At 38.1% G+C, this 132,384-nt stretch overlaps 5 protein-coding genes across 8 annotated transcripts in view; all 5 read left to right on the top strand.

Moving 5' to 3' along the window:
- The first annotated feature begins 9,619 nt into the window (after nt 1–9,619).
- Nucleotides 9,620–35,636, top strand: LOC139119160 (gamma-butyrobetaine dioxygenase-like). Its single transcript, XM_070682825.1, has 14 exons — nt 9,620–9,977; nt 14,860–14,960; nt 15,663–15,793; nt 18,466–18,605; nt 23,068–23,129; nt 23,892–23,967; nt 25,223–25,267; nt 26,096–26,220; nt 30,684–30,824; nt 31,796–31,856; nt 32,678–32,731; nt 33,146–33,214; nt 33,560–33,664; nt 34,598–35,636. Exons 1-14 carry the CDS (start codon nt 9,765–9,767, stop codon nt 34,703–34,705), a joined length of 1,431 nt encoding a protein of 476 aa, XP_070538926.1. The 5' UTR covers nt 9,620–9,764; the 3' UTR covers nt 34,706–35,636.
- Nucleotides 35,637–42,790: 7,154 nt separating this feature from the next.
- LOC139119159 (beta-galactoside alpha-2,6-sialyltransferase 1-like) lies at nt 42,791–81,397 on the top strand. Of its 2 annotated transcripts, none has more exons than XM_070682824.1 (5): nt 42,791–42,992; nt 71,290–72,506; nt 74,140–74,339; nt 75,148–75,325; nt 77,044–81,397. In XM_070682824.1, exons 2-5 carry the CDS (start codon nt 71,669–71,671, stop codon nt 77,268–77,270), a joined length of 1,443 nt encoding a protein of 480 aa, XP_070538925.1. In that variant the 5' UTR covers nt 42,791–42,992; nt 71,290–71,668; the 3' UTR covers nt 77,271–81,397. The 2 variants fall into 2 exon arrangements, with proteins under 2 accessions (XP_070538925.1, XP_070538924.1); XM_070682823.1 differs by lacking the exon at nt 42,791–42,992 and adding an exon at nt 51,980–52,197.
- Nucleotides 81,398–86,804: 5,407 nt separating this feature from the next.
- On the top strand, nt 86,805–100,719 carry LOC139119158 (beta-galactoside alpha-2,6-sialyltransferase 1-like). The gene is made up of 6 exons (XM_070682821.1): nt 86,805–86,969; nt 87,334–87,441; nt 90,625–91,526; nt 92,188–92,381; nt 95,927–96,104; nt 98,993–100,719. The coding sequence occupies exons 3-6, from the start codon at nt 90,677–90,679 to the stop codon at nt 99,217–99,219; spliced, it is 1,449 nt and encodes a 482-aa protein (XP_070538922.1). The 5' UTR covers nt 86,805–86,969; nt 87,334–87,441; nt 90,625–90,676; the 3' UTR covers nt 99,220–100,719.
- Nucleotides 100,720–102,450: 1,731 nt separating this feature from the next.
- On the top strand, nt 102,451–116,293 carry LOC139119156 (beta-galactoside alpha-2,6-sialyltransferase 2-like). 3 transcript variants are annotated; one of them, XM_070682819.1, is made up of 5 exons: nt 102,451–102,659; nt 107,446–108,547; nt 109,935–110,134; nt 110,642–110,819; nt 112,643–116,293. In XM_070682819.1, exons 2-5 carry the CDS (start codon nt 107,746–107,748, stop codon nt 112,810–112,812), a joined length of 1,350 nt encoding a protein of 449 aa, XP_070538920.1. In that variant the 5' UTR covers nt 102,451–102,659; nt 107,446–107,745; the 3' UTR covers nt 112,813–116,293. The 3 variants fall into 3 exon arrangements, with proteins under 3 accessions (XP_070538920.1, XP_070538919.1, XP_070538921.1); XM_070682818.1 differs by having other exon boundaries at nt 102,462–102,535; XM_070682820.1 differs by having other exon boundaries at nt 102,469–102,621.
- A 12,547-nt stretch (nt 116,294–128,840) lies between these two features.
- The window catches only part of LOC139119155 (beta-galactoside alpha-2,6-sialyltransferase 1-like), a 13,451-nt gene continuing 9,907 nt past the window's right edge, over nt 128,841–132,384 (top strand). Inside the window, exon 1 of the mRNA XM_070682817.1 lies at nt 128,841–128,977. Coding sequence (XP_070538918.1) covers nt 128,903–128,977 — 75 coding nt within the window. The 5' untranslated portion in view covers nt 128,841–128,902. The remainder of the gene's footprint in view (nt 128,978–132,384) is intronic.

Genomic DNA, 132,384 nt, shown 5'->3' with positions numbered 1-132,384 from the left:
AGCTTATATGATGAGTCTAAGTCTGTATATTTGTGGGTATGTGCGGATGTATGTCCGTCACACACAAAGGCTCCCATACCGCCAAAGCTACCGTCTCAGTATTTGGTGTTCAGGTAGATGTAGGGGTTGAGATGTGAATTTGTTCAAATGAACACATCAGTGTCAAAAATGTGCAAATGAGCTAAGAAAAAGCGAATTCTGAAACAGGCTTGCAACAAGCTTACTCCACTGACTTGAGTCATTTCCTGTCAATTGTCATTGAACTGTACATATTAACAGACCTGCTCAAACCATAGACAGTAGAGGGGAGGAAGACCGTCTATGGTCAAACTAAGGCAGTAGGGGGCTAGCTGCCTTTCGCTATGCATGTTGCTAAAGTTGACCTCCAGTACCTAAAGTTTCAGACCTTAATTACTTTTGTCATTCTTGTTTTTCTGGTTTAAATATTTCGTGTTGTTTTTCTGGTTGTACTGTGCAGAAATCATTGTCATAACAACAACGTAGAATTTTCCTGCACTGAACAGATAGAAACAACATTTATTGTTGATCTTTGGTACCCATACTGGTATGTACCAATTCTGATCAAATTTGAGCGACACCGTATAATTGCGGTATTTTTTAACATAACCTCACTTGTTTGGTATCATTAGAAAGGGAATTTATTCCTCTTTAAAATGACATATTGTACTATGCAATATCTTCTACAGTTTTTGTAAATATGACCAAAACTTACCCCATACGCCAAAATTTAACATTGCAAATTACACTAAATCTCAAAATCTACCAATGTTTTAGCTTGGCATAATAAAAAATGCAATGCTTTGAATGAAATCTGTTTTATTTGATACAGGGACATGTCAGAAATATGAAATAGACTTTTAGCAGAAAAAATATTGGGACTCTTGAGCTGTAACAGTCATATTTTGAAGGGTACCGCAAAACCACAGTATTGCAGATTTGCATGCATTTTTGTTATATCTGTCTTTTTATAAGTCATCTGCTGAGCTTGTTTTTGAATATAATAATCGCAATCATACCAATCTATACTCCGAATACATTAGGTCAGAATTGGTAAGACAATAGTTGTAAACATAGACACAAAACAGCACTAAACAGACAGTAAATAGATGGTACATAAACAAAGTCATATTCATGAAAGAAATATATATGGACCTCTGGCCAGAAGACCAAGAAGTGATGTCAGGTGTTTCGAAAATAGTAAGCGCATCCTGCCCCACATGTGGCACCCGCCATATATCAATCTGTAAGTCAGATAGGTAGTGGTCACTAACTAAGGCCCAATGTCACCGATGCCATCAGCAATCATTTGTCGAAGAGAGATATTGTATTTATCTACCAGCTTGCGATACCTGCCAAAAAAGCGTTTGAATGTAGAGACAAGTCTTGCTCTGGTGTAACCTTGAGGGGGGGGGGGGGGGGTTGTAAGAGAGATGGCCATGTCTCTCTACAAAATCACCATATGAACTGCATGCTCTAGCATATCGAATAAGCTGGGAAATGTATACCCCATAAGCTGGTGAGAGTGGAATATTACTTATGAGGTGTGGAAAATTGATTATACTAAAGTTGAAATCATCTCTCTTGTCATATAGCCTAGTAGAAAGGTGACCATTAGAGTCAAATTCAAGTAAAATGTCCAGATATGAAGCAGAAAAGGCCGTTTCTGTAGTTTCTTTAATCTCCAATTCTGGAGGATAAATCATAGCGAGATATTTACTGAATTCAGACTTATTCATTGAAATAACATCGTCTATGTATCTATATGTTAGGTTGAAAGTTCTAGCTACAGAGACCTTTTTCTGTTTGATTAGGTTCAGGATAAATTCTGCCTCGTATGAGAACAGAAATAAGTCGGCAAGCAAGGGAGCACAGTTAGTGCCCATAGGAATTCCTATACACTGTTGGAAAATGTGTCCTCCAAATTCTACAAATATGTTGTCAATGAGGAAATCAAGCATACTGATAATGTCTTTCTCGGTATAAAACACTTTAGCGTTAGTAACATTTTAAACAAAATATGTAGAATTATACCCTAATACTACATATTTGTAACGGCGTGAACCGTTTTTTGTAGAAAATGCTTGGTTTCTGTACAAGTGAGGTTATGTTAAAAAATAAGCTCAGCACATGACTTACAAGAAGACAGATTTGACGAAAATGCATTTGGGTTGGAAAATGGTGATTTTACGGTACCCTTCAAAACATGACCATAACAGCAATTGCATCCCTATATTTTTTCTGTTAAAATTCCATTTCGTATTCTAGGGACCCCATGCTTCTGAAAAATACAGGTTTGTTATCCTGTGGGGGTGGGGGGGTGCACGTAGACCCCCTCTAGCCCACGGCCTATGTGTCAAGTTCTGCAAATTTGTTCTAGCATTTAAAAATGCTGCCGTGAAAAACTGAAAGTACAGAGCAAAATGTCGTCATTGTTCGCAATCTACCAGTCTTATTCCTTTAGCCACGGTTTCTCCACCATGCTGATGGTCGTTCCTGAGAGTCGTTCTGCAGAAAAAAATGTGGATCACACCGCTATTTCAGCATGTTAAAACTGGCTCAAATTAATAATGGAACCGTTCTAATCCGGACATCACATGCAACATGCTACACATGATTATACCAGGTGTAACCGATTGTCTGACACAAAACTTTGAAGGTAATTGGCTTAGGGATGGGCCATCAACTTTCTAGGGGGCACGCTCAACATTAGTATAAGCATATTAGGGTCTATGTAGACATTGTTCAAGCCTGTGATTTGTGAATGTTTTTGTGGGGTGAACGCGATGATTTGTGTTCTATTTTCATTGTGAAACGCATGAGAAGGGTGAACGCTATACAGCGGAATAAGAATCCGGCAGAACTAACTCACTACTGCGCAGACTCAAAGCTAACGGTTTCAGTCGCCAGCAAAACCTGGCCTGGGTTGCCAAATTCCGAATAGGTTTGTACACGGTAGTGTAACTTGGTTTGTATGAAATAGGAGAGATACAAGAGAAAGTGTTACAAATGATTTAACTTTTAAAATTCACCGACTTGAACCAAGTCTAGGGTCTATGGCATATTGCAAATTTCTCGCTTCAGAAGTTTGACAATGAAGAGCTTTAAAGTACACCATTACCGAGGATACCAGAATCAGTCTAGCCACGTCCGCCATTAACTACTAATCCTTAAACCGTTGAGTTGACAATCATCTGTAATCTACTTCCGGCTGCAGTCCGAACGCCATATATAGCAACAAGCCTATTTCGAGAAACTAACAAAAGAGTTTTTTCAGTGTTTAAGTGTAAATATGACGCTTAATAGAATTTAAAGCAAATAAAGTAAAATTTAGACAGAAAATCTGTTCGCAATTGATATCCCATCACGTTTTGAAAAATTTCCCCCTAATCCCAAAAATCCCCCTCCCCTCCCCCCTACCAAAACTCGCAAGTGCCCTTCTTCATATTACAAGAATTTCCAAGTGCCCCGAGCTCTTCCCATAGCAAAACGTTGCCCACTGCCTTCTCCTCAACAGGTGATTTTATCGTTCCCACTAAAGTGTGTTACCTTTCAGGTTTGTATATCGATTGGACTTTTTCAACTTCGGACCGGAAAAATCTTGCGCACAAACTTTTGACTGGCGAAGTATTTTTTATGAGTTCAGCTTTTATGAGTTCAGTTTTGCTTGCTTATGGCACTAGAGGGGAGGTCTACACATGATATTTGTCAATTGCTCGTTTTATAGTTGCCAACAGTGAAAATAAAAGACAATGACAGGTAACGTATTTTTTAAGTTTCAAGGTGAGACATTTTTTTTAAGTTTATCAAGTTGATGAAGTGATATTTATCTTAGACGTACCCGCATCCGATGATGTCGGCCAGAATTCGTCTTACAAGTTAAGTTGTCCACTGTGAAAATAAAAGAAAAACATTTTTTTCCGCCCACTGATTCCCTCTTCCCCGCCCGGGGATAGAAATAAATAAACGCCCTCCTGCCAAAAAAAACTCATGCGAACACCTTTTCATAAGAACAGCTCCATTGGCTGTCCCTCAGGCTGAAATAGCATAGCATCTCCTGTGTGTGTTCTGTACTGCAAAGTGCAATAAGCTGCCACTACAGTGAACTTGTCAGGTTGAGTGAAAAAATATGAGCTTCCGCTATAGCTTCCTATGCACAGTATGTTGTTGTATTTTCACGGCCACCATAGCAAGAAGATATTGGTCCAAAAGCATTCCGTTAGCACTATTACAGCCATCTCGTTTAACATTTTGTCGTTAGTTTGGTAATCGAATGATTTTGAACATAAACACAAACGTAATGAAAGTACTTGAACTGATGATACTATGTGCAAAATTTTAGCTTTAAATGCTTTTGGTTCTCGTGGAGAAGAATCTTAAATATCATCTCATGGCTATTGTAGGTTTTTTTTGTGAAAACCAATATGGCCGCCAAATCACGTGACCGATCCAAATTAAGCTTTGCACACTTGAAAGTACTTACATCAGTGATGACATGCGTAAAATTTCAGTTGAAATGGCATGTTGGTTCTGGAGTTTAAGATTTATAAAGATTAAATAGGTAGTTTTTTGGAAATCCAATATGGCAGCCAAACCACGTGACCCATCCATATGCCTTTCGCAAACTTGAAAGTATCCACACTAAGGATGATACCGCCAAACTTTCAGTTAAGGATCATGGGTACAAGCGGAATTTCAAATAGCTTTTGAGCAGAGGTTCGTAACTTTTAATTGCTTTCACATGTGCACGTGACCGAAAACATATTTTCATAAAACAGTTTGCAACGTTTGAGTATTACTGCAAAGGGTCAAGTCAAGATCTTTAAGGGAGGGGGTTTACCAAAAAGATAAAAACAGACACGCTCGGGAAAGTATAATTTCAAAACAGCGTTTAGGACATGCTGCTTTTCATATCATATAATTTTATAAAATATTACATCATTCTTATGGCTTGAAAGCAAAAAAAGTAGACTAATGAAAACGCGTAATTCACTCACTATGTTCACTAAAAATATCAACTCTTGCAAGATAAAGTATTTTCACGCCCTCACTGTGAGTGCCTACTCCCACAAAGTCACATCCCATCATCTTTCAGAAGGTGAAGTTTATGAAAATGTCTTTGCCACGTGAGCTTATGATTGCCGTCTGTTTGAAACGCCTGGACCAAAGTACATCATAGCCGAGGCATAATCAATTTCCCTGATATCAGCGAGTTTTTTCAGCCGAAAAGATAAAGTACTTTCCGATAAATCTTGTGGTAGAATGTTTAATTTTCATCGATCAAAATGTCGACTAAGCAAGTTCAAGCAAATTGCAACGCGACACTACGATGTTCATACGAATAGGTCATCAGTGTCAAAAAGTACAGCATAGTTGTCGTTTCTGATGCTATTCTTTTCAATCTCATGTCATTTCGAGAAGTTCACTGGCCACTCAGTCAGTAAAACCAAAGAATTCTAAGACATCATCATTGTTGACTTCACGAATGTGTTTTTGAAATCCGTGTTATACCCTGACGACATTTCGACGATGCGTGGGCATTTGAGGACCGTTGATGATCAGAATGGGGCCGTGGCAAGCAATTTAAACACCGCATTCCCCCCAGCCTGCTGCCCCTCGCCTGGTCGAAAATTTGGAAGCTGTAAAACATACACCCTTTTAGTCCCATACAGTGCGAAAATCCACAGACGATAATGGGATTTGAACCTCCTCCAACACCATAGATAAATAGCTTTTTATAAACGGAAACTACTGAAAGGTTTTCTATCTTCACGAATTACAAAACAATATCTAGATAGGGATTGAGATCATGCATATACACAGCTGACTGGGCGCTGGCGTAAACATCTGCATGGAATATTAAAAGTGAAAACTTGTGCACCGTATATCGAAGTACATCTTCGCTTGCCAAGGTCTCTTGTCCGGGCAGCTTGATGCTCCCCGAAATCAGTGCGACCACTCCTTTTAAGGTAGAACGCACCTCGGGGACAGACATTCGGACTCTCAAACTTTTACCATTCTCTTCTGATATACGACATGTGGGGGTTCATTTTAAAGCTCTTAGTGAAAGAAAACTTTTTACCGGCTTAGTTTTTCGAAATTCGAAAATTTTTATTTTTCTCCATAGAGTTAACACAGGTGTCATAATCTTCCAAATTGGCGCACAGAATAGTAAGATTTCACGCTCACAATACATTAGCGTTCTGGGACGCAAGTGATCAAGCTGACGTTTCTTTGTTTGGACTCTAACAATGCTGGCGCCACGAAATACCAGCACAGTATCGACGACATGATCTCACTCATCACTCATTTACACATTTACAAGAATTACCCAGTAACTTATTTTTCTCATGGAGGTATTCTGCGTACTACCCCCATGTTCTATTGTGTTTCAACCAATCGTAATATTGAGCCGTTGTTATCATTTTAATTTATTCATAGCGTGGGTTTGAAACAAAAGAATTGTAGCAAGCCACGCACGGGCAAGTGATAATTTCTACTTTTGTAATCTTTTCTAATGTCGGTAAATCAAAGCATTTTCTTATTATATTCTTTATGGCGTCGGCATCCGACATAGCCAAGATATTGTATAAATAGACACACTAACTCAGAGGAAAAAAAGGAAGAACAACAAGGACCGATAACCACGGTCACTCTCTTGTGGAGTGACCGAGACAGGACATTCACTCAGAAACTAGAACTTTGACCGAAACTAGGAACTGGGACTCAGACAGACTCATGTATCAGCGGCTGGGCCGTTAGGCGTAGTCATGATTCCGTACTCAGACAGACTCATGTATCAGCGGCTGGGCCGTTAGGCGTAGTCATGATTCCGTATTCAATAAATAAGTTCCAGTTACATCAACACTCGTCGTCAGATCCAGCTTCTTTCCCTTACGATATGACACAGGATGGCGACCATTTTGAATTTCTAATATCTGTAAATCTTGGGTAATTTGTTTCTCTAGTACCAAAATTTGCACGGTGACCCCCAATTTTTATTTTTGATTTTGAAAGAGAATGATTGAAAGATTCCTTGAGGAAAGTTAGAGCAAAAGTTTAAGTCTTTCACTTTCGAGGTGCATACTACCTTAATGTGAAACGCAACGGGTATCAATAGCACACCAATCTCTACAAATACTTTGTGATTACGTCAGGAAGTCTGTGCAAGGTTGGTTACAGTCGATTTCAATGCCGACTTCGATGTGTTCCCAAAATTCGTCACAAAAATGTGAGTACATAAAGCAAAAGCCTGATAACACGTGAAGATCGGTTAATATCGAGTCGTAATCTTGTGATTTGACCTTGATAAAGTACGGCCACTTCAGAAAATCGTACGACTTTCGTGTCAAAAACCTCAGAGTAGGGCAAACTGAATTATGTATATCACAACGTATCGCTGACATCCACTCTCCTCCATGGAGGTTGACACGTATCTCGACGAAGACATTTCCAATTTGATTGTTACAGCCGTGATAAACTTACAAATAAACGTAGATGTCACCAGTTTGAAGAACGCTTTGCAAATTTGCATAAATGTTTGCGTTTTTTGTAAATGGGGACAAGTATTTGCACTGTACTTGACTATTTCACCCTAGTCTGTTCTATTTGCTTGGCTGTCACACACCCACAGAAGCTAAAGATTTCAGGCTTGATTGCATAGATAGTGTTAAGAAGGTGCCTGCTTGAAGCTAGAGATCCCAGTGAAATTTCCACCCCATTCAGGAGAAATAGTTGCTTGCTCGATACTTAAAACATTTCCTGCTCGTTCGCAGAGACAACACTTATACGAACTGTTTTACACAAATGGCGTTGATAATTGCCACCAGGAACCTTATCAAGTTCGATGTCCCTGGGACTTGGTACAATTGCGTAGTCGAATTTAAACAATCGCGATAATCAACCTGAGGCCAACAAAAATAAAAAGTTTGTTTCTCATCCTCGCGTGCGTCAATTCAGACCCGCCGCGTCAACCGCTTTTTCTGTTCATGAGGAAATAAAATGAAAAAAAAAAACTCACAAAAATACGCGACGATAGTGCATAACACAGTGCTGTATAAAACAGAACTGTAAACAAAATAACTGATATTGACATTCCATTCAGAACTGTACGCATATGTCACTGTCATAACTGTGCATTGCTGCACTGAAGGTCAAACTACAGAACCGTTGCTATACAATAAAAATACGAAAGCAACACTGCTGTGCATTTATCTCTGCGTGCATTCTTATGTTGTTTTCATGTTTTTTTGCGAGTTCTTGTTGGTTAAATAATGGAAAAAAAATAATGAAAGAGAAAAAAACTGCGTCACCGCATGATTTCTGGAATATGTCTACGATGAGAAACAAACTTTTTATTTTTCGTGGCCGTACCCATTGCGTTCACTGCCACATGTGCAGATCTCACACTTTTAGGGAGCTTTCATTTATGACGACGGGGTGGGCTGGAGGAAATCAGAACATATCCATACTTCCCCATTCTTTTTTCTCGATTATCACCCTCCCCCTTAGGCCTTTACCAAACTTGTCGAATATGACCCTCCCCTATCCTCGATTTTCTTGTGGCCTGTAAAAATCTGTCGATCTTGATACAGAAATGTCGTGCATGCAATTTGTCAGGCACTGGGTAATTCACAAGACACTGTTATTTAGATGGATTTTGTGTGTGCAGGAGACATCAAATAATCAAACTTCCTACATCGTTTAATAATGGTACCGGAATTTCTAAGTTCTATTGACTTGGAAAATATATATTATTTCAGTTCCGGTGTCACTATCATTGTCACTGTTGTAAGAGTCAATAGTGTCTATATTGCTGTCACCGCCTAGAATATTTCATCATCATCATCATCATCATCATCATCATCATCATCGTCATTATCATCATCATCATCAGCAGCAGCAGCATCAGCATCAGCAGCAGTTACATCATCATCCTCATGGCACACATCGTTATCACTCTTCAGCTCCAATATTGCTGTCGTTTCCTTTGGTATGTACAATCTCTGTAGTGTTAGCCGTCCAACACTTCGTCATAAATTTGACTCTGCAAGTAAGTTCCACTTTGCAATGCCATGATACTGACAAACCCGTGCTTCTGCTAGTATATGTCAAGCACATGGACTGCCTTCATTTGGCCATTCCTGTACATGCTTGCCCAGTAAATGTCATTATATGCGCTTTCTCGAGGTATGTTTTGTTTATACTCTGTCTCTTGTCTTCCGTGTAAACTGAGAACTTGTTGCTAAGCAAACTGATGAAGCAAGGGATGAAACATTGAGTGATGAGAGCCAGGATACTACATTTAAAGAAGCCCAGTCAAGTACCGATTCCTCAGACTGACATTGTCACATATTCAAACGCTCATAAAACTTCCTCGGTGTCATGCTGGTGTTGATATTGAGCTGTTGAACTTTGCTAGTACATAGGGATTCTAATCCTTTCCAGCTATTACCTAAAAGTTTCATGGATAATTTTCTCATGGAAGGATCTTTTGTTACTTTCCAAAATCTCAGGATAGTCGGGTTTACATCATTCACGCACAACAATAATCACAGTGTTGGCGGTCCCCAGTCATCACAACTGGACTGGCCCTCAACATCGGACGATGCGCCAAGGTCTTTCAATTGCCTTTGTTTTTTTGCCGTGCACTGCCCAAATTTGAATATCAAACATGCTCGGCTGTTGAAGGTATTGAAGGTACTCATTTGTCAAGCTGTGTGTTCTGTCGACGTACCACCACTGTCATGTTCTCGTCCGCCGCGAAAGTTCTACATCTGTTCGGCTGTCGAGGAGCTCGTTCTACATCGAGTCGGTTTCGCGCTGCGAGAGTTGATGCAATTCAAGTTCCGACCAGCGACTTCCACGAGCGTACGAGCTCCCTGGTTATCCGAGGAGATGACGAGAACAGACCGGTCGTCAGAAACTTCTCGGCTTCAGCCCGTGCAAGTCAGCACACGGTAAGTGAACTGTGTCACGGCCACTCCACAAAAATGAGTTTCATCTACATGTACGAAATAGTAAACCACAAGACACTGTGGGGGAAAACGTTTATTTCCATTTTACCACAGTCCCCTGTGATCTATTCCGCTCTTGGACTATGCGCTCCATAGAATATAGAAGTGTGTACATATGCCTCTCGCTCATGCACACACGTCTGTGGGGCGAATAGTGCCAGAGCTGAATAGCTCACGAGTGACTGTGATTTTACAAATATATTTGAAGATCCGGTATAGTTTTCAGTTGACGTACACCATCGTCGTAAACCACGCGCCTCTTTACGGCAACAGCTCAGCGATCCCCGTCAAGATTTTTGCGTAGGTCAGCGGAGCGGAAATTATTGCTCTGGCTTGCGAGAATGACGTACACAGTTGCTGTAGCAAACAGCCATTTCAGGCCTGGGTATAGCCTGCGTACGATGCTGTGTGTTCCGCTACAGCTAATAGCCCCGCTCACCACAGCCCTGCAAAGACCCGTACGTAGAGTTGGTGACTTCAAATCCATTTTTGGACTTGACGTAAAAAGCCAAATTACTGCCGAAATTCAGCGTTCTTGGGCCCAAGTCGTATCCCTGCCTACCTCAGCTACTCGTTTGCTTCCAAAAATGCCAGTCTTTTATTCTTTTTTCGTAAATAACCGTCGATGTCGGCAACTCTCTCGCTAGCCCTGCGTACGTACGCAGTGTACGCTGTGCATTCCATGTGCGTTCCTAACACAGCGTACAGGGCTAGCGAGAGAGTTGCCGACATCGACGGTTATTTACGAAAAAAGAATAAAAGGCTGGCATTTTTGGAAGCGATCGAGTAGCTGAGGTAGGCAGGGATACGACTTGGGCCCAAGAACGCTGAATTTCGGCAGTAATTTGGCTTTTTACGTCAAGTCCAAAAATGGATTTGAAGTCACCAACTCTACGTACGGGTCTTTGCAGGGCTGTGGTGAGCGGGGCTATTAGCTGTAGCGGAACACACAGCATCGTACGCAGGGCTAGCCTGGTATGGCGACGGTCAGTCCAACAACAGATGTAAAGCGGGTCGGAGTGCACCTTATCCGAGCTGCAATAATTGTAGCCCACAGACTGTGCGCCGGCTTTTTCTGTCGTGGTCAAGTGCATGTTGGCTGTGTAGCGCAGGCCCGTAGCCTACGAGCCGGAAACAACCAACACGAGAGAAAAGGCCGGCGGCGCACGACCCTTTGGCTACTATCATTGCAGCTAACCCTATCCTTGATATATATACCTGGAAAACATGACATCCGGAACAAGACGAACCATATTAGGCTGCGTTGCAATTGACGAAAAAAGGGGGGGGGGGGGGGGCTGGAGGAATTTGTGGAAGAATCGAAAATTTTAGGAGTAATAGAGGGGGACTTGGAAGTTTTGCTCTACCTATAGGAGGACCTGGAAAGTTTTTGATTTCCTTTTACTTTTTACATTTTCTGATTCCAAGGTTTGGTAGGTAGGCCTAATTCAATGAAAATTGAATAACGTTTTAAAGTCATCCAATATTAAACAAATTCTAGAACAATTTTGTCACATTTCATGACTTTTATCGCGAATAAATCTAAACATCTATGATTTTTTCGTATAAAAAACGCATGAGCCTAGAAAGGTGCAGAAGCTGCAACTGTTGATGATATTTTTCAATATTTCCGATGCAGTATGTCAAATGCAGTTTCTTGCTGTCTCCTTACAGCATGCTGAAACATAATATTCAGTTTGTCAACAAAGCCTATGTATATAAATATGTATTCGGTGATAACTGAATTAGAGTCCAAACTGAAAGTTATTTAATTGTCAATGATTCAAATGTACGGTACACATACACAGGCTGTGATAGCAAGCTGAATACTGGACAGTTCAACATGCTGTAGAAAGTAGAACAAGACTGCAGTTATATAAACCGAACAAAAATATGGTCAAAGTTATCAAAATTAATACAGCTGCCATGACTGCAGTGTCATTGTCACTGTATATCGGCAGTGACAGAGATAGCTCTGACTGTGATATAGTTGAAGAAAAGTTTGGGTTAAATGACGCTCATGACAGTGAAATATTCTTGAACACAAGATCAGGCCAGACAGCTACACATGATATGGAAGACCAGGTGACTTAAAAGTATCAGGAATGTTTGAATTCTGGCATGTGAGAATAATCAAATATGAAGGAAAAAAGTGGTCACCATGTTTGATTTTCTAAATGTTCACATCATCGTAAAATGACAGAAAAATAAAACTACAGTAAAGATAAACTTAAATGAAAAAATGTGCGACTAAATGGAATTATTTTTTAAATCAAATTTGCCATTATTACACCGAAAATTTCTGAGATTAAAACCTTTATTTTATGGAATATTTAACCTTTCGGTATTGTCAATTTTGAGCAGCATCTAAGTCATATATGTCTTGTACTTTTGAAAAAACTATTTTTGGTAGGTCACTGTGATCAGTTTTTCATAATTTGGCAAAGTTTAGCCAGGAATTCACAATTCTCTCATGAATGCCATTTTGCGTGCTCGTCAACAGGTGCCATTGAGCTGGCCAGAATTGGATTTACTCTGATCGACTGGAACTGATAAATTCAAACAGTTGACTGTTGCGTTTAAAATTGATTTCGGAATACGCCTCTACAAACTGCTAATAACAGGTAGTGACGAACATATTCGGGCAGAACTGCCCAATACATGTTAATTTTTACTTTGCGTGCATTCCTTGAATATGCAGCTATATGATAATGGGCAGGTTGAAAAATTTTGATCATATAGACTGGGGGGGACTTGAAATATTTTAGGGTAATGAGCTGGGATCTGAAACAAATTGGATTTCAATCGCGATTCCTCCGCGCCCGCCCCCCCCCCCCCCCCGCGCCGTTATTTGTGAACGCAGCCTTATTACATCATATAAGTGATCGACAGAAACCGCAAACAAACCGAGTGTTTGTGTGTCGACACTCATTACATGTGACCATGGAAGTCACGAACTCCACGATCAAATTTACATACGGTCACGGCTATTAAATAGTATCAATTGAAATCGGTTATTATCTGCATTCCCTTTGCAACACGTACAGAAGTTTATTTAATCCCATTGTTGCTTATCATATCGTTGCACATACCCCGGCCCCAGCAGCTACAAAGTTTTAATTTTACATAGAGCAATGTCTCATTATAGAAAATCCACACTAAATGTAACAGAGACATCATTCGTGCATCTTACAAAGGCAAGTAAAGGACGCAACTATTTAATTTTAACGCATGTGCCCCATTGTCATGCCGACAAGATTTACATGCCGACGCGTTACCATATTCATGATATTTCTGCAGTCGGTCCAGCAGACAAGGGCTACATGTCGGCATGTTGTATGCATTCATGCATTTCAACTATGCAGTGGTATTCGAAATATTTACCCGTCTATGCCAATCCCAGCCGACCGTACACGACATGCGACAACTGCGATCGTGTTTCGATGACATAACAGTCAGCTTGTGTGTCATCGCAGACCGAAACATATGGCATAGATGATTTTGCACAGTAAATCAAAGGCCTTTAATACGGGTCTTATATTAATTTTAGGAAAGTCCCCCCCCCCCCCCCCCCCCCCCCCCCCCCCCCCCCCCCCCCCCGCACACCATGGTTGCGAATCTAAAGATACACGTGTGTTCACCTCTAGATACTATAACGTTTCTAATCGCAACGGAAAGTAGACCAGTGCATACGTGCACTACGTACATGCATGCATGCAATGCATGCATGCATATATACATCTGTGCATATGTGCTCCCCCACGCACACGCACTGACATACTAACGGGCCGTGCCAGTAGCTGTAACTTTGGATAATATTTCCGCCTTGAGATACACAGTATTCAACTCGTCGACTCAGCCTGTACATGTGTAGACTGCATTGTTATTGTTGACAAGTGAATACTGGTCCAGGCCAGAATTCAGATGTAAACCTATATGTCTTTTTATCATACATTCATTTCACGTACATTTTCATGATTGGCCATCGACTTTAAGTTCACGGACGACATAGCGAGAGTTATTAGAAATGTATGCACTGCCTATACCTCCGCCGTTATCTAATATGGTCCGATATGGACACATGCACCTAGTGTCGCTCAATTTCAATTTGACCGTGTCCATGTTCCCTTTCACAACATCTATTGTTTGCTAACCAGCCGTTAAACAAATTAACGGTCGGATATTGTAGTTGAGACAATTGAAGAGTTCCTGTATGCGCTCATGAGGTAGCACCATCTACGTCAATGGTTTACGTGACACGAAAACTCAGAGAAAACCTCGTTTGTTATTTCTACAAGTTTAAAGCTGTAGTCCCGGTTCACTCCTGGTTCTCGAATTAGTGCTTGCCATGGGTGGTTCTCCTTGTAGAGTTGTGTCCAGTTAATCGATTTGTTCCGTAGTTAAAACCTTGCAGTTTTGAGTTTGGAACGAGAACTGAAAACCATAACTTACTCCAAATTGGAAAATAGAATGAACAAAAACTTGACCTCAGAGTTTCAAATAGAAACAACCTCCAGAGAAAGATGCCAAATTCCCACTTGCAACGATAGGTTTTAACTGCCAAGACACCAAGCGCTAGAGTTGTACATGATTTATAACAATGTTCACCCAGTTTATTGGTAATAGGCCTCCACCTTTTGAGGCGGCCTGCGACGTTATCCGTGTCTCGTCCGTTCCTTTTATGTTGCTTCTTTAATCTATGGCTGTGTGCACAGGCGTGATGTTTTCTGGGTAGTTTCTATAAGTCCGCCCAGCGTTTGCTCCTTAAGTTGTCGCTTTCCGATTCCGCTGACAATCTGTCGATTTTTTCTCCTCTCCTTTGTAGGTTCTACAGCTGGACGGCACACAGTCTCAAAATGCCACGATCGAAGTACAAGACGATGGACGTATTCTGGAAGTAACCTGGCGCGACAACACACATAGCAGGTAATTTCTATAGCATTGATCACTCTTCCTTCACTGATACGTTGACAGATGCGACATAGTAATTTATCAACTACTCTATTCGAGCATGCGGCGTGCAGAGTTTGTGATTCTTGGTTGGACGGAGTTATTTTTACTCTTTATCTACCATGGTGAAGAAACCCGACTGGCTCATCCACAAAACAAAAACCAAAGAAATAAATTTGATAACCCCCCTGCAGGCAGATAAAATATGAGCGCCGGACTCCATTACAAAAAATTTATAATAAAATAAATGTAAATAATTCCTTATTTGTCATCATTTCATCATTTACCAAAACATTTACAGCAACCAGAAACTGCTTGAGATTCTCAGAAACTTTCAGGATGTTTATGAATTGTATTTCTCTCACTTATTGAAATAATCTAAAGAATCTATCATATTTCATTATATATATATATATATATATATATATATATAATATATATATATATATATATATATATATATATATATATATATTTTACAACAAATATAAACCGACAGTGTACATATAAATTCACAAAACGTTCAGTTTTAGAAGATATACATCATCTCCCATATGCAGTGCATTCGTTGTTTTTGTCACTAATGAGCAGATATACTGGAAATTTTACAATATTTAGCGAGGAGGAGACACATTGCCCACAGTAGTTTTCTTGATTGTTATCCATCTAATTTTCCAGATATCACGGAATATGGTTACGTCACAACTGTCAGTGTTCCGATTGCAAACAAGCCTTCAGCGGTCAAAGTTTGATTGAGGTGTCCGAAATTGATCCCAGTCAACTGAAGATATCCAACGCCAAACTGATTGGTAAGGCCGCATTCAAAAAAATGATGGGGGGGGGGGGGGGGGGGGGGGGGGGGGGGCTGGAGGAATCGCGATTGAAATCCTATTTTTTTCAGATCCCCCCTCAATACCCTCAAAAATTTTCAAGTCCCCCCCTCAATACCCTCAAAAATTTTCAAGTCCCCCCCAAATTACCATATAGCCGCATATTTATTAGGAATGCACGCAGAGTAAAAAAAACATGTAATGTGTCGTTCTGCACGCAGATGTTCAACACTACCTCTTATCAGCAGGTTGTAGAGCCATATACCTAGGGCAAGTTCTTAAATTGATTCATTTTTAAATGCATCAGTGAACTTTTTGGATTTCTCAGTCTAAGCCCACTTGAGTTTATCCAACTCTGGCCAGTTCAATGGCACCAGCTGAAAAGCACACAAAATGACAATCATGAGAGAGTATGAAAATTGTGTATTCCTAGCTACGTTTAACCAAATTGTGAAAAAATGAGCACAGTGACCTACCAAATTTTTTTTCAAAAGTACAAGACATATGCAAGTAACAACTTAGATGCCACTTATAAAATGTTTTACAAAATTGACAATACTGGATTTGAAGGTTAAAATATTCCATGAAATTAATGTTTTAATCTCAGAAATTTTGGGTGTAATAATGACAAATTTGATAAAAAATAAAAGATTCCATTTAGTCACACATTTTTCCATTTAAATTAGAGTCTTTACTATTCAAAGTTTTACTTTTGTGTTATTGGTACAATGAGATGTGAAAATTTCATTCACTGCATAAACTTGAAATGAATGGTTTTATATATTGATTTTAAGTGATTTTAGAAAAACTGACTTTTCATCGTATATTTGTGTAAGATCAATTATGGTGACCCCATCTTTTTTCTCTAATATTTTATTGTTCTCATATGCCAGAATTCAAAAATCCATGGTAACTGTTAGTTCCCTAGTCTTCATTGTGTTGCTCTCTGGCTGGATCTTGTGTACAAGTAGATGTATGTTTCACTGTCAATTGAGTGTCCTATGACCGAAACTCTTTTTAAACTACATCAGAGTCAGAGCTACATGTATCACTGTCACTGCCAGTATGTAGTAGCAGGGCAGTAGTTGTATTAACTTTTTATTTTGACAATATTTTTGTTCAGTTTATACAATTGTGTTCTTGTTCTATTCCCTACAGAATGTTGAGCTATCCAGTATTCAGCTTGCCAACACAGCCTACGTGTACCGTGCATTTGCATCATTCAATTTTATCACCAATATTTAGACAAACGGGCTTTGTTGACAAACTGAATATTGTGTTTTTCAGCATGCTGTAGAGAGACACCAAGAAACTGTTTGATACATTGCATAGAAATATTGAAAAATTATAAACACTGAGTTGTAGCTCCTGCCCCATTACAAGGCAAACTTGTTCTACGAAAATTTAATGGCATTCATACATTTTTAGACTTTTTCGAGATTAAAGACATAAAATATGACAAAACGGTTCTAGATTTTGTTTAATTATTACTAACATTAAAACCATTGGACGATATCAAAATGTTGGGAGTCACAATATTTTCAGGTCCCCCCCCTATAGGCAGAGCAAAACTTTCAAGTCCCCCCCCCTCGACTACCCCAAAAATTTTCGAATCCCCCCTGAATTCCTCCAGCCCCCCCTCACCACTTTTTTTGAACGCGGCCTAAACTTATCATAAGAAAGACACAAGTCTTGACTCACTAGAACCTTATATTTCATGTAGATGTTTATACGCGTCTCGAAAGTGAAAGACTTAAACTTTTGCTCAAACCTTCCTCAAGGAACTTTCGACAATTCTCTTTCAAAATCAAGAATGAAAATCGGGGATCACCGTGCAAGTTTTGGTACTGGAGAAACACATCACCCAAGATTTACTGACATTTGAAATTCAAAATGGCCGCCATCCCTGTGTTAAGTCTATGGAGAAAAAGAAAATTGTCGATTTTGGAAAAACTAAGACGATAAAAAGTTGTCTTACACCAAGAGCTTTAAAATGAACCCTCGCAAGTGGTAGATCAGAAAAGAATTGTAAAAGTTTGAGGGTCCAAATATCTGTCCCCGAGGTGAGAACGCACCTCAGGGACAGATATTCTGACTCTCAAACTTTTACAATTCTTTTCTGATATACCACATGTGGGGGTTAATTTTAAAGCTCTCGGTGAAAGAAAACTTTTCACCGGCTTAGTTTTTCGAAATTCGAATTTTTCATTTTTCTTCATAGAGTTAACACAGGGATGGTGGCCATTTTGAATTTCTAATATCGGTAAATCTTGAGTAATTTGTTTCTCTAGTACCAAAATTTGCACGGTGACCCCCTATTTTTATTCTTGATTTTGAAAGAGAATGATTGAAAGATTCCTTAAGGAAAGTTTGAGCAAAAGTTTAAGTCTTTCACTTTCGAGGTGCATATTACCTTAAATTGAGTAGATTGCACCGGGAATCAGACGCGATGTCGTTTGAACTATCTTGAAACTGAGTGCTCTTCAAGGGCATTGCACTCACACAGTGCAGTGGAGTATTTGAACATGGTTTATAGATTTTGTTCTATAGGGGCCTAATGCTTCGGTTGTCGAGAAATATAAAAGAGGTACCGCTTGAAACTTTTGTAACGTCTTTGGTCTGTCTCTGTCTATATATACTTGCGACTCTAGACGACATGCTTGAAGTGGAATGGGATGAAGGACAGACTGTTCACCACGGTAAAGTTCCAATCCATCTCTTGCATGAGAATTGCTATTCAGAAGAGGCAAGGAGAAGACGAAAAGATGAATCGAGAATCAAACAACTGCACGTAAGTGCTTTTTACTAATGCTAGTAAATAGGATTGATGACAGGCTCACGTACAGACAGGCAAATTTATTCATGGCAAGGCTCTCTGGAGAATATATATATATATATATATATATATATATATATATATATATATATATATATATATATATATATATATATATATATATATATATATATATAATTATACAGATGTACTCATTGGAAATAACAGTGCTCGATCTAAAAGCAGAGCGTTAAGAAATAACACAAATTTCTTCAAGTATAAAGTCATAATATCTAGCAAGTTTTATGCATCCAGCAATCATCAGACAGAACTGTTCTGTTTCATGATTGTAGGATGCTTGAAACTTTGTGATTGAAATAATTTGTGTTAAATACACACACACCTAATGATATGATGAGGATTGTCGGTGTTAAACTTGTAAAGGCGTTGAAAAGAATTATTGCACAACAAATTTTTCCTATCGAATGTCGATCGCTGTTCATGCATTCATGCCGCAGCCGATAGGATATCAGACTCATGATGGGAGGATGTAATGATGAATTCGAGATTTAAATATTAAACTTTGACCATGTGCAAAGCACCCCGGGAAAGCACCGTATTTCTCAGTGCTTCGCTGATGCAGGTGACGTACAATGTACCTCATTCTGTGATTGAGCCTTCGCTTGTTCGATATTGGACGAAATTATAACAAAACAAGAACTAAATTCATTTTCACTTCGACACTTCAACAAGCACTTGTGCGTAATCAGTATGGGATTGCACAATTACACCCAGCAGCACATGATTGTTCACAACTAATCTGTTATGTAACTGACTATCAGTATTGACCAACTTGCAACTCGTAAAGTGGCGGAACCAAAGATTTTTTCACGCCAAACTGTTCTTAAGCTTTGACATTTGTTCCAAGGAGAATGATATTTCTCAGTTGTCTTTGTCCGGATGACCACTCAAACTCGATTAAAGTAACTCCACGCCCCAGACAGGGTGGAGAGGGTGGGGAGGGGGGCAGTTGCCAGAGCTGACGACATCTGTAAACTAGAGAAGGACATCAGTACATGGTAAAAGGTCATCAATGGTGATTACAGCGGTATGCATGTGACGAGATGCCTGTGACAACACCCTTAGCATAATTTGCACGCAATCTGTCTTCAATCCGTCTTTAGGCCGAACAAAAAATTGTGCTGTTTCGATAACCCGACCTACCCTACCTGCCGACCTTAAACTTTTTAGAGCTACGTAAACACGGAAGTAAACAAAAGAAAGAAAGAAAAAACAGCAAAATCATGCGTTCGCTACTTGACATTTGATTTTTGCTTGAACGAGGATGTCTTTTCTGTTTTTTTCCCCTTTTATACGTATGATACATTTTTCTGGAAATGTTGTTGCCAGTGTTTGACCGCCCTGAACCCCTGAAAATGCATATTTAAAAAATAAAAATATTTTGGGAAAAAAATCTTGCCGACCTACCTACCCTATTTTTAAAACCATATTATCGGAACAGCACAATTTATTTTTTTTGCATTACCCAAAGGGTTACTATCCGTAAAAGAGGAGATTTGTCGAAAATATGCACAGTTTTTAGCTCCCATAGCCATATGTATATATGGCAATGGAAGCTATTCTTATAGGCTAGGGAAATGTCTGTATGTATGTATGTCTGTATGTCTGTATGTCTGTATGTCTGTACGTCTGTATGTCTGTATGTCTGTATGTCTGTATGTCTGTCCGTCAACATCAAAAACTCCAAAACCGCTGTACTTTCATCTTGATATTTGGTGTGTACATGGATGATGGGCTGTAGATGAGATTTTGTTCAATGAAGTTGTCATTGCCAAAAATATGCAAATTAAGTGAAAAAATGTAAAAACAGTCGAAATTGAAAAAACTCAATAACCACTGAGCAGATTACATGAAAAATTAGCATGTAAGTACTTTGGGCTGACATGAAATGATTGTGCACATCTTGGGTCAGTATCTTGGACTTGCTATTTTCATGAATTTTTTTGTAATTTTCTCCCATTTTTGGTCAAAAAATCTCCTGCTCTGAAACCACAAGTCCGATTGATTTGAAACTTGGTATGGAAGTGCATAGAAGTGACCTTTCCCAAATTTGGGCAAATCGTGGTGAAATTTGCATATTTTTAGTTTACACGTCCATAGACTCCCATGTATAAGGCAGATCTCCATAGACTCCCATGTATAAGGCCACGAAAAAAAAAAATTTAGTTTCTCATCGTATTCATATTGCAAAAAGGATGCAGTGACACAATTTTTAGTCCCCACGGATGAAGTCCAGTGAGCTTATAGATTGGGTCATGTCCGTCTGTTCGTCCATCCGTGAGTCCATCCGTTCACGCAGATATCTCGGATATTTTGACAAAATGTCATGTGACCTTGATGACCTTTGATCTCAAATATACATATTTGTCCATAACTCAGTAACCACAAGTGCTACCACCCTTCATATATGGTATGATGGGACAGCTTATGACGCCACATATTGTACCTCATTAATTATGCACATATCTAATTTGAGCGAGCCAATAGAGCAGAGGTCTGATTTTTGGTATATAGGGATAACTTAGCAAAACAATTTTTTTGACAAAATGTCACGTGACCTCGGTGACCTTTGACCTCAAATATACATATTTGTCCATAACTCAGTAACCACAAGTGCTACAGCCTTCATGTATGGTATGATGGAACACCTTATGACGCCACATATTGTATCTCATTAATTATGCGCATATCTAATTTTGAGCGAGCCAATAGAGCTAGAGGTCTGATTTTTGGTATATAGGGATAACTTAGCAAAATGTCACGTGACCTCGGTGACCTTTGACCTCAAATATACATATTTGTCCATAACTCGGTAACCACAAGTGCTACACCCTTCATGTTTGGTATGATTGGACACCTTATGACGCCACATATTGTACCTCAATAATTATGCACATATCTCATTCTGAGCGAGCCAATAGAGCTGGATGTCTGATTTTTCGTATATAGGGATAACTATAGGAGAGAAATTTTTTGACCAAATGTCATGTGACCTCGATGACCTTTACCTAAAATATATGTTTATGTCAATAAATAAGTAACCACAAGTGCTATGTTCTTTGTATTTAGTAGGATGGGAGACCTTATGACAACACACGCTTTACCTCATTAATTATGTACACATCTAATTCTGGGCAAGCGAATAGAGCTAGAGATCTGATTTTTGGCATATAGGGATTAATTAGCAATATAATTTTTTTTTCAAAATGTCATGTGACCTCGATGACCTTTGACCTTGATTATACATATATATGCATATTTCAGTAACCACAAGTTCTATACCCTCCAATTTTGATAGGATATTAGACCTTAAGATGTCACATCTTGTACCTCATTTTAAATGCGCATATGTATTTCTTGGCTGGCCAATACTGCTAGAGGTCTGATCTTTTTTCCCGATTTAGAACCATAACTTAGACATGCCTCATGTGTTTCAAATTGGGAACAACGACATAGACCTATGTGCCCATAGATCTCAACATATACACTCCAGTGATACTTCTTAATGACCACATTTTCCTGCCCCATCAAGACTAATACTCCTATTACAAGTGGGGACTATGTCATTGTAAATGACTTGTTGAGTTCATGGTTGTATCACAGTATTCGATATATCTAATTCTGTATTTTTTTCCATTTTATATTCTGAATAATTACATTAAACATATTTCACTGTCTCCAGTACATTTCATTTAAGTATTTTCACTTCATGCACTTTATCCCTTTCACACATGTTCAAATATCTGACCAGAGAACAAACACTAAATAGTCCAGGATGGGAGCTACAGTGTCATTGACGCTATGCACAGTTTTTTGAAAAACGTGTAGATCAAATTGTTTTCCAGAAGTTCAATTTGATGCGATGTCATATTTTCAACGTTCTCGAATGGTGTGAATTTGGCAGTCGTTTTGAGCTTGAATTGCTCTTATCTTTGGCTTTGTTAAAAAAAAGATATAGTTCTTTGTGTGGAGCGACTGACTGTCGGACCATAGGTCTTCTTCCGGTTGATTTCCTGAGATGGAGCTCATTACATGCAAGACTCTCCTACCATCACTGAACAAGTGACAGATTTATGCAGATGAATGGCCAAAGAAAATCAACAGAATACGACCACTTAAAATTCCACTTTTTTAATACAAGAATGATATTTAAGAAATGAGAAATCCGGTCCCAGCGCTTTCCTGTCACTCTGCAAAAACACGTTGTAGAAAAGGGGGGATGGGGGTGGGGGGTGGAGGTGGGGTGCGAAAACCCTACGGTCAGGTGTTACCGTTCACTAAAACCTATGTTTATTAAAGTGAATCATCAGATAGGCACCGTATTTATAGTTCAGAGGACTGGTTTTCAGCTTTTTTCAATGTCAAACAAAGTGTTTCTATTTTCTTTGAATCGCAGGGTGGCGTTATTCCCCGTCATTGCTACCATGACATAGTAAAATCGGACACGGCAATGCTCAGGTAACTACGGCTTGATTGCGCATGTGTGTTATTTTCGGGTGAGGGAAATTCAAGTTGATTTGCATGCGTCACGCATGGTCTGTGTTTGGCGTGTATGCCTGTGCATTTTGCAGACAAATGTTTTGTGACTGTGGTCCTCACCAACAGAGATAGTGTCCATATTCTGCTTGACAGCAAATATGTCAAAAGGGTTAGGGTTATTCTTGAAAACAGTGACTGTAAAAGTTAACTTTCATTTTGAATTTCCAATAGTATCATGCAAAACTCAATAACACCCAGAGTTCAGTGGTTCAGTACACGTTCTCGAACGTCGGTTGAAAAAGGTCGTGACGACAATTCTTTTCATTTCAAACGTGCAGTAAACTGCCTATTCTTTGATATTAGCCAAAGATATGATTTTATCAGTAGCATTCAAATAGTTTCAAACTCGCAATCTGTCGTACCTATTCGCTACGCTCCTGCCATATGAGTAACAACCTTTTCACGTCAATACTAGAACACAGATCATATATGTCGTGCAGTTAGAATGCCAGCCATCATGAAAATTTTATCGTGCCTTATAGAATGAACTTCCACTGTTTGTTTTTAACTGTGAGATCGGTAATCTTCGGTTTTGATAAATTATTTTACATGTGTACTAAGATCAAGATTTTAACTTTTTCTCACCTTTAAGTTTTCATCACAAACTCAAATAACTTTTTCAAACAGTCATCTGGTAAATGTTATTATTATCTATAATGAGTGTTTTCATTAATTTTACAGCTGGTTACAAAGCATCAACGATTACGGACTTGCCGTAGTGACTGATATACCTTTACATGAAGGTGCCGTTGTTGAGGTGAGACTTGGTCCCCGGTAGAGGGCGCAATCGCGTAACCTGAAGTTCTATTAGCTGTGGTTTTTAGCTCACATTAGGTGTGCCAATGTGAGGTTATCGTATAAGCTGAATCAGTCATTTGCATCTGATTTGCATGTCTGTATGTCTGTATATTTGTGGGTATGTGCGGATGTATGTCCGTCACACACAAAGGCTCCCATACCGCCAAAGCTACCATCTCAGTATTTGGTGTACAGGTAGATGCAGGGGTTGAGATGTGAATTTGTTCAAATGAACACATCAGTGTCAAAAATGTGCAAATGAGGTAAGAAAAAGTGAAATCCTGCAAATGTGCAGGAGGCATGGCAGTGAGAAACAGGCAAACTCCACTGATCTTGACTCATTTCCTGTCATTGTTTATGAACTGTTACATATTAACAGACCAGCTGCAACCATAGACAGTAGATGGGGAAGACCGTTTATACTAAACTAAGAGGGGCTTGTTTCTGCTATGCATGTTGCTAAAGTTGACCTCCAGTACCTAAAGTTAGACCTTAATTACTTTTGTCATTCTTGTTTTTCTGGTTTGAATACTTCTTGTTGTTTTTCTGGTTGTACTGTGCAGAAATCATTGCCATAACATCAACGTAGAATTTTCCTCCACTGAACAGATAGAAACAACACTTATTGTTGATCATTGGTAACCCATACTGGTATATACCAATTCTGATCAAATTTGAGCGACACCGTATAATTGCGGTATTTTTTGATGTATTTCATAGTGTTTTGATATGATCTACTCTCAAAGTCGTGTCAAAATGCCAAGTGTTCAAAATTCAACATAGCCTGTACGTGTGCAATGTCAATTGTTACACGTAGTATCGACAACTCGAGTTTACTCCTAAATTCATATGTCAATATTCGCATGTTGCACACGATAGCATCGTGTTTGTAAGCTTACTGTTATACTTTTATGTTTCAGCATACCTAGTGGAAGATAAACAAAATATGCTTGTTATATAGAAACCAGAGAGATGGAACAGTAATGAAAAGTTACTGGTAGCTTTAATTATGGCCGTTTTCCCAAATATATCTGTCCCCTGCATCAGTCAGTTGCCATATCAGTTTTTTCATCAGAATTATTTTAAGACGCTATTTAATATCAGTTTTATTACAAATTGGTACTGATTGGTAATTAACCGTCGTCGAAAAATTGCTACTTTTTTGTTTCTTCCTAAATATGTCGTTCTATTATTTTTTTGTTTGAAATTTGCAGTTTGCTGAATTAGTTTCCCCTGTACAATTTGGGATCTACGGAAAGGTACGTGCACTGTGTCACTCAGACAAACTGATATAACGTATGTTGACAGCCTGCATCTGGTATGGTTGCACGACTCGAGTTGAGAATACTGGACACACCCTTTGGATACGAATTAAAACGAGTTTTCTAGGGAGTTCTAGCTTTCTACTCTATTTTCAACTCTAACCCTTTGACTCCCTAGGGTTACAGCGATTAATGCGACACACTGCCTGTGACCACTGCTTCCCGGTACGTAAATTCACCAATAGGTGGACATCTGGATTCTTTTATTTGAAAACTGAAAGCGAGAGGGCGTGCTTGTCTACCACCAGTCCTTATTGATTAAGGGGCATTTTATCGAAAAATCTTTTCTGTTGTTATTTCTCTTTACTCTAAAGTTAATCAATTTATGATTTTTTGCTAAATCGATAACGTTTTACAGGGCCAGCAGCTATTACTTGTGTTTTAGTGTCAACTACAGTTTCTTGATCTACTCTCCAAATCATGTTGAGATACTATAGCTAATCCACAGTATTCAGCTTAGTATGTGTAAATGGCATTGTTATTGTTGACAAGTGAATTCTGGTCCGGACTAGAATTCAAACGTAAACAATAACAGTGGATTTTACACGTATATATGCATGTTTTACAAGAAACTAGTTCGTGTTATAAATGTTTTAGGGCTTGAGCAGAGTAAAAAATTCTGAATAATCATTCAAAGTTACAGCTGCTGGCCCTTTAATATCCCACAGGCACTCAGTAATTTTCGCTATCGCATGACGAAAAAACTCTGCATTCTCTACAAGAAAAAGGAATGTTGTTACTCAGACTGAACGGATTTTCTTCCAGACTTACGACATCAAGTACAACCCAGAGCCGATAAATATCGCGTATTCGTCTGTGCCGCTCGGCTTCCATACTGATTACATTTACCTTGAAGCTCCCCTTGGCGTTCATCTCTTACATTGCTTGAGGTAACAGAACAATAGAGCTAGATTCCCTGATAACGTTTATTGTCTTGTATCTTTACTCTCCTGCCTTACTTACCACACATTAGGTAACTTAGTGATTTTGTTGACCCTAGCATATCTTGTTGCCCGATATGACGAATAACAAAAGAACAATGAAGTGTTATTGACCTATTGCGATACATTCCAAAGTTTCAGATGGAAAGCTTCTTTCAACTGTAAGGGGCAGTGGACCACAGAAAATGACACTGACAGAACGCTGTTCCTTCGTTTTTATGCAAATTTCCAAGAACGAAATTGACTCAGGTAGTACGCGCGTTTAAAATGAAAGACAAACTTTTTGCGTAAACTATCCTTTTTTGCGAAAACTTTCACCCATTCTGCAAAAATCAAGAAAAAATTAGGTCACATCACAAATGTTGATACCACAGGAAAAAATACCTTATATTTACCGATGTTTGAAATTTCCAATGGCCACCATACCTGTGTTCACTCTATGGGGAATAATTAAGTTTACGATTGTCACAAAAATAGGACAGTGAAAACTTCATTCACTCCACGAGTTCCAAACTGAGCCCCAGCAAGTGGTAGATCATAACAGTATTTTAAAACTTTGAGAGTCAGAATGTCTGTCCCCGAGGCGCATTTTAACTTAACTGATGAGTTTATTCTTCTTCTTGTTGCCATTTAGATGCATGCCTACAAGCGTAAACCAAGGACATTTCGTTTCGCTTTCAGCTTTCTCATGATCGATAAACCCAAAGGAAATGTTCAAGTTGGCGGGCGCCTGCTCATGGACAGTTTTCCGGGCCCCTAAACGTTTTACAGTGTTTCATCTGGTCTGCTGCTCGCATAGATTCATTCGTAGCCTCGTTCAAGGTCTTATTTTTGTTAAAATCGAAATTCTCCTCTTTTTTACTCCATGGAGTTCGCAGGAATCTTTACATGGTGATATGTGATTCTCAATCTTGACTGTGAGGGCGGGAGAACAGTAAAAGTGTCGCTTAGCTTAGTATGGGGTTTGAACGTTTTGAGGCGCATATTACCTTATGTGGACATTAGCAGTACCGATTAATGACATTTTCATCAAGTTTTTGTGATACAAAACATTTGGTTCTTTTTTTTCTCCCTACCATACATTGAAATGCAAAGTACTAACCATGTGTGAAAATATAATGTTATTATTGATAAAGTAATTCTAGTCTGAAATGAAATTCACTCACCGACTGTGATATTAGACATTGGAAACATACAAGCTGTGCTGACAACACAACTCATGATTTTGGGAGTAAAACGAGCAATTGCATCTTACAAACAGAATGAAATCGGAAAATACATCGAAATTTACAGCTAATGAAGTCTTACTGCCAATAGAAGTACGCTATTCGGTTACAAAAAAAAAATACCTTGGGGGGAATAGTTAGGCCTAAAAAAAAAAAATTGTGTGTTTCCGGTAACCCGACCTACCCTAGTTCAAACCCCCCGACCCTAAACTTTTTTTGGACCTTGAAAACAAATCCCGCGAGATTGGCTGGGAAAAGTTTTAAATCACGCGTGATTTCATGACGTCATTAAACAACAATAGCGACTGCTTGTGCAAGCGTGTTTTCCGTAACATGTGAGAAATGCGATCACGTTCAAGAAAAAATGTAAAAAGTGTGAGAGGCTCCCCACCTAACTATCCAAAATGTTTTTGTGTCGAGTTTGTGTTTAATTCGTTCCAAAATGTGTTCCTATATTCTTATCCGATTTTTTGTGTTAATGAAAATGTTTGTTTCACCTCGGATATTTGTAGGGAAGTTTGGATTAGTGTGTACGGTAATGTTTTGTTTGTGTGGGGAAAGCTTATGGCGATTGTAAAAAGTGTGAAAGAGGCTCCCCACCTAACTATCCAAATGTTTTTGTGTCGAGTTTTGTTTTCGTTTCAAAAATGTGTTCCTACATTCTTATCCGATTGTTTGTGTTAATGAAATGTTTGTTTCGCCTCGGATATTTGTAGGGAAGTTTGGATTAGTGTGTACGGTAATGTTTTGTTTGTGTGGGGAAAGCTTATGGCGAGACGCAGCCGGACCTATGGTGTTACAAAGTTGATGAGTGGCCCTTTGACGCTTGCGTTTCGAAACCCGAGTGTGGTTTCTCATCAGTCGCAATGTAGATTCTTTCGTTAGTTTGTGTTTGTGAAAATTTATTTAATGTATTTTAGTGGTCTTGCTCTTCGAATAGCGAGGCAAGAATATCAATGTTTGGGTCTCGTTGTGAGTCCGTTTGGTGGTCTGGTTTGTTTGGTTTTTGTTTCTTTACTTCTGTAAATTTTGTTTTGACTAGTGTGTCTTTTAGGTTTTTGTTTCTCTTGTAAGCAATGATTGGTGATTCTGGGAATAGATTCCTTAGTGTTGAGTCCTTCTCCAGTTCAGCCAAATGTTTCAAAAGACTTCCCTTAAGATCTTTTGTTTTTATGTAAGGGCTGTATGTTGTACTGAAGATGAGTTTGTTTGTTGCTTCTGTACGTGTACTTGTACAGTTTGTTAGTGTATTACGAATACTGTGGTTTATTTTTTCTGTTATATTCGTGATTTCATTGTTTTTGTATTCTCTGTCGAGTAGTTTGTTTCTAAAGAAAGCGACTTTTTTAGTAAAGTCGTCATTGTTGTTTCAAGTGCGAGCGTATCTAAGGATTTCACCTTTGATAAAGCCATTAAATGTTGCTGTCGGGTGACAAGATTCTCTATGTAGAAATTGGAATGTGTCTGTTGGTTTAGTATGTGTTTTGATGTCGAGGATATTTTCTTTGTGGTATCTTGCACCTTTGAAAACTACTACATCTAGGAATGTAATTTCTTGTGTTGAGTTTTCGTATGAAAACTTAAACGTTGGGGGCATTGTGTGGATTTTTTGAATGAAGTTAGTGAGTTCGGTTGTGTTCCCAGAAAGATTGCAAAGACATCATCTCTGAATCTTTTCCAGAAGTGAATGTTGTTGTGGTTGTTTACGATTATTTTCTTTTCAAGTTCATGAAAAGCAATGTCTGCTATCTCTGGCGAGGCATTCGATCCCATGCTGCAGCCGCGGGTTTGGCGGAAATATTGCTTGTTAAATTCAAAACTGTTGTGTTTTAGAATTAGTGAAATCATTTCTATTAAGTCTTCCGTGTGGTTTTTTGATGCCGTAATTTGTTTGAAGCGAGGTTTGTGAGTTTAATGTTTCACTGACTAGCCGAATCGCTTCGTCGTGAATTGTGTTTGTGTCCATCGACACCACGTCGAGTGTTACAAGAAATGCATGTTGGGGAAATTTGTTTTTTCTATTTCTTGTATGAAGTTGTTGTGTCTTTTATATTTGACGGTTGTTGCGGACCAGTGGTTTTATGAAGTAATCCAGCAATTCTGAAATTCTGTTAGTGGGACTGGAGCAGCCACTAAATATTGGTCTCCCTGCAAACGTTGAGTTTTCAAGCGGCGGTTTGTGAATTTTAGGCAATAAGTACCACTGCGGGGTACGGATTTTTATGTTTTTTGGATCGAGATACTTATAAGTATCATGGTCGATGTGTTTGTTCTCGTACATTTTGTTTAATAGTTCGTGTACTTTGTTTACTGTTTGTTCTGTGTCGCACTGTCTAGTTGTGTATAATACTGAGTGTTGCGTAATTGTCTTTTGCATTCGTGTATGTAATCTTTTGTGTTGACAATGACGATGCCTTGACCCTTGTCGAAAGGTATTGAAATTTTCACATTTTCTTTTTTGCTGAGAAAAAAAAATTACCAAAAAAAAATTTTTTTCCGACCTACCTACCCTATTTCTGAAGAGCATGTTACAGGAAACACACAATTTTTTTTTTTTGGCCTTACAATGCCATCACGCAGTTCTTTCACTTTTGCTAGACTATTTTGACCTTGACAAACAACGGAATTTACTATTGTCATGATGTGATTGCATTTAGCATTTCAATGTGTGGGCGATATTTTGAATCGAACAAGTTAATTGGTGCATTAATATTAATGAATCCATATAATTCATTGAAGTTGGCGCTGTCATCGCTGATTTAACTACTTGAAGAGCTCGACCGCTTATTTATACAGGACAACAAAACGACTGTCAAATTCGGACAATCGCGACCAAGAGTATTTCCTTAACTAATTTTTCCAACTGAAAAACTGGCTACCTAGGCCTGAAAGTCTCCAGTCCATATGTTGTACAAGCATTTCCAAGTTAACCTAATTACAATAGCTCACTTCCTTTTGAAAAACCGAAGCATAGACTAACACTTAGCGTATTCCGTTAGCACATGAAAAGATTCGTAGGTAGCTGAAATGATATTTCCGGCCGGTAATCTGCATTTAGCTACAAGATCGGATATCAAAAATATAATTCCGTGTAACAAAAATAATCGTTGTGAACAATAGCTTTCAGCGTAAATTAAGGAAACTTCTGATGTTTTTTTCCGCTTGTCATTTTTTTTGCATGCTCAGATTTGATCCAGAGGTCAAAGGTGGCGAAAGCATTTTCGTCGACGCCTTTTTGGTCGCGGAGGAGCTCCGAGAAAAACACCCGGACCATTTCGAAACCTTGGTCAGGGTGCCAGCTACTTTCCAGAAAATACACGTTGACAGGTAATGCCTGCTTCACTGTACGTTTCTTTCTGACAAACTTAAAATGTCCGTGCAGAATTCGCAAACATGAGGGGGCGATAAGACACCAGTGACGACACAATATGAACGGAGTTTTACATTACAGCCCTAAGAGACGACACACTATAGACAGTAGAGATGGACACACCCACGACCACCGTCAGCTTTATCGTTTATCAACATTGCCAGATATCATTTAAATTTCACAATAATGCCAGTGTTTACTTTAACTCATCGAATAACTGCTGTTTGTGGGGAACGTGTACATTGCGCTTGGAAACATGCGTTTGTATTTATTCGAAATTGTGTACGGAGAAGAGGAAGGCTTTTTCACGTGACGGTGATAAAAGTTTGCATATTAAACATGAGAGAAATACATGTAAAATTGTCATTGTATTGAAACTTTCTCAAAGACTTGCTAAGAGAAGTTATCTTGACAAACACATTCCATATAAACTGCTGACACCGAGCTAGATTTCAAGATAGCCAGATCAAATTACTTCTTGCTGTACAATAAATCCTGTAAATACACACAAATCAGTCTTTATCCTTGTTCAGATGAAACTATTTGGGCCATTTTATGGTCAGCGATCCGCTTTGTACTTCAATAAGTTGAAAAATCGGTCACAAAAGGGGGTTTTGTAATCAACAGGAAATGTCAATGAGTCAACGTTGGTCAGCTACCTCTTCTTTGAAGGCTGAAAATTGTCATTAGGCAATATGAGCTGCGTAAAATAAAAAGGGTAGCATATGTGTCCGTATGATTAATCTCGAAAATGTGAGTAGGAACAGTGATCTCTCTCATATTTCTTGCCTGCCCACTGCTACCCACAAGATATGCTATTCCAAAGAAAATTGCAATATCTGGCTGACTCGCTTAAGCAAGAGAATCAGGTTTTGATTTACATTCAGTTGGTTTTAAAACTTGAGTTTTTTTCTGTTATATTCCGCAGAGACTTTCCAGTTTACATGAAGTTTCAAACGCCGACAATTACAGTGAATCACGAGAAAGAAGTAAGAGTTTTTACCTATGTTAGTCTTTCTCTGTCGCAACTCTCTCATTAGTCTCACTGCCTTTTCGTTTGGGGAATGCGCAAACCCGATTTTTCCTGCCAACGGTAGTCTGCCCTCAACGGTCGTCGGAGGTACCTCGGACCAGTCACACTCAGGCTCGTGTAATCAGAGACAAGCATGCCAGGCAGTGTCATTTTCCGGCCATTCACGATTCACTACCTGGCCGTAAACAATTTCAGAATATTACATCATTTGTGTGACCAATATATCTCATGTACTGAATGCTGATTGAAAGACAATCACCTTTTCAAATCTCGGTTTGGTATTGATTTTTGTGACTTGTGATTTTAAGATGTGTGGACTTCGTTCCACGTGCCGTGCCTAATTTAACATAAGAGCGAAACGATTTTGCCCCTGGAATAAAATAAATTACAAACTAGTTAACTGACGGATTGACTACCTGACTAACTGCCAATGTACACTAACCAACCGATTGATCGATTGAGTGAGCGTAGTTGATTGATTGATTGGTTGATTGAGTAAGTGAGTGAGTGTACACTAGCCAACCGCGCGATTGATCGATTGAGTGAGTGTGGTTGATTGATTGATTGATTGATTGATTGATTGGTTGGTTGAGTGAGTGAGCGAGCGAGCGAGTGCGTGAGTGAATAAATGGGTGGATGGATGGTTGAATGATATCCTCCACAGATGAATTTGCCTGTTAAGCGAATTTTTGTAACGGTCGATAATACACAATCATGGAACAACAGTACTACGCTCTCTGTATGCTCTTCAAAAGTCGACCTTAATTCTTGTTTCAGATTGTCGCTGTGCGGTGGGGACCTTACTTTGAAGCTCCACTCCAGGTTGCAGAGGTTAGATTATAAAACATTTCGATTAAGAACTTTTAAATTTCCCCCGAAGTAGCTAGGTCAGTTGCCATGGCTATTCGATGGTGAAGATCCGAGGGTGTTAAAAACAGTAAACAAGCTTATAACCTCCATTGTTACGGACGACACATTTTCTTCCCAGATAAATTTATAAATACTGACCTGTTCAAAGGCCCACCATCAAATATGATTCACAAAGTCTGAAGTTTGGGACAGATAAATTGCACCTAAAATTGACAATCTTGTTGCATCTGGGATAATACTGAAAAGCGTGAAACAAAAGAATATTATCGAAACCAAAAAACTTACTTTTCATGATAGATTATCGAGTATTGAAATCCGAACCGCTACGCAATAGAGGGATTTTTTTACTCAATGGCATTTCTACCTCTCACACAGGAAGATGTACTGCCGTATTATCAAGCACAGCACGTCTTCGGCAAATTGCTTCAACAATCAGAAACGAGGGTAAGTCTCCGCTGCCGATACTGCTGCCTCAATGATTGTTGTTGTTTCTTTACTCTTATTCAAAAAGCACACATCAACAATCGATATTCCAGCGCTCAAATCATGTCACAGTAGTTCTATATATCTTCACTCGGTTATCTGGCAAATCTCCATTTTATAGTTTCCATTGTTTCCAAATTTCTGTCTCCATTCTGAATGCACATCACCACATGTCACGTGCAGTCTAGAAAGATATTTTTTTATCTGATTTCCCATCTCATGTTGTTTCTTATTTTTCCTGACCAGATAATGACATATGTTCTTATAACACCTATTTAAAAGGTTGTCACCTTGTCTTTTAAACAGCTGAAATATCGTCTGCAGCCGGGCGAATGTGTGACGTTTAACAACCGCCGGTTATTACACGGCCGGGAAGGGTTTACTTTAAATGGCGGAATGAGATTCTTTAAGGTAGGTGGTGACATCGATCCCATAAGAATTTGAATTGACGACTATACAAACGGCATTGTGTGCACAAAGCGCATAGAAATGCGCGTATTTCCAAACCCTCAATTGCACATATGGGACACCGCTCGTCCTTTCAATGCCGGAGTAGAACCAGCTTACCACGAGACTGGCAGCCGTCATGTAAGCTTCAAAGTAGATATTGCATACAATTGTGACGTCAATGGTTTAAAAAGTGGAATTCGAATTGACGACGATACAAATTGGAACCATATGCACAAAAGCGCATAGAAATGTGCGATATATGGCCTGCATTTAAGCAGTATATCGTGACACAGAAATCACAATTGTGTTTTTTATTCGTTTCTTCATAATATGCTGAAATATTATACACCATGCGTTTTTTACAGTCTGCCCGGTTATTATGATGAATGACTTCTGGCCAGACTAAATTTCAACATAATACTCACAAGTTGACTACTAGTTGACATTGTCATTTCGCCATGATTTTAGGAGTAGAACAAATAATGATATTTTCCAGAGAAACTAAATATTTTCAAAAATGTACAAAATGTGAAAGGGAGGGGGTCGTAGGAACTGTGCTGAAAGGTGGTGTAGGACGCTGAAAACCAATGTATAGGCACTGTTTCCAAGGTACATTGGCGAAAGTAAAAAACATGTTTGTTATAACGTACATCGCAAAATGTAAATGTTGCTGCTATGTTGACGTGGTGCATCCAGATATCGTGTTTGAAATACATTGTTCGTAAACAAGAAAGTCACAAAGGCGCAACTTCGACGACTCACCCATGGTGCTTCAACGGATAGATCGATGAATGGACTGATTCTGTACACCTGCCACTAGACTGGATATTTTGTCGTAGGGTTTGCAGAAATTCAGACTTTACACGCAAAATTTCGTGTGCTTTCAAATTTCAGGGTTGTTACCTGAATATCGACGAAGTCAAGAGTAAAACCCAACTGTTGATGATCACTGAAGGTACCGGTAAACTTGCCAAAAGGGTTGGCAACCATTGCTTCCTGTAGGTCACGGTTGGCAGGACAGCCATTGCGCCGAACTGTACTTGACGTCTGAGGGCGCCACATTCAAGTACCTCATCTCATCACCAATCGAAGTCCACAATAAAACATTTACGGGGATGGAATAATTGCTGACCAGGCGTATATACAAATGAGTCTTTCGAATTACCAGTGACAATGTCTCAAAACGACAAAAATTGCCAAAGGAGTAGAGATTATCCTGTAATATATTCTGAAAGGCGGGACACAACTCACCTTACAACTTGCATACCTCATTACGGAATTACAAAACAAAGACAAGAAACTGAGATAAGTTTTCCTCAGTGTTCTCAATTGTCGATTGCTGTACATGGGTCACCAATAGACATAGTCCGTTTAAAGTGGGAGAAAAAGTTAAACGCCCCTCTTTTGAGTGAAAGAGACGGCGATTAATAATAAGATGTAGCATCCATAGTCTTCAATTGTAAAGCTAAGAAAATGCATAATGTAATAATGTAAATCTCAACTTGAAATTCGTCTTATGAGCTGGATGGGCGACAGGCGATTTAAATGTTAAGACGTGGCCCTCTTGTAGACGCAGCCACAGTGTGACAGTACAGTCACATGTGCTTTACGAATAAATAAATTTGGGATAATTGGATCTTTTTATTGTTCAAATTTATCAAAAGTGATAGGAGCCATATAGCTGAAAATAGAGATATTACAAATTACTCATAAAAACAAGTGAATTGCAAAAAGTGAAATTCGATGAGCTTCCATTTGCTAATTAAACTGACATCACTACGATATCCAATTATCTTACGTCAGTTCCAATCGTGTTATAACCATACACCAGTTAACTGCTTGCCAATTGCATTTACCTAATTGTGTTTTTATTCAAGAAAATGTAAAATGCCAAACAGGTTTTTGTAAAGTAAATATCACTAACTAATTCGAATGTTGCACGTGGTATGCGTTTTGTTTTGCCAGCGCCAAAGCTGATGTGAAACCGCCAATGTTATACTCACTTCCCACGAGGTCAGATAAAAATATTAGTGTGGTTTCGATTACACCCTTTTCAAATAGGGTACATGTACGTGTAGATCGGGATTCGTTTTTATTTTACCATTTTCTATTTCTTGTTATTTGAGTTTTCAGAACAACGAAGCGTCACCGCTTCATTGTTCTGAAGGCTTTAATAACAAGATATATTATTGACAGAAATGGCCAGACTTCAGTTTGTCAACATGGCATTCTATGTATAAAATAGACACATAGGTCTATACCAGTATCATTCAAGGTAAATAAATTACCAATATATACATTTTTTCTGGACTGAAAATTCACTGTTTAGCTCGTGTGTTCACACACGTGAGCTAATGTCATAGCGATGTCAGTCTGTCTGCCTGTCGGTCCGTGTGTTCCTTTGTAACGAGTTTCCAGCTGGCAGATTTGGTAGTGTTGCCATTTCACAACACAAGAACCTATTGTGTTTGAAGGGACTCGATACAATTCTTCTACAAAATAACTGAACGGATAATCGTTGACCAAAGTCCAGATTTTAGTAGATGAAATAATGATTCTCTAGTTTTAGCTTGATCACATGTAATATGGACCCTTGATATTCTCATCAACCACGGCTGAAAACAAACAAACAAACAAAGCTGTCAACAATTACAGGTTCAAGTGCTTCCTCATCCTCGGTCTCATGACGAAATTATTTTATTTTTGAAAATACAAGCATATTACTCTAAAGCATTTTGAACAAAATTACAATTCTGCTGGGTGGATTACGAAGCTATTCGGAACTACCCTTTCGAAAAAAATCAACGTACCGACCCTGACGTGAAAAAAACACCCCGAAACACCAAAAAAAACAAAAAATAGTAATTCCGGTAATTCCGTTACACAGCAAGATAACGACCATCTGTCACATTCCAGTACCAGATACGCTACGTACTTGCAATTCAATAGTCATAAATATTTTGCTGTTCGAGGCACATGCGTATGTTTATTTTTTACTTGAATGTTTATTATTTTAGGAGGGCGAACGTGGGAAAAAATACAATGGCGTGCATGACTTTTCTAGATAAACGCACGCGAGGATGAGACAAATAAAACGACATGGTTGATGAGGTCAAAATAAATAAAATTTTTTTGCTTCCGTACATGTGCGTATATTTGTCGAGTTGTTCATAAACTAAGAACACACATACACACAAACAAATACTGCTCACAGAATGTTGAGTCATTGGCGATATTATATAGCAAACCCAATCCAAATCGGGGCTTTTACATGGAGACCAAGGCGCTTCAGTGCGGCGATCATTGAACCATGTGGTGATATTAACAGGTACCCGCTAGAAGCTGATAGGTAAGGGAATGTGAGTTTCGTGAGAAAAAACTGTCAAATAAAAGGCAAACTGACTTTGTGTCGGCGTTTTTGTAACCCACCTACCGTTCTGAATTTTGAGTGGACACAAAACAAAATTTGAACCTGAGAATTTTTGTCAATACAGCTCCATATGGAAGCAAAACAAGTTCTCTGACCGTAATTTTGTGAGCCATGCACAAAATGATAAATTCGTTGTACCTGTTCTGATGCCGATAAGTAGAGTACGTACTTGATGTCTATTATACTATACCCATTGTAGTTGCTGAGAGGCAGGACTAAATAGATCAAAGTCATTGGAAAATATTGGGAAAAACATGGTTATTATAAAAAAGAAACCAAACTTCTAGTCCTTGTAGTTGCTGAGATACATGAAAGTAGATCAAAGGTCATCCGAGGCCATCCCACTCATTGAAGAAAAAAATGGGGATCCATATCGGTCACTATCCAACACAAACCAAATCTGTACTCCTTCTGGTCACTGAAATTTTGGAAAGTAGGTCAAGATCATCTTAAGTCATCCCAAAGTTTTCAGGAATATTTTTGTTGCATTTTGGTCAATATACAAAAAACAATGTCCTAGCCCTTGTAGCTTCCGAGATATGAGAAAGTGGGTCAAAGGTCATTTTCGGTTGTCCAATGTTTTGCTTAAAAACTATTTTCATATTGGTCAATATCCAAAAACATTAAACCTCCAGGTGTTTGTAGTTGCAAGCACTAGGTTGTTGGTCGACGTCCATCGTAGGTCATCCTAAAGATACGGAAAAACCATGTTTGTATCCTGTTTGCATCCTCCTCAATATACAAAATACTCCCAGCCCTTCTAGTTGCTGACATACAAGAAAGTACGTCCAAGGTCATTTAAGGTCATCCCAAAGTTAGGGAAAATGTTTGGTCTCATATTGGTCAATATTCAACAAATATCAAACCTCTAGCCCCTGTAGGTGTTGAGATGTGTGAAGGTAGGTCGTCTAGGTCTTCCCAAAGTTTTGGGAAAAATCTTAGACACACACTAGTATATAAAAGAAGCTGAAAACTCATAGTTGCTGAGATGTAAGAAAGTAGGTCAAAGTTCATTCCAAATTTTGGGAAAAAAATGGACGCCATACTTGTCCATGTCGGCCAAAATGTTCAGCCGGTTTCAGCGATTAAGATTAGTTGATATTATTTTTATGGTTATCTAAGTTTATCGTAATAACCAACATGACCGCCAAACCACGTTACTGATTGAAATGCCTTTGGCAAACTTGTAAGCGATTCCGCTAACTAGTAGTTCATTGGCTCTGGAAAAGAAGATTTTTATAGATTAAATCTGAAAGTTTTTCAAAAATCCAATATGGCGGTCAAGGTCACGTGACTGCTCGCGATTTTATTTGCAAATTTTAGTTGACAGCGAGGAAGCATTCTATAGAAGAAATTTGAATGAATTTGCCCTGCAATTTTTGAGAAAACTGACTTTGCGGATTTGCAGAAAATCCACCATGGCCCCCATTGTCATGTGATCAGTTGAAGGTCCAAGTTTTAAATGGACTTGTCCTCCCTACCCACTCACCCCCCCCCCAAAAAAAAAACCCCAAAAAAACATAGTGTGAAGTTTCGTAGTGGTGGAAGCAATAGTTTAGAAGTTTAAGAGCGCCAAAAATACGGAAGAAGAATTGAAGGAAAATATAAGAAGTAGAATTCGAACGAAACCAATAAAGGCCAAGGTCCTATTGGCATGGGCCCCTAAAATTACTTGATGCATTTGTACTATAAAAGAGAACGCTAGTAACACCTGGGGCACGTGTTACCAACGAAAGTATTTGATTAAAAGTGTATATGTAACTTGAACAAATACATCATGATGGAATTCGCTTGCTAAATCCCGTATATACATTAGAGATTAAGTTAGTCACGGCTAATCAGTGGAACAGCAATTTAATTCTTGAATTGCTTTGGGCTGTGTCACTCGATCTAAAGCTTTGAAAAATTACGTTTAATGTGTGTCTATTGATCGTCCTTTGTTTTACGAAGAGCGTGTGAAAACAGACCGACCAAACGGAACCACGGGCGGTGATTTCTGATGATCAGGATCCCTTCGCCCATATCTGCAGATTTACTCGAGTTTGAACGGTACGCAGGGTACCTCTTGTCCTCTGAACACAAAGCCGATAAAAAGGTGTTTATGACGCTGAATACATCCAAAGTCCGGTTACTGTATATTCTTACATTTTTGTTTCGCCATCCTAGGAGTTCATCCCGGTAATTGATGTAGTTGACGTGTATTTTAGCGAAAAACCGTGCTGTAGAAGTCGTTTGTATACGTCTGACTGATCAATCTGGTCCACGTAATACGTTGTATCCCTCGCTACATTGAAACCTCTCGATAGACCATGATTAATTGATTAATATGGCCATAAAGGCCTCTTTGGCTTATCAATAGACTGAGTTAATTATTAACTTTTTATCAGTGAATTGAAAAGGCAAATCTCTTCTAAAGAAAAATGCACGGTGCTCCAAAGTGTCACTGACGTTGGCAAAATTTAACCGTTGCTGAAATCATAGACCCTCGTTTTTCTCGAGGGTCTATGCTGAAATGTTGTTTTTTAATGGACACAAAAGCGTCAACCTTTGCATGATAGGTGCGGTCGCTTTATTACCAACGGCTGTAGGGCAAATAAAAAATTGGTAACGATGATGAAATAATGGCACTTCACAAGAACCGAACAATTCTAAATATTGTATACCTGCCGAGACACGCTGAAGCTCAGCGTGTCTCGGCAGGCATGCTGAGCTTTAAGTCGAACGACCGATGAAATCACTTAACTTGAACAATTCACTAATAATCAATATTGAATTGAATAATAATACTTTTCATGGCGGTGTATAATTGCTCAATCTTGTAAAGGCAAATAATTTCCAGGAGATTATATTTGCTTATATTGATTGTATAGAGGTGGAAAGAGTTGTTGGGAGCTCATGTTGTTACAGCCATCAATAACGGCGCAAATACCAGCATATCTTCACACATTTCAGAGGTCAAGCGTCGCTCAGCGAGCCTCCGGGCCAGCGACTGAGATGTACTGTTTCCCGCAATTCTCATGACAAATTCTTGGATAATTGAAACCTGTGTATGGCAAACGATACCTCGTTAGTTTTTATTCTAAACCATCTCGCCCTCCCATGAACGAGACATTTTGGAAGCGCCACAATGACAAAGTGATGATTAGAACTGCGCCAAAACATGATGAATTGTCGCAATAGATTGCTTGAAGCTTACATCCGTGATAAAATTTTGGAACAACAATATTTCAAATGTGCATTGTCACAATAATTCACTTCACATTTTCATTTCTAGATTTAGTAAATAAACAGTGATATTACGAGATATTCGGTATTTTGCCATGTCAACGATAAACTTCTCTAGGATTCTAAATGCAGCCTTCAAATTCTTTTTTTATTATTAAAAATTGTTTAAAATGCACTACACGTACGTCTCAGTGCATTGTACATAGCTGGATAAAATAATTTAAAAAGTACAACCACACATAAAAAATTAAAACAGAAAATTACACATATAACTGAGTAAAAAGATGGGTTTTCAAATTGCGCTTAAAACTGTCTACACTTCTGGCAGTCTTACTTTCAAATGGCAAATCATTCCATAGTAAGGGTGCACATACTGAAAACGCTCTCTGTCCATATGTCTTGTTAAAGTTGCCACGGGGCTGGATTAAACAAATTAAGCTTTTCGTTCGAATTCCATGAGAGAGAGAGAGAGAGAGAGAGAGAGAGAGAGAGAGAGAGAGAGAGAGAGAGAAGACAGAGAGAGAAGACCTTTACCAGGCACAACCAGGTTAAAAGAGTTTTGGTCCACAATATAAAGGATGCTGACTGCATCACACAAAGAAAATTCAAACACAAAATAAAGCTGGACGAGAAATGAACGCAATACGTTAGGCAAACCGGCAGCAGCCAATATCACGGTCGTGCATGTGATGCTGGTCACGGTTTTAAGAAGAGAAGTTGCTACACAAGAAGATTTCTGAAGAAGACAACTTTAGATATCTTTGTTTTTAGACTCTAGGACCTATTCAACTAAGATGAATCCATACGGAGTAGTTTTAAGTGTTGTAAAACTTGGTGCATAGAAAATTGTGTCGGTTTGGCTCACTAGGATTTCCTAATTGTTGTGTTCCTAATTGTTGTGTTCCAGGGCCAGTGACGAGCATATGTCTTGTGTGCGATGGCAAACTGCCGGCCCTTTGATCTGTAGTTACCGTCAGACAGATAAATAATCGCAATCACACCAATCCATAATCCGATAACACTAGATCAAAATTCGTAATATAAACACAAAACAGCACAGAACAGACAGTAAATCACTGGTACACACAACAAAGTCAAATTCATGAAAGAAAGATATATTGACCTCTGGCCTAAAGACCAAGGTTTTACTTGGTCCTGTGCAAACACCGAAGCTGCAGACCGCTTGGAAGGACTAGGGCAAACTGACATTAGTTTTGAAAGTAAATAAGCTGGAATTTGTAGTTGTATTTCTTGACCCTTGACCCTTGATTCTTGTACTCGATTCCGCAGTGAAAGTGTGTAAGAGCTGGAGCAGTGTTGTTTTTTCGTTTGTTTGGTCGGCACATGAAAAAGAAAAAAACGTTCGGACTCTCACATTTTTAAAATCCATTTGTGGTCTACGTCTTGTTGTAGAGTTAACAGATGAATGGCGGCCATTTTGAATGCCAAATGTTGGTTAAAGCCTCACATATTTTGTTATCGTAGTAATTGTCGATACAGTGACCATACATTTAGTCGAGAATTCCGATATAGTTCGCGTGAATACAGTGCCATTAATCACCGACTCTAACCATATGTTTTTCCCTGCGATACTCTTGCAATATAATTACTTAGACCAGCTATGTTTATTACCATAATCGCTTTGTTTATCTATAGTTGTATAGGTGTATGTAAAGGAATTACATGATAATTTCTGAAGAGCTTTTATCTACAAAGAAGTCGATAATGTCGGTAATATTTTGCCGTCACTTTGGTCGTCGGGCGAAACACTTTTTTTTTCTATTTCGACAAGGTGCTTAATTTTTGCGTCGCACTTTAACGCAATAAGATATCAACATGAAGTTGACATCAACTAACAACAAACCGCATATCTTCAATTTCGACAATCCTCTAATGGGATCTAAAGACGGATTTCTAAATCGTGATTTCACAGCCCATTTGTATTTGTTACTATGACACTTATCAGGGAAAGGGGTCAGAGGTCACGATATGACTTTCTTTTTTTAAGCTCATAATGGTAAACATTGTGATTGCGTAATGCAGCGAGGGCTTTTTCCTTTCATCTGGCAGGCCCAAGCTGTGTTTTCCAAACGATCTCATCATATTTCTTTTGAATAAGATTACTGTCGTTTTTTCACGTTATTGTTTTACTTGAGTGTCTCTTAACTGCAGTGGAATTTGTTAGTTCGTGTATTACCCATGCATTAGAGGTTTCATCGACTTTTCGTAACAGCTTTGAAATTTTACTTTTAAGTTATACCAACGGTCAATGCTTGACCTTGAATTATGCGCGGATCTCGCGACATCGATTAAAATAGTGCTGGTGAGAAGTTTGCTTTTTTATGGGCCAATGGACTTTGTGTTCCGAAGAGCGATCGTACGTCACTGATACTCTTTGATTATTAGCTGGGTAATATTGACACGATCTAAACACAGTGAGCATATCGCGTGACAAAATCAAGTTGCGTGCTCATCGTCTCTGTGGACTAACTAGAGTAATATCAATGAACGATGACGTTCCTTTGGAGAACATCTGGTTAAAATCAGACTCGGCTGTGACACGTCGGATTCCGAAGATTGCGCCACGAAATCATCCCCTTTCCTTAATATAGCACGGTCCACCCATGATTTCAGGTAAAATAATATATATTATAGTCCAAACAAAGGGCAAATAATGCGCATGATGGCAGGTAACCATTTGCCTGACGCAGGGAGGGCAGACGGTCTCCTGCCTCAAGGATATATAGCCTAGTCCCTTGTTTCGGCTTTTGTAAGTTGTTTCATGTGTCTCTCTTACTATACCTTTCGCTCAAATTTTTATTTTGTTTTATTTGCAAATGACAGTCATATGTCTTATTTCCATATAAGACGAAAATACCTTAAAAATACCTTAATCATCGAACGGCGTATTAATATAGTTACTGCTATACTGTATATCGATTTCTCGTGCATAATTTTCGAAAACAGATTTCCTAGCCGAACTTAAATTCGCTTATTTTGAATCCAGAAGTTGTCAATTTGAAATAGTTCCGAGTCACAATCAAGTTACCATTGCATCTTTATGGTCTATATAGATGTTTATTTTTTCTGCGCTCACATCCTTTACTGATATACGGGCTTGTGATAGTTCGGGGTGGACTTGAAATATTGTGACCATATAGATGGGGGGGGGGCGGGGAGGGAGATTTGAAATTTTTTTAGGATATTGAGGGGGATCTGAAAAAATTAAGATTTCAATCACGATTCCTCCAGCCTCCCCAAATCGTTATTTGTGAACGCAGCCTTAGGATTAACATGAAGGTGACATCAACTAACAACAAACCACATATGTTCAATTTTCACACACACACACACACACACACACACACACACACACACACACACACACAACATTATATATATATATTATATATATATATTATATTATATATATATATATATATATATATATATATATATATATATATATATATATGTATATGTATGTATGTATGTATGTATGTATGTATGTATGTATGTATGTATGTAATATGTATGTTATAAAGACTGTTTGAATGAAAAATAACGTATGTAAAAGGAGGTGTTAGAATGACGGAAAAGAGGTAACAAGATTTAGTCATTCAGCATTTAGGGATGTACCTTTGTAACTCCCACCAAGAAGCACTTTGCTGACAAGGGAGTACATTCTCCTCAAGCGGATCATATCATGATGTAAACATAGCATCGTTATGAGAGTAGTAAACGTTTTATCCGGGACTTTGTGTACAGAGGTTACCAGCTGTAAATACAGCCTATGTTCACATCCTGTTCCGTCCTCATGTTTTTTTTTTGCACAGAGTAAATTTATTGATACTGATAGAGAAGACACAATCTACTCGAAGGGACAACGTCGCAGAAATACTCTGTACAAAATCAACCATGCGGTAAATTCATCAAATAAATGCAGTACACCGTACGGTTTTCGCAAAAGATAGTATTTGTTCACTCAGGAACGTATGGTTCTGAAACAGGTAATATGAGATATTAATCTCATATAATTAATATTCTCTGCACTCTATGTACCTTAGTTGGCCGGATTAAAATATTATAACAAGCAATCACAATCTTATATATATATTAATATATATATACATTATCACTGATATGTATATAAATGATGACGCTTACTCCAAGTACAAAGTAATAATACCTGTAACTGATATTATATTACATAATTTGTCATCATGCAAAAGTTACAATTTTGATGACATTTTAGTTGATTTTGTTAATGAACAAAAGTGCGCATTCTGCTTCGCCTTATTATGTTTTAGGAATTAAGTGTAATTTACCCTTTACTTACAATAAATTGTGCACAATATACCATGATATCGCTGAAGAGGGAAAATGTATGATGTTCCGAATTAGAATTGAATGGTTCACAATAACAATAGACGTTATACCATCTGGAGGCTACCTTGCCGAGCTGAACAAGAATTTTTTAATGAATTGGAACTTGAAGCAGGACAAGGGATTGTGTATTAAAAGGAGTAACAAAAAAACAGGAAAATTTATTATAATTGCGGCTAATGGAGTGTTTTAATTAGAAAGACGTTTCAACGTTGCTGAACCGTAACCAATGAAGCAGATTAAAATGGTAATCAACAGATGTGGCGAATACTGTTCCGGGCAGCTGTGAGGGCGTACAGTCTAGGCTTGACAAAAATGTTATCCAAATGTTAATCCTTGTAATTTTTATGATATTTATTTTTTATATTTCTTTTGCAAGTTCACTGCCATAGCATTTTCAAGATACTGAAAACAACGTTTATCTCACGTTAGACAACATTATCAAATGTTGTGTCAAAAAACAACCACTTTTACCATTGAATATCGCATAGAAATCAATGCGAACTTTGACCCCCCACCAAACTGCGCGTGACCCAATTGGCATATTAAATCTACCGTCAAATAGAGCATTGGTGATTGTTGCTGAAAATGATTAAAATCACGCAATAAACTTGGAAATTAAACTCATGCTTTCGACAATATTACAAGTCTTCTCAGAATTTCTCAATTTTGATTCAACTTCTACTCGGCAAAAAGCAGCAAATAGATAAAAACAAATCCAAGTTTCAAAGAAAAGGAACACCACTATTTATTTTCTGTCTGTATTTGAACAAAGATGGTTAGACCTCAGGAAGATTATTATATCAGCAATGAGCCAGAAACTCCTATTTGCTTATTTTTTTCAGGAAATTAGTCCTGTAACGATTATTAATGTTTCGAGACAGCGGAAATATCCTACCTCCTATGAAACCTAATCAATATGTATAACAATAGTACTGTCCCGGTGATGTTGTGCAATGTCAGATGATAGACCCTCCAGGAGGGTCTATGGTTAGGTCGTTAATAAATGCAGTCTCTTCTTGTTCCGCCCGCACGGTCGTTCTATTAAAATAGCGTGGTTGCCACCTCCGCTGATGACGAAACAGATTCCTATTTCAGTTATCTCCCAGCAGATTTTTCCAAACTGCGTAAAATAGAATGCCCCGCTCTGTGGATATGATAATAATATTATTAGACTACAAGCAGTCGTATGCATAGTGTGTACACCCTTTGAACCCGGCTCGGACAGAAATGTCCGATGACGTAATAGAGTACCAGGGGGTCAGGGTGCAAAGGGTTAATGAAGAAAGAAGTCGGGAAGATCTACAGACACACACACAGACACACACAAAGGTGTATATATATATATATATATATATATATATATATATATATATATATATATATATATATATATAATAACAAAAAATTAATTCAAGTACAATGTAATGGTATATATTACTTAAGTTTCATGCATCCTGCAATCATCAGACACACTTTATCTGTCTGATGATTGCAGGATGCATGAAACTTAAAGCGCAGTGGTCGTCGCGCTGCGCGTGCGTGATTTTTTTTGTTGATAAACATAAATTTTTGTAAACATAAGTCTTCTCAACTTCAATAGGAGCATAGGCGGCCCATACATATTGATAAGCTTATTATTGAGTTTTTCTCAGTTTTCTCTGTCACTGTCAGCCCCTCTCCTTTTCTTCATTCTCTGACTGATCGTAGTAAATAAAATAAATGAATATATAGCCTAACCTATAGCCTCTTGACTCTTTATTCATTTTACACTCCATTACAACATAGACAGTGGAGGGGGGCCCTCCACTGTCTATGATTACAAGGACGTATATCTCTCATACACACATGCTGTAATTGATTAGTCAACACAACTAATTATGCTAATCCGTGGACTTATCAGAGGTTGGTCAACATCGGAAAGATAGTGATGTTAATGAAAAAGCGTTTTAGTAACCATTCCTATCTTTCGCGATGTTGACCAACCCGTAAAATCCCTGATAAGTCCACGGATTAGCATAATTAGTTGTGTTGACTAATTAATTACAGCATGTGTGTATGAGAGATATACGTCCTTGTAATGGAGTGTAAAATAAATAAAGAGTCACAGAGGCTAGGTTAGGTTATATAAACCATTTATTTTATTTATTCCGATCATTCAGAGCATGAAGAAAGAAGAGAAAATGATAGAGAAAACACTGAAAAACTCAGTAGTACTTTTTGGGTCGCCTGTGATAGGAGTGAGATTGGAGCAGTCCCCCACTTTGTTAAGGCCTTTGTAAGACTCAACATCATGCAATAGTAAAATATTAAGATCGGAAACGAACTTCATTTGTGTATTTCTATCTATAAACTCGTGTAGAGCTACGAACATTGGGACACTACACTCAGCACATTATGTCGCTGAGTTTACAGCACGCAGACACAGTGAACAAATGGGTTTGATCGCGCGCGGTCACGCTTGTTGTACACAATGCTATGGACAGTACAGTAAAAATACATAACTAAAATGATCAACATTGCCTATATATATAGACCAGCAACAAGCACAATGCCTAACACAAAAATTACACTCAAGACCATGATCGGCAAGCCAGAGCAGGACACGTGAAATGTTGTTGGGAGACGGTCACCGCGTTGACGTACACGGATATAGAGAATCCGGTCCCACAACGTACCGGCCCGCTACAACTTGGCCCACAACCAACTGTTGATCACCATGTCTTACTTCTCCTAGTATTACGTGGTAAGAAATAGTAAAATGACAGGAAACAATAAACAAAACGAGCGGGTTTTCGCGGCATTTGGCAGGGAAATTGCACAGCTACACCGTGCATAGACGTATCGAGAGATCCCGTGCCCAGGTCCTGTGCACGGTCATGGCAGTGATCCAACCGCTAGCTGGTGTAGGCCTACAGGTGCTGGGCAAACTTTGTTGTTGTACCTCCTGATTGCCGGGTAGGTCTGAATCCTCTTTCAAGTGAGATAACCCCCACATAACAAGAAGACCTCTGAAAGGTCCTTCGCTTGACTTGATACCTGTTCTCGGAATTCTCGTTTGTACCCCCAAACGGGGTAAACATTGTGTTGAGTTGGATTCTCCACAGCCGAGTGTAGCGCGTCATATACCCGGTTTGACACGGACGTTCATACAGACCACGGAACGTAACAGATACAGAGATGCTTCTTGCTGCAGCGGGCATTGCTCTGCGAGCTGTAGATTTCTGTAGTTTGGGTTGTTGTCTTTGTACTCCTGTCGGGCCTCTTGAAATGAAAGCTCCCGTCCTTGCTAGCGATGTCGAAAACTAGAGCCCGGTCGTTGATAGTCTGTTGGCGTATACATGCGTACGTCTAGCTCTATGGCTCGAGCGATAACAGTAGTCGAGCCCCATTCAACTGATTCAAGAAAATCATGAGCAAATGTGATCTCAATCCAGCGTGCAATCATTGTTCAATATTCAGCAGATATTTAACTTACATAAATTGACCTTTTATTGCGTGTTACATTTGGATAGTTGGTATGCTTGTGACAGATCAGCCGCCATTTTAACAAACGGCAATATCGCAAACATTACAATCAACCCGTAACATGTGCGGCGTTCTTGGATTTGTTTACAACAGAGGGGGACCCCCTCAGGAGGATGCGCAGCGCGACGACCACTGCGCTTTAAGTAACAGATACCATTACTTTGTACTTGAAGTAATTTTGTGTTATTATTTATAATGTTCTGCTTTAGCATCGAGGACTGTAATTTCCCACGAGGACATCTGTATACTTCGAGATATATATATATATATATATATATATATATTATATATATATATATATATATATATATATAGCTAGATAGATAGATATATAGATATATCAAATAACACAAAATACTTGAAGCACAAAGTAATAATTTATGTTAATATATAAATCTATATACATGTATAAATATAATGTATATAAATCTCTCTCTCTCTCTCTCTCTCTCTCTCTCTCTATATATATATATATATATATATATATATATATATATATATAGAGAGAGAGAGAGAGAGAGAGAGAGATTTATATACATTATATATATACATGTATATATAAATCTATATACATGTATATATATAATGTATATAAATATCTCTATCTCTCTCTCTCTCTATATATATATGTATATATATACATATATATATATATATATATATATATATATATATATATATAATATATATATATATATATATATATATATATATATATATATATATATATATACATACATACATACATATATCCAGACTCAGATGCATTTGAGCTTCTCAAAACACATTTGGAGCCGGTCAATAAAATATGGCTTTAATCTGCAGTAAATAATGCTATAACGTAATCACTGGGTGTCCGCCCAGAAAATAAATGCCAACGAGATGACTTTTCTTTAAAACGTTAATCCTCAGTGAAGGGTTCTCGTAGCATTTGTCAACCTTATGTGAGTTCCATGGTTTATTTGGAGGGGGATAATCGCTGCGACCAAAAACATTTGAAGGTCAGCAACTAATGTCATTTCAACGAGGTTCTCCCGATAAGTGACCAGAATACATTTTTGTAACTTTCTGCTCGGATCAAACCTCCTCCTACCTCCTTCGATTTTTTATACAGTCATTCTTCAAATCCACTTCATTCAAATCTCATCATGCCTAAAGTAAATACTCACAATTCCTTTTCAGCAGCAGGAGCTCCCGCCCTAACTTTATTAAAATCCTTTGAGTGCTGTACTTTTTCCCACCAAAATTTTAGTGCAACATTTTAACATTTTTTATGAATTTTTCTGTAACTCTTTTTATTATTTTGGACCAAATGGACATCACATTCCATTTGCTAGTCTCGCAGAGACCCTGCGATTCGCTTTCTCCCCTGTTGGAACACGCGCGCCCTTCAGAGACGCGACGCAAATCCTAAGGGTCTGGACTTTCTTGCAAGCGACCGGTCGGATTTCTGCCTGATCCAGGTACTTTATAGAACTCCATACACCCGTTAATCAAAACAAAAATGACAAGTAGCATAGCAAAATAAAATGAAAAATGAAAAATAAAAACATACCACGTATATAGGTCTACCGGCTACTAGTATATATTCTCTCCGCCCAGTTAGATAGGTGTTTCTTTTGAGGTCACTGCCCTTATGAATATTCATACCCTTGCAAAAACGGACAGTCGCTGTGTCTGGCAGCGCGTGCTCACAGCTGCACAGCGTAGTCTTCGAATGCAGGCCCATCGTGGGCGCTCACAAAACAAGGCACAGCGACTGTGGAGAGTCTATTCATTGCTACAGGTTTTAATCAAAATTTTGGCGAATATCTTTAAAAAATTTGACTGAGGAACATTTTATAAAGGCGACAAAAATTGACTTTGGCCGCGCTCAAAGGGTTAAATAGACCATGAATCTCTCAGTCTGAAACAAAATTAAAGAGGCAGGAATTCCAAAGGCCAAACTATTCTAGATATGCCTAGGCTAAGCCAAACAAACATATCACATGTTATTTACAGGTTATAAATGGCAAGAGTGTATTTGTTTGCGGATGTAAAATTAGCATATTTTGGGCGAAATAATCACCTCTCTTCGCATGGTGATTATTTCCCGCCAAATATAATAATTTGCACCCCAGAGGTCTTATATCCGCAACCAAATACCCAAGAACACCGTTTATAACCTCATTATATAATGATAATGTTAAATACAAGCGTGCAATGTCGATATTCTGGACGCGAAGTTGAGACGAGGGTTCAGGAGCGTAACCTCAACACAAACTCTAAGGGGAAAACCATTTGATTTCAGGGGGCGGGAAAAATTGTCGGCAGTGAAAGAAAAAAATGATCCAGTAATGTTTTGTGAAAACAATCGACCATAGCAGACCAAAGAAAAAAATTGCACCAAAGGAAAAAATAATAGCCACAAAATTTGGGAAATCTGACTCTATCATTCTCTCAATCTCGGGAGTTGCCCACCTTCGGCTGCGCAAACATTTTCAAAATACAATAGGAAGTCCGATGTCTACAATGTTGCATTGTTGACTGTTATTACTGAAACAGATATCATGCAAAAATATAATAAAAACATGTCAGTGTCCTATGTCATTTTCAAACAGTCTTACTTGGTGCAAAACAAATCGGAACACCTCCGAGATTGCACCATTGTGCACTTCAATTTCTCAAATTTTTCGAGGGGGACACCCCTCTCGCGCTCTCCCCTGGGGTGTCCAAAGTAATTTTCCAATAGTTTTGTCCACTGCAAGCAAATTGAAAGCGCATCTCAGATTGCGCCAGATTGAACCATTGCACACCTCAATTTCTCATTTTTTTTCATGCGAGACGGGGATACCCCTCTCTCGCGCTCTTTTTATTCAACCTTTTGTGTTATCTTTGTCGCGGGGAGGGGGTCACCCTGTTTTCGAAAGTTGGAATGGGATGGTTAGTCACTTTTTGACCACAGGTCGAAGAAACAAACCGGTCCCTTATTCACTATATGTTGTAGTGAACTCACAGTGAGAAGTGTCTGAAAGTATATGAAGCGTGGCACGACACCATGTATAGGCCTATTGCATTTTCAAGGTAACGCGTCCTTCAGACTTGTTTATGCACGCGATGATCTACCTAGCAACAAGTTAACAAAAGGTCATTACGAACACAATATTTAATTAGCTGAAATAAATAGAAATGCATATGTGTATATAGTGGGGGATGAGGTCACTGCACTCTGTCACGAGAGGACTTTGCTGTGCATTTTTCAGGCTTTTTCGTTTATCAGGGTGCTCTTATAGAAAGCATTCGAAAAAACCAAAGCATTGGTCGATAACAAAACATTTACGAAAACCTTCACATACAGCAGAATAAAGGTGAAAATTCCCTAAATTTGCCAAGCAAATCCCTAGAAACGGGTCATATTTTTGGAATATATATGGGTAGATGTTTTCAACTTTGGCGGCACACTCTTGAACGAACATATCGTGAGTACCCCCTCACCCGGGTGTATTTCCCAGATGTTTAACGAGAGGGAGTATCCGATCTTTCGTCATTTCCCTGATGATAGCAATTATTGTAATGAAACCAGTTGGAATGAAATATTACATTGTCTCGTGTCTGCTTTACATCAGTGAACATGATTTGAATGACAATAACATGTAAAATACCGTATGTTACACGCTCGTCACAAAACATGACCTTAACTTGCGTTTCCATGCAACTGCGCGCGTGCGCACATGGCTTATATTCGATGATACAGCCTGCAGTTCGCCCCGCTCATTGTGTACCGAGCGCGAATGATAGGCTGCGGTGCAGTGTATCAGAATTGACTTGTAGAGGGCACTCACATGAAGCGTTATCACATTGGACTTTGTGTTTCGTCGACCCGGTACCATAACCTGTTTTCAGAAGATTCTACATCGTGGTGTGAGAATTTGCGCCTTGAACCTACGTAAGTGAACGAACCTTGAACATGACCTCCTCACAATTTACCGGTTACACTCAGGGTCTCATTTTGAGGCTAGATCGCTCCTATAAATTATTAGGCTAGACGTGTGATTATAGGGAGAGAGTGTACGTTGGGAGAGAGTTGCATTGGCTCAAATAATGATAGTGTCCTTGTAGTGTTTCTTATAACATCTACATTACGTTTGAAACAACAACAGCACAATATTTATGTTCGTTGAATTACATTGGTCAACAACAACAAAACAAACAGCAACACTAACAACCACATTTCTGGGTTTCCTGAGTGATTAAATCAGCCAACTGCATACACGCGGCAGCTGCGGCTGTTGCCGGCCATGTATATCTCGACACAGCGCTTGCTATGCATGTTAAAGTGTCTCTTGTAGTTCTATTTATATCTGCATATCTGCTCATCCACTTATTAATCGCACTGTGGTATATTATATACATACTATAGTGACCGTAGTGTCGGGCGAACACGTTGATGTCGAACCTAGAAACCTCCGTAAAGAGATTTTAAGTCTGATTGGCTGACTAGCAGGCTTGCTTGGCTTCGGTTTTGTCCGGCATTGCTACTCAGTGGAAACATGACTCTGCCGACGCAAGGCCGGTCGAAGTTCGTGCCAGGAAACAGTTTATGGGCAGCAAAGGCTTCTTGACGTCCTTACTGAGTTATAAGGAAACAGGAAGTCTATTTTTCACCATTGACGTCAGCCATAAAAACCAGCAGAGATATAGAGATGTCCTGAGGACCAGGTTATGTGTTTATTCGGCAAATACTCCAAGTGATGTACGCCTATAGGCTTGGAGACTGATACCATTCAAATCTCCATGGCCCAGAGGCTTAGGTGAAAGCAAGTGCGGTGTGCATGTTTTATCACGTATATCGCGGTCAGCTCGCGCCCCGAACAAAGGTTACGAGTAATTTGGTTACAGCCCGGCAAGTTCTCGTCATACTGCCGGCAAGTTCTCGTCATACTCGGAGTCAGTGCGTACGCAGTTCACTTCATTTCGCTGCACTGGAGAATGTATGAAGTGGGGGCTATGGGGCGTCGGAGAGGCAAGCCTGGAATGCTCGGCGTTAAAGGGTCCGTATGCACTGCCACGGACGTCAGAGCTAACTGACTAATCATCATGTGATGCCGTATGCGTTGTAGCTGCATAGAAATACTTAGTTTTTTTAATGCGATATTCAACCACCGGATTTAACGTGGGATTAGTAAATGTTATGGGGCCAAAAACTAACTAACGGATCCGGATATCCATAACTTTTTGTAGCAATAAAAACGTTATTCATAACTGTTTAAATTTCCAGGCATAACAACAACAACAACAACAACAACAACAACAACAACAATAATAATAATAATAATAATAATAATAATAATAATAATAACATAAAATATGTACGGTGCCGGTTTCCAGTAGGGAGTTTAATTTTGTTGAGAAAGCTGTTTCTTTGTTTTGTCTATCTCCGTTTCAAGCGGTGTTTTTTTAGGACAGGTGACGTCCCAACAAATGTTTGTGTAGGATGACTGTACCGTGTTGAGCTAGCAAAATCGAGCGGACTGGATTATGGGTGTTGTAGATATAGGCCCAGTGTTGTTGTTGTTGTTGTTGTTGTTGTTGTTGTTGTTAAGGGCGAGAAACAGTACATGTTATCGGAATTTCAAAGCTGTTTTACTGTGATACCCTAAACTGTATCAATATTAGTTTAAGGGACAGCAGAAACGTCACCGGGGTTTCAAAACCATTCACCAATTTTCCCCAACCTGTAGCAAATACACCTACATCACAGTTGTCACAGTCGCAAACCATAGGGACCTGTACCAAAATCAGGATATTCATGTGTTTATATTTGTTATATATCCAAAGAAGAACTGTCTCTCTGTAATCAAACCTTTAATTTGACCCGATCACTTGACCACACACAGCTGTTTGTCCGTCGTAGTGAGTTACCATGTTGAACTTGTCAGGGGGATGCAATAAGTAGGTCAACATTTCACATCTGTAGTATATCGGCGATATGTTGAACGACAGACCATAACCAGTCCCCTGATTAGGTCAGCACGGTAGCTCATCATGCAGTGTTTACAGACCAACAGCAATGTGTGGTAAGAAGTGACCAGAGGCTGCAGTTAAGTTGTCAAGCACGGTCCCTCCACAGAGTGTCAAGAAAGGGAAGTGAGACCGTTTATACTAGAGGAAATTCAGTTCATTATCGGAAATATCACAGATATCATCAAAAAATTGTGTGGAATTCGTGCTTCACTCCGTGTCGCAGCCTTCGTAGATTTGCTTCACTACTAAGCTATGGCCCAGCTGTTACTCGCATAAATTATGTAATGAGGCCGAGGGGGAATGTCCAACTTCAAAAATCACTGCGAGCCGTGCATGCCTGTGAAAATCGTCGATTTTCCTAGATGACCAGAATTCAGGTCTTGCCCAATCATATTTGAAAAATGCACACTGTATTTGTATCGATTCAACAGGACAACGTACAAAACACATCCCCGCCGTAAATGTGATTTTATAATCAATAATCGTGTTTCACAAATATTGATTTCGTCACGGATTTGCTATGGCGTTTCTCAAAAGACCATACACGCACAAACGAGCTTTAAAGTGGACGCGTGTCCGAGGCCGTTAATCAGATTTCATAGCATCCTCAATTTGGATGCCGTCGCGTCATTCAACTGTTCTATGTTGCAATACACAGAACACAGAAGGTATGTCAAAGACCTTTTTATCCCATTTATTTTACTTTCAAGCAAAAATAGTTTAATGTAAATGTACATATCGTAGGATGTGTGTACTATTTATAGCAACGGACAGGAATTTCATTGGTACTTAACGTCAAGAATTAATAATAAATTGGTTTTGTCTGTGAATTCGACCGCTTCCACACAAACTAGCAAAATACTATATGAACGGTGGCTTTAAAATGATATCGTCCGGTCCGCATTGTTTTGGCTTGGTTGGCATATTTACCTAAACATGTTTTTAGGGTTCCTCCCCCTACAATACGTATACCGTTTGACAAAGGAGATGGTCAACATGGGCTAATGATCATGGGTTATGTTGGTGCTGAAAGCAAGTGTTACTGTGATAGCGTTCACGCATGCTCTAATTATGACCTTCATGTTTCATAGCCATGAATTGAATATTCATGTTACTAAATGATTATTTGGAAATTTGAAAAACAGTGAAAATTCTCAAATTTATAATGGCACATATTGTCGTAAATGAATTAAATGCCCATTAGATGAAATAGATTTAAATAACGATCTGGTATTATTATTGCGTCAGCTTGCAAAGAGATACATGTGTACCATATTAGTCTTTGAGTGCCACGGGGAATAATTTCAGATTATTGCTCCAGCTACAGTCCTGCCAAAACTGAGAACTATGATATCATATTATCATGAGAATATCATTATCAGACATTTTGTTTGATAAAACTTTAAAATTATATTTAGTGTGTAGACACGGCACAGCAATCAAATAAAACACCATTTATGTATCATCTTAGTGTGTACTTACATACCATACACTGGAAAAAAACAAACTAAAATAAAATAAATATCGATTGATAGATGTGAAAATTGTGAGTAAAATAATGTTTTGCGCACACTGAAAAATTATTTAAATTTCTTGTAATTTCGTTTGAGACACACGGCTTTGATGGAATGCTCTTAAAACATCCAGTAACCTTGGAAATGAGTGATCAATGCTACTTAAGACCTTTCCAGCCTCATTCAATGTCGATATTAATATCATGGTCGTGTCCATGGCACTGTGTAGATGCCGTCCCTCGAGGTTATCTTACTCGAAGTAGTGAACACAATGTGAGTGAAGTCACTTTTAAGGGACGAAGTCAGTTTCTTTGGATGTTTTTACTATTAAGAAAACTTGGGATACTGGCATGAAGTCAGTCAGGCTACAAAATGATGACGGTTCATGACAAATTGTCCCTTTGCTGAATGCAAATAGATGATTTTGTTTTTGACTTGGAGACAAAATGTATTTTCCTTTTCCGACTTGCTTTCCTGTGACAAGTGAACATTGTCACAATGTAACGGTAAGTGGCACTCCCCCCACGCAACCAGCCAGGGAGTGGCAGGGCTACGGAACCGCAGCAATCCTTTTATAACTATATGAAAGGTACCGCCAATTCAGATTTTATTATAAAAGATTACATGAGGTCCAGGCTTTTGTAACAGTGGGTGTTCAGCTCTTCATTGTCAGAATTGTGCTTGGAACTTAGACTTTTCAGTTCACTGTCGGTAAACTGTTTCACTAAATGTTCAGTCTTGTCTGGCTGCTAGTATATAGAGTTTAAGTTGTGTACATTTGACAGCGACTCAGCGTGTTTCTAGAAGTCAAACAACACAAAGCACTTTACATGTCAAACAAAATTCATTAAAAACAACGAAAATGAGCGACTTCGTCCCTTTAAATACTGCGGAGCCTGGCAATGTGTGATCAATATTCTTTGAGACCACCTCCAATGTACGTAGTAATAGCCAATTCTAAGTATGTTGTGACCGTTACCGATGAGTAAACAAGACCAAAGGCGAATTTGGGGCCTGATTGTCAAATTCAATTTCCAATTGTAAGATATGTAAATAACAATAATGATAATAAAAGTGATCCAGTTAATCTAAACGCGGCGGTCATGAAGTTGGCGTGATGGGTATACATGGGTAATGATATCCTATGTATAGTAGAGAGTTTATTAGTCCCACAGGATTGAATGGACCGCCGCCGTCAAAGGTGAAGGTCAAAGAGGTTAAGTACAATCCGGTATTTTTAGCCACACCTCAGTTGCATGTCTGAGTAGGATGCTTCTGGCGAGTCAACGCTGTTCTCCCACTTACAACCCTGCATGGTTCAAAGTCTTCTCGGCCTAAAGTCAACTCAACCGAAGTCAAATCTCACAATACCAATATCACAATATCAGTACCAAAAAGGTAATTTTAATGGGCTTCCGGCTCCTGTTTCCAGTTGTTCGCTATGTGAGAAACTTAAGGAGCGTTCAGTTATTTAGTGTATTGAAGCAACACGTTTTTATGAGATTAATGTTATTAGCGACGCACAAACTTGTGTTCCATGCAGAAAGTGTCTTGGGGAACTGAAATCAGCTGCACTGATTTTCATAAGCCTAAAGAGACTCTGTGATAAGGAGAAAAATATACACCAGGATATTCATATGTGATGTGCATAGGATAGTCTGTAAGTTACAATGACACCAGTTTTGTCCTTTTATGGTGTCGATATTACAAATACAGTTATAAGTTGTCTAAATAAGACTTGTACATGGACCAGTGCAGGTAGCGCGGTCTCAATCTTGAACACGGCGTACCGATCGTAAATTGTAATTTACAACCCTTGGTATACTATAGATGTGCTTTTGCCTTCGTACAAACATAATTCCTGTCTGCATCAAGTGGGGTTAATGAACAGTTTAGTGGCCACAGGTGATAGCCAAACCCTAGCATGTCCCGGTGTCGTACTGCCCAGTTCCAATGAATGGAAGTGGTATTTGTTTCCATATCTGGAACACAGGGTGCCAAATATTAGCTCTCGTTAACAACCCTTGGCAGGGTCTGTTTAGCCCATATAGAAGCAGAATTTCTGACAGCATGTGAAGTAGGCTTAATCAACAGGAGTATTTGTAAATTGTGAATTAATTTTCCTTCTTAAGTGCACTGACTGGGCCAAACTTATTGAGAAACCGAATATCGTGTATCATGTGTTGGCTGTGATAGAATGTGTTGTACATTTTGTATACAGTTTTGGGCCTTGACAGAATTAATAAGGGAGGGGATATACTTTCCAAAAGCTTGATGCATGAAAAATACTTTTCCTGACTAACCCTCCCCTCATCCTGCAAAATGGTAGAAAACAAGTGACCTTCCCTTATGTCAATATTTCGAGGCCAAATCCCCAGCCAACTTGTACAGACCGTAGCTGACATGTTTGTGTAACTTGCCTGTCAACATATTTTGCTTCGGCAGGTTTTTTAACTTGCAGGTTCGTACAAGTATTGTTTCATGTTATAGATATTAAAAATTTAAATGAAATGTGCGATATTAGCATTTTTGGAATAGTGAATTGTTATTTAGAGTACCGTACTGCCCTAACATGTATATGCCTAAAAAGATGTTCAAACCTTACCTCCAAAAATTATCCAAGTTCTGTTAAAAATACTGACCAGTCTGATCGTGAGTTTCTTAATATAATCACTGTTCATATTAATAGCTGGAGATTGTGCTAAAACATTAAGCCCAGTGTCATTGACATTATTTTTGAAATTTGTTTAAATATAATCCTTTTATTTTCCTTTGTTTTCTATCTCATTACATTATTGACGAATGGTTAAAACCAAAACGACTGTTTTATTGCTCTCTCGTGTTTTTAATCCCATGTGTATCCCAATTTTCTGGTTTTTATCATGCAGTTGCTGTCTGTATGTATACGTATGTATGTATGCATGCATGCATGCATGCATGCATATATGTATGTATGTATGTATGTATGTATGTATGTATGTATGTATGTTTTATAGCTTGAGAGTGTCAATAAAAATTCTTGTTCTACTCACAAAAGCGTGTCAAAACGTGCTATTTAGTATGTTCTCATAGCGCCTAGACGTGCAAAATGCAATACTTTTGAATTCTAGTCTTGATCAGAATCCACTTGTCAGCAATAACTAGGTTAACTGCAGTCAACACATTTATTGGCTGAGTTGACGAGCTGAATTATGTGTATCTCGACAAGCTGATAGGAGTAAAACAAGAAACTGTAATGGTAAATTTCTGAAAACAAAAATAGCGAAAAAGGTCATCACCAGTTAGCGAGCCTTCATAATTTCCGTTACCGCCCAGCCTTCACACATACTGTATTTTTAGCTCCCATAGCCATATGTATATATGGCAATGGAAGCTATTCTTATAGGCTAGGGAAATGTCTGTATGTATGTATGTCTGTATGTCTGTATGTCTGTGTGTCTGTATGTCTATATGTCTGTATGTCTGTATGTCTGTCCGTCAACATCAAAAACTCCAAATCCGCTGTACATTTCATCTTGATATTTGGTGTGTACATGGATGATGGGCTGTAGATGAGATTTTGTTCAAATGAAGTTGTCATTGCCAAAAATATGCAAATTAAGTGAAAAAATGTAAAAACAGTCAAAATTGAAAAAACTCAATAACCACTGAGCAGACTACATGAAAAATTGGCATGTAAGTACTTTGGGCTGACATGAAATGATTGTGCACATCTTGGGTCAGTATCTTGGACTTGCTATTTTTCATGAATTTTTTTGTAATTTTCTCCCATTTTTGGTCAAAATTCTTCTTCTCTGAAACCACAAGTCCGATTGATTTGAAACTTGGTATGGAAGTGCATAGGAATGACCTTTCCCAAATTTGGGCAAATCGTGGTGAAATTTGCATATTTTTAGTTTACACGTCCATAGACTCCCATGTATTAGGCAGATCTCCATAGACTACCATGTATAAGGCCACGAAAAATAAAAATTTAGTTTCTCATCGTATTCATATTGCAAAAAGGATGCAGTGACACAATTTTTAGTCCCCATGGATGAAGTCCAGTGGGCTTATAAATTGGGTCATGTCCGTCTGTTCGTCCATCCGTGAGTCCATCCGTTCACGCAGACATCTCGGATATTTTGACAAAATGTCATGTGACCTTGATGACCTTTGATCTCAAATATACATATTTGTCCATAACTCAGTAACCACGAGTGCTACCACCCTTCATATATGGTATGATGGGACACCTTTATGATGCCACATATTGTACCTCATTAATTATGCACATATCTAATTTTGAGCGAGCCAATAGAGCTAGAGGTCTGATTTTTGGTATATAGGGATAACTTAGCAAAACAATTTTTTTGACAAAATGTCATGTGACCTCGGTGACCTTTGACCTCAGATATACATATTTGTCCATAAGTCAGTAACCACAAGTGCTACACCCTTCATGTATGGTATGATGGGACACCTTATGACGCCACATATTGTACTTCATTTATTATGCGCATATCTAATTTTGAGCGAGCCAAGAGAGCTAGAGGTCTGATTTTTGGTATATAGGGATAACTTAGCAATACAATTTTTTTGACAAAATGTCACGTGACCTCGGTGACCTTTGACCTCAAATATACATGTTTGTCCATAACTCAGTAACCACAAGTGCTACAGCCTTCATGTATGGTATGATGGGACACCTTATGACGCCACATATTGTACCTCATTAATTATGCGCATATCTAATTTTGAGCGAGCCAATAGAGCTAGAGGTCTGATTTTTGGTATATAGGGATAACTTAGCAATACAATTTTTTTGACAAAATGTCACGTGACCTCGGTGACCTTTGACCTCAAATATACATATTTGTCCATAACTCAGTAACCACAAGTGCTACAGCCTTCATGTATGGTATGATGGGACACCTTATGACGCCACATATTGTACTTCATTTATTATGCGCATATCTAATTTTGAGCGAGCCAACAGAGCTAGCGGTCTGATTTTTGGTATATAGGGATAACTTAGCAATACAATTTTTTTGACAAAATGTCACATGACCTTGGTGACCTTTGACCTCAGATATACATGTTTGTCCATAAGTCAGTAACCACAAGTGCTACACCCTTCATGTATGGTATGATGGGACACCTTATGACGCCACATATTGTACTTCATTTATTATGCGCATATCTAATTTTGAGTGAGCCAAGAGAGCTAGAGGTCTGATTTTTGGTATATAGGGATAACTTAGCAATACAATTTTTTTGACAAAATGTCACGTGACCTCGGTGACCTTTGACCTCAAATATACATATTTGTCCATAACTCAGTAACCACAAGTGCTACACCCTTCATATTTGGTATGATTGGACACCGTATGACACCACATACTGTACCTCAACAATTATGCACATATCTCATTCTGAGCAAGCCAATAGAGCTGGATGTCTGATTTTTGGTATATAGGGATAACTATAGGAGAGAAATTTTTTGACCAAATGTCATGTGACCTCGATGACCTTTTACCTAAAATATATGTTTATGTCAATAAATAAGTAACCACAGGTGCTATGTCCTTTGTATTTAGTAGGATTGGAGACCTTATGACAACACACGCTTTACCTCATTAATTATGTACACATCTAATTCTGGGCAAGCGAATAGAGCTAGAGATCTGATTTTTGGCATATAGGGATAAATTAGCAATATAATTTTTTTTTCAAAATGTCATGTGACCTCGATGACCTTTGACCTTGATTATACATATATATGCATATCTCAGTAACCACAAGTTCTATACCCTCCAATTTTGATAGGATATTAGACCTTAAGATGTCACATCTTGTACGTCATTTATAATGCGCATATGTATTTCTTGGCTGGCCAATACTGCTAGAGGTCTGATCTTTTTTCCCGATTTAGAACCATAACTTAGACATGCCTCATGTGTTTCAAATTGGGAACAACGACATAGACCTATGTGTCCATAGATCTCAACATATACACTCCAGTGATACTCCTTAATGACCACATTTTCCTGCCCCATCAAGACTAATACTCCTATTACAAGTGGGGACTATGTCATTGTAAATGACTTGTTGAGTTAATGGTTGTATCACAGTATTCGATATATCTAATTCTGTATTTTTTCTATTTTATATTCTGAATAAATACATTAAACATATTTCACTGTCTCCAGTACATTACATTTAAGTATTTTCACTTCATGCACTTTATCCCTGTCACACATGTTCAAATATCTGACCAGAGAACAAACACTAAATAGTCCAGGATGGGAGCTACAGTGTCATTGACGCTATTTTTTAGCTGTGCTATCTTTGTCGCAGAGCTTATATAATAGGTCGATGTGTGGCGTCATCTGGCGTCCGTTAACGTAATACAATCCAAGCTTCTTCTTCGAAAGAGCAAGTCCGATTCCTTAATTATTTGGAGTACAGGTCCCCCGGGATGACCTTTATAAGATTTTTCAAATTGTGATGAAATATGCAAATTTGTATTTTTGAGGCTAATTTTGCTATTTTCGGGCAAAAATCTTCTTCTCATTAACGTCCGGTCAGACAGCTTTAATTTTTGGTATACAGGTCCCTTGGGATGACTTTACTGAGATTTGTTCAAATTGTGATGAAATATGCAAATTTGTATTTTTAAGGCAATTTTTGTCATTTACGGTCAAAAAATCTTCAAACATCTTCCACTTCAAAACTGCTGGTCAGACAGCCGTGATATTAGAGATATAGGTCCCTAGGGTGGACATTTTCCAGATTTGTCAAAATTGTGCAAACGTTTGCAAATTTGTATGTTTGAGGCGATTTGTGTCATTTTTGGTCAAAACTTTATCGACATAACTGCTCATTTCATAGGTTTGATATTTGGTATAAAGGTTAATAGGGATGATCAAAATATGATATATTCAAATCATGATGAAATCTACAATTTTGTATTTTGGGGGTAATTTTTGCCAGTTTTGGTCAAAAAAATGGTTTCTGCAAAACTACCCATCTTATTGCATTGATATTTGATATACATGTTCCAACGGATTAACTAAATGTAAAATAATGAAATTATGATGAAATCTGCAATTTTGTGTTTTTGAGGCAATTTGTGTCATTTTAGGGCCTGATCGTCAAATTAAATTTCCAATTCTAAAATATGAAAATAACAACAATTATAAAATTGACGCAGTTAGTCTAAAAGCGGCGGCAATGATACTGGTGTGATGGGCGTTCATAATGCTATCCTATAGGTTTGTTAAGTTGGCCCCAGGATGTTGAATGGACCGCCGCCGTCAAAGGTGAAGGTCGAAGAGGTTAAGACACTCCAGTATTTTTTAACCACGCCTGGCATGTCTGAGTAGGACATCCGGCAAGTCAACGCTGTTCTGCACAACATTGCAAACGCTTGTCACGTGACTATTATGCAAATAATGACTGTGTACAGTGCACGGTCGGATTTCTCAATGGCTTTCAGAAAATATTTTTTATTGGAGTTTGGGACTTCTATAACTGAGAAAAACATAAAAATCTAAAAGGGTCTATACGGTAATGGAAGTGGTATCTTGTGTCTCAATCTTGAACACAGTATGCCAATCAATAGCTCTCATTTACAACCCTTGGCAGGGTCTGTTTTGCAGAATTTTTGACTGCGTCAAGTAGGCTTAATCAACAGGTAAGTGGCCACAGGTGTATTTGTAACTTGTGACTCGATGTTCCTTCTTAACTGCACTGACTAGGCCAAACTTCTTTAGACATCGAATGTGTTCCCTATGATAGTATGTATGTTTTTCTAAACCTTGATGCAATAAACATATTTACCTCTCTCTGACTTACTCTTCCCTTCTCCTTCCTGCAAAATGATAGAAAACAAGTGACCCTCCGTTATGTCAATATTTCGAGGCCAAACCCCCGGCCAACTTGTGACAGACCGTAGCTGACATGTTTGTGTAACTTCCCTGTCACGAGACATTGCTTGGCAAGAACGAGGGACTGGGGTAAGCTGATGGACCTGTTGAGAAATCCGTTTGCCTTCGTCCTGACCATTGCATTTCAGTTTTGTGACTATGCTTGCTTAACAAATTATTTCTTTCGTCTAAAATATTCAAGTTGGTTCCAGGTAGTTTTGGGTACAGTTTTTCGCCGAGCCGGCATTTAGTCCAGTGTGATTTGGAGTGCGAAGTGTTGTTACTTATGGCGCTTAGTATGATGATAAGGTTTTAAACATCATGGAGTGTCTTAACCTCTTTGACCTTCACCTTTGACGGCGGCCGTCCATTCAACATCCTGGGGCCAACAAACCTCTCTAATAGACATAGGGTAGCATTACGAATGCAAACAGTATATACTCCGTCAAAATTACTCTGTGTTCCGAGATATTGTTTCTGTGGATGTACAGTCTGACTTCCAAGGCTCATACTTGACTCGTACCTCCTGCAAAACCTTGAGCGCTAAAGGTAACAACACTTCGCACTCCAAATCTCCCCGGACTAAATGCCGGCTCGGCGAAAAACTATACCCAAAACTATCTGGACCGGACGTGAATATTTTAGACGAAAGAAATAATTTTTTAAGCAAGCATAGCCACAAAACTGAAATAATAGCGTCAAAAACTACAAAAGTAAAGATATACAAGTATACTAGCGAAATATGAATTAGACTGAAGAAGACAAAGTCAAGATAGAATAACCACATTATATTGAAATAAGGGGAAAATGACTATTAAAATCGTGATAAAATAATTAAATGTAAATATGATGATAATGTTTTAAACAACATGATAAAAAGTTGACATACAAAGGGCAAATTGGAAATAATCGGTCAATAATAATAATAATAATAATAATAATAAAACAACAACAAAACCTGGCGGTAATATCACTCTAAACAAACCAACTCGATTTAAAACATCTTTTGATCGTGAAACCCACAGTGTGTACGCGTTTTATTCTTCGCGATAAAACTCAAGAGAGATATGTTTCAGTTTCTTCCATATTTGATTTTAGGTGCCATGGACTGGCTTAGTTTACAATAATCTTGTTGTTTCCAGCTGCTTACCGTCGCCCCTTCGGGACTCATAGCTGGCGAGAGGACGTCGTGATACAAAAACAGAGTTGTGGCTCTAAGTCTTCAAAATTAACACCTTTTTATTTCTCATACATCTGTACAGTAATATTATATATTTCCTGGTGTTGTCCCTTCTTCCTTCTCCCCTTTGCAACACACCTCCCATATACAATCTGTATACAGTGGTTATTTACGTACAGTTGAAATGTACTAAACTCATATCATCCTCTGTAATTACGTGTGGATATCTTGCCCGATTAGACCCTCTCACGCTCAGTGCTGCTCAATATCATTATCATTCTCTGGTTTTGTGTACGAGTTCTTGACTTGTTGGTCACAAGGTAAAAGTTATAGTGCCCATGACAAGTAGGTATTACGTAATAATAGCAAAGTTGACGTCCAAGTGAAGGACATCTGTAACATATACTTTTATAATTACAGCCACATCATAACATCTGGGTCATGAAAGTCTTTGCTCATCGCTCTTGCATGCATGCATGCATGCATGCATGCATGTATGCATGTATGTATGTATGTATGTATGTATGTATGTATGTATGTATGTATGTATGTATGTATGTTTTATAGCTTGAGAGTTTCAATAAAAATTCTTGTTCTACTCACAAAAGCGTGTCAGAACGTGCTATTTAGTATGTTCACATAGCGCCTAGACGTGCAAAATGCAATACTTTTGAATTCTAGTCTTGATCAGAATCCACTTGTAAGCAATAACAAGGTTAACTGCAGTCAACACATTTATTGGCTGAGTTGACGAGCTGAATTATGTGTATCTCAACAAGCTGTTGGGAGTTAAACAAGAAACTGTAGTGGGAAATTTCTGAAAACAAAAATAGCGAAAAACGTCATCACAAGTTAGCGAGCCTTTATTATTTTCGTTACCGCCCAGCTTTGAGACATACTGTTTTTTTAGCTCTGCTATCTTTGTCGCGGAGCTTGTATGATAGGGCTCGACATAAGCGCTAGCCCACTAGCCCGAGGCTAGTAAATTTTCAAGAGGACTAGTAAAAATGTCTTCGGAGGTAGTCCTGCGGACTAGTGCAATTTTCAAGTTCCGTAGCTGTCCAGGAAGTTTTATCGCTACAAAACTAATGGGACGCCGGGCCACTCATTCGATAAGAATGAACCAAGCCTCGATCATTTATATAAAAATAAACTAACTTTTACCCAAACAAATTGGACAGTGAAACAGTGAAGCAAACTTTATTGATCACCAACTTAAAATGAAACAGTTTACCTGCTACGGAGAATCAAATTGTACTGTACATGCCAGTAACATGGCCCCGGGAAACATGGCTCAATGCAACGCTGAGCATCAAACGGAATTGTCTGCACGTCGTGTATTTTGGTTTGCTTGAAGCTCATCACTTCACCTAAAAACATGAGCAACCCCACAATTTCGTTCAAACACTGTATCCTTGCCTTTCAAAGAAGATTTTTCTCAAGATTTCTTCAGGGGCATTCCCAAAAACACCTCCGATAGTTCGTAGCCAGCTTGACCCTGCTTTAGAATGCCTCCACATGCTGACCTCCATATATAGTCAAGACCCCCTAGCTTAATTGAAGCTGATCTTAAAAAGAGCCATCTAGCTTGCCAAAACAGTGCTATGGCAAGTTGCTACTGCTTGTACAGGTGAGGGAATTCCTCACAGATAATAACTTGATGCTAGCAACTTATTGTTTTGCCATTTTAGTGGAAAAGTGTAAATTATTGGGGCAATAATAGTGAAGTGACCCTTAAAACAGTAGTGAATAAACAACGTATGAAATGGGTGTATCAAACTGTTGTATCCAATCACTTCTGGGAGTCATTGGTTATTTTTGTGCTAATCACATTTTGTAACCAGTAACTGGCAAAAACTCATAAAGACACAAGCACATGAAATGGTAAAATGCATCATTTTTACTATTAAAAACAAAATTTTTCACAAACCATTATTACAAATGAGAGGTCCTCCCCACAAGCTGGTCAATTTTAAAATGTGATATATGTCAAAAATATGAAGGCACTCCACAGGAACATTTGTGAATGGCTGTATGAATTTCAGTTCTGGAGAAACAAATCTGTCCCCAGCATGAACAAACATGTTCTTTGCAAATTAATGGCGCACTACCTGAGCTATGAAGGATTTTCCAACAAATTCATCCCTACCTCTGATTTATTCTTGATGGCAATAGGGAATAGGCTATTTCATGACCTCTCCTCCTACACAGGACATTTCATTCAGGTTATTTTTGTGGTTTATATATGATTTCAAAGTTAAACATTTTGCAGTAAGCAAATGTGCTAGTCTTGCATGAAAGTTAGTTATTGGTTTAAAAACCTTTGCGACAAAAAATATGAGAATGGTCATATATACACCTCTTTACAACATGAGAGCAACATTTGGCTTTGCTTGAGCAGGACTAGTAGATTTCATTTAGGACTACTAAAAATGAACTGCTACTAGTCCTTCGGGCTAGTGATGATTTGACCTTACGTCGAGCCTTGTATGATAGGTCGATGTTTGGCGTCATCCGGCGTCCATCAACTTATTACATTCCAAGCTTCTTCTTCGAAACAGCAAGTCTGATTCCTTTAATATTTGGAGTACAGGTCCCCAGGGATGACCTTAATAAGATTTTTCAAATTGTGATGAAATATGCAAATTTGTATTTTTGAGGCTAATTTTGCTATTTTTAGGCATAAAATCTTCTTCTCATTAACGTCCGGTCAGACAGCTATAATTTTCGGTATAACAGGTCCCTAGGGATGACCTTACTGAGATTTGTTCAAATTGTGATGAAATATGCAAATTTGTATCTTTAAAGCAATTTTTGGCATTCATGGTCAAAAAATCTTCAAAAATCTTCTGCTTCAAAACTGCTGGTCGGACATATTTCAGATTTGTTAAAATTGAGCAAAAATTTGCAAGTTTGTATGTTTGAAGCGATTTTTGTCATTTTTGGTCAAAAATTTATCGACATAACTGCTCATTTCATAGGTTTGATATTTGGTATAAAGGTTAACAGGGATGATTAAAATATGATATAATCATATCATGATGAAATCAACAATTTTGTATTTTAGGGCAACTTTTGCCAGTTTTGGTCAAAAAGTTTGTTCCTGGAAAGCTACTCATCTTATAGCATTGATATTTGATATACATGTCCCTACGGATTAACTAAATGTAAAATAATGAAATTATGATGAAATCTGCAATTTTGTGCTTTTGAGGCAATTTGTGTCATTTTGGTCAAAAAATTTGTTCCTCAACAACTACTGGCATGGTACCTTTGATATTTGGTGTTCAGGTTCCTAGGGATTATCTTAATGTGATATATTGACATTATGGTGAAATCTCCAATTTTGTATTTTTAGGGCAGTCTTCGCGATTTTTTTGTCAAAATATCTGTTTCTAAAAAACTACTCATCTGATAGCTTTGATATTTGGTAGACATGTTCTTAAGGATGATCTTAATGTGACATTGTGTATTTTTGCAGCTATTTTTGCCATTTTTGGTCAGGCCATCCTGAAATGAGCTATCAAAAATTTCTACCTTCATCAACACGTGTCACAAAAAAGTTATTCTGTACATAACACAGCAGGGTTTTATCGACCATAAGGTCGCATGTCTTTGTCTGTGGGTAAGCATACCGGTAGTCTATGTCTGCCCCCTCGTCCTGCTCTTCTGTTATATTTCGGGGTATTTACATATGAATGCCGCAAGTGAACATGTGCGACGGAACTACTTTGTTTTGTATCACCATCGGTAGAAGAAGGCGTAGACAGATGCGGGCTTTTAATAATCTTTTTAGCTGTTGGTTTGCTATTTTATGTGAGTAGGCGATCTAGATAAATGGAAAATCTGATCGGCGGCAAGACTTGAACAGCCCGAGTTACATGTTCTGACAATATTGATAGAAGACAGTGTCGTTCCGTGCACGAAGCACAGCTGCACTTAGGTTGAACTCGATGTACTCATACTGACTGTTTACTGATGAAGGAGGATCCGTCGCTTGGTTCGTTAACCCATTAGCCTATGAATAGTATGACCACGACCCCTCTGTAACTAATATTAGTCTGGACGATCGGATTTGCATGCAGACATGAATGCATTGACATACGTGAAGCCATTATAAATCATCAAACACGAGTTAGTGTTAATCTATCAAGATGAGTTCACGAACCGAAATTCATCGTTTGTTTACGCATGGATTAAGCTTAGGGATGGACCATTAGACCTTGGGAGGGGGGTGGTCACAATGCAATTGTGAATTTTTTTTATTATTGTAAATTTCTGAATTTTTTTTCCAATTGAGATAAGCTGTGCAAATTTTTTTTCAGAGTAAATTTTCAGATTTATAATTTTTTTAGTTCGTCGCTGTCTGAAGATAAAGAGGGCAAAGATGGGGTGCAAAGCACCACGAGCGGCCGTACAAGCGGTCACGGGGGGGGGGAGGTCAGGAGGGGGTGTCCCCCTCCTGCTGTTGGAGCTTTTGAAAAATAGAGATTAAAATGGTGTTATTTGGTGGCACTTGGGGGGCATTTTTTTCACATTACACATATTCCTCTGAAACATGGTCTTCTTGCTCCTCAGTAGCTTCCTATAGTTTTGACAATTGACTATTTTAGTTTCCTGGCTTCCCTTTCTACTGCTTGGTGAAATGCCTACATTCACCCCACCAAACATCATGCATATCTCATGATTTACAATTGATCTTGACAAGCTAAGAAGCTGTTTGCAAAATACAGTGAAATTTGCATATTTGTGTTTTTAGAGCAATTGTTGCCCTTTTTTGATCAAAACATCTATTTCTCTGTAGCAGCACGTCCAAATTGATTGGATGTGTATAGATGTGGTGAAATTTCAATATTTGTCTTTTTAGGGCAATTTATGCCATTCATGGTCAAAAATCTGTATTCTCTGAAAGGGCTTGTCCAATTTCTTTGAAATTTGCTACATAAGTCCCTTAAGATTTGTTTAAATCATGCTCTTTTTTGTGGTGGAAAAATTCTTCAGATAATTGTCATTCAGCATTTGCTACACACAAACAATTATTCATGCAGATTTATTCAGTATTTGCTATCGAGAAACTTTCAAAGTTCAACCCTTTTTGTGTGTTTTGTGTTGGGATTTGTTGGATAGATGGCATTCTACGTAGTGTATTGTTGAATGCTAAAAAATGTGTTGCTGTTGTTTTTTGAGGCTGTTTTTTGAGAAAAAAGAATTGAAAATGCCCTTTTAAAAAAATAATACATAATGACTTGATATGTTGTTTTGTCATTATTGACATGTTTCTACTTGTTCACCCATTCTTGTATCCATCATTGCAATAAAATGCTGAGAAAAAAATGAACCTGATGTGGCCTGCATGTGTTTACCATGATCTTAAAAGGCAAATACAACTTTCTGTCTTGACAACGATACCATAGTTTCAATGTTTTACCTAGTGTACCTGCTTGGTTTGTACGCAGGAAACAAGTAGAAAACAGGCTCTATAATTTTATAATTTTCAAGTGATCAGAATACAAAAGTCCTGAAAAGATAAGATAATCACAACTTCCAGTATAAGGGATACAGTCACTCTAAATATATAAATTAAAATTGAAAATGTGCCAGGAGGATGTACTAAAAAATACAGAAAGTTGCTTCCTGTCGGTAAAATCTAAAAAAAAATCAAGATTTTAAAGACTTTTGCAAATTTTTTTTACGCATTTGTCTTCTTGTTTTTTTATTTTGCAAACTAGTTTGAAGACTTTTTTTTCCTAACTTTCTACTCTGAATTTTGTTTTTCTGTTTTTGACCACCCCTCCCAAGATCTAATGGTCCGTCCCTTAGACAGTGTTTACGGTTAAAGTAAAGTAAAGTAAAGTAAAGTAAAGTAAAGTAGAGTAAAGTTAAGTCCCGGACACAAGTAGACTTGCTCGAATGCACAGAATTTGAGTGGGACTTTGATACGACTTAACTTTAGCCTCATATATATATTAGCCTCTACATGTATATGTTCCTCTTTAGCTAATAGAGAAAGCACTAACACTTTCGCTTTCTTTCTCGCTCATTGTATGGAATTAGGTAGTTTTACTTCAAAGGTCATTACGGGGTCAGTAACTGTAGCGCAGTGCCCTAATCGGTGTCCTCTTCTGTTTTAAACGCTGCATAATGACGCATGACGTGGCAACTCCGGTATTCAGTGTGTGTGCCACGGTGGCAAACTACGATCCAGTGCAACAGTAGTATCCAACAACACCAGACGAGAGATAATTCATAAGCCCTCTTTCTGCCAAAGGCAATAAATAGCACATGTGAACATATTTGTCTCCAGCCTGCCATTATTGGCCACGTATTTGGGGTCAGCGGATGTCTCCGGAACTACTCTGTTCCTGCATGTATGTAAAGTTAACCCAGTTCATCTCATTTTTTTGTTTCAGATGTGACAGTCAAGATGCCTGGGCTCAGCGAAGGAAACTTGGTAGTCTTCAGTTTGAATCTTGGTGGCATCAGGCCTCAAGCTTATCACATCAAACAGTTAACGAGATCTAGCGCAGTGCCAGCGTGAAGACTGGGGTCTGAACCGGCGATCTAACATATCCAAAATACCGTTCTCCTGTATATATAGGCCAGTTTCGTATATGATTTAAAGGGTCTAGTTTTAGCAATCAAGACACCCTATGATGAATTTTTTATCAAAGGAAGGTGCACTCGTCAAACAACTATGCGAAGGGAAGTTCCACGTGGCCGGTCACTGTGTCCCATTAAGTTTCTGACCGTTCCTGTTCGTTTCTGTTGAGGTTTAAGTTTACAGTTACGATGGCCGTAAGACGGCTCAAGATCAGCGTCTTGGTGTTGTGTGGCGTAACACTTTTGACTTGTGTCATCATGACTCAACGGATGGGCCAGTATCCGATCCAACGTCGAGAAGGTACTCCGTCGACGACGACAGAACCTGATGGCGTTTTCACCTACGACCTACGTTCGAACTTGTCAATTCTTGAAATCGAGGCTGCCGTCAGGTCTGGCCACCTTCCACTTAAAAAGGCATTGCCTTTAATAGACGGCATCAGGGACCTTTTGTCGCGCTTGGAAAAATACATCGAGTCGAATAATACTGTTCGCGGTGATAGCGCGATGTGCTCGCCCGTCAATGTGTCGTCTGGCGGCACTGTTTCGTCGGCGTGCTCTGAAATTGTCCCGTCCATGATAAACAGGACAGTTCTGTCGAACAAGACCACAGTTGAACTGTTCAGCAACAGTCTCACTTTAGTTCCGAACAGCAGTTCTGTGATGGAAATCTCAAAGATCAGAATTACGCTACCGGACCCAAAGAACCCAACCGTCAAAAAAATATTCCAATCGTATGACAAGAGGTTTAATAATCGTTTGATGACGAAAGTTAACCCAGAAGGAATCCGGTACAGTGGTCCAAACATAAAATTCAGAGGGTCTCCGACCATGACCGATGTCATGTGCAGGATGAAAAAAGCAAATGTTGTGAAAACCCTAACAAGGACGACGTCGCCGTTTGATGAAGTCAACATTTCCGATAATTTTCCAAACAAAACATATACTGAAATGTACAACTTCAGTAGATGTGCTGTGGTCGGGAGTTCTTTTCATCTCAATCAGAGCAGACTCGGTGAAGCCATAGGTAAGCAATACATGACCAACTGGGTTGTCTGTTCAACCAAATGTTATAGTGGGCAATAATATTTTTATTACGTGCTTCTCTCACATAATTTCCACGCAAAAGTTTTGAAATAAGATGCAAATGACAACAGGATGGTTGATTTCCATAAAACAGACGAAAATCATACTAAAACGGAATGATACTCATCGATCGACACATGAATTCATTGCAAGTATTGTTTTATACGATGTTTCACGCTTATTTTATAAAAACCGGCTTTCTATGTAAAACATGTAATTTAACAATATTTCAATCCCGAAGTTTTCAAGTTATAAATTGTTCCGGGTCACTCTCAAGTCAAATGATGACTGTGCGACTTGCTACGTCATCAACTGAACAATTTATCATTAGCCCTCATGGGCCGCGCGACGTGCCATATAATTATGTAGCATGTAAGGCCAAAAAAAAAAAATGATTTGTTTCTGGTCAGCGCGCGCATCACTTCAAAGTGTGCGCGTCAACTCTTTTTTTCCCTGTTTTTCATTTGCCCCTATGGAAAAAAAGGGGAAACTGTATCAAATTCCACCCAAAATAAAAAAAAAATGAAAAAAAAAATCGCGTCACCGCATCATTTTTGCCACATGTCAATGACCAGAAACAAACCTATTATTTTTTTTTGGCCTAATAAAAGGCGTACATGTTCAGGAAATTCAATTGTATGGTTAGAGTGAACGGATTGACAGCGATGTTTCGTGCAGTTTTGGTACGATTGATGACACTTGACCTATATGGAACGGCCCATTAGATCTTGAGGGGGTTGTCAAAACTTGACAAAAGCAAACCTGCAAAGCAAAAATCAAATGTTGGCTTATGGTGTCCACTAAAACTCGAGTGAGCCACTTCATAAATGCAGGTCCTATAAAATCCCAATCGTCTATAGTAAATTTTTGTCAGCCTATCATTTGACACATCACAGAAATTATTGCTACGCGTCGCTTAGAACCGGCATTTTAGAATGTGCTCGAAAATTTACTTGACATTATTACTTTCCAATTATCAGCGACTTCAGAAGCTTATCCGAGATTGGCAACGTCATGAAAACTTAGGCCCTGCATTGTTCATTAATTGTATACAAAGTCCTGCATCAGAAGGTATCATCAGATCAAGCTCACATTCAATAAAGCACAATTGATAAACAGTTTATGTGAGCCCTGTTTTTTGTCATGACAGCTGCCACCCTCAGTCAAGCTGGAAGTCAATGATAATTATGACTATTTCAGGTAAACTTTCCTTTCATCTGACCGGCAAGCTGCGACATAATTTCTATACTATCTTAGGCGTAGAAAACCTTGTGTGTTTCCATTAACGTGCCTCAAGAAAAGGCCAAGGGTCGGTCGAGAACCTTTTTTTGTTTTAACGGGAAACAACCAATCAAAACATTGCAAAATCATGCGTGATTTCTAAGACGTTGGCCCTTGCCATTATGCAAGTAATTTTTTTTGGTGTACCCCATCTCTACCCTTTGATCACTTTTAAAAATCATTGATTTCGCACTTTATTGGCACTGATTCCTCAACCGTGTACACTCATTAACTCGTGACCACACAGACCCAGTTGTACATTCTAATCATCATTACTTATTCCGACTTCACAGATAATCATGACATAGTTTTGAGGTTCAACAACGCCCCCACAGTTGGCTTTGAAAAAGACGTCGGCAAGAAGACAACGTTCCGGGTGATAAACAGCGAGGCTTTTGGGAAGATGTGCGGTGAAGGGTCAAAGTTTTGTCCCACCATCAACGAAACGTTACTGATTTGGAGGACTGGCCCGTACAATGGCAATTTATACAGGGTAATGCTGTCAGCCTTGCTACAACCAACACCAAATCGGGGCGCTTTTTGGCCACGCCTTCCCGCGCTCTATGGTCACACTCTGCCATCCACCTGTCAGCTATGACAGTGCGCGCCTTGAAATTGAGCGCCTTGAAGTCTTCCTCAAACTTTCCGAAGAAAGTTTAACCATTCCTCTCTATATCAAGTACCAAATCATGGGTCACCGTGCAAAATTTTGTACCAGAACAACAAATGGCTTAACATATTTGCCGACACTTGACTTTCAATAATAACCGCGATCCCTCGTGTCAACTCATCAGGAGAAAAGTTTGAGAGTCGGAAAGGCTGTAACCTAGGCGCTTTGTACCCAATGATAGGCTGATCATTTATTTTAGGGCCTGTAGATAACTGAAACACATCGCATGACGCATGCCACCGTTACGCCCAAGAAACTATACATTAGCTTGATACTCGATCTCCGTACAACTTTCATCTTGAAATGTTTGTAAACCTATCAGTAACTCGAATGTCCGTCAACCTTGCCGCCAATTTGGCATGATAGAACACAGACGTTCTCACGACCTCGGAAGCCGGATTATTCGATTTCGCCTAGGTTGGAGCTTGACATCCTACTCGGGTTGTGGGTCAAAAACGATTTTTTTAAAGGAAAATTCAAAAGTTCATTTATTTCGTGACAATGTACTTCCTGTAAGCTTGCGAATAGTAAACATCGATATTTATCATAAATTTTTCTGAGCTCTTGTCTGTTACACATCGAGGTTTCACACGAGTCAAATTATTGATCAACACATCTTTGTTCATTGCAGTGGTATATCCATGCCAAAGGTCAAGCTCTGTTCTCGAAGTATCTCGCATGGAGGACGGCTTTCCCGAGTCAAGATATTTATCTCATACATCCTCAATCATTATGGTTGGAGTGGGACACATTAGCTTTCTTCAGCACCAAGCGAGTCAAACCTATCGTTCCTTCGTCGGGTTTCACCGGTAAGATAATGCACGTGATTAGTAGTTGTGTGCCAATTCCAACTTATGGCATTCCCTGAATATTCAAGTTGACTGAAAGATGTGCCACTGGAGGGCGCTGTACGAAGATGCTTGATAATGCAAAGTTCTAGTTCATGGATTGCGAATCCATTTCACTTTGAATGAACGTGCATGGTTTTATACCGTCGTCGGACTCAAATGTGCTTCCAGTCTATGTCAACCTAAAATTTCTTCTTGAATAGTGGTCAATTCGAAATTCGACTTTCAAAAACCTTAATACTTTGCTCAAAGGGCAATATAGCTTGTCTTAGGTTACAATGAACACAACTGTCACCAGTGAGGTAGTATGCACCTCGAAAGTAAACGACATTACTTTTGCTGAAACTTTCCTCATTTCAATTTCCAATTTTCTGTTACCAAATCAAGAATAAAAATCTGGGTCACCGTGCAAGGTTCGGTGCTAGAGAAACAGATTACCTGATATTTACAGATGTTTGAAATTCAATTTGGCCACCATCCCTGTGTTAAGGGGCAACATCAAAAGTTCAATATAATAAATCTAACTTAATTGCTTAAGTTTGGCCTCAGACCCCCCCACCCCCCTTCTAACTTAACTGACCTAAAATTGAAAAACATTGCGGACTCATACCCTGTACTAATTCTTTCAAACGACGTACCAATGTACCATTGAATTAAATAAAAATTGAAAACCATTATAAAGTAACAAAAATACAGGTGACTGGATCAGTTTTAGCGTACAAAAATCAGCCTTCAAATCGTAAAATTTGCCATAAAGACGTTAAATCGTTTTTGACTGCACAGAAATTAATTTGGCCAAAAACCCCCCACCCCCAAACTTAAGCAATTAAGTTTTTTTCAAACATCGATCTTTTGACGTCGCCCCTAACTCTACCGGGAAAAATAATATGTTCGATTTTCGAAAAACTGAGAAGCAAACATTTTTCACACACCAAGAGCCTCCTAATGAGCTCCAACAAGTGGTGTATGCGAAAAGTACTGAAGAAAATTTAGAGTCCGAATATCTGTGCCAAGGCGCATTTTACCTTTACAGCCGAATTTCCACAAGTTTAGAGATCATATGCGATATTTATGTCATTGATAATTTTGCCAGCTAATAACGGTTTGTTTACGTAATATGCAAAAAACCGCGCAAATTTGACCATTGCATCTCGGGCATGTTGACCGTGGACGTGGAGTGTTAGACATGACCCCATACAGACGCAACAGACAGAATACAAAAAAAACTTGCCAAAGTCATCGGATGAAAGGAACTACTGGTGTAAAATTTCTCCAACTTTTACTCTAGTGCAGAATGTTTCTAATTCGAAAACAAATTTGGGCTCTGGCCCAAAGAACGTTGCACCCACTCGTGATGAGAAGGCCTGCGATGTTATGTTATTGGTTTTAATTATATTATGGGCATGCTTTACACTAAGTGAACTCCATCAATTATGCAAGGATTTGTGTTGTATGTTTTTAATTTGCATAGGGCCAAATTATCATCTAATTGAATTGCAACAAAAAGTTCACCATGGATGTTTTCCATACACAACAAATCATCGTCATTAATTTTAAAATGTACACCATTTCGTAAAAAACATCAACAATGATGTCTCTCTGCCTGCTTATTATATACATTAAAAATATATTACAAACTTCTTTTTTTCAATTGTAGAAACTGTTTGACATTCTTTCAGGAATAGCGGTTTTACTTGGCATTTGTGACACGGTTGACGTGTATGGCTATATCGGCGATGATCTACCAGCTTATCTATGTCACTACTACGACGACTTTACATCCTGCAAAGGCGGCCAGTGGCACCCTACTTCAAACGAAAAAGCTATCATCAAGGTGGCCAATGTCGGGTCTTCAGCGTCTGTGATGACCTTGAAAGGGTACAACCAGTTCAACTGCACAAGGTAATGGCTAGATGTCCCACCAACTCTCGCAAACCATCCTGTCACGGGCTGGGAGAAGCCGCTGTGTATTTCAGTGCTTGGAATATATGGTGCCGTGCTCTCCGACCGGCGCACGTCAAGGAGTGGGGGTTGGCCTTGAACTTCGAAGACTGACAAAATGTTACCTTTCATGAGACGATGTCATGTGCACAAGTGTACTACACTCGACGGGGCTCATAAATTGAAACATTGGTCTCACTAAGGCTGTAGCGAAGGATCTCCCGTTCCTCTGATAAAACAGTACTGTGACTTGTACATCAATGCTTGCCCTCGCCATTTTGAAATTCGAGAAACGAATTTCCGAACAATTAATGCCTGTCACGCGGAATCATCACCACGTGATCGCACCGTCCGTCTTTTTAATATTACCTTGCATTTTATAAGTGTAATTTGCATATTGAAAAATTGTGACAATGTATCACATCGTACTTTTTGTAAGGAATGTCTGGTGTAATTTTAAAGAGACCTTGAATCACTGACTTGCTGATAAAATGCGCCCTCGTCGCGTACTCAGTACTGTTTATGTGCTATACTGAAGGGCATGCGCACTGAATACTCTGACCTTCACCACGTGCAATATTCTGTTTATTCTTTCCCAATAGGTGTAGTGTCGCCGTTTTTGAAAATCCAGTGCAATTTTATTAGGTCTGTAAGTTTTTAATTCAAAAGTAAGCTGCATTCACAAGTAATGGGAAGGGTAGCTGGAGGAATGGAGTGGGGCTTTAAAGTTCTCGATGTAGATGAGGGGACTAGGTAAGGAGATCTGATATATATTTTAAGTCCCTTTTCTTTTTGGCAGACTATTTAATCAAACATGAATAAATAACAATGTAATGTCAACTAATTATTATGAAACAAATTCTAGAATTATTTCATAACCTTTCATGACTTTCAATTCAAAAAAAGCTAAATAGAATGGATGCCATTGAATTTGCATACGAAAATAAACACATAGACTTTGTAACTGGGGCAGAAGCTGCAACTGTTGGTTTTTTAATATTTCCATTCCGTGTATCAACTACAGTTTCCCGCTATCTCACAAAGTTTCCTGAAACAAACTTTATTTAATTTGTCAGCAAAGCCTGTATGTATACCGTTGCTGATGACTTAAATTAGAGTCTAGACTGAAAGTTGTTCATTAACCATACAAATGCACAGTTCAGATACATAAACATTAACTGTAATATTTCTGTTTTTTATGCGGTGTTAATTACGGTGTCTTGTTACTACCTCCTAAAGCATGCAAGAACACAAACTATACAGCTTATCAACACAGTCCACTCAGGAAGCAATTCTACAATTGTTTAAAATTGAATTTAAAGACGTATCTTTCATAATTTTGTTCCACTCTCTATAGCATGCATTGAAACTGACACCAATCACAATTTAGCTGCATATTGTTATTTTAAGAATTGAATTTTAGTCCAGGCTAGTGCAGGCTGTATATAATACCAACTGTTGACAAGCCAAATACTTGTTTTAGGGGAAATAAACAAGAAAGTGCAGACACATAAAAATATTGAAAACTGTCATCAGATATTGCAGCTATCACCCCTTTCACATGTCGTCAATGAAAGTCAACCTCTTGTACAGGCTGTGTTCGACAAGGTGAATCAAAGCACATGTAATGGTCACACAGAACACAGTCCCTCCACCACTGTGCACAGAACAAGCTGCAATGTGCCATAACCACCCTTCCAAAAACAACAGAGAAAACTACAGGATGTCTTGAAAAGAGGAATGGAAATCATTTTATTTTGAAATATGGATTGACGCGAGGGGCAGATTGTAAATGGATCATAGGCAATCAGTTTTAAAACACTGATACTTATTGTAACATTTTTATTCCGTGCATCAACGTCATTTTCCTGTACTTACTATTTTTAGAATCATGCTGGAATGCTTTAAGCTTATTAACACATCCTATGTATGGATATGCAGCAGTGTTACTGTAATATTGACATTTCAATCCATGGCTGGACGGAAATGCAACTGCAATGGAATGCAATGTAAGGAGTATAAGTGTACATAACACATATGCAGGCGGTGTCGATAAGCTGAATACTGAATACTTCAACGTGTACATGATACGATGTTAAACAAGAGACTGGAGTTGATACAAAGAGCAAAATTACTGAAAAAAAGGATAGCAAATTTTAGTTTTATATTATCAATAGTGGAGGAAGGGGACTTGAAAATGTTGATCACGTAGAGGGATTTCACTCTTTTAGGGTATTGAAAGGGATTCAATTGTGGTTCCTCAAGCCCCCTCTCCCAGTATCTATGAATGCAGCATAATTCGGTAGAATTCGTCTTTTTTTGGTAGATGAGAGACCATTCTGGCAAGGCTGTACTGTCCACTTGATGACACCTATGGGGTTATGAAGTCTGGTCCATCTTCAAACAATAAATTATCAGACCTTATTTATTTTTGTCATTCTTGTTTTCCTGGTTTAAATATTTCTTGTTGTTTTTCTGATTGTACTCAGGAGAAATCATTGTCATAACATCAACGTAGAATTTTCCTGCACTGAACAGATAGAAACAACATTTATTCTTGATCTTTGGTACCCATCATTACTGGTATGTACCAATTCTGATCAAATTTGAGCGACACTGTATCATTGCGGTATTTTTTTTACTTGATGTAAAGCGCTTTTGAATATTTTATTGTAGAAAAAGCGCTATAGAAATCTATTAAACATTAAACATTAAACGTCAGGTGCTTGTCAGCTCAGTACACATATCGTTAATCGCGATGGGTCCTCTTGACATTTTAATCGGAATCCGTCAGAAAACCAATGTGTCAATAATAGCGATATACATGAAGGGCGTTATCAACAAGCTGTTTTGACAAGCCGAATACAAGATATGACATATGGGCAGACTTGGAGAGTATGCTTGATACATTCAAAAATAAGAATTACTGTGATTATAGCTTTAAAATAAATAATTATCACATATAAATATTATTTAAGAAAGTAATATTGGCACTTTGGTGTGCGCTTGTTTTCTTCGCTGTCTTAGTCATTTGTTTCTTTGTTTGTTTATGTATTTATTTATTAGCTACTATAGACTATAGTCTATAGACGCTATTTAGATGGGTATCCGTCCAGCGTCCGTCATCAGTAAGTATGTATGTATGTATGTATGTATGTATGTATGTATGTATGTATGTATGTATGTATGCATGCATGCATGTATGTATGTATGTATGTATGTATGTATGTATGTATGTATGTATGTATGTATGTATGTATGTATGTATGTATGTATGTATGTATGTATGTATGTATGTTTGTATGTATGTATTTATGTATATGTATGTATGTATGTATGTATGTATGTATGTATGTATGTATGTATGTATGTATGTATGTATGTATATATCAGTTTGTGAGGATGTCCGTCCACTCAAATATGTAGAGAACCGCATTACTTACAGACTTAATCTTTCGTGTGTAGATGCAACAAATGATTATGATGATTATGACAAACGGTCAGCTTTTCGTTTTTCGCTATTGTTGAAAATATACAATTTAGCCCAAGAACATTTTGGTAAAAATCTTCTTATTAATCACCTGTCAGATATGGGTTAAGAAAACTGCCAAATTATTTTGAAATCTTTATTTAAACTCATCTCTCATTATTATCCATTATTCGTTGACTTAGTCATAATTATGTCAATGTTTGGCCATTTTTGATCATTACTTGTATGTTATTATGACATGTTTTTCTGACATTATAATAAACTTATCTGTTAATTCCGCTGTTTTGCCTTTATTCAGCATTAATGTATTGATTTGGAGCTTACCTCATTATTATTATGCCATTATTTGGTGATTGGTCAGTATTATGTCATTATTTGGCCATTATTTGGTCATTATTATTATGCCATGATTATGACAATGTTATGAATTGATTTGTTAATTCAGTTGTTTTGACATTATTCAACATTGATATTTTGATTTGGTACTTATATCATCATTTTATGCCATTATTTGGTGATTTGATAAGTATTATGTCATTATTTGTCCATTATTATGCCATTATTTGGTGATTCCGTCAATAAAATGTCATCTTTTGCCTTTATTAATGCGATTATTTGGTCATGCTTAAGACATTATTACGACTTTATAATTCGTATTTAATGTTACACATACTACTCACACAACTGGGAAATAATTGAAATCTTCGTCTTTTTCAGTGACGTCCAACATCGGAAATTAGTGAAGCTATTTTTAGTTTCATTCTCATCAGTTTATTTAGTGTGTGTATTGCACGTTTTATTCCAGCTTTGTCTGTTTATTACTCAACTGGGATAAAATTACCCCCCAAAATTTCAAGTTTTGAACACCAAAGATACTGGTAGGTAAAATGGACTACTGTAAAAAATTAAAAGTTCAAACTGTTTGCAAACACAATAGGACTTTTGTTCACAAGCGAAAATATAAATACCCTTTTTGTTTGCTAGATATGGGAGCAACACTAGTACTGTGCCCTTGGGGTAATTTTTTAATTAATGGAAGAATTAATTTTTTTCACTAATACCATTATTAATGGTTGTAGTTTTGCCAAAAACTGGTTCACATATATCATAATTCTGTTAATTAATATCACAGCACAGCTATTTCAGCCACGAGGCCCCTTGTTGAAACATCTTTTTTGATGGATTTTAGCTAACTGACTGATGCTATTCTAGGTGAATCAGTATGGAAGATATTGTGAGTTCAATTCCCATAAAAAGTGATTCATCCAGTAACACTGCATTTACAACCATTTTCAGTAATAGAGCGCGAAGCCACTGCAGTGAACTGCAATAAAATTGCTTACGCTAATTAGTTTCAGCTGTAGCCGTGGCCACTTTGGTGTTGAACAAGGCTACTTGATACAGACAAAAAGTCTGCTTGTACAAAGGCAAAACTAGCTCTGTCTGAGGCTCGGGTTGTAAATGAGAGTTTACGATTGGCACCCTGAGTTCAAGATTAAGATACAATGTAACATTACCATGCACTGGTCCATGTACAAATCTTTTTTTATTTCAACTTCCGCAGACAAACTGTCTGCATGGGACATACAATGTTGTCGACTTTGCCAGCTGGCTACAGCTGAAACTAATTAGTGTGAGCAGTTTTATTGCAGTTCACTGCAGTGGCTTCGCGCTCTATTACTGAAAATGGTTGTAATTTGATGACACTTGCTATACATGCTGTTCATATGGTGATGTACTGGCACAGAAAGCCATTGAGTAGTTTTAAATTATTGCTATTTTGCATATTTAATGAACAATCATCTCAGGAACAGCGTGTGTAATAGGTCTTGAATGTTTCAAGATTTTTCATCCAGCTGCTTGACTGTATAAGTGTCCATCTTGTGTGAGAGACAGATGGCAAAGACATAGGCCTAGATGGCAGTTTTCTATGGTTGCTATTGCTGAATATCTCTGTATATTGAGGGGCCTGTAAGTATGAGTCCGACTGAAACAATCTTCTGCCATAAGAATATTGTCAAAGAATCTCTGCACTCACTATATCTAGTAGTATGCCTATCGCAGCAACAGGGACACCGGTTACTTAACATTACTTGCACCTACCAGTATGTCTGGTACAACACTTGTTAGCTGTGGAAACGCAGCTATCTGTTGGCGGGGTAGCGGGGATCGCTATGCGGGTCAAAGGTCAACCCCGCCACGGATAGCTGCGGGCCAACTGCCATCGAAAGTGGGTCTATTACGACGACACAACATGTATCGGAACTTTGAACAGCAAAATAAACCAAAGTAACCGTAATTCAATAAAATGACCTACACCTGCCTGAACTCTGATTATTGCTTATTCCCTAACTCCTTTTATGAACAAAATTTCAGGCTTACGTAATTCGGCCGATTTTCCAAGGAGTACTCAAGATTTTCACTCCAGCAGCGAACTTTGACTTCTATCGATATGCTAATAGGATCTGACCGACCATCGCATCACGCTATTCACGTTCGAACGAGCGACATCCTTATTAGCATATCAACAGAAAACAAAGTTCGCTGCTGGAGTGAAAATCTTGAGTACTCCTTGGAAAATCGGCCGAATTACGTAAACGAGCCAGAAATTTTGTTCATAAAAGGAGTTAGGGAATAAGCAATAATCAGAGTTCAGGCAGGTATAGGCCATTTTATTGAATTACGGTTACTTTGGTTTATTTTGCTGTTCAAAGTTCCGATACATGTTGTGTCGTCGTAATAGACCCACTTTCGATGGCAGTTGGCCCGCAGCTATCCGTGGCGGGGTTGACCTTTGACCCGCATAGCGATCCCCGCTACCCCGCCAACAGATAGCTGCGTTTCCACAGCTAAACACTTGTAATTGCTGCTGTCGTGGAATTTCTACAACGTCAACGGCACAACGTAAAGGTGGCCTAACTCTTATAGATTCTCTCTGTGTCTTTCTCTTTATCTGTTTCTGTCCCTCTCTATCTATCTGCTTGTCTCTTCTCTCTCTCTTCTTTGAAATATCTATTCTGCACCCGTGCGTGAATATCGATATCGGCATAGCTTCAAAAAGGTTTACCACTTCAGAATGCAAAATGTGCATAAAACTCCATTTCTCTTCAACAATGAAACTGTGCCTCAAAAATTGAACTATAGAACCCTATGAAACCACCTGCGTCTTTTTAGTATTTAAACGACAAACTTGATACAATTGCTCAACGTAGCACTTTGATATTGAGTAGATTGCGACATTATCATGTATACATTTATAGTTGAAATATTCCAGTCGATCTACTGGACATTTTGGACAAGATTCACAATAATGTATAGAATAGGCTTGTCCATGCGAGATACTCTATTGACATATGTGCGCTTATTTGTGTGCAGAGCATGCGCACTGACCTCAAAATGAACAATTATGACCTGCATGTCTTTGATATGACAGGCTACCGACATGTGACCCTTCAGTAAGTGCGCAGGTGTCGGTCAGAGAACGGGGTGACATGTGACGTCAATGTAAACAGTAAATGAGTTATAGCACATAAATTAAAGTAGAAAGTGCCTTAGGGACAAATATTTGGACTCTCAAACTTTTACATTATCCTTTTAACCAACCACTTTTGCGGTACGCATTTTGAAGCTTGTGGAATAAATAAAGTTTTCGCCGGTTCACTTTTGTGAAATTCGGAAATTTATGTCCCCTCATAGAGATAACAAAGGGAGGGCGGCCATTTTGAATTTCAAAAATCGGTAAATATTCGGTGGTTTGTTGCTTCAGTACCGAAGTTTTTGATCAGTGACCCCGATTTTTATTCTTGATTTTGAAAGAGAATGGTTGAAGGAAGAAACGTTCGGCGCGAACTACCATAACTCTAGGAGCTGTGGTTCACGAGGGCGTCAAGACTTGAATTGCTGTTTTGTATCCAGTGTAATAAAAAGAGAATTGGCGCAGCTTGATGAACGTTAACACGGGTGACCACCAAAATTAACTATGCTGACTTCGCACTTTATAAAATGAAACCTAGTATACAAGCTGAATACAAATAAGCTGTCACACTGAAGGAGGCACCCAGTAAGTTGTCGAAACGTCGGTTTTTTAGCAAATTAGTTTAGAGGTTTGAGCTCTAGGTTGCCGCTGTTTTTTTTCACTACACTCACGCTTTTGTATGACAGGATATGGTTGTCTGGTCTGTAGAGTCGACATGGTTCACGTGCTCGCGCAGCTTCATTTGTGCAGTTCCCATTTTCAAGGGATAGTTTTGAAAAGGACCGAAAGGAATCGAATGTTGTCGGAATGTTGTGTCATTTATAGTGACTAAAACATTGCAGTATGTAAGATATATTCCTGATCACGTGAATTTCGACTGCGTTAACAAGCACTTCTGGAGGGGGTAGGACAATGTAGAAAACTTTCTTTGATTTTTAAGTACCCCAAATCCACTCCAAAACATTCAAGAAGCCTTTCCAACTAATAATAATTATGAAAGTGCGCTCACATGTTGTCTTTAATCCGCAGAGGTAGTGGGGAAACCTGCACGTTAATTCATTAGAGTTATAAGGCACATATCACTAATCCTCATACTAAAACAAACTGGAAAGGATGCTTTAATGGTAACAAGAGCGAAAACCAAAACAAATCCGAACCCGAAACACGTTTTCTTTGGGAGAGTTTAACAAGGGTCTCACATACGTACAATTAGTCAGAAGTCCTCTCAGATGGATGGTCCTGTGTACAAATAGATCAGTCACGCCACCAATCAGGTTTATACTTCAGTGCACTAAACTTCTACGTCTCTCACACAAACATGTTTGTCAAGTAAACATATTCCTATTATTTCCTTTTCATATCGGACCTTGCACTTGAATGCATTTAACTTAGTTGTATGAATAAATGTCTCGTCAAAAATAAAACCGAACAAAACAGTTTTCCCGACTTATATACTGTCATATGACGCTCTTTGTTTATTCCCCCTGGTTAAGAACATTCATGTGAATCTTCGGGCGTCAAATGTGGCATTGATTTGAGGTAAAAAGTTTAATGTAAAAACTTTGTACATTTTCACTGGAAATACAGTAGTTTGTTGAGAAAGTCCTTTTGCATTTTGTGCCCTCTATTTTTTGAACTGAAGCATGTGGTCGATGTCACAAATGGTTTGACAAAACAACTAGAATTAAGCCCTCTGACTACTGTAATTTTTCCTGCTCAATTTAGTGCAACATTTTACGATTTTTTACCCTGTTTGTGTAATTGTTATGATAATTTTGGACTAAAGGGCCGTAACATCTTTTGAATCTTTTACATCTACATCTTTTATAAAAGGCTTTTGGGAAAATTTGAATACAAATTGTCAGGATCTGAAAAAATAATCTGCCTTATATTTTATAAGGCAACAAAAACTTATGCACACGAATATTAATCAATCATTCCTCTAATTAAGGAAACAGGGTCAAGTCATTTAGAGGATTTTTTGTTTGCCGTCTTTAAATTGTTGACATACCTACAAGCCAGCCAGCAAATAAACAAATAGAGAAAAAAACACAACATAGATCAATCCCATAAACTTTAACATTCCAATCGGTTTATTGGTCACATAAAAACTCAAGTATTACATTTATAGTGCTGTGTTGCTTGTGGTCTTCATCGGACACGTTGAAACCAATGCCTGGAAACACAAGTTATACTTATATAATTACAACAGACATAGTTATAGTTACGTAACTGTGAGTCTGAACAAAGTTTCCATAATAAACAATCGCAATAAACATACAAATCACAATGTACAGTGTGAAAGTAATAAACCGGATGTGGTACGAAGATAGTTTGTCTCTCTGACGAAGGTTTATGCAGGTTTGGACGATGTCAAAAGATCATCACCGGATTATTTTTGAGAAGGTCAACAACGAACATACCATCAAGGTATAAAGGAAGACGGCAAACAAAAGAATTTGTTTTCAGGCGCCTTACCAGACACATTGTTTGTGTAACCTGATTGCTACACAAGGCACGCACGTGTGTCCTTCGCTGTTTCACTTCACCAGTTCGCGACGTCAAACCGTGAACTGCAACAGACCTTAAGCCGGAACCTTACACATTTTCGGCGAGCAGGTACCTCTAACTGTTGACAAATTCAAGAGGAGGGGGAACAAATATGTGATTTTAATATCAGAAGATCAGACAACACCTGGGTAAGTTGCTCTAGTAGGTTTACTTCGTCAGAAATGGCATAAAGACTTCCTTGTCTTATGCTTGTCCAAAACCTTGCAAACTAGTTGCAGGTACTTCTACTTCCGTGAACGAAGAACCGTGCAGTCGTCTGCTAAGTTCATAAACGTGAACAAAAGTCACCGAATTTCTCTTTCTTGAACGTTTTAATAATTAACGTTCACATCTTAATGGCGGTATTGCAATCCATACGTATAGACCAGGTTCAAGGATCAGTTGCCAGTCATGTGCCTTCGAAAGTGTGAAGCTCGCTATTCATAGTAAAAACGTGCAGGTCACGAATCTATGCCATGAACTCTGTCAGAGTCTACTTCTTTTGTCTTTCAGATTCCGCCATTGGTACCATTTCACAAGAGCTTGTCCCGCACGGAGTGACCCCTGTGAACATTGCTACACATGCCGAAACCAGAAACGACTTTGAAGCAGGCAAAAATAGTGAGTATGAAGATATGATGGACATGCCCTGTGGTACCTTCCCGGGGTCACTGCTTTATGATGCAGTAAGTGTGTCTGCGTGCGCGCATCGATAACCAGTAACATGACTGTACAGAATGTAACTCGTGCATTATTGAGCATTTCGTACGACAATCCACGTCTATAAACGACAAGCATCCAAAATCTATCGGGTCAAAAATCAGCTTTACACAGCCAGCGAGGAAGACAATAGCAAAACAGCAAAAGTGAAACAGCAAACGTACATTTTACATGCAACAAACTAATTGAAAGACGTTTAACTGAAAAGCCTTAGTGACTTTTACTGCATGGCATTATCGTCAGGCGAAAATGCTGTTCCATGTACTAGTATGACGCACACCCGTGTTCTTGGTAAACTGAATAAAAGTGATACCAGCTTAATTTGCCCCATTTGCGTTTTGATCAGATTTGTATCAGATGCATTCGATAATCATCAATTCTCACGACAGTATCCTCCAAAAAGCACGCAACAGGGAGCACTATTTAGGGAGTGTTCAGCTATTACCGCCGGGGTGGGCCGGTAAAATCCGGGGGGGGGGGGTTCACCTTAAATTTGAAAACTGCAAATGTATATTTCAAACAGCTCAGAGGTTGTCACTTAATTTTCATAAGTATCCGTCCCCTCAAAAAGCAGTTTCAGTGTTCGGAAATATTCTGAGAGATAACAATAATTCGCTACATGAGTTCATTTTCTGAAGTCATTAAACTGTACATCTGAACAAAAGTATAATTATCTGTCATATGAACATCTTGCCTTGGCAACTCTAAAGCTTGTCTTATTGTAAATCGAGCTCACTGAGGGCAATGAACAATTCCTATAACTTACATATAAGAGATATATCAAGTTTTGTCAGGGAAAATATTTAACAGTTACCTGTAGACTACTAGTACCATGAAAAGTGAAATTATACTTTTAGGTGAAATTCCAGTATCATAATTGTTGTCCACACCTGAACTTTCAAATACCCTATTTGAATCAGGTACATTCATATCAATTGTCAAACACCTATAAAAGCACAGAGTAAGTTAAAATATTCATAGTTTTCTCAGAGACTACAATGTATAGTGAATCAACATTGTGGTGAAATTCCAAAATCCAATTTTTTGCACACATATCAACTTTTAACCATCCTAGTCTAACTAAGTACTTCAAAATGAATTATCAAATGCCTATAAATACACAGATTTACCTAGTTTTGTATTGGAAAAGATATACATAGTTTCCTCATCGACTTCCATGTATAGTGAATCAACGTTTCGATGAAATTCTAAAATCCAATTTCTTGCACAAATATCCATTTGTAACCACCCTAGTGTATAAAAGTACAGTAATATGAATAATAATGAGTACATAAATACACAGATTTACCTATTTTTGTATTGGAAAAAATTATTCATTGTTTCCTCAAAGACTACCATGTATAGTGAATCTACATTTTGGTGACATTCCAAAATCCAATTTATTGCGCACATATCCATTTGTAACCGCCCTTAGTCTAATCAAGTACATTAATATGAATAAATGAGAGTACATAAATACATAGATTTACCCATTTTTGTACTGAAAAAAAATTATTCATAGTTTCCTCATGGACTACCATGTACAGTGAATCTACATTTCGGTGAAATTCCAAAATCCAATTTCTGGCACACACATGCACTTGCAACCAACCTAGTCTAATCAAGTACATTAAAATGAATTATCAAACGTCTATAAAACACAAATTTAGCTCTTGTTTTCTATATAGGGAAAAAAATATTAATCGTTTCCTTGTAGACTCCCATTTATAGTGGATGAATATTTTCAGTGAAATTCCAAAATCAGAATTTTTGTACGCATAATATGCACCTTTAACCATCGTATTCTAATCAAGTACAATTATGTTAATTATCCAATGTCTGTATATGTACAAGTATAGCAAGTTTTTCATTGGAAAAAAATTATTCACAATTTTATCATAGACACCATATATAGTTGATGAACATTTTTGGTGAAATTCTTAAGTCAATTTTTTTGTACACATACTAGTTGAAACAACTTTATTCATATTAAGTACATTTATCTCAGTTATCAACTGTCTATAAATGTAGAGATATTGCTAGTTTTGTATTGAACAAGTATTATATAGTTTTCTCATAGACTACCATGTTTAGTGAATCAACATAAACAACAGTTGATTATCAATTAAATCCACATATCAATTTCGCTACCCACCTCAAATTTCTGTCCAATCCCTTGAGCGATAATTTTAAAGTTATAATAAACCAAAACTAGAAATTTGAACATTAACACCTTGCAGTTTGTAAGGGGTCATTTGCAAAAATCTGAGAATCGTTTTTTGCGGAGGATTCTATCGCCCACAGGTCTTTGTGTGTGCAGCTTTACTCAAGCAATGAGAGAGAGAGAGAGAGAGAGAGAGAGAGAGAGAGAGAGAGAGAGAGAGAGAGAGAGAGAGGAGAGAGAGAGAGAGAGAGAGAGAGAGAGAGAGAGAGAGAGAGAGAGAGAGAGAGAGGGGGGGGCATGCAATTTTTGTCATCTTAAAAGCGGGTCATCAATTTTTTGGTGCAATGGCTAGGAGGGGTCACTTATTTTGACTGATGCCCTGGCCATAATAAGTGAACGCTCCCTTATGTATCATTTTCTGTCAAATTAGGTCCTATGTCTACAGAAATGAAATACGTAACCCGATATGCCATACTAACCCAAATGGGACAACGCTTAATCAAATATGTAAATACTAACCCAATATGTAGTGGCAGTCAACCCAATATGTAATACTAGCTAAATTTGTAATACACTTATCTTAATACACAGATACGTAAACTTAACGGAATATTTAAAGACACTTCTAGTAACCGAATATATAATACTAACTATACCCATTGTAAAGCACACCTAGTATATGTCATTCTTGTTTCAGAGGCGAGAGTCTAGATAGCTCGTCTACTTTGAGGTATCTAACATAGTATATAACAGCAAACAGTGATAGGGTGTACTTGTGGATTGGTAAGGTGTCTATTTTCAAGAAGGGAGTTTTATTGATCAAGACACCCGACGCCGTAAGGATTGCTCCTGATGGAATCTCTAATTCGACTCGGTGAATAGAAACTGACCTATCCTAATTTCTCTGGGTTTTTTTACAGTTCTTTCATCGGTGGTGTCGGCCTCACCTTCGTTACACAGCGTACATTCAAAATGGACATTAGGCAGCTTAAGGTCAGCCTTTTTGTGTTGTCTGGCACAACGTTTGTGACTTTCATTCTTATGTCGCAATGCCTTCGTTCACCTACGGAGCAGAATCGCTATCGACAAGCTGACTATACGTCATGGAAGAGAAAAGACCCGGATGTTGTGTTCACTTATGACCTACTTTCCAATCTATCCATTCTCGAAATGGAGAAGGCTATAAAGTCCGATGTCCTTCCACTGGAAAGTGCCTTATTTCTGCTTAGCAGAATGAACGATTCGATCTTCCAAGTGGAGGAATACATCAGAAGGAAGAGAGACCATGCTATCGCGTTGTGCTCTTCCACAAACTCGTCGTCTGGGGACATTGTGTCATTGACATGCTCTAAGTCTAATGTTGTTCCAAAAATGGTCAATAAGACGGAGCAGGCGAACAAGACTATGGTTGAATCGTATGAGAACAAACGTACTTTCGTGTCGGACGACAGTCGCATGGCGCAGCTGTCAAAGATTGAAATCACGCTACCTGACCTGAAGAGCCAGACCGTCAAAAAAACATTCTTTTTATATGACAGGCAATTTAAAAATAGCCTCATGAGAAAAGGCAACCCATTCGGGATCCGCTACAGTGGTCCTGACTCACGATTCAAAGGATCTCCAAACGTGAGCGATGTAATGTGTAGGATGAAAAATACGAATGCGGTGAAAACACTGACAAAGGAGACATCACCCTTCAAAGAAATCAACATTGCTGAACATTTCCCAGGTAAAACATTCACAGAAATGTACAAGTTTAGTCGATGTGCCGTCGTTGGGAGTTCATTTCACCTTAATCAGAGTGGACTTGGCGACGCTATAGGTAAGTTTATACAATATGTCAAGTTCAATTTAGAAACGCTTTTGTGCCTGCAACAGCGAGAGATGTTAACCATGTAATACTTGTATAGACTGAAAGATCCGTAGCTCGAGGGCGCTTTCTACGCCCCCCTCGAGCACCATCGAGCGACGGATCTTTCAGGTTGCATGCAATATTGTGGAGACAGCCCCTCTATTGATGTTGCTGGTCTTCCCAATAGTTTTTTGTTTTGTTACACGGTATAATTGTCCTTTTTATCCGGTGACCTTTCAGTTGTATGTGTGTTACATATTAGTTGGCCGTGGTAGGCGATGATATGTCTCATTAAATGCCAGTGTCATTAGAAGGTGAGCAATTGTAATGTAAGTGATTAAACGCCATGCATCTTACGCGTACGCCTTTCAGCACGAAGAAAGGTTGCTTAAAGATATTTATTGGGTTAGTTTTGCTCAAGAAAATTTTGTAACTTATCAAGAGAACTGCAGCTGGAATCAAAACTTGGCAAAATGGTCAACATCGCACTGACCTTTGACGTTTATGTTGCTCACTCCTATGTATGTGAATGTGATCATAAATTCCCGGATTGGCAACCCGTTAATTGTCATGTATACTGCAGAAACACACTTTAATGTACCTTTTTCAATCTTGATAAATCCTCTAATAGATAACCATGACGCTGTTTTGAGATTTAACGACGCCCCCACAGTTGGCTTCGAAAAGGATGTTGGCACGAAGACGACCTTCCGTGTTATGAACAGCAGGGTGTTTGAGAAGGTGTGCACTAAAGAGTTACCGTCCTGTCCTAACGCCACATTGTTGATATGGAAGACTGGTCCATACAACGGTAATTTATACAAGGTAATACTGTCATGACACAACAAACCACCACCTTACGGGTGTGTTCTCTTAGGTAAACCGTAATAATTCCTCTTGGTCACAATCTGCCCCGTCTTTCCAATCTGTTTAAACAATCAGTTTTTTTTTTTAAATTTGTATTGTTGAAAGTTTCCTGAAAGAAAGTTTGAACAATGATGTATTTAAGGTAGAATGCGCCTCGGGGACAGATATTCGGACTCTCAAACTTGTACAATACTTTTTCTGATGTACCACTTGTGAACTCTTACTTTGAAGCCCCTTGGAGTAAATAAAGTTTTCATGGTGTTTGTGGAAATCGAAAATGTATTTCTTCATTCAGAGTTAACACAGGGATTGCGCCCATTTTGAATTTCACATATTGGCAAATTTACGGTAACTTGCTACCAGTATTAAAATTTGCACGGCGGTTCCTGATTTTTATTCTTGCTTTTAAAAAGATCTGTTGACAGCTTGAGCGAAAGTTTAAGTCATTCACTTTCGAAGCGCATACTGCATGATACGGATAGGTTAGTCACAAGTCACAACAGGGACAGGCTGTATGCGATTTGTTGACGGGTTGGCAGGGCAATATTTTGTTGTATCAGGTGGACTGAGAATGGACGAGCAGGCGATGTCTTCTCACCAGCAGGCGGAGAACTTTCCTTCTTCTACTAAGGCTGCATTTACAAACACCTCTGAAGTGGGGAGCATTGACGGGGGAATTGAAAATATCAAGGGAATGTTGGGGACACTTGAAGGAATTTCGGAACTTAAAGGAGGGGACTCGAAACAAAACTGTCTCTGATTGATATGAAGTGTTAGGTTGCCAATTTATAGCTGTAACGTTTGGCTAATTTTTGGGTGGTTTTGTTTTGTTTATCCACTTCATTTTTTTTGTTCTGCTCCCTGAAGCGTGATGATAAGTCCATTTTGTGACTTATCAACTTAGCCATATGTGTACAGTCAGCATTGTTATTGCTCAAAATTGAATTCAAGTCCGGACTAGAATTCATTTTACATCAAAAACAACGATTACGGTCTTTGCACATATGAGAGTATTTGCCAAATTGTTTTTCTAGCATGCTGTGAGGAGAACAACAAGAAACTACAGTTGATGCATATAATAAAACATACATGATTGGCAAAAAGGTACAGCTAATGTCCCTTTTATACAATTATATTACTTATGTTCAGGTTTCAGATTTCCTGACAGGTGAGGGAAGTCATCCTATTTCCGAACCCTTTTTGTGATCAAAAAAAGGGACAATAGCTGTAATGTTTGCCTTCATTTATAGTTTGGCTTGTAATTGTACAGAGAGCACTATTATTGTTTATCAAGAAACTTATAACAGCCTACAAGTCAATCTTTAACAACATTTACATATAAATGCACTGATATAGCAAGTTTTGTCTTGCAAAATATTTAAAAGTTTACCATACAGTACGATGAGAAGTGAATTAATGTCTTTGGGTGAAACTCCAATAATATAGTTGCAGTCCACATTTGCACTTTCAAACATCCTATTCCAATCAAGTTCATTTGTATCAATTGCCGAACACCTATAAAGAACAGATTTACTTAATTCAGTGTTGTAAAAAATTGTCAATAGTTTTCTTATAGACTATCATGTAGAGTGGATCAACATTTTCGTTGAAATTCCAAAATCAAATTTCATTTACACATATGCACTCGTAACCATCCTATTTTAATCAAGTACATTTATATCAATTAACAAACAGCTGTAAATGCTTAGAAATTGCTACTGAGTTTTATATTGGAAAAAAATTGTTCATAGTTTTCTCATAGACTATTATGTATAATAAATCAACATTTTTGATGGTATCCAAAAATCGAATTTCTTGTACACTCATGCACTTTTTACCTCCCATTTCAAGCAAAGTACATTTGAATAAATTATCAAACATGTATGTAGCTTGTTTTTATTTAAGGGGGAAATTGTTAATAGTTTTTGGACGAAGCTCTATATCGACTACATCTTGCTTTATAATAGTTGCACAAAAGTGGTGATCCTTCCTCAAAGACATGCGTGAAAATTCAGGACCCTGCAAAAATGCTTGCGACCTACCCCAAAAAAGCACTTGCATATCCACTGTAATTTCTGTCCTGTCCCCTAGAGGTGGGTATTTCAAAATTATAGCAAGTCAAGGGAACTTTTAGCTTTTTACGATGGAACATTTGCAAAATTCAGAGAACTATTTTGGATCCCCCTCAAGAGGTGTTCGTGAATGCAGCCTGAGCAGGCATTTTAAAAACTTATCCGATGAGCGCATGGGCATTATGAATCCCGTTTAAAATTTGCCGATTGGTTGGGCGAAAACATCATAGCAAAAAGACGGCAGTGAGGAGCTTTTGTGACAGGAAGAGGAAGCGATAAATTTGAAAATTCCTATTTAAAGGGAGGCGGTGGTCAGAACTGCGCTCAAATGTCGCTAGGGACCCGTACGACCGATGTAAACACTGTATTCAAGGTACGTCGGCGATTGATAAAAGTTAAAACATGTTTGTCAAAATGCAAATCGTAAATTTAAAGCCCCAATAGCTGTGAATGTGTAATAAACCGATCTCAAAATATCCTCAGTTTTCCAAGAGTTTTCTTTCAATAAGACCCATTAAAGACTAAAAAGTGTATAACACTGTTATAAGTGTCGAAAGTGGCATGTAAAGTCAAACGTTTTAACATCATTTTAGATTTCCCGCCATTTTCAAATACTAATATCATAATGCATTTTTCTGGTATGATCACAGTGTGAATGTGCTGGAAATACTAGGTTTTTTTTGTAGTTTTCCGTGAGGGCGCCATGTTATGAGAGTGGCACCCGTTTATTATGCAGCCTATTTAAAGGTGTGGTCCAAATAAGCGAGCAGTGAGACTTCTATACAGGTCCTTCAGTTAGACCATTTACATGGTTTGAAAATAAAATCATACAAATAATGCATAAAATTCACAGCTATTTGGCCTTTAAAGATTGCAGTTATGTTGACATAATGTATCTATATATGCATGAAACACTGTTTGTAAAGAAGCAAGTTGCACATGCGTAGTTCCGACGACCACCTCCCTTTAAGTGTTAAGAGAAATGGTGTATGTATAGGGAATGTTCTGTGTAGTACCGAGAGCGCAGTACTAAAGAACTTTCATCTCCCTTCTGTGTGTAAAACAGATTGGCCTTTCGATCGCCTCTGGTTTTAATTTCTCACGATCGGCTAGTTGATTGCCCCCCCCCCCCCCCGGTTACGATTGCAACTTGAGGAGATGGAGAGCCATATTGAACAGCATGTCGGATGCCAATAACAAGGGACTGGTCCAGCGTTTAAGTCATAGATCCTGAAGTTCCAGGATGGTTAATGTCATCTATAATCTTACCGACAAGATAAGAAAAGTCTACTATAATACACGCCGCATGTAGCTTACTTTCGAAAACGTATAGTTATCTTACGATTCTTACGTAATAAGAAACTGTCATTTCTCAGATCCTACAGTTTCGAATTATTAGTCTTAAGCATGACCATCTGTAATTTTTTACAGTGGTACATACAAGCAAAAAGTCGTACTTTATTCTCAAAATACATCGCGTGGAGGACGGCTTTCCCGAGTCAAGATATCTTCCTCATACATCCTAAATCATTATGGTTGGAGTGGGACACTTTAGCATTTTTCAGCACCTCTCAGGTCAAAGCTGTTACCCCTTCATCAGGTTTCACGGGTAAGTCGACATAATCAGACTGAGACGTGATTGTCTTGTATTTATGTAAACAGTTAATCTTGAGAATTAATAGCTCCCCAGGGGAGTCGTCATTATTTACGGCCAGGGGGTCGGAAGAATGTGGGGGGGGGGGTCACTCAAAATATTGAAAACTTCAAGGAGGAGGTTACTCAAAATGTAGAGAGGAAGAGGGGGTACTCAGTTTTTTTTGGGTGAAATAAATTGAAACACCTCTCAGATTGCGCCATTGCACACATCAATTTCTCAAAATTTTCGATGCTAGAGGGGGGTACTCCCCCTCTGGTGCTCTTCCCCTTGGGTTGTTCTAACAGTTGTATTAGTAAGGGACAAATTGAAAACACCTCCCAGATTGCACCAGACTGCACCATTGCACAAATCAATTTCTCAAATTTTTCACAGGATCTAGGACAAAACTGTACTGTCGTGAATTCATCCTTATCACAGAAACATATATTAATTGATTTCAGTCCAATAACCATTTTGACAACTAAATGTACCGTATTCAGGCTTTTCAATAGAAGCTGGCATCTCGAGAAATGACACAAGAGGGTAACAGATTTTCCATTCCTGCATATTTTTGGTCTTCAATCTCTGGCAAACTGAGACTTTTTTCACAAAATGTATTGTTATTGTTTGGTTTTTGAATATTTTGACTCAAACACTGATCATGCAAATAATGAAATAAACGGATCAGTGTTCAATGTCATTTTCAAACAATTTTGCACAATAAATTGAAACAGCTCTGAGACTGCACCATTACACCATCAATTTCTCAAAATTTTCAATACAAGAGGGGGTATCCCCCTCTCGTGCGCTGCCCCTTGGAGTGTTTTAACAGTTTTACTTAGAAAAAAACAATTCTCAGATTGTACCAGACTGCAGCATTTCACACATCAATTTCTCAAAATTTTCCATGCAAGAGAGGGACACCCCCCTCTGAAGCTTTCCCCCTAACCATCTCGCGTGTCCCCCACTATACTTTCAAATTCTGTCCAGTCAGACATCTTAGTGAAACCCTTTCATAATACAAATTAAACAATAATATATGGTTGGATACTGGTTATAGCGCGTGAGCTTTTATATCTGTATTTTGTTGTCACTTTGTGCTGTATTTTTGTAAATTTTGGGCCGACTCGCAGCGATTTCGAAGCTGTTATCCAATTGGTTGGCAGAATCGTACCGTTATAATGAAATAGTACAATAACTCCCTAAGTTGCTGTGAATAGTGACAATCGACCAATCAGATATAACCTTGCAAACACGCTGCGAGTCAACCGTAAATTTTACAAAAATATGCATGTATTGGTATTTAATTTTTCTAAGGGGGGGTCACTCAAAAATTCATCATGGTTGGCAGGGGGTTTCTCGAAACTGTGGAGCTTCCGATGAAATTCTTCCACCCCCTAGGCGGTAAATAATGACGGTTCCCTTGAACTTTTTCCTGAGGTAAATGTTGGATGACCAGTATATTCACAAGGAAATTTTCAGTATTTTCACAACAGATCAACTTGACCAGTTACTGACCTCTGAATAACAGACTGACTGCTCTATGCAAATGATTTGTGTTATAGATTTTAAATTTTGACAGAATTACAAACTTACTAACCATGCACTGACAATGACTGCTGAGGACTCGGCAATTATCGATATGTATCAGACAATACTGCGGCTGAACGCATGAAATAAGACTGTATAACGTGAATTACTAGTATTGCATACTTTTGGATAGCCTCAACCCTATTACTTCGCTTTAGCCTCCGTGCCGAAGTGTGGTCGGAGGCACGGAGGTCAAAGCGAAGAAATAGGGTCTAGGCTAACTTTTGAATTGTTATGAAGTTGTATAAGAGAACTGTACCTTGACCGTCTGACAAGACAAACTTTGCAAGGAAATGTTGTGCTACGTTTGCAGACTTCATCATCATAATCATTTCAGCAAACAGTAAAACAAAGAAAGACACTGTTTTTTTCTAACCGAAGCTCAGTTCAGTCGAGAAGAGGAGACTGAAGTTACATCAGACGTGTACAATATCTCTCCCAGAGTATCTATCTCGGAGGAGAATCTATTGTAACGTGTCTCTATAGAAATAAATAAATAAATAAATAAATAAGTAAATAAATAAATAAGATAAATAAATACGTGTAAATAAATATGTTCCGTGTCAAGCTCATATTCTCGTTTAGCTCATAAAGTATGTTGAAACACTGTTTAGTTTGTCAACACGGTGTCTATACATGTCAAATGCATTGTTATCGTTTATATTTTGAGTTGTGACCTTGTATTGTCACGACTCACTTTCCGTGACTTGTAGTTGTCTTCAGGATGTTCACTCACTCAAAGTCATACAGCTGAGAGGTACTACGGGGAATCGTAATACTTTCAGTAACTGGAGCGCACACCGAGAAGTCAGTTGTACTCACCACTTCAGATCTTCAAGTTTATTTCAAAGGAAGAGCGGCACCAAGTCCGTACTCAGGATACAATGAATGACCAGCAAAATTCCTCTAGACTCGTCCTAGAATCGTCCCTGGAATCTTAAAATCATCGGCTTTTATACATTTCATTCTACAATTATAACACGTGTTGACTTCACGTGACATACGTTCATTTCACGTTAGGTCACTCGTGAACTTTCAACGTGAAGAAGTTATAAAATCATAAATGTCGGTATAAGGTCAAAATGTCATCATTTTAAGGCATTACAGTATGGCCTACTTGTCGCCTGTTTTAAGTTTATGCAGGATACAGTGCAGCCTATGTTGGCCTACGTCAGAATCTAGTACATTTTTTAACTTGCGCAAGGCGTAGGCTACAATCATCTTCGTTACTTTTCCTGACATTCCTAATGTTTTCTTTCACATGCACACAGGAATAGTGGTTTTACTTGGCGTTTGTGACACGGTTGACGTGTACGGCTATATCGGCGATGATATACCAAATTATCAGTGTCACTACTACGACGACATCGCATCCTGCAGAGGCGGCCAGTGGCACCCTACTTCAAACGAGAAAGCTATCATCAAGGCGGCCAACGTGCGATCTTCAGCGTCTGTGATGACCTTGAAAGGATACAACAAGTTCAACTGCACAACGTGATTGCTGCTTCCTCCAATCTCTGGAGGAAGAATAATTACAAACTTATACTGAATATTTTAGTGCGTGAAACGTCCGAGTTCACGCACCCTTCTAAGAAAGAAATAGGTGTTTATTGAGAAATAAACGAGCAAATAATTGTTGATTAATCAGTCATGTTTGTCCCCCTACTACGGTGGCCCAAAACTACGTGTTCTTCGTATGTAGTAATTTCTCCCCGACTTATGTGTCAGCATTCAATGTTAGCGTCGCATTCAATTGTTTCTCCCTGACATATGTGTTCGCATTCAATATCTGCGCCACAGTCAATTTTTTCTCTCCGACATATGTGTTCCCATTTAATTGTTTCTCTCCGAAATACGTTTGTCAGCATTCAGTGTTATAGCGTCGCATTCAATCGTTCTCTCTCACAGATGTGTCCGCATTCAAAGTCTGCGTCGCATTCAATTGTTTCTCTCTCACATATGTGTCCGCATTCAAAGTCTGCGTCGCATTCAATTGTTTCTCTCTAACATATGTGTCCGCATTCAAAGTCTGCGTCGCATTCAATTGTTTCTCTCTAACATATGTGTCCGTATTCAATGTCTGCGTCGCATTCAATTGTTTCTCTCTTACATATGTGTTCGCATTCAAAGTCTGCGTCGCATTCAATTGTTTCTCAACAATGCTGACTCTAGGTGGCGTTTTCCGCGCATGCGTTCTACCCGCTTTGTCGGCAACAAGTAAGTGTAAAAAGTCATCATCGAGTGTGTCCTTAGGCACAGGCGCTCGAACCGTGATCTGAGAAAATGGAAATTTTTGAAGGGTCATAAAATTTTGTGCAAGCCTATGGGGGAGGGTCACCTTTTTTATACATCAAAGCTGAAATTGCATGTGCACGTATTGAAGAATATGGAATACTGAAAAAAGAAAGAATACCTCCTGGCACTTTCATTTTCCGTCATTTCCATTTTCGGCGCGCCCTTCGGGCGCAAGTTTTAGGTATAATAAACAATATATTGATGATCCAAGCAGCCACATTGATTTAAGTTGTCATGATTTCTACTTATCCAACTCCTCTACCGTATTGTGCATATAAACTGTCCCCTATAATGACGCTTTCAACAACGGTTTGGGAGATCACTTATTTGATATCATTCTCCCATTGACAATACATTGGGTATAGGTCAGTGTCAAATGTCCATGAAGCTGTATGTACATTTTTGTATTTTTTGAGGACATTGGCAGACTACAAACTATTCAGAAGAGTGCAAAATGTCATCAATAACAACTGGAAGCTTCAGGTCGAACAACTTTTGAATTACAATTTAGGATCAGATAACCTATGAGTTATTTGTAGTTTCCTCATAGCCTACAATGTATAGTGAATCAACATTTCGGTGAAATTCCAAAATCAAATTTCTTGCACAACCATGGACTTGAAACCACTCTAGTCTAATCATGAACATTAATACTAATAATTAGGTGTACATAAATGCACAGATTTACCTAGTTTTGTATTGGAAAAAAAATATTCATAGTTTCATCATAGGCTGCCATGCATAGTGAATCGACATTTCAGTGAAATTCCAAAATCAACTTCTTGCAAAACCATAGACTTGAAACCACTCTAGTCTAATAATGAAAATTAATACCAATTATTAGGTTTACATAAATGCACAGATTTACTTAATATTGTATTGGAAAAAAATATTCATAGTTTCATAATAGGCTGCCATGCATAGTGAATCAACATTTCAGTGAAATTCTTTTATCAAATTGCTTGCGCAACCATTGACTTGAAACCACTCTAGTCTAGTCATGAACATTAATACTAATAATTAGGTGTACATAAATGCACAGATTTACCTAGTTTTGTATTGGGAAAAAATATTCATAGTTTCATTCTAGGCTGCCATGCATAGTGAATCGACACTTCAGTGAAATTCAAAAATCAAATTTCTTGCACAACCATTGACTTGAAACCACTCTAGTCTAATCATGAACATTAATACTAATAATCGACTGTACATAAATGCACAGATTTTCCTATTTTTGTATTGGATAAATATTATTCATAGGGTTTCGTCATAGACAACAATTCATAATGGATCAACATTTTATGCGAAATTCCAAAAACAAATTTCTTATACAAAGATGCACGTGTTACCACCCCCTTCTAATCAAGTACAATTAGATCAATTATTCAGGGCCCATATATGCACAAATAGTGCATATTTTTAATTGTGAAAATTTTTTTTTACAGTTTTGTCATAGACTCTCATATATAGTTGATCAACATTTTGAACGAAATTCCAAAATCAAATATCTTGTTCACATGAACACTTGTAAACAACCCATGCAAATCAAGTATATTTATATCAGTTATTAAACATCTATAGATGAACAGATATTGCCAGTTTTATATTGGAAAATACAAGTTCATAGTTTTCTTATAGTCGACTACCATATGTATAGTGAATCAACATTATCGATGAAATCTAAAAATTATATTTTTGTACATTCATGCACTTTTTACCTGCCACTTCAAGCAAAGTTCATTTACATAAATTATCACACACATATGATTTGATATTTTTTGGACAAAGCGTTATATCGGCCACATTTTGCCTTCGTTTTGGGAGGGGACTTCAACAGTATAGCAAGTCAGAAGGAGGTCTTGAACACATTGCGGGTTTGTTGGGGGGTATTGAGTAACAGGGGAGGGTCACTTACTTTTTTGCATGGTTAAATGAGGGTCACTAATTTTTGTGCATGAACTTTTAAAGGGTCACTATTTATGATGCCGTGGTGTTTCGAAAAACACCGGCCAACCCCCTGTAATTTATGTCCAGTCCCTTAGCTGTAACAGTGCTGCAGCATTCGAGGTGCATGCCAGTCACAGCAGCTATGCTGCATTACCGCGGTTACTTTTCAGGTACATTGCTGTCCTGCAGGGCTGTTACACACATGCTGCATGACAGCTGCATACCAGCTTATAGCTTCAGTGGTGTACATTGCCTTCAATATCCAGCTGGGAAGTTAGCAAGGTGACTTTTTTGGCTCTTTGTGATCGACAGAAACAACAAAGCTCATAAACTCATATGCTGTTTGAAATCCGATGTATACGTTATTCGAAGGTTCTGAAAACAGGGCATTTCGGGTGATCGAAAGCCGTTTATATTGCCTGGCCCAGCCTGCTGGGTGCGTCTTCTCTATACAAATTGCATGCCCTCACTTTAACCTTTCTACGTCATCATGGCCTTGTGAAGTGTCCGAAGTCAGTCTCAGTGAACCGTGGTGGTAATCGTCGAAAGTCTTTCAAGCTTTGGACAAGAAGGTACATTTTAATCATGTTAAAATTCTAGCACACGTAGAAGAAAGTGTGATTTACTCAGAAGATTTCCACAGGTGAACACGACCGTGGTGAGTTTACAGAGACAGTACACTCGGACATCATTTCGGTAACGTTCCACCTTTAGGTCATACTTAGTGAGGGCAGGAATTATGCTTTCTGAAAAAGAGGTCGGGAGACGAAGTCGTCAAATACTATAGATGACTACTTTATTACTATTCTAATAATAGACACTGGCTACATACAGTGAAGCACAATCCTTGGGGGAAAAACCGTGCCTAGAGTCTAGTAACGTGAAATGTCTCTGTTTAGGCATGGAGGAAGCACTGCCTCCATGGTTTAGGGTAGAAATGTCTCGCAATCCTGGTTTTCTGTTGTTCTCAATTGATAGTCTGAAAAAAACAAACAAAGCCTTTATAATAATACCAACTCTGATGTTGACAGATGACTGTGTCAGAAAATTGCCGTTGAAATCGAAATGTCAACGACAGAACGTTCTGAACGAGCTACATCACCAGATCATAGTCGGACCCTGGCAACATGAACGTCACAAAAGGCCAAGTCAACATTCGTTGCTAATGCGAAACAATAATTATAAGCATGCCCACGTACGTTCGCGACCTAAATATATAGCCGAGGCTATTGACAGGCGTCTGTCAATAGACAAATATGGCTATTGACACGCGGGACGTTTTTCACCAAAATTCACCACATTTTAACAAATGAAACTGCCCAATGCTTGTTAGAATGCTTTACAAAGCCTTTTTTCACTGAAATATGGACAAAGACGCTGCATTGTTGTGTATTGCACAAGTTAACCTCGCACGATGTTGCCTCAACACCGCGCCTAGCCTGTCAATAGTCAAAATCTGGCTATTGACACGCGGGACTCGTTCGTCAAATTTTACTGGTTTTTAAAGTAATAAACTGGCCCATGCTTCTCAGAATGTTTTACATAGCCTTTTTTATGCATGAAATTATGGACAAGGCGCCGTAGACTTCAACTTTAGGCCACAATTTAGCGCACACACATAAACCCGGCGTGTACATTGTTGCCGCACCACCGCGCCTGTCAATAGCCAAGAGTTGGCTATTGACACGCGGGTATGGCGCGTAATCAAGGCCAATATTCGAACTCCCAATTTTCAACTATCGAACTCCACATTTTCAACTTTCGAACTCCACACATTTAACTATCGAACTCAACATTCAACTATCGAACTCAACATTTTGGATTCCTATTCCCCATTTTCAACTTATCGAAGTCAACATTTTCAACTATCGAACTCCACATTTTCAACATTCGAACTCCACATTTTCGACTTTCGAACTCCACATTTTCAGCTATGGAACTCAACAATTTGGATTCGTATTCCCCATTTTCAACTATCGAAGTCATAGGTCCCCCTAGACCACTAAGCCAGCGAACACAAGCCAAAATGAGCATACATATAGTCAAATACGACTTTAAAAAATCGTCGGTTTCATTTTACATGAAACTACTTATCACTTTGTTAGGGAGTCCCAAACACATGGTGACCTCGCAGTTAATTTTGAACATGGACGACACCGAGTTCCTTCGTGACCACATCAGTGGTAGTTTGTCTAGGCTGCTACTTGACCTTAACCAGCCCGACAGACGGGGAGATGTATCACGTAGGTGTGAGAGTCTTGTTAGACTTTTGTCACATTTATAAGTGGCATTGGAATGTGTAGTGAGCGTATTGTCCAGCTAGTGCAAGCCGCTCAACGTGAAATACATGATGTTGAACATAGTGGTTACGGTGTAATAAAGGGAAAGTGGCTTCACACATCAGCCATCTCGTCTTGCATGTGTTTTGGTGTGTTTATGAGTTGTGTTTTGGCTGTTAGTGTGGAAATTAACAAGCGAGTCATTAATTTTAAAATAAGCCATGGCGAGCCACGACATGATAGCGACCGAATTAAGTGATGGCGGAGGTCGGCGGTAAATCTTGAAGTTATAGCATCACAAGTGTTTCCGGTTCATATTTTTGGACTTTCTAGAACATTACATAGGAATAACTCTAAAACTCCGAAACGTCATGTGACGTATCTATGACGCGTTCTGACGTAAGTATAGCCCTGAAGGAAAAACGTGGGTAACTACAATAAAGCAAGTTAGGGATGCCTAGGGGACTGGTCAGTTTCTTCGGCCTGGGGGGGGCGGTGGATTCATGGGGGCGGGGGTCACCCTGTTTTTGACTTTGGTGATGGGGGGGGGTTTACCATGTTTTTGTAATGCCCAATAGGGGGGGGGGGTCAGTGTGTTTTTGAATTTCGACACAGGCTCATCATTGCCTAAAATGCATCGTGTCAGCCACAAATTTCATCATTCAGTTGCATTTTTCGGCGAGCCCTTCGGGCGCGTAACTTTAATAATCAGACATATTTTCAGCACGCCCAACTTTAACATATCAGGCATACATATATCAGAGATATCTGTATGTTCAATATTTTTCAGCGTGCTCTTCGAGCACATTACTTTAATATATCAGACATTTTCAGCACGCCCTTCCTGTGCATGACTTTACTATACAAGAAATATATATCAGAGGTATCAGGATGTTTCATATTTTTCTCCGCGCCCTTCGGGCGCCATACTGTAATAAATCAAAGATATATGCCAGAGATATCTTGATGTTTGCTAAGTGAAAGTGAAAAGCATGACAAATTCCTGATACTTTTCTATTCTCTGTATGAGAATTCAGTATGAGAAAGCAACATGCACAAATATTTCACAATATATATTTGATAAAGTGACTTATTTTAGAGATAGAAAAATGTCAAGATATCTTTCATTGTCATTAGGCTAATGCAACTGTTTTCCTTTGTGTCTCAGGTTTTCTGTAGGATGATACTTTTTTTATGACCAAAATAACAGTTAAAAAGGCAGTTTTTGTCATTATTAGCTGTGCTTTTATGGTTTCAATGTTACAAGAAAAGGTCATCTCAGACACTGCACACATCAGATTTAGCGAAAATGTCTCTCTATGGCTCCTCAGGAGATTTCATCGGATGGTTGGAAATTTTTTTTAAAGTCTTAACACCCATCAAAATTTTTGATTTACTGCACTTTCCTCTTTGATATTAATAATTGACATCCATTTCTGTTAAGGACATCTGGTTAAGCATAGAAAATGTGAAATACATTCACAACTCATTCAAAATGTACCCTACTGTATTCAAACTTCAAGATTGACACTTTGAAATTCCTATCTTACCACTGACATGTCAACAATTTCACTAAAACACAGAATAACTGTTAAAATATAAATGTATGTAAAATATAAAATATATATATATATATATATATATATATATATATATATATATATATATATATATATATATATATATATATATATATATTATGTCCACCTTTTGTTTTTACAGTTGTCGCGTGCGCAGGGGGGAGGTCACCCTGTTTTTGAAATTTGGGATGGAAGTCACCCTGTTTTCAAAATTTGGAATAGGGGGGTCAGCCACTTTTTGACGTCGGCAAAAAATAATCCACCGCCCCCCCCCCCCCGGCCGAAGAAACTGACCAGTCCCTAGGGAGAATACGAATCCCAAATGTTGAGTTCAAAAGTTGAAAATGTGGAGTTCGAAAGTTGAAAATGTGGAGTTCGAAAGTTGAAAATGTGGAGTTCGAAAGTTGAAAATGTTGAGTTCGATAGTTGAAAATGTGGAGTTTGAATGTTGAATGTTGAGTTCGATAGTTGAAAATTGGGAGTTCGAATATTGGCCTTGATTACGCGCCATACACGGGACTCGTTCGTCAAATTTTACCGGATTTTAGAGAAACTAAGTGCCACATGCTTCTCAAAATGTTTCATATAGCCTTCTTACGCATGAAATTATGGACAAGGCACCTTAGACTTTACCGTATACGATGTTGCACCAACGCCTGTCAGTAGACAGAATCCGGCTATTGACAGGCGCCTGTCAATAAACGAAAATTGGCTATTGACACGCGGGACTTTTTTAGCCAAATTTTTCCGGATTTTAGCGAAATGAACTTCCTCTTGCTTCTCTTTCTTCACATAGACAGCATTTTAGTACATGCCTACTAAAAGCGGTACGAGCCACACATTCTTTTGTACGCCTTATTGTACACTGAAGAATGTAGTTTTTAGCTCGATGATTGAACAGTCCAAGGTCGAATTTCTCTCACTAGTTTTTGTTTTCTGTTTCTAATGTTATATGTTCACAGTACATTCTATAATCTCTAAAGAATGCAATGATCATTGAAAATCGACATATACGTAATGGAAATGAACTGTGACCACGATTGGGACTAATTTGCGTTAATTGCATCTTTTAAAAAGTTACAGGTGCTGTATTGCTGAAAGTAGCGATATTACAAATTACTCATAAAAATAAGTGAATTGCAAAAACGACAAGTGAATGAGTTTACATTTGCTCATTAAACCAACATTAATACGAGATCCAATTATCCTAAATTAGTTCCAATCGTGCTGCAGTTTCTGTTTGAATTATCTCTCTGCATTGTTAGCAGTGAGATCTATCAGAGTCACGGTTCGCCGCCTGTATGCACACGCGTATACACATGTACAGTAAAAACTTAAGACTATCTGATTGCGTTACCATAGCACTTTGTTTGTAGACACTGCGATGAATTGCCAATAATTTTCCTCGCACTGCGAACAGAAACAGGAATAAGTTAGTCTTATACCTTCGATATGTACTACCGCCGCTCATTTCCTGCCGTAGAGAGGCAACGTTTGGCCGTGTGGGAAGAGTGTATGTGGGTCAGCTATCGGCGAAACAGCCGAGTTTTCCTCGTCCCTCCAATTCCTTCAACAATGATGGTTCTACGGTCAATAACCTTGTTCCTGTTATTCTCGTTTCAGATGCGACAGTCCAAATGCCCGGGCAAGCTTGAAGAGGAGGCCTGCGATTATGAATGAGAATAATGTATCCCATCAAAGAGTATAGGTGATTGGTCGACGAGATGACGATGATGATCGACATTTTCAATATTCCATTCCATTTGAAGTTATCAAGACTTCTATGCAAACGCCCTGTATTGATGAAATTAAGGGAACTTTGATGTTACCTGGTGACCTGCGTCTTTTTTCAGTCATCTTACGGATGGTGTTATACACTTCTTCCCGCATTGGGTTTATTTTAACTGATGTAACACAATTAAGATGAGCATTACACGGCTCAAGATCAGCGTCTTTGCGCTGATAAGTATAACGGTTGTGACCTTTATAGTTATGAATAAACAGCTTCGTGCACCTGTTCGTCTAATGGAGGGTATTCGCAGACAACATGATATTACTCGACTGAGGAAAGGTGACCTGGACGGTGTCTTCACGTCATACCTACGTTCCAATCTATCCATCCCGGAAGTGGAGGACGCTGTCAGGTCCGGCCGCTTTCCTTTGGAAAAAGCCTCGTCTCTGCTGAAGAGCATGAAACACTTAGTATTCCACTTGGAGAAATACCTCAATTGTACTGATCAAAATAACACGATCCCATGCCAACATGATAAGCGTTCGGGCGATGCTCTACCGATGAAGAGCAGCATAACGCAGGCGAACAAGTCCAAAGCTGGCAAATTCATATTTGTCCGAGGCAGCAACTCCACTGTGTATATCTCAAAGATCACACTGCCCGACCCGAAGAACCCAGCCATCCAAAACGTCTTCAAGTCATATGACAAGAAATTCGACAACAGTCTCATGAGGAAAAGTAACACGGAAGGGATCAGGTACAGTGGTCCGTCAAAACGATTCAGAGGGTCTATGAAGGTGACCGATGTAATGTGTAGGATGAAAAAAATGAACGTTGTGAAAACGCTGACAAACGATACGTCACCGTTTAATGAAATTGGCATTTCCAAACACTTTCCGGAGAGGACGTTCACGGAAACGTACAAGTTCAGTAAATGTGCTGTGGTTGGAAGTTCATTTCATCTGAATCAGAGTGGACTCGGTGAAGCCATAGGTAAGCAATATAATATGTTCAGTTCATTAGGTATGGTCTGGATATCTCACCTGAGAAAGAAATTATGCATGTTTTTCCTGTTATGTATTGTATCGTATGATATGAATATACAAAAGAGAAAAATATAATAATGATGGTAATATCGAGGCAGTATAGAGCTGAACTCCAATATTACTTGGGTCGATGTATGAGTATGGCTGAACAATCTGATATCTGGAGAAATGAAAAAATAGACCCCCAAACAAAGTCAGGGGTTTTGTGACCGTAAAAGTTGCTTGTAATATTTAAAGGTGGTCAAATATCATTTCAATTATTTGACACAATCGTAAACGCCAGTTGGTTGCAGCAACACCCACCAGCAACCAAGAGTAACGTAAGCTTAATGACACAAGACGAGTGTAGAAACTAATGTGCAACAACTGAAGGGTCCTCAATTACATGTACTAGTAACTTTCAGACGAAAATTTTCAAAAGAAAATTTGTCGTGGATGTCGATGTCTTCAAGTGTTCTTACCAAACGTATCCTACCACAGACAGGTGAATGAATTCTGATGTGCTGTAATTTTCCCACCAAAATTTTAGTGCAACGTTTTACCAATTTTTGTGAATTTTTCCAAAATTCTTTTGATCATTTTGGACCGAATTGACATTACATTTCATAGGCTACAGTTTTTTATCAATTTTTTGAGAAAATCTGAAAAAAATTGACTAGGGTATATTTTATAAAGGCGACAAAAATTGACTTTGGCGCTCAAAGGGTTAAGATAAAATGTCGCTCAGGGACGCACAGTCTGTTGTTTTTTCCCGACAAAGTATCTCTGACTTATCATTAACAATATCACTGTCTTCGAAACGTGGTATCATCATGGTAAACGTCTGTAAGATATGTCTGTCTTATGTTATCTTATCTCTGAACTATTATTTTGCTGACTTTACTATTTCTGAGCTCTAGTTTGCACCTCGAAATTGAAAGACTTAAAGTTTTGCCCACAATTTCCTGAAAGGAACTCTCAACCATTCCCTTTCGAGCTCGAGTATATTAGGGATCACCGTGTAAAATTTGGTAATTCAGAAATTAATTACCGATATTTATCGACACCTTAAAATTCATAATGGCCTTCAGCCCTGTGTTAACTCTAAGATGGAAAATGACACTCTCGGTTTTTACGAAACTAAGCTGGTGAAAAAATTTATTACTCGATGAGCTTCGAAATGAGCCCCCACAACAAGTGGTAAACCAACACAGTATTGTTAAAGTTTGAGAGTTCAATTGTCCAAGGTGTGCATTCTACCTTAATGATTAATTGATTGGCAAGCCATTCAATGTCACTTTATGAACCACGCAAGCACAGTCCAACACTTGCATCGATCTTGATCGTAACCACAGATAACCATGACGCAGTTTTGAGATTCAACGATGCCCCCACAGTTGGCTTTGAAAAAGACGTTGGCAAGAGGACAACATTCCGTGTTGTAAACAGCAGAGCTTTTGCGAAGATGTGCGGTGAAGCACCATCGTTTTGTCCCGCCGTCAACGAAACATTACTGATTTGGAGGACTGGTCCATACAATGGCAATTTATACAGGGTAAAGCCTTCTCCCTACACGTTAACAACCAACCACTGTAATCTTATTGGAACACTTTTCCACTTCATTCGATATCTATTGGTTACAATACAATATGCTTATAGTGCCTGGCCTCTTTTAAAAGCCTTTGTGATTCACACTCAATGGGTTCTATTTTAAGTTTACGACAGTGGCGTAAACATTGTTTTGCAGTATAGACATGCAGAAAACGGGCAAGACCCATCTACTGTCCACTGTAGCTCGAGGACTTGGAAGGTCATATATGAATAGAAACGTAGTGAAGGTGCCACGGAGTGACCTACAAATTGTTCGACGGCCTTAAAGTCTGACGCGCTTCTTTCTTAAAAGCCATAAAGTTTGCGCTTTATTTTAAGTTTACTGAGTCTCGTACACGCGATTATTTTGAATCAACTTCAAGTATCTTACGCAGAAAACAAATTTAATTTGGAACACCCGTAAGGGTCGTATGAGTCATTTTAACCATCACTACACGGTAATTTATTACAGTGGTACATCCATGCCCTAGGTCAAGCTCTGTTCTCGAAGTATCTCGCGTGGAGGACGGCTTTCCCGAGTCAAGATATCTATCTCATACATCCTCAATCATTATGGTTGGAGTGGGACACTTTAGCTTTCTTCAACACCGTGCGAGTCAAGCCTATCGTTCCTTCATCGGGTTTCACGGGTACGTTTGAGCCGAAATGAAAGTAATCAGTATTTGAATTGCAATTGATTTGAGAATGCCAAGCAAATTTAGTCGGATAAAAAAATGTGTCACTAGTTAACTTTATGAGGGGATTTTTTTCAAAAAAAACTAAGGCGAAACTAGGACAATGACAACTATTTCTTACTCCAAGAACTTTAAAACCAGATGTGAACTGAATGTGCTCACGTGTTTAACAACATATTCATAAATAGTAATAGCTTCACAGAACAATCTGATATCTGTTATATCATTATATGTAGCGGGTTTCATAAACTTTCGCACAGTACTCTGATAGTTAAATCATTAAATCACTAATTACAAAACTTCATTTAATATGCAAATGAGCTGTTTATTAACTTGACACTCCTCAATGCTTCATGGGACAATTAGATATCTATCAGATCAACGTATGTAGCACGTTTCATCAAATTTAATGCTGTGATTTTGGAGTAATATCACTAATTACAAAGTTCATTAAATATGCAAATGAACTCTTAATTAACTTGACACTGCTCAATGTTTCATAGCACAATTAGATATTTATCAGATCAATATCTGTAGCAGGTTTCACCAAATTTGGTGCCGTAATTTTAGAGTAATATACCTAGTTACAAAATTCATTAAATATGTAAATGAACCCTTAATTAACTTCACACTACTAAATACTTTACAACACAGTCAGTTATCTGTCGGATCAGTATCTGCAGCAGATTTCATTAAATTTGGTGCATATATTTCGGGGTGATATTACTAATTACAAAACTTCATAAAATTTGCAAATGAACCATTTATTAACTCGACACTGCCCTATGCTTCTCAGTTCAATAAGACATCTATCAGATCAACATCTGTAGCACGTTTCATCAAATTTAATGCTGTAATTTTGGAGTAATATCACTAATTATAAAATTAATTAAATATGCAAATGACCCTTGATTAACTTGACACTGCTTAATGCTAGGTAGTAAAGGGAAAGCAATTCCACGTTTTGTGTATGATATAGTGTATATTATGTATATTGTAAGTGAATATCATGTTTGGCTGTTTTATATAAAATGTTGATTAGCCATGGCGATATTTATGATATATGTCGACACTGTCATTACTGTCTCCATAGGGAAACCATTATATGAAAAAAAATGATATGTCATAACTTCATTAATATGCAAGCCACACTAACCAAAATCTAATCAGTTCTTACAATTAGCATAGGGTACCTGTCTACCAAATCTGACTTGAATCTGTTCAGGCGATTTTGAGTTATCCTGTAAACAGACAGGCGGACAGACACACACACATACACACACGGACAGACAGACATCACTATGGTATTAGCTTACGTGTTCACACACGTGAGCTAATGAGCCCTACAAGCGATAGACCAGAAAAGTTCCGCGATATACGGACAAGGTTAAAAGTAGCAAGGTTTAAGGTTCAAGTTCAGTTAGGTCATGTACTCCAAATAGCCACTCTTGTCACAAAATTTTAGGATGCAATATTTTGTCTCGGTTCATAACTGAATTAACAGGAGCTGTAATTTTAATTATTCGGTCCTGGGCCTTCGTTTCAACTACAATTCGTACTTCTCCTCCTTATAGCATGCTCAAATGTTCATTATTCTATGCTATTATTTATAATACATTCAATTCAGGACTGAAATTAAATTGACTCAATGGCAACGTTACAACGTTACAGTAAGTGTGGTACAGGGGGAATTTCGTTATGCTTCAGAGAACAAAATATGGAATTGGTACCCTGAACGAAAATGCTAAAAAATATTCAAACGTTTTGTCTTTATACAGGTATAGCACTATTACTTGGCATTTGTGACAGGGTTGACGTGTATGGCTATGTCAACGATAAACTACCAAATTATAGCTGTCACTACTACAATCCTAGAACTTCCTGCAAACCCGCCGGGAGTGGCACCCTACTTCAAAGGAGAAGGCTATCGTCAAAGTTGCCAATATAGGATCTTCAAAGTCTGTCATGGCCCTACAGGGATACAATCATTTCAAATGCGAGGCATAATGAACGTTCTCGCCTTCTTCAGGAGGAAGGATAATCAAAGGGTTGCAAAAGACAATGCGCTCTTCGGCTCCGCAATGCCTCCGCAAAGCGTGCAATGCCTCGCAAATGGATCGTAGAGGGCGCAACTCTGTAAGCCAGCATAAAGGAGCGTTCAGGTATTTTAGCCGGCGGTTGGCCGGCAAATTCTTTTTGGGCCTCCGTCAAAATAATAGAACATCCCTATCCATACAAAACAACTTATATGATTGCCTTAGAGGATAAAATTTGATGATCTCCCTAGATATTCGCAATTTTCAGTCGCTGTGTCTTTTTAGGTTAAAACGACAGCAATTTAAGCTCACTGAAATATAACAGAATATCTGAATAAAACCTAAGAATTTTAATGGAAGATTTTTCACTTTGTAATTACAATTTAATAGGAATTTAAGGCCACCTAATTTTTGAAAGTAAAAAGTTGGTAAACATGTCCAGTAGAGTCGTTTTTAATAGTTGATTTAAGTAGGATAATTTGAGTGCTTTGTTCATTTCTATCACATCGGTCATTTTCAGCCCTCCCTCATCTAGATCGCCAATAATGGCTAAATTCTTAATGTGTGTTTTCTTGTTTCGCCATAAGTATTTAAATAAATGAGTTGGCTTGCTGAACAAAGTTTTCAGGTACAGATATAGCTTTCAATGTGTAAACTAATTTTGAGATACCATAACTCTTACAAAGAACAACCCGTCCTCCAATTGTCAAGTCTCTGGAATTCCATATGTCTAATTTGTCTTTTAAGGTTTTTAAGTTGTTCCAGCAGTTGAGTTTTCATTTTGTACTTTATCATGTCCAAGGTATATTCCAAGAAGACTAATAGGTTTTATTGTTTGGCATAATGGTTGAAGGTCACCAGAGTATTTCCATATGCGTTTCAAGCCTCCGTTAATAACAGTTCTGTTTTTTGTGTAATTTATTTCCAATCCTGAACATTTAGTGAATTTTCTAATAACTTGAGGCTTGCCTTGACATCGGCAGCACTATCCAGAAATAAAGTAGCGTCATCCGCAAAGCCAGAGACTTTTTTCATAATTTGGTGGGAAGGTGATTCCTTTGAAATCGTGTTTTACAATTGTTATAGCTAATAATTCTATTGACAAGACGAAAAGGGCAGCTGACAAGGGGCAACCCTGTCGAATACCTCTTTCTAGTTCAAACCACCCGTTTTCTAGACTTTGTATTTTTGTGTTGTGCGATGGGCTGTGTCCCTGCATTGAAAATAAAGCATATATCAATATAATATGAGGTAAAGGCTAAGCCATGTCTCATAGGTTAATTAGAACACTTACCAAATTTTTATTGGAAGGCTATTGAAATCAAAACATTGTATAAATATAGTGCAATAAATGTGTTATCCTAAACAGATCCTTTTTTTGATCAAGATTCATCGTGGAGTAAAATAATTTGTGTCAAATATCGCATATTTTCTGCTATATGGGGCCAAATCTATAAGGTATACACTAGGCGATGTCACATAAATAAACACTTTCTAAAATTTTAATTAGAAACTGTTAATTTTGAAACTTGAGATAAATATTGTGTACCATTAAAATTTTTAATTCTAAATTGAGCTTACTTTGATACAGATCCACCATCGAGTAAAGATGGAAGTTTTGTCAAATATCATATGTTTTGTGTTTATACATGGGTCCATGTATTAGGTATATGCTAAGCCATGTCTCATTGCTTGCAACTGACAGCCACAGCGTGACAAGAATCTGCCATTCCAACTCTGCTGGAAAAAGCTAGACAAGCCTGATGTACGGTATAGACTTGCCAGGACAAGAAATTAAACGAGCCAGGAAAACAGATTCCAATTTCAGAGAATGGAAACACGCGAAGAATCGCCTTTATTTCCTGTAATGTTTTTGTTCAGTGGAACAAGACTTTCTGACTGACAGAGTGGAATTTTTTTTTGATTCAAGTAACTCCCTCCCAGTATTGTTTGAAGAAAGCACGCTCCCCTTGCAGTTTAACAATTTTAGATACCCCAACCCCTTGATTTTGCCAGCCAACCCGGCCATAATAAGTGAACTCAGGCTGATCAAGAATATTAACTCTTGTCAGCATTCACCACAGTAAACATTATATCATGTGTATTCTCATAAGTTTTGAATGACAAAATATGAAAATGCAAACTTTGGATGACTGTCACGGGGAACGAGTACCACGTGATCACATACATTGTCGTTAATTTTGTATTCCCTGGCAACAAAAAAAAATTGGCTCATATTTGCCTAACTTTGTAAAATTCTTGATGTAACAATGTTGTTTACAGTTTCAGGTGTAATTTGTAAGTTGTTTATAACACGTGACCCATATACCTCAAGTGCCGTTACATCATCACTTTGTGCTGTGCCATTGGCAGGGCGAAGGGACTGGATATTATTATTACCTGAATACATGTGTTTATGTGCCCGAGAGCAGGTGACAATTTGCCTGACGCCAAGAGGGCAAATTGTCTCCTATTGTGAGGGCACATAAACCCATATATTCAGGCAATAACATTTTTATTACATGCCTCTTCACAGTTAACACCTCATGACGTTTAGTTATATGCGGGGCATTCTCAAACAACTTTACTATTATCGACCAGCATCAAACAGATTTTAACGAAAGTCAAAATAGCACCGTGCGCATTAATATTTTACATATAGCGTTCAGCGTCTTCTTTGACATCAAAAACGTTGAAGGGCTTCATGAAAAAGGGTTACTGTGGAAACCGGTCCGTACATCGTTCACACGGCCCGCTAACTACCCGGATGTTCCTATTCAAATCATTGCATTGATTTGCACTCACATCGAGGCATGTAATAAAAGGTACTCAACCCCTGGTATTCACAACGTGCACAGAATGGCTCTAGTAATTAAATTTTCCTAGCTGCCATGCTGATAAAATTATAACTACGGTCTCCTTGACCTGAAGGAAGTGGTGAGGGTAGCTAGGGTTCTCTTCGGTATGCCACATCATGTACTGGGTTAACCTGTGGGATATCAATTCTAGGAACGCTAGGAATTACAAAGTATTTGATTTCAAATTATTTTCTAGCTTTCTCTGTATCAATGCTGTTCCCTCAAAATAGCTATATTAAAATTTGCATCGTTGTTCATCCGTCGAGTCATTTTTAGAATTGTATTCTGGCAATTTACAATAATTTTATTTTCCATTATTTTCTTTAACACATGTCGTTGTACAATTGAAATTTTGATTGGCTTTTAACTACAGATTTACATTTTGTAATTCAACTCCAGAAATTCTATTTATGGAATTTTGTGTGAACCTCAGGTGTAGTGAAACATTTTCCAATGTCCATATGCTGTTAACCTAATGACATCTCATTTAGTAAGCATCTTATATATAATAATAAAACTTGAAGCTTGACTGATGTAATTACTGCTGATCTAATGTTTGTCATTATTATTTTCCTGGTATAATCGATTATGTCTTACTAAATATGATATACTTATAATAGTTGTCTGATTTTTTCAGATGATATTTTCCTTAGCTTCTACCAGTCTAAATTAATTTGATACAGTCTATCACATAAGAGATAAGAGTACTTTTTTGTCATTTATTGGAATTCCTGTCATTGGATCTTGCACTGCAGCACTGTACAAAATTTAAGAAAATTACTTCTCTGTGATATGTAATCATCATCATCATCATCATCATTATCAATATCATCATCATCATCATCATCATCATCATCATCATCATCATCATCTGTCCGATTTTTGCAGTATCTTTCATCACAGACAATAAAAGAACAACCGTAATTAGTTTACGTTTACAGTTTCGATTTGATATGTCCGTTTCCATGTAATATTGAACGCCATTCTGCAATAAGGGTAGGACTGGACAAGGTTCAAAGTTGCATAGACACATCACAGTCCGAGTTGGTAGTTTATAATGAGTGTGTACACACACCTAAATTATTACATTCTCACAAAGTTATTTTAGCTTGAAAGTAAAATCATAAAAATAATGCCAAAAAGATACAGCTAGTGGGGCTTCAATTGAAGTTGTCATTCACTCTTTCATTATAACATATAGATTTGGAAACCATTTAAGTTGTACACTTTCCAGAAGAAGATGAGATCGTAGAACGACGCAGAGCTGAGCTTGTAGAGACTTTGTCGTCTCCGTTGCTGTTTAGTAATAAAGAGTTGAAGTTGTGCTGACAACAACAACTTTGGTGTCAGCTTTAGTTACTGAAAGCGTTACGATCCCAGATCGGTTTCTCAACCCAGAGACAACACCGGTTACTTAAAGGTTGGAACGAAACAGTCATAGCGATATTCGTATATTATATCATACCAGTATATTGATGGCGCATGCAATACAGCGATCTGATAGGTTGAGAGGCGAAAAGAACCGTAGTATAGTCGCGATGTACCACGGCTGGCACACGCGCAAGCTCTCAGCAAGTGCAAAATCCTTTATCGACCTTCAATGCCAGAATTTCAATATACTGTTATGATATAATAGCAATAAATCACACCCTGCGACGGTATACCACTCGGTTTTGACCAGTTCACTTCATATATGCACTCGCTATCGCTCATGCATACATGTCGTGAATTGGCCAAAATCTCGTGGTATACCGTCGCTGGGTGTGCTTTATTGCTTAATTTCTTAAGGGAGCGTTGGTTTTTCACAGGGTGGGTCGGTGGAAATCAAGGGGGTTGCTTTTTCGAACCGTTTTCTTTTTTTTTTTTGGGGGGGGGTCAAATTTTACAATCAATGATTGGAAGGGGGTAAAATTTTACAAAGGTTTGTATGGAGTTATGGGAAAAATTGACTTGATGGTATAGAAATAACGGACGACGCGCTGACCATTAACGTTTATTTATGGGCAAGGGCGAGAGGAAAGCAAAAAATTAATGGGCGAGGCTTGCCGAGCACGTAAATTTGGCTTTCCTCTCGCCCGCGCCAATAAATAAACGTTAATGGTCACCGCGGAGTCTGTTATTTCCATTACATTATCAACGAAAACCGTCAAAATTTACGAAATTTTCCCGTGCGAACGTCAACGGGGCCCCAGAACCTGACCAAAATTTTGCAAATCCGGAGATTTTTTGAAAAAAAGCGTCTAAACTTACCCCATACCCCAAAGTCGCAAAACCGTAAAAACTAATTGACTTGCTGCAAGGACATGTCGCAAATATGAAATGGACTTTTAACAGGCAAAATATTGGGACTGAATGGCTGTTACCGGCAAGTTTTGAAGGGTACCGTGAAGTCACAGTATTACCGACTCGCATATGTTTATGTTAAATGTGTCGTCTTGTAAGTCATCTGCTGAGCTTACTTTTTACTATAGCCTAGCTTATGGGCTGTCATTGGAAAGACAATTTTTTTGCTTTAAAATGACATATTGTAATATGCAATACCTTCTATAATTTTCATTAATAGGATCAAAACTTAACTCATACCCAAAGTTTTATATCTTAAAATCTGCCAATTATTAATTGGACATAATACAAAGGGCAATGCTCTGTATTAAATTTGTTTTTTTTTTATACAGGTACATGTTGCAAACTTGAAATAAACTTTTAACGGAAAAATATTGTTATGGTGTTGCTATAACAGTCATATTTTGAATGGTACGGCAAAATCACAGTATTGCCAACTCGCATACGTATTTGTTAAACCTGTATTCTTGTAAGTCGTCTCCTGAGCTTTATTTTTAACATAACGTGGCAAGTGGGGTATCGTTTGAAAGGTAATTAATTTTTTTAAAATGATATATTGCAATATGCAATATCTTCTATAGCTTTCATTAAATAGGAGCAAACCTTACCCCATACCCTAAAGTTATATATTGCAAATTACCGTCAAAACTAATCTCAAATTCTGCCAAATATTTACCCGGACATAATACAAAGGGCAATGCTTTGTATGAAATCTATTTTATTTGCTACAGGGACATGTCAAAAATATGAAATAGACTTTTAACAGACAAATTTCGGGATTGAATTGTTGTTGCTGTCATGTTTGAAGGGTACCGTAAAGTCACAGTATTGCCGACTCGTATTTGTTTTTGTTAAATGTGTCGACTTGTAAGTCATCTGCTGAGCTTCCTTTTTACTTTAACCTAGTTTATGGGCTATCATTGGAAATACAATTTATTTTGCTTTAAAATGACATATTGTAATATGCAATATCGTCCATAGTTTTCATCAAATAGGACCAAAACTTACCCAATATCCCAAATTAGCAAACTTCATCAATAGTAAGTTTTCAAACAGATGTCGTTTGCAAATAAAACTAAGGGCTGGTGTAAGTTTTTCCCTATTTCATAACAACTTAAGATGATAACGCACTTTTATTTTTACAAAATAACAAAAACATGAACAATTCAATCCACACATTTGATTTTTCTACGTTGTACACAACCATCCCACATAACAAACTTAAAGACAGGCTATCATCTCTCGTGAAGAAAGCCTTCTTTTACAAGAATAGTAGTCGTAGGTATGAATACATTGCCATCAAGCGCAACTTAGGCTATTTCACCAACAACGGCGATGCCAAACTCAAATACAGTGATGTTGAGGTGATTCAAATGCTATATTTCCTAATTGACAACATATTTATCAAGTTTGCTGGCATGACATTCAGGCAAACCATAGGCATTCCCATGGGCACAAACTGCGCCCACTTCTTGCAGACTTATTGTTGTATTTGTATGAAGCAGAGTTCATGCAATCACTTCAGAAATCTGGGTGTAAAAGGATTGCCAAGCGATTTAACAACACCCACAGATATATTGATGATCTCATCAGTTTAAACAATCCTGGTTTATCCAATCATCTACACCACATCTACCCAGATGATTTAGAATTAAAAGAAACAACTGAAAGTGTGGACTCGGCATCATACCTAGACGTATTGTTTGAAATTAGACATAATACACTATATACTAAGCTGTATGACAAAAGAGACGATTTCAATTTTGAAATCATAAACTTTCCCTTTTTGTCGAGCAATATACCATCATCTCCAGCTTATGGTGTGTATATTTCACAACTCCTCAATACAGTAGAGCATGCCATTCATATGAAGACTTTCGAGTTAGACACAGCCTATTAGCTCAAAAGTTAGTGAGGCAAGGATTCTCAGAAAGTAGATTAGTGAAATCATTTAAGAAGTTCTACGGTAGATACGGAGATGTTGTATCAAAATATGACCTGTCTGTTTCTCAAATGATGAGTGACAGCATACCAAATTTTGACTCACAAAAGTAATTTGGTGAATTCACCAAATAACAATGGATTTGTCGCTTTGGGTCAATCTTGACGGGTCCGGCTAGCTGGCAGGGTGCGCTTACCATTCAAGATGACCCCATTGCCTTTGTCATCATCTATATGTTCCTTGGACCTGGTAAATTTCATAGTTTACCTTGAATGATTACGATTATTGGACCTGATTTGATGTCTATTTATGATAATTATGCTAAATAAAGAGTAATAAAACTCTTGTAATGATACCCTATAATCTGTATTGTGTATATAAAAGGTTGTCAGATAACTTTCATCGAAACTTGTTAAATAAAATTTCACGGGTTTCAGCAACATATATCCTGCTAAAACATGATTCTAACAGCTATTAAATCATGTAATTATCCCGTTAATGGTATCTTTCATAGTTTGGAAATTTCTCTGTAACAAATAAAATAGGGTTAAAATAGGTTTCATACATAGTTTGTCATTTTTATAGAATTTATCGAAATTAAATGCTAGTTTTGACAGTAATTTACGACATAAAACTTTGGGGTACGGGGTAAGGTTTGGTCCTATTTTATGAAAACTATATAAGATATTGCATATTGCAATATATCATTTTAAAGTAGAATAAATTAACTTTCTAATAATACCCCACTAGCTAGCTACGTTATGTTAGAAAGGAAGATCAGCAGACAACTTACAAGAAGACAGGTTTAACAAAAACGAATGCGAGTCTGCAATACTGTGATCTTGCGGTACCCTTCAAAATATTGACTGTTACAGCTACATCATCCCAATATTTTTCTGTTAAAAGTTTATTTCAAGTTTCTGACATGTTTGTGTAGCAAATACAGTGGAATTTGATCGAGTGTCCGGTTTGCCTTGCACAGCTCGACGAGTCTACATGTTGCTTATCATTAGAAAAGTAAACATTTGCAACAAATTGAGTCTTCGTCTTTGGTTGGTGTTAGATTACAGCGTGCGGCAAACGTTTCCCATACACTGTCTCGTCACGATCACTGCAGTCGTTTCAGCATGTCACTCACAACAAGCATAACACTGCACTACAGGCACATCACTGCAATTTTCTTTTAGGTGTTTACTTTTAAATTGGGAACTTTATGAAGAAACTAGTAAATTCTTTTTTTTTTTAAAAACTTTTCTCCTCCTATCGATGTCAGCGATCACGACAACAGTTGAGCATGCAGTCTGTAGCATTGCCAGTGCATTCTACTCTATCAACAAGTTTGACACGATACAACACTGAATATTGTCAACCAGAAAATGCTAAAAACTCCTGCATGAAACTTTGATTCCGCTTTCTCTTTTGTCTCAGCTACATGAAACTTTCTCAATTGACACTTCTCTGAGCTACAAAATAGACTTGAAGAAAAGTGTTGATTTTGCACATGCAAGTGCAATTCAATCAACACGGTACATTTTGTGCCATTGAATAACACACCCAGTGTTTCTGAAATAATTCACTGTATTTTGGCACTTAATTTCCCGGACGGCATCATACACGGCAATGGGTTAGCATGTAGGGGACGGTGATATCTCTCTGCCTTCAAAATATTCTTTACCTTGCTGAAGAAATACAATGTTCTACTATAATAAAAACGCCCAGAGTCAGTCCGGTTGGTGTTGAGGACCTTCCTCGAGATATAGATCCGACACTCGAAAAATATGCCATTGAGTTTGTCTGAGTTGTATTTCCCAAATCAAAGTACACAAAAAGCTGAAAGAAAACTTTGATGATGTGCTATAGCTATAGTGTGGTGTCAAGCTTGTTGTGCATGAGTGGCATGCTGAAACGACTGTCATGATTGTAGACTAGACAGTGTATGGGAAACGTTCGCCGCGCGCGCTGTATAATCTAACATCAAAGACTCAATTTGTTGCAAATGTTTACTTTTCTAATGATAAGCAACATGTAGACTTGTCGAGCTCTGCAAGGCAAAACGGACACTCGATCAAATTCCACTGTAAAAACAAAATTTAATACACAGCATTGCCCTTTGTATTATGTCTAGGTAAATAATTGGTAGAATTTAAATTAGTTTTGACAGTAGTTTGCGACATAAAACTTTGGAGTATGAGGTAAATTTTGGTCCTATTCAATGAAAACTATAGAAGATATTGCATATTGCAATATATCATTTTTAAGAAGATTAAATCACCTTTCTAATGATACCCCATAAGCTAGGTCATGTTAAACAGTAAGCTCAGCAGATGACTTACATAGGACAGGTTCGACAAAAATGCATGTGGGTCGCAAAATCGTGATTTTGCGGTACCCTTCAAAACATGACCGTAACAGCTATTGAGTCCCTGTATTTTTCTGTTAATTTCTTATTCTAGGGATCCCAAGGCTTCTGAAAAATATAGGTTTGTTATCCTATTGGGTGGGAGGGGGGGGGGAGGTGCACGTAGACGCCCCCTTTAGCCCACGGCCTAATGGATTGATAGTGATGCTTGCTGTATCAGTAAGACAAGGAGAAATAGAAAATTTTCCAAATATGTCTTATCAAAATTATTATATAGAAAAATATTTAAAAAGTAAATTTATCAAAATAGATAATCATCAACAGAAGAAAATGACAATATGACTATGTGGGCGCGTTTTAAAACCTTCCTTTTAAAGCTGTGCATTAGTTCATTGCATACCAATAAAATGCTAATTCACGATATACAAGTATAGCAAAACTTGCAAGGTTAGTGACTACAGACAATACTGCATGGTAAATACCCAATTTTGACATTTATTTTCTTCTTCAGCACATTGCAGTTAGTAAATAACATCCATAAATCTGTTTGCTTCATTGGAAGGAAACCATAGTTATCATATTTTCTTCCGCCTAAAAATACTGAATTACCAGAAAAATCGATTTAAAGTTATCCAAAACTATGACGTTATATTTTTTAACTAAAACCTTATGCATTTTAGAAAGAACAGTATCTAAGCTTTCTAAAACTATAAGGTAATGGTATTTTAAGCCACTTTACTTCATCAAGGACAGAATGTTGTACCCCTAGCTTTTGCACACCGCATACAGATACACGCAATTCAAAATTGACTCCAGAGAAGTAGTGTATTGTTAAATATCTAATGTTAACACTTTTTTTGTTTAATATGTCGGAGTAAATAATTTAAACACAAAAAGCTGTCAAAATTTTGCTTTATAAAAAGTAAATCACAATTGTTACATGGTATTTTGTGTAAAAAATTTCAAAATTGTCAAAAAAATTCATTTTAAAGTCGTCCTATTCTATGTACACAAATTTATTTTGCTAAAGTTGGTGTTTCTCAGAAAGAGAAGTATCTGAACTTTCCAAAAATGTAAGGTTTGTGCATCCCAAAATATCCAATGTTAACATCTTTTTTCTAGTTCAGCTAATCCTAAAGAACAAAAAAATATGGGGGTGCACGGTGGGCCCCTCCAGCCCACGGACTAGATATAATCGATACGGACTGTGACATCTGGGGGAGGGTCGCTTTTTAGTGCATGAAAATTGGGATGGGTAAGTCTTTTTCTTGCAAACACTTTTGAAGGGCCTATTTTTTCAGACCAGGGCATTGGGTGCGAAGGGTTAATGAATCAAATCTGATGAATTGTTGTTGTGTTTGGGGTCACAGTTTACAATTGATGAATTTGGGGGGTCAAATTTTAGAATTTTGATTTTGAGAGGGTCACTTTTTACATTTCATTTGTCGCTCAAGTTCCACCGACCTCCCCCCTCCCCGTAGAAAACAAATACGATTGAATTTCTTTATGACGTGTGTACGACTATTCTTAAACCTATAAGGTATAGCACCTTTGAATTAAATCGGCAGATTTTCTTCGATACAATTTAATTGGAGTGTAAAGAAATCTTTGTCGAGGCGTCAGATAAAATGTGCATGGAGTGAGATACAACATTATGTTCATGTCGGGAAATTATGGCGAGTACTTAGAAATCCTATACTGGTGCAAAGTCTAAATTTTTTTCCTATGTAAAAGGTGTTTTAAATTTGTTAATTTGCAACCACTCTGTAACATGTTGATTGCCTCAATTCAAGGAAAACATCAAGTAAAGCAAAACAAAAACAAACAAACACACATATAAACATTGCACCTATACATGACTAAGCGTGATCGTCAGACGTCAAGCGTGCTGAATAAGGTATAATTCCATAGCCGTAGCCTGTTGGGCGGTGAGAGGGGGGGGGGGGGAGCTCCCTCTGGAATTTTGGGAAAAGTGCAAATTCTTCGAATACACAGAGATGTTGATAAAATCGCTAATACTTCCGGGGCGATTCCCAGCGCGCGTTCTTTGAATTGATGGTTTAACGTCAAGTGTCTCTGTTCTTGCACTGACTCTTCGCTATTATTTTTATTGTTGCTATGGTTTATTGTACGCTGGGTTAAAACTGAATCAAGTGTTACTTTTTGCATTACGATGAATAAACTGTAGGTTTTTGCGGTTCAAACGAATGATTAAACATCATTGTGCGGGAAAATGTTAAAGGAAAAGGCGCGCACACATGGGCTGTGCAAAGGTTTATAGAAACCAACTCATACCAATCAGCATCTTAATTTTTCTTGTCATCACCCCTTCACTAAAAACCTTGTAGTAGTCCAAACTCTAAAATACAGATGTGACGCTATTGTTAGTAGAAAAGAAGATAATTATTAACACGATTGGAACTAATTGGGATAATTGGATGGTGAAGTAATGGCGATTTAATCTACAAATGTTATATCATCTGCTTTTCTTTTTATATTACACACTCGTTTTTTATGAGTAATTTGCGATATTGCCACATTCAACTATATGGCACCTAACACTTTTGAGAAAATTGCAAAAAATGAAAATCCAATTATTCCAAATTAGTTCCAATCGTGTTTATTGGAAAATAAGGAACTTAACAAAGCACTGGCCACTTACGGTTATCCATCATGGGCACTAAAACAACATCAGCATATGATTACATCATCCTCCCGAACAGAGGATAGTCATAAATTTAAGACACCAACGAAAAGCAGGATAACATTGCCTTATGCACAAGGTATCTCATAGAAACTGTACAGAATTAACAGGAAACACAGCATATCCGTTGCTTTCAAACCCCATCAATCTTTGCGGCACCTTCTTGTTTCTCCAAAGGACAAAGCAGCCCCGGAACACAGTTTCATCAGCCTTGTCCCAACATGCACAGCAATTCCATTACGATATCGATTGGAATTTTATTACTATCATTGATTCAGCACAGTTATAATAATAATATTTTTATTGCTTGCTTGTAAATGTAGGATTTACATCACATTTGTGGCAATAAAAGTGTGATACAAAATAAGTTCAAATTTTCTTTAATAAAGATAAAGTATTACAGTATAATAATATTAGCTAATAATAAACATAACTAGGTATTTCTTTGTTTATATAAAGTAAAAATATAATCTGCAAGTTGTTTATTAAAAGATAACTCGTGTTTTGTTAGTAGAGAAATAAGCTGATTTTCAGTATTGTCGTTTGGGAAATTGATTTTACTGAAAAAGTTCTTTCTTTAGACTTTGTATTTCTGACAGACTAATAAAAAGTGTGTTTCATCTTCAATACTGTTGGTGTTACACTGATTGCAGTATCTTTCAGTAATTGGGGTTTTTGGAACAGTGTGTCTCCCAGTTGTCTTCAGTTTGACTTTCCAAGAAAGATCTGAGAAGCCATTAACATTGGACGTCACAATTCAAAATACATTGTAAACAGACATTGGGGTATTGAAATACCCCAAATTTACAATTAGTTGATCACACCGCCATCTAGTGGTCAACTATAAATTATTCATTTCTTTCTGATGAAGATCGTGGTCCATGACAGATCGAAAGCTCAATACGCTGAAAAACATTGACTGCTTGTATTATAAAAACTTCATACTAACATTTTATATGCCAAGCTGATGAATATCTTTGGACAACACAGTTAGAGTAGTCGCCTTTATTTGAACACTGTCAGCTAGTGCAATTTGCCAAAAACGGCAGATGGTGAAAGTCTGAAGAAACGACGTCGTGACCAGCAGTCTATTTTGACATTTGTCAGGAAACAGTCAGATAGATTAACAAAAATAACGTTACAAGGATGATAAAAGTGCCAAATTTGTTACAGATATTCGCATATATGTGTAGATCAAAACTAGCTATTGCTGCAAAAATTTGGGCCACCGGAAAGGCTCAATGACGTCATAAATTCAAATTCAAAATGTTAAAATACGGTTAATTCAGGCAGTTATCAATATTATTTGGAATAAACTGACACAAACATCCTAAATTACAAATACAACAAAAAATGATGCAAATCAATTATTATGATGACATCATAAAGCCAAAATGGCCGAACAAATTCAAATATTCCCCATACTATTGTCTGATAATGTTAAAATAATTTTAATTAAGTCTATTTTCAGCATTTTATTGCCTAAAATGAAATTATCACCCCAAATTAAAGACAAAAATATAATTGATGCAAATTAATTTTATTGATGACGTCATAAAACCTAAATAGCAACCGAAAATTACAAAATTGCAGATTATGAAGTTCACTATGCTTAGAACAATAGCCCATTTATGTGACAAAATGATAGTTTAAGGGTTATGTACATTTGCATTTATATTCCATAAACTAAAAAACTTAGCCAATAAGCTTAACACAAGTTCCAAACTACTATTAAATTGACTATTTAACAATGGCCTCTATCTGAAAAACTGAATCGATATAAAGGAAATGAAGGCAACTTTACGAATCGGTTCTACTTTTGAAAGTGTTACGGATAGTGAAAAGAAGATTTCATGATAACGCAAAATATAGCAAGAAACCGGAGTAATAATAATGCTTTGACCCTGGTCATGTGACCTTAGGCCCCGAAAAAAGGTTTTATAGTTGTGATTTTGGTCTTTTGCTTCTTTGTTTTGAGAAGCCTTTCTCGTTTTTTTTTTTGTTGTTGTTTTTTGTCTTGGTGTGTATTGACAGACACATAGTTTTGTGCTACAGTAGTTCTCTTTTTGGAAGATGTGCTGGCCTAAAAAAACTGTTTGGTCAAGGTTTTATGAACAAAGAGCACACTTTACTTTTCCTTGCCTTTGAAATACGGCTAATTTTCAATCGGATTCGAACCCACAACATACGGCATCAGTCGCCTAGCTGAGAGGCCACAGAGAGAACCGCTCGGCTAAATCTCCACTCCAAAAAGAGTGGTTCAATAGCCGGCTAAGTTGTTACATTTTTCTGACTGAGACCGCTCAACACGTTGTAGAGTTCGTGAAGCACTCACGCACGCATGCTCACTATCATACATCGCACATACACACTTTATCGAAGCGAAGAAACGAATTTCATCGCTTTAACTGGGCGAACGATAACCTCGGGGACAATTCTGTCCACCAGCAGAGTTACCAACCCAGGGTAGAAAATACCTCGCTTTTGACCTTTTGAGCTTTGAGCCTCTTCTAAGTGTTCCAGTTCGCTACAAGCAAACTGAAACTTTGCTGCATTTTCAAAGTAGGCTTCTACTAATGCAGCAAAAGTACCCGGAAAATCTTCAAATAAATCCCCAAACTCGGCGTTTAACTAGAGGCGAAATAGCTGATCATGAAGCTCACTCATAATTCTTGTTTTCCCATAGGGAACCAAGAAATCTTGTTGTTGTTGTTGTTGTTGTTTATGTTGATATTAGTCATGTTGTTGTTGACCGATAAAATTCAACGAACAGAACTATTGATGTTGTTTCAAACGTAATTTAGATGTCCCAAGAAACACCACAAGGACACTATCATTATTTGACCAAATGCAACTCTCTTACAACGTTCACTCTCTCCCTATACTTAAAAGTAGAGAGTGTACATTGGGACAGAAATTTGAAATTTACTGACCACTAAATTCTTATCAGAATTGAAAAGAAAGAAAGAAAAATCATAATGAACATGTTTATAATCATGATAGCCGTAGAGGAAAGATGCCAGATCGAAGTCGTTGAAGTGTGATTTTCATAAACGTGTGGCCAAAATTATTGAACTCGAAATTCCTTTTTTCCATTTGGCATTAGGCGTCTTTATCGCACACATAAGCTATATCATTGTTATAACTTAGTTTTCGCAATGACCAGGTCGTATATCGAGCGGATGCGTAGACATAATAGTTGCTACATCTTCCAGTGTTGTGTGCTAATTAAATGCAAATAATACCAAAGATATGTAATTTTATGTAAATTACCCATATCTTAGCTAAGCTAGGTTCTCGCCCCCCTCCGGCAATTCAGTCAGGCTATGGCTCTGATAGCCTTCCAGATAGCCACTACGCGCGTACCTGGAGTATGTCATAATATGGACCGGTCACGGTTCATGTCACATTTCACATTTAGAGCACCCAGGTGGCATAACATCCTGACGCGCGTACTACCTCTAGCTATTGCGCCATTTAAAGAAAATTCTTTGTGTGCCGTCCTTGGATTTTGAAAAACGTACCAGCCAGCAAGGGAAGAGAACGAACACAGACAAAACACAAGTGTATTAACATACGCTCATTATATATTTGGTTTATTTTGGAAAAATAATATTTTCCTTTGTAATAGACTAAGTGTTAACATTGTGTTTGTTTTCTTAATTTTCTCTCAAAACCTAGCAGCACGCGGACGGCAAACAAAGAATTTTATTTAAAGCGCCTCATGATGGAGCTGTTCTTTGTGCTTGAATCCTTGGCGTGTGTACACGTTTAAAAGTGCATTGAAAAATGGCGGATGCACCGGAGTCTGGGTGTGTTAAGTGATCGGGCCGAACGGCGTGGGCGAGCTACCAGCCATCTAAACATATATGTAGGTATTCCTGTCCCCTCCATTCTTTCATTTAACACGGCGAATCGACCTTTCTATGTAAGGTTACTTGATTTAAATGCATCCAACAGTACAATTAGTCTAGCGCACAGTCTGCCTTGAGTGGTTCAATACATGACCTTGGCCAGGGTCGTGTATTGAACCACGCAAGATGGTGAGGTTGCATTCACAAACACCCCTGGAGAGCTGAGAGAGGGATTTGACAGGTGAGGGACTTGAAAATATCATGGGTATGTCGGGAGGCACTTAAAAGGATTTTGGGGCTTAAGGGGGCCTCTTAATAAAACTGTCTATATGTTGGTTTGTCAATTTTAAGCTGCAATGTATGGCTAATATTGTGGGTAGTTTCGTTTTGTGTGTCTATGGAACGCCGTTACTTCCTTCTGGGGCTTCCTTGCTGTATGCGATGAGATGACTTCATTATATTGTAAGGCAATGCCAATATATTCTTACGTTACATCAATATATATATATATATATATATATATATATATATATATATATATATATATATATATATATATATATATAAAGCTAACGCCATATTGTAACAAATTATCAATATATGTTTAGGTAATGTTTATGTATGCTTAGGTGATGGCATTACTAAATGACATATCAATGTTACCTAATTATACATTAACAGTACCTCATGATATACTGACACCACCTCATGATATCAAGGCGTCACCTAATCATAAATTAACATTACTTAATCATATATTGACATCACCGAATCATATATTGACACAACCTTATCATATATAAAGGCATTACTGAATCATATATCGATGTAAGCTAATTATTTGTCAACGGTGCTTTATATATTGACACTACTTCATAATGTAAAGGCGTCACCTAATCACATACCTATGTTACGTAATTATATATTTACATTCCCTTGCAGTATAAAGGCAATATCTAATCATATATTGCTGTCATATAATTATATATTGACACTATTTGAATAGGGAAAGGCGTTTCCTAATCATAATACTGTATAATATGATGATACTATCTAATCATATTGACAGAACCTAACAATATGAAAATGTTTCCGGATAACATAATGGCATTACCCTATAGTAAAGGCGTTACCTTAATATATATTGATGTAACACAAGAATATATTGGCATAGTCTTATGTTATAATGAGGTCATCTCATCACATATAGCAAAGAAAACCCAGAAGGCAGTAACAGCGTTCCATATATCTCCACTTGAGTTTCTTGTTCTACTCCCTGAAGCGTGATGAAAAGTCCAGCACAGCCATATGTGTACAGTCAGCATTGATATTGTTTAAAATTGAATTGTCAATGTGCTGCTTGCACTAGACCCCAGTAAAGCTCATGGCCTTGATTTAATTCACCCTCTTCTTGTTAAAGACGCTGTCGAGTATATTTCTCATCCCTTAGCACATATCATTAATCGTTCATTTCTAAGTGGGTGTTTTCCAAACCCTCTGAAACTTGTCAAAGTTACATCATTGTACAAAAAGGGATGTCCTCTTGATGTAGGTAACTATCGTCCTATTTCAGTCTTACCGGTGTTTAGCAAGGTTTTTGAAACCATAGTCAATAAGCAGTTGATTTCCTTTTTTTAGATAAACACGACATTACAGACACAGTACGGTTTCAGAAAAAAATATAGCACGAAACTTGCTCTGGCGGACATAATTTCTGACCTAATGGAATAGAAAAGGGCCAGACAACTATTGGCGTTTGACACAATAGATCATAATATCCTTCTTCAGAAGCTCGATTTTTACGGGATAAGAAATCAACCATTACAATGGTTTCATAGCTACTTTGATTCTCGTAAACAAGCTGTTGTTATTGATGGTAAAACTTCACAGCCACAACAAATTAAATGTGGAGTGCCTCAAGGTTCAATTCTCGGTCCTACTCTATTTCTCATCTATATCAATGACATTGCTAACTCAACTAACTACTTTAATTTTCGATTATTCGCTGATGACACTAATGTTTTTAAATCGTTCAATTCCACCACCATCAACCTCGATAATGTCAATACTGAATTTAATAAAATCACTATTTGGTGTTACGCTAACAAACTCAACAAAACTAATTTCATGATTATTAAAACACCAAAAAAAATTGACTTAGAAGGCAATATATTGTTATCACATCATATGATCGAGGAAGTCACATCGACAAGCTATCTTGGTATTTCCATTGACCCATCACTTAATTGTAATTCACACTTGAAAAATGTTATTTCAAAAATAAGCCCCAAAATTGGTGTCCTTTCACGTATCAGACATTTTGTTCCAAAGTCAATTCTTATCATGATCTATAACACCTTTATCTTACCACATCTAACATATTGCCTAGAAATCCGGGGTAACACTTACACTACATTATTAAATCTCATTCTCCTCCTACTGAAAAAAGCTGTCTGTTAAGCTGTCTTATTACATTTTCTGATTTCACAGCACACTCCGAACCTTTATTTCGTCAACTGAATATATTACCTTTCCGAAACTCAGTAAATATTCTTCCTGTCTATTTATCTTTGATTCATTAAATAATAATTTCCCGACTAATATTTCTAACTATTTTGAAATCCCTACCCATACTAATTCTACACGATCATCTGATAGTGGCAATCTCCGAATACCGAATGCCAGACTATATTATTACTCAACACAACATTGTCTTTGCTGCAGTCAAACACTGGAATTCACTGCCGTATCATCTTAAACAAATAAAATCTTGACGTAAATTTCAAAGAGATTTAAAATCATATTTATCAAGCTTGTGAAAACTTTTCTGTGTACTCCTTATAGTTTTTTTTCTCCTCAACACTGTGTGACTATTTTGTAAATTTTATTACTGTTATAATTTTGGGCCGTGGACTCGATTAGTCCATAAAGATTCATTCATTATCAATAATTCAAGTCCGGACTAGAATTCATCTGTCATCAATAACAAAGATTGCCGTCTTTAGGCTGCGTTCACAAATAATGGTGGGGTTGACTAGAGGAATCGCGATTGAAATAGCATTTTTTTCAGTTACCCCCTCAATACCCTCAAAAAAGTTGCAAATCCCATCAATATGATCAAAATTTTTCAAGCCCCTAAAGCCTCCGTAATACCCGTATATTTATTGGGGATGTGATGCACAGCAAAAATAAACATGTGCTGTGCAGTTCTGCTCGCAGATGTTCGACACATCCAGTTATTAGCAGTTTGTAGAGCCATATTCCTATAAGGAAAGTTCTTAAATTGTTTCATTTTTTCACGCTGGTGACCGTGTATTATGAGTGTAGATTGAGCCGAGCGCCCGAGCATCGCTCTTGCCATGGCGCTTCCATTCCTCCGACCTCTGTGGCTGCATTCACAATCATCTCTGGAGGGGAATAAATA

This window comes from Ptychodera flava, chromosome 19 (genome assembly GCF_041260155.1).
Source record: "Ptychodera flava strain L36383 chromosome 19, AS_Pfla_20210202, whole genome shotgun sequence".
NCBI classification, from domain to species: Eukaryota; Metazoa; Hemichordata; class Enteropneusta; family Ptychoderidae; genus Ptychodera; species Ptychodera flava.
The sequence above is the reverse complement of the archived record's forward strand: the minus strand, read 5'-3'. Positions and strand labels throughout refer to the sequence as shown.

Bases quoted from the DNA above. Each gene is read 5' to 3' on its own strand.
- LOC139119160 (XM_070682825.1), top strand. From the start codon at position 9,765: ATGTTCTCGTCCGCCGCGAAAGTTCTACATCTGTTCGGCTGTCGAGGA. The intron at 26,221-30,683 runs GTAACAGAACAA...TTGCATGCTCAG, and splicing joins CATCTCTTACATTGCTTGAG to ATTTGATCCAGAGGTCAAAG. The intron at 30,825-31,795 runs GTAATGCCTGCT...TATATTCCGCAG, and splicing joins CAGAAAATACACGTTGACAG to AGACTTTCCAGTTTACATGA.
- LOC139119159 (XM_070682824.1), top strand. From the start codon at position 71,669: ATGGCCGTAAGACGGCTCAAGATCAGCGTCTTGGTGTTGTGTGGCGTA. The intron at 72,507-74,139 runs GTAAGCAATACA...CCGACTTCACAG, and splicing joins CAGACTCGGTGAAGCCATAG to ATAATCATGACATAGTTTTG. The intron at 75,326-77,043 runs GTAAGATAATGC...ACATTCTTTCAG, and splicing joins TCCTTCGTCGGGTTTCACCG to GAATAGCGGTTTTACTTGGC.
- LOC139119158 (XM_070682821.1), top strand. From the start codon at position 90,677: ATGGACATTAGGCAGCTTAAGGTCAGCCTTTTTGTGTTGTCTGGCACA. The intron at 91,527-92,187 runs GTAAGTTTATAC...ATCCTCTAATAG, and splicing joins TGGACTTGGCGACGCTATAG to ATAACCATGACGCTGTTTTG. The intron at 96,105-98,992 runs GTAAGTCGACAT...ACATGCACACAG, and splicing joins CCCTTCATCAGGTTTCACGG to GAATAGTGGTTTTACTTGGC.
- LOC139119156 (XM_070682819.1), top strand. From the start codon at position 107,746: ATGAGCATTACACGGCTCAAGATCAGCGTCTTTGCGCTGATAAGTATA. The intron at 110,135-110,641 runs GTAAAGCCTTCT...AATTTATTACAG, and splicing joins ACAATGGCAATTTATACAGG to TGGTACATCCATGCCCTAGG. The intron at 110,820-112,642 runs GTACGTTTGAGC...GTCTTTATACAG, and splicing joins TCCTTCATCGGGTTTCACGG to GTATAGCACTATTACTTGGC.